This window comes from Castor canadensis, chromosome 13 (assembly GCF_047511655.1).
Source record: "Castor canadensis chromosome 13, mCasCan1.hap1v2, whole genome shotgun sequence".
NCBI classification, from domain to species: Eukaryota; Metazoa; Chordata; class Mammalia; order Rodentia; family Castoridae; genus Castor; species Castor canadensis.
In genome coordinates this window covers 121,996,776-122,129,759 of record NC_133398.1, presented here as the reverse complement: position 1 = coordinate 122,129,759, position 132,984 = coordinate 121,996,776, and the positions used below count along the sequence as shown (strand labels likewise).

The window sequence follows — 132,984 nt, the reverse complement described above, 5'->3', positions numbered from 1 at the left end:
CTTAAGAGCAAGGAACATATTCAGCGATAAAGAGGAGCAAATATATACCAATGAAGGGTTCAGTTTTCCTGAAGACACAACAATCCATTTTGTGAAAATGCATGAGGCCAAACCTCTTAGAAATGTGAAGAAAAGTAGTAAACCCACTGTAATAGCTGGAGACTTCACTGCTTTATGAGAAGTGGACAGAAGGAACATGGTTGAGCTCAACAGCACCATCAATACAACTTTAGAGTACACATTCTTTTCAAGCTCACATGGAGTGTTCCCCAAGATAGAGCAAATTCTGCTCCATAAAACACACCTTAACAAATTTTTAAAAATAGAAATCATATGATATATGCTCTTAGACCATAATAGAATTAAACCAGAAATCAGTAATGGAAAGATAGATGGAAAATCCCAAAATACTTAGAGATTAAACAACATACTTCTAAGTAGCACACGATCAAAAAAGAAGTCCCAAGAAAAAATTTGAAATACTTTGAAGTAAATGAAGGTGAAAATGCAATTTAAATTTTGTAGATGGTAGCAAAGGCAGTGCTTAGAGAGAAATTTATTGCATTGGATGCGTGTATTAGAAAATAATAAAGATCTAAAATGAATCATCTAAGCTTCCACTTTAGGGAAGTTTAAGAAAAAGCTACATTAAATCTAAGCTGAGCAGAAAAAAAAAGAAATAAAAATTAGAATGGAAATCAGTGAGATTAGAAACAGGAAATAAGTAAAACCAAAAGCTAGCTTTGAAAAGATTTAAAAGGAGTGGAGGATGAACATCTAGCCCAGCTAATTAAAGAAAAAGAAAATTCATAGTACTAATACTAGAAACAAGAGGCAACATCACTGCAAATCATAGGGACATCAAAACATTAAAAGAACACTAAGAACAAATTCAAGTCCGTGTCCACAAATTCAATAACCTAGATGAAATGGACCCATTCCTTGAAAGACATTCTGCCAAAACTCACATAAGAAATAGGCAATAAGCCTATATCAAATAGGCTTAGAGATTAAACAACATACTTATAAATAAAATAAGTATGTTGAATAAGCCTATATCAAAAAAATTAAAGCAATTGTTAATAACCTTCAAAACATGAAAAAACAGGCTCAGATGGGTTTACTGGTCAATTATATTAAACATACAAAGAAAAAAATCATCGATTTTCCTCAGTGTCATCCAGAAGAGAGAAGCGAAGGAAAACTCTGTGTGTAGCTCATTCTATGAAGTGAGCACTGTCTTGATACCAAAACCAACGACATTGCAAGAGTAGAAAATAGACCAATATCTCTCATGAAAAAAGGTGCCAAAACCCTCAAAAATATTAGCAAATAGTATTGGTGCTATAGTGGTGAGCATAGCTGCCTTTCAAAATATTAGAAAATAAAATCCAAAAACATTTAAAAAGAGAAATAGACACAACCAAGGAGTATTTATCCCAGGTATACAAGGCTGGCTCGAAACTGGACAGTCAATACAATCAGTCACATAAACAAGATAAAGGAGAAAAATCATCTGTTAAGAGATTCAATAGATGAGAAAAAGCACTTGACAAAATCCAATACCCATTCTTGATGTAAAGTTAAAAGTCATGCCATCTCAGTAAATTAGGAAAAGATGGAAATAAGGGAAATTTCCTCAGTTTTCTGAACACCTACCCCTCCTAACCCCCCCCAAATAGTATCACAATTAATGGCAAGAAACTTGGAGTTCTCTTGCTAAGATCAGGAACACAGCATGGATAACCCCTTGTAAACACTTCAATGTTGTTCTTGAAGTTCTAGTTTAATGAAATAAGACAAAAAAAAGCATACAGATTGTGAAGGAAGAAATAAGACTGTCTGTGCATTGTCTCTGTAGAAAATCTGAAAAATCAACAGCAGCAAAACCTAGAACTAAGCCAGGTGCCAGTGGCTCACACCTGTAATCCTAGCTACTCAAGAGGCAGAGATGAGGAGGATCGTGGTTCAAAGCCAGCTTGGGCAAATAGTTTGAGAAAACTTAATCTCAAAAAAAACCCTTCACAAAAAACGGCTGGTGGAGTGACTCAAGGTGTAGGCCCTGAGTTCAATCCTCAATACAGAAAAAATAAAATAAATAAAACCTAGAGCTAATAAGTGGTTATAGCAGGATTATAGGATATAAGGTTAATATACGAAAGTAAGTTGCTTGTCTACATACTAGCAGTGAACCAATTTGACATTAAAAACATCACACCATTTACGTTAGCACCCTCAAAAATTAAGTCCTGGATCATTCAAGTGGTAGAGCGCCTGCCTAGCAAGCTCAAAGCCCTGAGTTCAAACCCCAGTACCACCAGAAAAGAGGAAGGAAGGAAGGAAAGAAGGAAGGGAGGGAGAGGGGATAGAAAGAAATAGTATTCGTAGGTATAAACCTAACAAAGTATGTACGAGATCAATAATCAAAGGAGAACTAAATAAATGCAGAGATAGCTCATGTTCACAAATGAAAATATTTAGTATTGTCAAAATGTCACTTCTTCTAACTTGATTTCCACATTCAGTGCAAACCCAGTCAAAACCACAGCAAGTTATTTTGCAGATATTGACAAACAGACTGCAAAGTTCCTATGAAGAGAATATCCAACTCCTGACTGGAAGAGAACAAAGTCAGTGGACTGGTCCTTCCTAACTTCATGCGATGCTGTAAAGCCATACTAATCGAGACTGTGGTGCTGGCAAAAGAATAGACAAACAGCACAGAGAACCCAGGAACAGAACCACACTACTCAACTGAGCTTTGACAGAGGAACAAAATCAAAGGCCGTATAATGGAAAATCCACATGCCAAAAAGAAAAAAAAAAGATCTTACATTCTTCACAAAAATTTACTCAAAATGGAACATAAATCTCAATGCAAAAGGCAAAACTGAGCCCAGTGACAGTGGCTCCCACCCATAACCCTAGTTCCTCAGTAGGCAGAGATCAGGAGGATCACGGTTCAAAGCCAACTCTAGAAAATAGTTCACAAGACCCTATCTCGAAAATACCCAACACAAAAACAGGGCTGGTGGTGCAGTTTGAGTGGTAGAGCAACTGCCTCGCAAGCATAAGGCTAGGAGTTCAAACCCCAGTACCGCTAAAAAAATAAAAAAAGAAGAAAAGAAAATGAGAAAACAATCACAGATTGGGAAATATAGTCACCGAAACCATATATAATACAGGGCTGTTATCTAAAATATACTTAGAATACAGCAAGATGAAAACTGAATGACTCAGTTGAGCAGACCTGAAAAGGTACTTCACCAAAGAAAATCTACAGATAGCAAATAACCATATGAGAGATGATGAATGCCGTGTCATCAGGAAAAACGCAAATTAAAACAATGAGCAGCAGGAGAAAGGCAAAATTCTGGAGCACTAACTACCCCCACCAAGTGCTGTCAAGGATGTGAAGCAAGAGGAACTGTAAATCGTGGTTGATGGCAATGAAAAATGGATAGATAAACCTCTGTTCTTTATAAATTACTCAGTCTATGCTATTAAGTTATAGCAACAGAAAATAGAATAAGACAGTGGGTGAGTGAACACATAAACTGTGGTACATCTAGACAATGGAATATTATTAAGTGCTAAAAAGGAAGAAGAAAAAGAGGAGTGGTTTGTCAGGGCTTGGTGGGGAAAGAAGGGATGACTGTGGAGCACAGAAAACTTTTAGGAAAATAAAACCATTACATATGATTCATTATTATGAAAACATGATATTTGTCATGTACAACACCAAGAGTGAACCGTGCTGTAAACTGTGGAGTTTGGGAAGTAATGATTTGTCAATGTACAGTCATTAATTGTGGCAATGTACTGTGGTGCAGAATGTTGACAGCAGGGAAGTTGTACATGTGTGCAGGAACTCTATGAGTTTGCCACTCAAGTCTGCTGTAGACTTAAGTTGCTCTAAAAAATAAAGTCTGTTTGAAAAAAATCTTGTAACAGGCCAGGCACAGTAGCTTATGCCTGAGATCCCAGCTACTGAGGAGGCAGAGTTCGAGAGGACTGTGGTTTAAGACCAGCCCAGCCAGCAAGAGACCCAGTCTCAACTGATAAAATCTGGGCATGGTGGTGTGTGCCTGTCATCCCAGCTACAAGGGAAGCATAAAAAGAGGATTGCCCAAATGACCCACTGAAGAAGTGGGCAAATGAACTGAACAGAGCTTCTTCAAAGGAAGAAGTCCAAATGGCTAAAAAACACATGAAGAAATGCTGTGCATCCCTGGCCATAAAGGAAATGCAAATCAAAACCATGTTAAGATTCCACCTCACTCCTGTTAGAATAGCTAGCATCAAGAACACAAGGGTGGCTCAAGCCATAGAGTGCCTGCTTGTGAGTGTGAAGCCCTGAGTTCAAACCCCAGTCCCACCAAAAAGAAAAATAAAAGGCTTCTCATTAAAAAAAAAAAAAAACAAAGAACACAACAACAACAAATGTTGGCAAGGATGTGGAGAAAAAGGAACCCTGATACACTGCTGGTGGGAATGTAAGCTAGTACAACCACTACGGAAAACAATATGGAGGTTCCTCAAAAAAATGAAAAGTAGACCTGCCATACGATCCAGCAATCCCACTCCTAGGGATATACCCAAAGGAATGTGAGTCAGGTTACAACAAAGCCACATGCACACCCATGTTTATTGCAGCATTAGTCACAATAGCCAAGCCATGGAAACAGCCAAGATGCCCCACTACTGATGAATGGATTAAGAAAATGTGGTATTTATACACAATGGAATTTTATTCACCCACAAAGAATGAAATTTTGTCATTCGCAGGTAAATGGATAGAACTGGAGAATGTCATCTTCAGTGAAGTTAGCCAGGTTCAGAAGGCCAAAGGCCATATGTTTTCTCTCATATGTGGAATATAGACCTTATGCAAATGCAGCAATATTATGAAAAATAGATCATGCTAAGGGGAGGTCACTTACAGGGAAAGGAGAATAAAAGAAGGAAGTTAAGAAGGTGAATGTGGTTGATGGACTTTCTATACAAGAATGAACATAGAAATTTTAATTCTAAACCTGTTGAAATCACTGTAAGAAGGGGACTAAAATAGGAGAAAAATAGAGGGAATGAACCAATATAATACATACATATATATATATTATATATAATATAAATGTCATATATATAATATAAATGTCATATATATTATATAAATGTCACAAGGAAACTCCCTGTGTAGCTGTCTTAAACAAAAATCTCTTTTTTCAAAAACGAAGAACAGGAAGGTAAAACAGGTCCCGTCTGGGAGGTTGGTACCAGCTGGAGAGGGGATATAAGGAAATAAGGAAAGGGTGTAGGAGGGCGAATGTGGTGGGAATATTACGTAGTCATGTATGAAAATGGAAAAATGAGACCTGCTGAAACTATTCCAGGAATGCGGGGAGGAGAATAAAGGAGAATGATGAGGGGGTGGATTCAACTATGATATATTGTAAGAACTTTTGTAAATGTAACAATGTGCCATCAGTACAACAATGATATGATAATAAATAAACTAAAATAAGATGGGTGATGGAAGAAACAAAGATTGCAGAGAAAGGAATAAATACATAGATTATGCATCGTCCCAAAACATGGCTCTTTTGCATGCTGAGCACCCTGTCCACCATCTGACCCACAGGAAACGTTCAATGCACACACAAGTGAATGAGCAAGTAGACCCTATTTCTGAGTAATGCAATTTTCATGCAGTGTGCATTTATGGCTGAAATTCAAAAAATTATTCAATATCTGAATATATGACCTTTGTTTTAAAATAGTACTTGGTATTTGGTTTATAATAATATGTGTTTTAGATGACATAAATTAAATTAAATTAATAAAAAATAAATGGGAGGACTGCAGTCCTTGCTAGCTTGGGCAAAAATAACCAAAGCAAAAAGGGTAAAAGGTATGACTCGAGTGGTAGAGCAAGCACAAGGCCCAGTTCCACCAAAAAAACAGAAAGAAAAAATTGATTACAAAGAAAAGCTGAAAGCCATGTATATGACTTCACTGATTAATTCTACAGGACATTAAAAGATTTAATACCACTCCTTCTCAAACTCCTCCAAAAAATAGAAGTTCATATCGTTCATAGCTCATTCTAGGAAGCCAATATGTATTCCTACAGCAATACCTGAGATAATCAACTTTTGAAAAGAAGAGGTTTGTTTTGACTCACAGTTTTGGAGGCTCCAATCCCTGATTAATTGGCCACATTGTTGTTGGACCTGGAGGCAGCACTTCATGGGGGAGAACAAGAGGCAGAGCAAAGCTGCCTTATGACTGGGAAGCAAAAAAGACTGTAGTTACACACACACCTAATCATCCACTGGGCTCCACCTCCTGAAGGTTCCACCAGTATGTAATAATAGCACCAGCCTGGGGATCAAGCATGGGTCTTGGGGGCATTCTAGATCCAAACTATAGCAATGCAGTACCAGCTCTTCCTATATGCTGCATGTGGGGGTCCATGTTGTTGGGAGAACATCAGGAATTCCTAAGTGAGCTCAGAGTACCCTAAAATGCTGCTGAAGACATTGAGCAGCCTGGGTGTACCACAACCCCTATATCACATATGAGCTTCATTAAGTATTGAAACCCTAGCCTCCAGAATGTCAGAACAGGACCTTTAAAAGAAGAAATTAAGTTGAGAGCCCCCAAGTTCAAACTCCAGTACCACAAAAAATAAAGAGATGGTTGAGTTGAAATGGGGTCATGTAGGTGGAACCTAATCCAACCTAACTGATGTCCTACAAGAAGAGGTTAGAGCACGAGTATGTACACACACAAACACAGCCATGTGAAGACACAAAGAAGACAGCCAGCCATCTAAGCCAAGGAGTGAGGAGTTGGTTTTCCTCAGGGGAAACCAACTCTGTCAGCACTTGATCTTGGACTTCCAGCCTCCAGAACTATGAGAGAGTAAATGTCTGCTGTTCAAGTTACCCTTTACCCTGACTGTTATACCTTGTTATGTCAACCCTAGAAGACTCATATGGATTTTGGTACTAAAAATTGATATGCTGCTGAAACAAATCTTTGAATATATGGACATAGCTTTTGAACTGAGCAATGACAGATGATGGGAGAAATTTTAGGTGCTTTATAAAAAAAAACAAACTAGTGTCCTAGAGATTATTGGTAGAGATCAGGATGTTAAAATTGTGGTGAGGCCTCAGATGGAAATGAGGGATAATGTTATGGAAACTGGAGGAAGGTGTGTTAGACCTTAAAGAGGAAAGATTTGTTTGACTCGTGGTTTCAGAGGTCTCCACCCATGGTCAGCTTGCTCCATTGTTTCTGAGCCTAAGGTGAGGCAGGGGGCATGTAGAAGAGCAAAGTTGTCTACCTCATGGTGGACATGAATCTGAGAGAAAGAGGAAGGGGCAGGGGACACTGTCTTTCCAGGGCACACTCCCAGTGACCTCCTTCCTCCAGTGAGTCTCCACCTCCTACTTTTTACTACATCCCAATAATGTCATCATATCACAAATCCATTGAGGGATTAATCCATTGATGTGGTCAGAACCCTCAAGATCCAGTCACTTCCCAAAGTTCATCACTTAGCAACCAAGCCTCCAGTATGTGGACCTGTGGTGGGACATTGCTTGTCACAAAATGGCAAAGAATGTGGTCATATGAAAAGTAGAACCTTTTGGTGATGAGCTGGGATATTTAACTGATGAGATTTCTAAATCAAGTGTTGTGGCCTGATTTCTCCTTGCTGTGAGGAAAGAGATATATTGAAGAGGGAGTTTTTTTGGTTTTTTTTTAAGGGACCCAGAGCTTGAAGATTTGGGAAATTCTTAGCCTATCCTTATTGCAAAAATGAGAAAATATGTGCTGGAGAGAATACCAAGGGTATGGATGGAGTCATTCCATAAGTCAACTGCCCACAGAGTTAGTAAGCCACCTCAGCAGAAGCCAAGGATAGAGATGGAGTTAAGCCAGCTGGGACTGAGGGACAGGACAGAATGAAGGAAGGCTGTCAGGCTTACGGGGGTTCTACAGAGCAGGGCAGTAGGGCTTTCTGACTGTAAACATGCATTATCCTTCAAGGAAAAGGAAAAAGTGTACCTGAAGGTGCTTCAGAGTTCAGCAGGGGTACAACTTCCTCCAAAGCTTGGGGGACCAGGGATGAGGCTGCCTGCTTAAGGTGAGAAGGCGGGGCCACCACCCCTATTTCAGTGGGCCAGGTGGCCATCCCCCAAGGCCTCAGGAGCAGAGCTGCCATCCAGGGCCACAGGGATGGGACTGCCACTCTAGTGGTCCTGCCCTGGAGTGGCCATCAAAGAAGAATGGATTTGCCCTATTAGGTTTTGAACTTGCTTTGGGCCCCTCATCTCTTACTTCTTTCCATTTTCTCCCTTCTGAAATGAGAATGTTTGTCCTATACCTGGCCCATGATGTATTTTGGAAGCACAAAACTTGTCTAGATTCACAAGTTTATGGCTGGAGAGGAATTTTGCCTGAGGATGAATAATCATACCTTGAAGTACTCGTCAATGAGAAAATCTAAGTCTTGTCTATCTGTCGCATCCAAGTCTAGGAATTATGAGTGACTTTTGGTCTTCTCCCTGGATATAACTCCTCCAGGGATAGTGACTTTGGATAACAGAAGAGCTTAACTACTCACCATTGATTTAGATGAGAATTGAGAGTTGATGCTGGAATGAGTTAAGACTTGGGGGCTGTTAGCTGGGTACCTGTGCTCATGCCTGTAATCCTAGCTACTTGGGAGGCTGAGATTGGGAGGATTGCAGTTCAAGGCCAGACCAGGCAAACAGTTTGTGAAATCCTATCTCTGAAATAACCAGAGCAAAATAGACTGGAGTTGTGACTCAAGTGGTAGAGCGCCTGCTTTGTAATTACAAAGCCTTGAGTTCAAACCCCAGTTCCTCCCCCCCCAAAAAATTGGGGGGGCTGTTGAGATGGGGTGACTGTATTTTACATATGACTAATTGTTTTGCCCCAGAATTCATATGCTGAATCCCTAACCCCCAGTACCTCAAAATGTGGCTACAGTTTGAGATAGGCCTTTAAAGAGGTAATTAATTTGGAAGAAGGCTGTTAGAGTGGTCCCTAATTCAACCTGATGGATGTCCTACAAGAAGAAATTAAGAAACAGCCATGCAAATGATGGTAAAAGGGGGATGATTTGGGGGAGGGACACCAGCGGGAGTGGGGAGGGGGGATGTAAAGGGGGACAGGGGAGTGAGTATGATAAAAATACATTATATATATGTTGGAAAATAGCACAATGAAACCTACTAAAAACTGTTTAGAAGGAGTGGGGAGGAGGGTTAAGAAAGAGTAATATAGAGAGGGTGATTTTGATCAAAGTACATTATGTGTATGTATGTAAATATCACAATGAAAACCCTTTGAACAATTCATTAATGCTAATAAACAAGAAAAAGAAAAAAGAAACAGACATGACCATGACCATGTGAAAACACAAAAAAGAAGATGGCCGTCTACAAGCTAAGGAGGGGGGGCCACCGAGAAACCAAACCTGCCAATACCTTGATCTTGAACTTCTAGCTTCCAGAACTGTGAGAAAATAAATATCTGTGTTTAAGCCACTTTGTCTGAAGTATTTTGTTATGGCAGCTCTAGAAAATGGATACACTACCCGTGGGGTCCTCCTGGGGCCCCAGTGAAATGGAACTTCTGCTTAAATGTCTCAAGGCTGTATGAAACAACGTGAGATCATGTGGATACTCCATTTTTATTATTTTTTTATTTTTTTCATTTTTCTTTTATTATTCATATGTGCATACAAGGCTTGGTTCATTTCTCTCCCCTGCCCCCACCCCCTCCCTTACCACCCACTCCACCCCCTCCCGCTCCCCCCCCTCAATACCCAGCAGAAACTATTTTGCCCTTATCTCTAATTTTGTTGTAGAGAGAGTATAAGCAATAATAGGAAGGAACAAGGGGTTTTGCTGGTTGAGATAAGGATAGCTATACAGGGCATTGACTCACATTGATTTCCTGTGTGTTGGTGTTACCTTCTAGGTTAATTCTTTTTGATCTAACCTTTTCTCTAGTTCCTGGTCCCCTTCTATTGGCCTCAGTTGCTTTAAGGTATCTGCTTTAGTTTCTCTGCATTAAGGGCAACAAATGCTAGCTAGTTTTTTAGGTGTCTTACCTATCCTCACCCCTCCCTTGTGTGCTCTCGCGTTTATCATGTGCTCAAAGTCCAATCCCCTTGTTGTGTTTGCCCTTGATCTAATGTCCACATATGAGGGAGAACATACGATTTTTGGTCTTTTGGGCCAGGCTAACCTCACTCAGAATGATGTTCTCCAATTCCATCCATTTACCAGCGAATGATAACATTTCGTTCTTCTTCATGGCTGCATAAAATTCCATTGTGTATAGATACCACATTTTCTTAATCCATTCGTCAGTGCTGGGGCATCTTGGCTGTTTCCATAACTTGGCTATTGTGAATAGTGCCGCAATAAACATGGATGTGCAGGTGCCTCTGGAGTGACAGTCTTTTGGGTATATCCCCAAGAGTGGTATTGCTGGATCAAATGGTAGATCGATGTCCAGCTTTTTAAGTAGCCTCCAAATTTTTTTCCAGAGTGGTTGTACTAATCTACATTCCCACCAACAGTGTAAGAGGGTTCCTTTTTCCCCGCATCCTCGCCAACACCTGTTGTTGGTGGTGTTGCTGATGATGGCTATTCTAACAGGGGTGAGGTGGAATCTTAGTGTGGTTTTAATTTGCATTTCCTTTATTGCTAGAGATGGTGAGCATTTTTTCATGTGTTTTCTGGCCATTTGAATTTCTTCTTTTGAGAAAGTTCTGTTTAGTTCACATGCCCATTTCTTTATTGGTTCATTAGTTTTGGGAGAATTTATCAAAACTTGCTTATATTGAGAGAATTCTCTGTTATGAGAGTTTAGTGGAAGGTAAATGACCTTTCATTATTGAAGCCTAGAGAAAGAGCCAGATACTTTCCAGGCCTCTTGAAGCAGGAGCCTGGATGCCTGAGCTCAAATGTCTGTTTTTAGCAATAAACAGCATCTTCTCATAGTCCCTTTCCCACACATACATGTTAAATAATGCCAATATCTAATATATATATATATATATATATATATATATATATATATATATATACCCACTCAGTAAGACAATCCAAGTCTCATCCAGAAACCATAAGTGATTTGTAGTCCTTTCACTCAGTATGGATGTAGCTTCACAAGGGACAGTGACTTTGGCTAAAAGAAAAGCTTAGCGCCCTAAAATTCCCCCAAAGTATAGTTGTGTAGTTTGGGTTGTAATGCAGGAAACAGTAGATAACCAAACATGATTATCTGCAAAACCATGGAAAGGACTGAAAGAGAAGAAGCCAGGGTCTTGTGGCTAGACCTCAAAGTCAGGCTATAGCAGTGATCCAACTGTGTGTCAAAAAGCTGAAGAAAACCACTGCCAAGGTCACAGCTTCTTTGAGCCTTCCTATAAAACAGCTATAAACGAACACTGGAAACATTATAAAAAATATTTCTCCAAGCACATATCTGCTCTTCCAGTCTCTGAAATTAGAAAGTATATTCTGCTTTTCCTCCAGTGCCTATGTGAGAGATTTAGATATGAAAAGTCAATGGTTGTTAAAAACTCTTGGCTTAGAGCAATTAGGCAAGAAGAAGGAATAAAAGGAATACAAATAGGTAAAGAAACTGTCAAAATATCCCTATTTGCAGACGACATGATCCTATACCTTAAAGACCCAAAAAACTCTACTCAGAAGCTTCTAGACATCATCAATAGCTATAGCAAGGTAGCAGGATATAAAATCAACATAGAAAAATCTTTAGCATTTCTATACACTAACAATGAGCAAACTGAAAAATAATGAATGAAAACAATTCCATTTACAATAGCCTCAAAAAAAATCAAATACCTAGGTGTAAACCTAACAAAAGATGTGAAAGACCTCTACAAGGAAAACTATACACTTCTGAAGAAAGAGATTGAGGAAGACTCTAGAAAGTGGAGAGATCTCCCATGCTCATGGACTGGTAGAATCAACATAGTAAAAATGTCGATACTCCCAAAAGTAATCTACATGTTTAATGCAATGCCCATCAAAATTCCAATGACATTCATTAAAGAGATTGAAAAATCTACTGTTAAATTTATATGGAAACACAAGAGGCCACGAATAGCCAAGGCAATACTCAGTCAAAAGAACAATGCAGGAGGTATCACAATACCTGACTTCAAACTATATTACAAAGCAATAACAATAAAAACAGCATGGTACTGGCACAAAAACAGACATGAAGACCAGTGGAACAGAATAGAGGATCCAGATATGAAGCCACATAACTATAAGCAACTTGTCTTTGACAAAGGAGCTAAAAATATATGATGGAGAAATAGCAGCCTCTTCAACAAAAACTGCTGGGAAAACTGGTTAGCAGTCTGCAAAAAACTGAAACTAGATCCATGTATATCACCCTATACCAAGATTAACTCAAAATGGATCAAGAATCTTAATATCAGACCCCAAACTCTTAAGTTGATACAAGAAAGAGTAGGAAATACTCTGGAGTTAGTAGGTATAGGTAAGAACTTTCTCAATGAAACCCCAGCAGCACAGCAACTAAGAGATAGCATAGATAAATGGGACCTCATAAAACTAAAAAGCTTCTGTTCATCAAAAGAAATGGTCTCTAAACTGAAGAGAACACCCACAGAGTGGGAGAAAATATTTGCCAGCTATACATCAGACAAAGGACTGATAACCAGAATATATAGGGAACTTAAAAAACTAAATTCTCCCAAAACTAATGAACCAATAAAGAAATGGGCACGTGAACTAAACAGAACTTTCTCAAAAGAAGAAATTCAAATGGCCAGAAAACACATGAAAAAATGCTCATCATCTCTAGCAATAAAGGAAATGCAAATTAAAACCACGCTAAGATTCCACCTCATCCCTGTTAGAATAGCCATCATCAGCAACACCACCAACAACAGGTGTTGGCGAGGATGCGGGGAAAAAGGAACCCTCTTACACTGTTGGTGGGAATGTAGACTAGTACAACCACTCTGGAAAAAAATTTGGAGGCTACTTAAAAAGCTGGACATTGATCTACCATTTGATCCAGCAATACCACTCTTGGGGATATACCCAAAAGACTGTTACTCCAGAGGCACCTGCACACCCATGTTTATTGCGGCACTATTCACAATAGCCAAGTTATGGAAACAGCCAAGATGCCCCACCACTGATGAATGGATTAAGAAAATGTGGTATCTATACACAATGGAATTTTACTCAGCCATGAAGAAGAATGAAATCTTATCATTCTCAAGTAAATGGATGGAAATGGAGAACATCAGCCTGAGCGAGGTTAGCCAGGCTCAGAAGACCAAAAATCATATGTTCTCCCTCATATGCAGACATTAGATCTAGGGCAAATGCAATAATGTTGTTGGACTTGGGTCACACATAAGGGGAGAATACATACGGGAGGAATGGGGATAGGTAGGAAACCCAAAACGTGAAAGTGTTTGATGTCCCCATGGCAGAGGAGCTAATGCAGTAACCTTAAAGTGGCAAAGGTCAATATGGGAAGGTAACCGGGAAATAGTGAAGAGGTCTGGTAGAGATGAATTAATTTGGGTTGTAGCACACTTGTGCATGGAAGCAATGCTAAGAATCTCTCATAAGCTATCCTTATCTCAACTAGCAAAAACACTTTGTCTTTCTTATTATTGTTTATGTCTTCTCTTCAACAAAATTGGAGAAAAGGGCAGAACAGGTTCTGCCTGGAAGCGAGGGGGTGGGGGTAGGAGAGAGATTGAGGGGGTGGGAGGCAGGAGGGAGAAATGACCCAAACAATGTATGTACATATGAATATGTGAATAAAGAGAAAACAACAAAATTTTAAAAAAGAAAAGTGTCATATACATCTATTAAACATTTATCATTTATTTTTTCTTAGAAACATACTTATATTCCTCTCTTGTTATTTAGAAGTATACATTGGAGATGAGGCATGAACCCTGGACTGGGATATAATGGAGTTTACACAGCCTCTCCATGGTAGAAGTTTGCACAGCCTCTTCTACCATATTTTTCCCAGTACCTGGTGTCTTGATCTTTGTTCTCACATCTCCTTGAAGAATACAACTTGCTGTGTCCGCATACCAGCCCCCTGATGCAAAACTAGATAAAGTGCCAGAACTATTTGGAGACTCCCTGATGCCAGAGTAATCAATACCTTAGATAAGTTGTCCTGTGTGCCTTGATGATTCCAGAACTGATGCATTGTAATTAAGCTTCTACAGCCTTAGGAAAATTAGTCCACCAAACCTCATTCCTTTCACCTTGCATCAAGAATTGTTAAAGCTTGATTTTTACCTGTGTCTTTTCCTTGTACTGGCCTGTAAAACAAACATTCTGGCTCAGGTAGGCACTCACATTTCCCACCAAGAATCAGCAGCCCTCCCATTCCCAGCTTTTCTGTTGTATGTCTGTATGTCTGTGTGTGTCTTATTTCTCATTCTTCACTGCTCTTAGGTTCACACAGCATACCCATGCAGGTCGTGGGCAGTATACAACACATTGTTCTAAACTATAATTACCCCACTGTGCTATAGAACACTAGGATTATTTCCTTCTAATGGTATTTGGAATCCATTCATCCTCACTCCATCCCCTCATCCACCCTTCCCTGTCTCTAGTAACCACTATCCTATTCTATCCTTCTATGAGATCCACTTTTAGCTCTCCACATGAGATCTTGTGGTTTTTCTTCTCTTTTTCACCTGGGCTAACTTCACCTGTGATTTTGTTCTCATGTACACACTCATTGCCAAAATGACAGCATGCTATGCTTTTTTGGCTAAGTAATATTTCATTTCTATATATCACACACACATATCCACTGGCAGACACCTGTTGGATTGTGAACAATACTTCAATAAGCAAGTGATTTTCGGTCTTACTTTCATACACAGACTACATTTTATTGTATATAGACCTATTAATGGAATTGCTGGATCTTATGATCTGTTTTTAATTTTAAGGAAAATTTAATAGAGTTTTGAAAACAGCAGTACTAGATTTTGGGAAAGAGAGCTGAATTGAAGCTGTGTTTGACTCTGTGAGTGAGAAGAGTCAAGATAACAAAGATGAGAGAAAGAGAAGTAGAGCATCAGGGACTATGAAAGAGGGACAGAACAGCAGGAAAAATGGGGAAACAGAAAACTCACACAATGTAGGAAACAGTCTGCAAATTCAAGTCCTGCTACCCCCTAGAGAAGAGAGGGAACCAACGCCTCAACCACAAGAATTGCAAGGTGGCTTTGGTGACAGAGAATCAGATCTAGCCATAAGACAAGCCCTCATTTCCCCCAAACCTCAAGTCAAGTTTGGGAATTTTGTGTGACTATGACTTCTCCTTAATGACAGGCTAGTCATGGAATATGGAATTCTTCCAGAAAATTTGGGAGTGTTTGAAAAGAGTAATTTTTCAATAATTGGGGCTCAAGAAGGACTTGAAAATGGCAAAGGGAAAGAGAGTGATTTCAAAGAAATAACAAACCTGAGGTAGAGATTGACAGCCAGGAAAATGAACAGCCAAGATCAAATTAACTCAATGAACTCTACCCACGCACATCTTAAAACCACGATTTAAAATACAAATGAAAAGAAGTTTTCCAAAGCATAAAGACAACAGAAACTTATAACACACAGTGTTCTCAGTCCAGACAGCTGACTTCTCAGCAGAAACCTTATGGACATGGAGAGGGAAATGGAAGACTCATAGTAATAAAGGAAAATCCTGAATAATTGAGAATGCTGTTTCCAGAAAACTATACTTTAAAACTGGAGAGGGAAGATTTTCCTAGGTACAGTTTAAGAGAATACATCTCCACAAGGTGTGCTCAATAGGAAATGCTTCAAACTGAAAGAATGAGGTGTTAATGAGTGTGAGTACCCTTATGAAGCTGTGGTCTAACTGAGAAGGGGCAATACAGAATGACGTGAAGTGAACAAAAGTTGAAAATGTGTGAATGAGCAGAGCACCAGTGGAGGGTTTTCTTATTAGTATGTTTTTTAATTTGCTTGTGTCTGTTCTTATCCTAATAATATAATTAATGTAATACCTTCAGTAACTAGCTTGATTGAGACACAGTCTTTTCTATTTGAATACATCAATGGATTTAAAAATGTTTTTGAAATCATGCTTTCACTATCACTACATGATTGGAATTGCATTTAAGTAAATTAACATTCAGCTTATAGACCGATTTTTATTTTGTAAATGAACAAACATGATTTTACCAATCAATTAAGGCAATAAAATTAACAAGGTGAAAAATTTTAGTACACAAGGCAGGGAAAATAGAAATAGAATAACGAAGATTCACAAATGATCATAAGAACAATCTTATCTACATTTCTTAATCAACATTACTCAAAATCTCTGAAGTTATAGGATACATTATTGCACACTAAAAGAATGTAACAATAGTTAATTACCATAATAAGAATTCAATACTCAGAGCTGTAATAATTAATGTTAATTAAATAAAATTTCTGTAACTACAAATGTGCTAACTCATGTGATGTAGAACCTTCCTGGCATTCCATTAAAGGTTAAAAAGAAAGAGTTTTATAGGTAATTCCTAAAAGAACTTTGTAATGAACTCCAGGTGTTGGTGTCATTATCTTTATACTTATTAGGCAAGAAAAATGAGACACAGAGGACTGGTTAGTACAATTTAGTTACCATATCTGTCAAAGATATTTGTCCCTATAAAGAACACAGCTGTGAGCTAAACTGCTCAGATTAATTTATGGTTTACAGAACTTCTTCCTTAGAGGTCTTGACATGCCCTTTAAATTCAGTTGTCACAAAGTCCTACTAATAAAATGGAGAAGCATTAAAATGTCACAAGATGATGGTAGGTATGGTTCAAGTGGCAGAGCACTTGTAAATATGAAGCCCTGAGTTTAACCAGGAGTACCAAAAAATAAGTAAATAAAACAAAATAAAATGGTGTGGTGTGGTGGTGTAGGCATATAAACCCAGATGTTAGAGGCAATTGTAGGAGGATAAAAAGTTCCAGGCCAGCTTAAACCTAACTCCTGCTCATAGGAAAAACTGTTAGTGAGGAAAGAGAGCAGCTGAGAGGCAGGGCAGGTGCCAGACATGGGTGTCACTGCTGAAGAGTCCAGAGAGGGCAGCTCCATCCATCACACAGAAGAACTGTGGAGATGAGCAAATCACAGTTTCATGTCTGAGGTAAGGACCTGGGATTTCAAATACCTGATCTCACAGTCATTGACAAATGCCTCTCTGGGCAGGAGCTGAACCCAGGTCTCCTGGATCCCCCCCACCTCTCTCCACACCAAGCAGAGTTACAAAGAATATCCTGGATGGGATAACTTGCTTCCCAAAGGGTTAAAGTTACCTGAGCAAAAACCCCACTACCCTTCGGCTGTTACTGGGTAGTGACAACATTGTAACATTGGAAATATCCTCATGTTATTCTGGAAAGGGCTGTTCTAGGTCCCCATGACGATGTGCAAAAAGAAGAGGATTTGTGATTCTGGGATTTGGTTGAGAAATTGTTTTGGAGCCTTATCCTCAAACACTTTGGTTATGATGAGGTCTCTCAGTTTTGTTGGGAAAGCATTGACCATTAGGCTGTTGAAATTTCTATTCCTTTGGAGAGAAAAGTCTTCATTCAGCCCTTTCCCAGACCTCCTGATATTCAACTAGCTAAGAGTCCCTGATGCCTGAAGAATAAGAGTAGATTGAGACCACAGGACCTGGGTACAAGTTTCTAAGTTTCATTTGAGTATGAGGAATTGAGTCTGAAGCCGATAGACAGGTGGCTATAAAATTTGAATCAGGGATTATCATTATGTGCATGCTATTCATGGTGAATTATTTCCCCAAAATAGGGATTCACTGAGTCCCTACTCACTGTATATTTCACAGAATTGTTAAATACTGGGGTAGCTTATGGAGAACTGTAGAGGAAGAAAAACAGAAAATGGGAAAGATCACATATTAAATGCACAATTTTTACTTGGGGAATAAGGCAGTTCAAGCACATTTCTTATTTCTCCATCTCGATTGAAAAGAAACATTTTGTGAGTAAAGCACAGGACAGATAGCAGACCCTGTGGTTCTGCTGTAGGTGCATCTTGAATAATGGGATGTTCAGGCAGGCACGGGGCTCCTGTAACAACAGCAATGTGACAAGGTAACAAAATCCCAGGACACCTGAGAACCAAATCTCAGTAGAGAGAACAGAGAAGAAAGGAGATGTGCCAGAATCAGAGATAGAGAAACAAAACCCATATCCTGATGGATTGGGGAACTCTGTTTGAGGCAGGGAGCTGAGATAAGATTGTCAGAAGATAGAGCTAGGCTCAGGATGGTGGGCACAGTGTATGACCTGCTTCTAACAATACTTACAGGACATGTATTCCCTTATTATGTATTAACACACTAACAGAGATGAAGAGAAGTTATGTTTCACAAGAGCACAGGAAGACTAAAGGAATCCTGAACTCGCTCCTATTCCAAATAAGAGAAGAGGACCCTCCATATGCAAATTATCATTCAGGCTCTTACTTAAATCCCCCTCTCAGGCTTGAGGAGCTCACAGCTTTCTCCTCACATAGGACTGAGGTCTCTGGGGAAGGAAGGGCTATGATCTAAAAGAAGAGGTGGCTGGATCTTCTGTATCTGCTAACAGCCACCCAATTGAGTGTACTCAAATCAATGTCATATATAGGTCAATGGGGAGTTTGTAACTGAAGTTGATTAACAGGGATGATTCTACCTGTTCCCAGGTATGTTGTTCCAGGTTCTGCTGCAGGAGTCAGGACCTGGCCTGGGAAATCTTCACAGACCTTGTCCTTCATCTGTGCTATCTCAGGATTCTCCATCACAACCAGTGGTCACTGCTCCACTGGATGTGTCAGCACCAAGGGAAGGTTTTGGAGTGGATGGGTGTCATATGTCATGATGGTGGCACTGGTTTTAAGCTATCCCTCAAAATCCACCTCTCCATCTCCAGAGACATGTCCAACAGTCAGTTCTCCCTACAGCTGAGCCCTGTGACCACAGAGGACACAGCTGTGTATTACTGTGCAAGCGACACACACATTATGGGGACTTCATTGTGATCGAACACGTAAACCTCCCTGTAGGTGCTCAAGACCAGCAGGGGCATTTAGAACACACTGAGCACAGGGCCAGCCCCAGGTATGGGTGCGGGGATGCATGAACTTTCCTCTTGAGGCTGGCACTCCCACACTTCCAGCTTCCCCCAGAGGCCACTCTGCATAAGGACTCTGTACACCATCCTTGCATCAGGAGTGCTTCTCTTTTAAGGTCAGCATGGTGTGACCTTCTCTCTCTCAGAACAAGCTCCAAAGGGGATGGTGTTCCAAAATGCCAGATGGCTTACAGGAACCAATTTCCTGGTTTCCACTAATCACCTCAAATGACTGCAATGAGAAGTGGGCAAGTTAGTAAGAAATAGGAGGGCAGCATACAAGGACAGATAGAAGCTAGAAATACCAAACTCTAAGAATATCTCTAAAGCAAATATTCCTCACAGCTGTGGACCTGGACCTGCTCCATCTCCTGCCCCTTGCTTCCTCCTGTTGCAACTGGGAGGCCACCCTATGAAGAGCTCAGCCATTAGACAGATGCATCCTGTGTCTGGACACCACTGTGGGTGAAAAAATGCCTGCAGGGAACCATGGAAGCTATGAAAACAAGTTGAGTCTGAGTGTGCAGCTTAGGCCAGGTCAGCATGGCATGCAGGTGCATCTGACTACAGGCAAACTAAGATAAAGTGCACTGATTACAGACAACTCCACAGTGACCCTGGAATTGCAATGGGTGTTAACCTGCAGGAATTTTGCTATAAGGAATTTCACACTTGAGGGCACAGCTCAGCCAAGTCCAGCACACTGACACATTCTCATCACACACTCACGATACTACACTCCCTCATATAAACACATACTAACTTAATACACTCACAGACTCACAGATATATACTTACATAATACACACAAAACACACTCATGAATACTCAAACACAATCACACACATAAACTCTGACACTCAAATGCACTCTAACACATCAAACACACAGATACACTCAAATACAAATTAACCCACACACATATACACACTAATACACACTCACACACAATCCCACAAAGCCTCATATGCAAGCACTCACAAACTCACATACATGTTTACAAACTCATGCACACACACACATGCATGTGGTCAACCACATACACTCAAACACATTCACACATTCACCCTCACCCCCCAATACACACTGACACAAACACACACAAGCATATTGGCACTTTGATCCTAAACTTCCATGCTCCAGAACTTAGGGTGAAAATTCTGATGTTAAAAGACACTCAGACAGTGGTGTCCAATTCTGACAGTGTAAACCGTTAAAGAAAAATAGGAAATATTTTCCCCCAAATATCAGAGCAGTCCAGGAACACACTGCTCTCACATGAACCTCTGCCCCTCTGGTCCCTGTGCTGCATGGGATTGTTGAACTTTCTGCTCCAAGTGCACACTGGAGTCCTTGATGGTCAGGCTTTCCCTTTCACTATTCATTGCTCAGGCTCCTGGATGGGTAAGGAGAACACCAGGTGACATAAGAACAGAGGACTCAGATTCCCCATGATTAGAGTAGGAGGACAGGAGCAAAGCAGAAAACTACTCCCATCCCTGCTGGACCCTGTTCTGTGTGGGGCTCTGAAAACAGTCCTCCGGTCCTAAGATGTCCTAAGATGGCTCCCTCAAATTCCACTTAAAGAGGGGAAATTAGAAATAAATAGGTGGACCTCAGAATCTTGCCCACTCTCTTGTCCTGAGTACAACAAAGAACTTCACTCCCCCCATCTCATTCATCTTCCAACACCTGAATTCAGATGAAATCTGTCTTTAGACCATGGGTTTCATTGGACCAGAGCTCTGCTCCCTTTCTCCCATTGTTCTGTCATCTCCAGGCACGTAAAGAGGTTCAGTGGAAATTTTGCCACAGAGGAACCAACACCCATTCATACTCTAAAACCCATCTCCTGTGTCCAGCCTTCCATGGACAGTCCAGGGCTTGTGGTACATGTCATGTAGAGCCTGTGTCATGCACACACATAATTCCAGTTCACACACAGGTTCCACTTCATGACAACCCTGAATCATGTGGGACCCAGCCAGCTGCTGACCCCAGGGCGTCTCACAGCTCACACCCTTAAAGTTAAAAGGATGTTCATATGGTCATATGGTTCAAGCTACCATGGTGCCCCAGATCATGGGAGGTTGTGGGCACACAACAGTCTGTGAATAAGCTGGGTGGGCCGGTTTTTCCAAACATTATCTCTTTCCCCAGTGAACAGAGCTTAGGTCACAGCCAAGCATCTGAGTTCTCAATTTTACCTGATTTTCATTCAGTTCACTTTTCCAAGTTTCACAGATTCCTCTGCACTGAACTCACATCACACAGGTGTCCAGTGAGATCTGGATAAATCCTCATCAAGGTTGTCCACTGCTCCTAGGGTACTTGTCTATCAGTGGGGTTTTCAGCTGCATCCTGGATTCAACCAGATGACTCATTCTCACTGTATTGAAATCTATCTGGATTTCACACACTAAAGAGGCAACTTATCCTGTGTGGTTCTGATCCTAGTAATCTGAGTGTAGGCTGCTGATGTCCATAGAACCCTGGGGAAGTTGAGGAAGTCTGTGGTGCAGAGTATTCTACGGTGCGGATGAAATCAACATAGATGACATGTTCTCGACACATGGAAAGGCTGGATGCTCTTCTCAGTGCCAATTTTTTAATTTTCTTAGAGAACATGCTTAAAAATAACCTAGAAAATTTGAATTCATATTATTTATGCTTTTGTCAATATTCACTCCATATATGTGAAGTGTAAGTTGTCAAATGCATATAAGTTTGAATATTAATGTCTTTAGGCAAAGTTGAATATAGTTAAGATATTTGTCTTTAAATCTAAGTTTTTATATTATTATTTCTGAAGGCCATAATCTTTGTTTGGAAGTCACCCAAAGACCTGTTAGAGGTTTCATCACCAACTTGGCATTATGGTGGTTGGGAGATATTTAAGAAGCGGGGTCACTAGGGGCTTAAGGGACTGTAGGACCCTGGTCCCTTCCTATCTCTGTTTTGCTTCCTGGCAAAACAGAGGGGTTTTGCATCCTCACACATTACCTGACATTGTCATCTGACACACCACCAATGGACTAAGAGCTATGGTCTGCCTGTCATGGAATGGAGTCTCAGTTGTCAGCAGACAGTAAACCTTGAGATTATCAGGTACTTGTCATAGTGAGGGAAAGCCTCACACACTACACTAAGTATCCTTTCTTCATTATTAATTTAATGGCACACATATTTTACTTCTTATTTTTTAATATATTGCCATCTCACACTATAGGTAGATAGATACAGATAGAAAGATAGGTAGGTAGGTAGACAGAGTTTAAATTGTTTATGAAATCTGTAAATTTTTTTTTGCTTTGAGCCTGTGGTCTATTAAATAAAACAAAATTGCAGACACCCATGGATGGAATGCTGTGTTACTGTGTGCCCACTTCTTCTCTTCTGGGTATGTTCCTTTTCCTTCACTTGAGATCCACTAGGCAAGAGTGGAACTAAAAGGAGATTCCTGGGGATTAAGATCCCCACAGAGACTGTTTTGTATTCTGTCATTTCACTGAGAAACTCAAGGCCTACAGAGAGAATTAGAACTTTTTGCAAGGTCATTCATGGCATAAGAATGCTATAATATCTCACTGTAGCCTGAAGTTGAGATTCTGAACAAAAAAATTTGGAGGATAAGGAAGAAGTGTGAACTGCCTAGGTGAGAGTCAGACACAAAACTGAGATAATGACAGAATTCTGCAAAATGTGAGAGATGTGTTTATTCCAATTTTCTAAATAATTTTATATGAATCATTACCTAGACATGAAGCCACTGTGGCAGAGACTCATTGCTCCACCAATCTGTGATATTAAGTTTATTAATTTATCTATAAATGCCATCTATCCATCAGATTCTACCAGAACACTGATGGAACTATCCTTTCAGAGACTTCTACCTACAGCTTTTTATGTAGCAAAAGAACATGTAAATAGGGAGTCCCTTTGCTCATGAAAACCTGCTCAGTCCTGACCCCGCAACTCTGGAGAGGAGCCCAGCCCTGGATTCCCAGCTGCTCCCATTCAGTGACCATCACTGAACACAGACCACACACCATGGAGTTGGGGCTGATCTGGGTTTTCCTTGTTGCTATTTTTAAAGGTGATTTCTGGAGAAGAAATACTTAGCGTGTAAGTGGAAATGAGTGAGAAGAACTGTATGTGTTCCCCGTGTTTAAAGGTGTCCAGTGTGAGGTGCAGCTGGTGAAGTCTGGGGGAGGCTTGGGGCAGCCTTGTGGATCACTGAGACTCTACTGTGAAGCCCATAGCTACTGAATGAACTGGGTCTGATAGAATCCAGGAAAGGGGCTGAAGCAGGTTGGATAAATAAATTGCAATGGTGATAGCACATCCTATCCAGAATGCATGAAGGGCAGCTTAACCATCTCCAGAGACAGTGCCAAGAACCAGCTGTATCTGCAAATGTACAGCTTGAGAGTTGAGGAAACAGCTCTGTATTACTGTGCAAAAGACACAGCAAGGGAACTTCAATGTCAGCACAGATACAAACTTCCCTATAGCAGTGCCCAGGATCAGTAGGGGGCACTCAGCACACAAGGAGTTCAGGGTCAACCTCAGGAGGAAGTATAGACATGAGTCATGGGCTTGTCTCCTATGTGTCTCAGCTGCCTCTCCATCAAACAGTTTTTCCAGGGTAACAGTCTAGATTTGTGTCCTGTACTAATCCATGATATCTTTCATTATAAAAACTTCTGGGCTTTTGTGGTGTTTTTCAGATACATAAGATATATTCTTACATGAACAAATTGCAGAATGTTATTTTGTGGGCAAAAGTGGCTCTGCTGTAATCACAGAATCAGATCCTGCAGTGGCTCAGGGCTTTATTGAGTTTTTCCCAGTGCGACAGCAGAGGCTCAATGGAATTCACTGATTAAGACAGTCAGGATACATGTTCTGAAATAGAGGGGACTTAAACCATTCTCAGTGATGTATAAACCCTAACAGGTGTCGTTCTTCCTTAATCATTATCACATCTCCCTTTTCTCATTCTTTAACCAGAGGATGCTTCTTTGTGACCTTGTGTTCTAAATCCCAGGACACAGCTCCCATACCTGGAGCTCAGATGTGTCTCAGGCTGTGGGTCCTTCAGGCCCTGGATAAAACTGGTGGGAACTCTCAGTCTTCACAGCCCAGTGTCACCTGCTATCCTCTGGGCAAGGACTCTTGTGGGAAATGCATGTAGCATTTTTAACCTGTGCTCATTGCAGCATAAGCCTAATCAGGATACACTAAAAGCCTATTTATTGATAGAAAAATAGAGAATAAAAATGTGGTGCTGTGACTGATTGTGATCAATCTATTTATTGATCTACTTGTACCGATTCTATTTCAGAACTCTCTTTTATATTGCACCTTAAAAATGTCCAAACATATTTAAAATACATACGAACACAAAAGAGAAAAGGTAACAAGTATTTTGTAAATACATTTGGGTGTTTTAAGGTTGCAATGTATAAGATAGGTCTAAATAACTAAGAATTCATGAAAGGGGTCTCAACGATGTTATTTGGCCAGAGATAATTTTGACTTAGACTAAGCTGACAGCAGTGGAGAAGTAGAAAACTGAAGAGCATCCTGGCATATTTATGTAAATAAAATTGATAATTTGGTGTGATAAGGGAGGGATGTTTTAAGGAGGACAGCAACACAGCACAGTGGCTGAGAGTAAGACCTCTAAAGCAAAATCTCATGTTTTCAGAACCCACGTCTTCTATTTTTAGGATCTGTGACTCTGGGCAACTCAATCAACTTCTCTGTTTCTTGTCTTCATCTGTAGCATGTTATAATATTGCCTATTTAATTGGACTTTAAGAATTAAGTCAAGTAAAACATTTATCTGATTTTAATTTAGACTAGTGCCTATTACATACTTAGCACACTATAAATGCTTGTTGTTATGGTGATAGTGATGCCATTAGCTTTTATAGGTAACCTTGCAGAAATAGGTTAAAAGGAAAAATAATGATCTCAGTTTTGAACATTATTGGATTTGGGGTTTATTTAAGACAATCAAACTGTGTTGAATGGGCAATTGAGTATATGGGTCTAGAAATAAATGACCAATTCACTGGGAATAGCTAGGTCCTTCTGTGACCTGGAACTGCTCATGGTGTTGCAGTTGCTTTTGGTTTGCTTCTAAGGAAGTCCTACTCTTTAAACTGCACACTTGCATGTGTGTAATAGTGATTTTCCAGGTTGAATCATCTAAGGATGTACCACAGTTCAAGGTGGAACCATAGGAGTGGGTGACTCAGAGGAAGCAAAGTTGAAGGTCTTTGAAAATGAGCTCAAAGATCTATGAAGGTGTATTGAAAGGTTGTTCATGAACATGGTGTAGTCATCTGGATGTTGAAAGGATTTGGAGGGGGGAAGTTGTTTGTGTGTCTGGTAGAGATGTTATTTTAAATGATAGGACTAAATGACCAGGAAAACATCGTGATCAAAAGAATGATGAGAGATTTACCAAAATTAAATGATCATTAAAGAAAAGGGGATTTAATGCTTTGGATAAATGCTTGGGAAGAGATAGTGGGGAGAAAGGAAGACACGGATTATATCCCTCCATGCTGAATGCTGAAATATTGAATGTTGAAAACATTCAATTTTCAGAGCAATATTCTATGGAGCATCAGCCACGAAGGTGGGATAACTCCCTCGTACAGTATTGGAAACTTACTGACAATGTACCACCTATATTAACAGAAAAATAGTGGAATGCTTTGGAAGTCATCGTGAGAAAGAAAGAAATGAGAGAAGATTGGGCCAGAGATAAAAAATTAGGGAATGAATGAAATTATGTTTGTAAAACATTTCAGTTGCTTCAGCTTAAATTTCTATGGATGTAAAAATAAGTATGCTGTTAACAGACATCACAAAAATTCATTTAGCACAGTTCTAGAAACTGTAAATCTAAGCTCAAAGTTTGGCAGGGTTAGGTTCTAGTGAGGGCTCTTTCCTAGGGTTGTATGTAACCACCTTCCCACTGTTTCTTACATGGCAGAGAAAGAGATATCAAGCATTAGAGATTGCATCATCTTACAAGGTCATTTCTCCTGTTAGACTAAGAGCCCATCTTCTTGATCTCATCTTACCCTAAGTACCTCTAAAAGGTGTCCCATCTGCAAATATCACATATATGAAATAGTAGAGGAAGGAATCATTCATTCCACAAGAAGTGTTATTACTGCTGATTATGACTACAAATAGAACTGTTCTGATAGTACATTTTCTTATTGAACAGAGATCAATCATGTGAACAAAATATCAATCAAAGAAGGACCATATGGTGTATAAACTTCTGTGTTTTTCTATTGCTTACTCTTCTACCATTGGTGAGCTGACAACAATCACTAACATCTCCAACAACTTGGTCTTCAGTGAGCATGTCAATATGTAAGTAAAATCATTGGATTGGAGATTTAAAGAATAGAGACATTATAAATTATAAAAATCATTCTTATCTGATTCACAGACTCCAAGGATAGAAATAGTATGCTGGATTAATTTGCCTTTGCAGAGATTTTCCTGGACAAGAGTAAAATATACAGGACTTGGGGCATTAACATGTACTTGCAGATCACCCAGTCAGAAAAGAAAAGACAAATCTTAGCCAACCACTCTAATCAGGCAGGAAATACATTTTTCATAGCAAGTAATCCTGAAAATGTTAGTTAGCTGAAGTGAAAATATGTTGTTTGCAGGGGACAATTTATAAGGCTTGGTGAATGACATTTGAACTTAATGATAGACAGAGGTACTAATTACAAAGGACTTGAATTTGGGATTAACAAAATTGGCACTTACAAGAATGGCAGCAATATTCTACAGACATATGTTTGACACTAAATATAAGTTTGAAACTGTGATGCTGGCCTATTACAGAAAAAGGAATCTGTTGATTCAGCCATTAAAGCATTTTGATTAAAAATATGAAAAAATTTTAAAGTTATTTACTTTGTGAATTTGAACCTAAAACACAAATGATGTAAAAGTATTTTGTGTTGTGTGAGAACTAATGAAGCAATGTTAGAAGCCCATGCTTCTCTTTGCAAGCTCAGACTGATTCTACATCCAAGGCCTATTTCAAGTACTAAGAGAGCATATAACCAGAGTGGTGTCTCTGGGGAAGACTAGAAACAGGAGTTACCACTTTTTTTTATAGGAAAACTAGAATTGAGAAACAGGAAAGGTACATGCTAGGGAGCAGATCCCTAGACTCTATGAACCTTCTGAAATTATTTGCAAAATGTGTATGCATTGTATTTACAAGAAATTTTAGACTCAAGGAATGTCAATCTCCATTCTAGAAAGAACATGAATTTATGCACAAAGAATGCCAGTTTAGATTCAGTATTGCACAGACTTTAAATGTGTACTTATTATTTAGTTCAACAATCAACTTAGGAAGGAACTTTTAGAAGACATTTGACTTACAATTAAAAGCCTTCTTGAAATTTATGGTGTCAAGAGAGTATATATTCAGTATATATTCTAATTCAAGACAGGAAATGAACCCAATCCCTTTCTGAAATCTAGATCCTTGATCAAGAATTCTCCAAGGAAAAAGATTCCATCTTTGGGTCCTCTCTGTAAAGTCTTCTTCCTAACATCTAGACCAAATTCTTATTGTTTTTATCCTTGTTAGTGTTATAAAATTGCTGGTTACAGTGCTCCAATTAAATCACTTCATGCCCTTGTTCTTTGCCTTTCTACATGGAGTATCCATCTCCTGACTCTGGATGAATTTATCTACTTCTAGTGACAAATTTAGGGCATTTTAGCCCTTTAGGAAAATATTTTAATAACTATTTTCCCTAATGTAGATCTAATTCCTTAATCGTGGAAATTTGACCAAAATTTCCTTTAAATTAAAAATACTTATCATATACTTTAAGTACTGTTTTTTTTCTTCAAAAAAAGTTGCCTTTACATTAGGAATTATGTGGAAATGATTTGGAAGAAATCCAAAGAGTTCCTTTTTGGTAGAAAATAGAATACATGATATTTTTTCTCTAAATCTTTACATTTCTCAAGCTTTCTACAGTGAGCATTATTAAACATTTAAGATTAGAAAAAACCATGGTATATTTAATAAGCAGAAAATAAAGCACATGAATTGCCAATGGACTGTCTTGAAGACAGTTAAAGAATCAGAAACAGCAACAGTTTATAGTGTCAGATTGGCCTTATCCTATAGTGGACTTTGTGACCAGGAATTGACACAAGTGGTTCCCAAAAGCAACAGTAGAAAAGAAAAACCATGAAATCAGACAAGAATGAAATAGTTAATGAAGTGGAAAACAAACAAGCAAAAACTCCCCAAGACTGAGATTCATCATACAACCCACTTTTAAGAAAGATAGAAAAACCCCAAAGTACAGAAGGTGCAGGGACATATTCTGGGGAATCTAATGTACATCCAGTGCTCATCAGTATTCATTTATTCATCTATTCAATAACTCCCACCATCTGTCTAACAGTGTGCTAGGGCCTGGATAATAGGAAGCAAAGCAGGCTCAGATATTCCCTTCTTGGAGCTCACTGTGCAGTGAAGGAGGAAGACATTAATCAGCTCATTGTAGAAATTATAACCCACAATGACTAAAATGAGGGGAAATTCAAGGTGGCAGGGATGAGTGCACAAAAGGAGAAACAAATGTTTTCTGAGAAGTTAGCAGAGGGCCAAGGGTGGTTCTTCTTGGAATACTGAAATATAAGATAGCCACATCCTTTAGCAGGGTTATTTGACATATTAGTAAAGAATGACATCATTGTTTTTGCCATTCCAAAAGATGACCTTGAGGGGGATAAAGGAGAATGATGGAGGGGTGAATTCAACTATGACATATCATATGTGCTTTTGTAAATGTTACAATGTACCTCTAGTACAACAATAATAAAATAAAAAACTAATCAATGACCTTAATTTTGATAGAAAAGGGTTTTTAAAAGAGTTTTTATAATGAATTGTCAAGATATTTTTACAAATATTTATAAAGAAGAGAAACATCATCAAAATCAATGTTTGGGAACATTCTAAATGACTTTTTAGTAATATGTGACATACTATATGAGTGTCATAAAAGGAAATGTATATTTTGCCTTCAGATTCTGGTATATATACTTACTACAGAATAGAACATTTTCTTTTGGAAATCAATATTTTGGTTTTCAGGTTCATACAGATTTTTTGTTTAGAAATTATTATTTTCTTTTAAATTACAAAAAGGACAGGAGTCTAAATTGTTCATCACACTATTAATGAAAACCTTAATATTTTCCCTGGGCTGCTCATATACATGAAGTTACCTTCAAAATAAGGGAAATAAAGCAAAAACTCTAAGAGCTAGTCCATAACATCAATAATAAACTCCATTATCAACTTATCTGAGAATTTAAAAAAAACAGAAGTAAAAATTTGAGCACTTCCTGAGTATTTTAGAAAATAACTGATGAAAATCAAACTGTTAAAATCCACTTCAGAATGTGCTTGGGATTGTTGTGTTATGGCTGGAGTATCATATTTTTTTAAATCAAAGTTAGACTTCTCTTAGAAATTATTCTTAAGAAATAGGCAGGTTCAAAAGGTTTAAAAGTTTATTTATGATGTTTAACATTTCACAATAAAACTAATCTTCAAGAAACTATCACTTATTGAAATTTGTTAAAGAAAAATATCCATAATCATTTCAAAAAGTTATTAAAATACATATTTGTGTGGTCATGTTTTTTTAATAGACTTTGACTAAAATACCATATTGGAACCAATTGAATGTAGAAGCAAATAAGAGAGTCCTGTTGTCTTCTATTAAGCTGTGCATTAAGGTCATTTACAAAAATGTGGAACAGTACCTCTCCTTTCCATGTGAGTTTATAAATTCTGTTTTGTTTTAAAAACTGTGTTACATATATTAGCACACAATGTGTTTTCATTGTTACATTTAAATGAATTGGTATTTCTAAAATTTCTGTTTTAATATCTAATATGGTAAATACCAATAAATATGATTTATATGCACAAAACCTCTGGTGGTCTTCAATAATTTTCAAGAACTTTGTAAAGGGATACTAGGAGCCTAGATATGTACAATTTCTGCTTATGATTTTTAGTGTTTATACTCTTACTTCAGTCCTAAGATGCTTGAAGCACAACATTACTCCTACCATTTACAATTAATACATTATAACTTCCAATGTGTGGTTTTTCTCCACGCCATGAACAAATTAGTAATGCCCAAGTAAGAGCAAGCTATTTGCCCTTGTGGGTTTCTATAGATTCAGAAATACAGAAAAAAAGTGCCATCAAACTATATAAAATTATTGTTAAACAACATATCACCTATGATGGGATTATAATGTAGACATTTTTAAAAATTGAAAATAGGTATAATTTCCCTAATTATAAGATCATTAGTAAGTGTAAATAATGAGAAGATTCTATAAGTCACCCAAACTTATCCAAAAGATATAGTTAACATTTGGTATATATTTTCAGAATATTTTCCATATTATATTCTGTGCGTGACTGTGTGTATGTGTGTGTGTGTGTATAATCACCTATGTATAAAGTTTTATCTATAAGAGCTCCATGGCAAGAAAGAATTCTAGTTTGAAAATTTTGGGATTCTGACCCGAGTCAGAAAACAGAATTAACCTGTTAATTTCATTAAATCAAATGTGAATTGCCTTACACACTATAACAATTAAATTGAGTTCTGAATCTAAAATGCAGCTGAGTAACAGATCAGCACATCTAACTCTTTTACAGTTAAAAAATGCTAAGACTTGTTAATGTACCAAGCCATTCAACTAAGTATATTACAGTGTGGTTAAAAAAATGGAACAAGCAAATACATTCTCACATTGATTTTTGGTATTTTTAGTATCAAGAATGTCTGTCTTTTTAAAAATACCATATAGACATCTAATTACCTCACTAGATCTCTTACCTTATCTATCACTTTAACCTCAAAATCTCACTTAAAAAGCAATGTGATACTATATATATTATTGATGTTTAAGTTTTATTAAATGGAAGAAATAATAAACATCAAATGTTTCTTCAGGATCATCTGCTTTTAATTTTCCCTCAGATATCTTACTCACTTTCAGTGTGAGACATATTAGGTTTCCATACATTGGGCAGATCACAACAATTGTTTTTGGCAGCACTGGGGTTTGAACTCAGAGTCTTATGGTTGCTAGGCAAGAAGAAGGCTACTTGAGCCACTCCTCTAGCCCTTTCATTCTATGTGTGTATTGGGTATTTTTGAGATAGTGTCTTGTGAACTATTTGCCAGGGCTGGCTTCAAACCACTATCCTCCTGATCTCTGCTTCCTGAGTACCTAGGATTACAGGCCTGAGCCACAGGTGCCTGGAAGAATGCAACAATTTTTAAAATGGACAGAAATGGTAAAACTGATGATTATGCCATAAAGTTGAAAAGAAAAACTCAAAAATATGCTGGTGAGTGATTATTCCTCATTTCCTTGCAAGTATTTCTACTGGATATTTTTGATTATATAACCTGCTCTCCTAAATAGAAAATATGTGCTAGGTGGCCTCCTGAGCTATTTAATACTTCAGGTATCAATGACAAGTTCTAGAATCATATTTTTGAACAATTTACTAAAATAACATACATCTCAGCTTAAAAGTATAAAAAAGGTAAATTAAATGAGCTGAATTGATAGCAAAATTAATCTATAGTTTTGACTTAGTACATATCCTTTGTAAAGTAGTTTTAATTAACTTTAAATTTAAATTTTAAATTATTATTGATTTTAAGATTGTCTAGCACACTATACATTTATGTATAGTACAAATATGAACTGAAAAGGCATCAGATAAGAAAAAGTTATTTATGAACTTTTGCAATGATCATCCAAGCAATGAAAGGTTATCAAAGTAATCCAAACAAGGCAAATATAAGAATCATGTTTACTTATGCTTTCAATTTAAACAATTTGAATCTAATAATTAAGTTATTAATGGAATACTTAATAAATATAAGAGTACCTACTAAAACACAGACATCAGTTTTAGTTTTATAGTGATCACAGTTTAATTCAAATGACCATAAAAATTGGACCCCCAAAACTTACACTTTTGTGCATATATATGTTCTCACAGGATGTATGAATTCCCCACTGTGTTCAACTTAAGATGGATAATTAGAGTATTTACATCAGTTCACAAACAGCGGGCACAAAACAATCTATAGAAGCTTTACAGAGTTTAAAAGAGTTCTAATTGTCCATGTCAAATGCATTTCTTTCTCAGTATGAAACTGCTTTTGAAACCAAACATTCATTGCCTAATACAAGGCATCTACTGTTAAGGAGATTGAGCATCCTGGGGCCTGAATTAATTGAGAGATTACCTAAGGTTCCATACTCTGGATAACATGTTTTGTGCAGAAAAAAGTCAGACCAAAAATGAGCAAATTTCTCTTAAACACAAATGACCTTCCATTTAATTCCAATTTTCTTTAAGTAGGAACAGTCTTGCAAATATCAGGTTGGTGAGACTGCTGGGTTATGAGTCAAATTCATTGACTTGACCAGGTCATTTCTGTAGTAACAGGTATATATCATCACATAAACAAAACAATCTCAAAGAAATGAGTTTTTGGTCAAATTCCACAACTTCAAGGAGTTAAAATGATGTTATAATACACACACATACACACTGATGTGTCATTTTAGTGTTTCTCTTGTCAGTTAGGTATCAGTTATTACCCCTGAATGCAGACTTCACCTTATTCTGAGGCTAATTGCAATCAGACCTTTGTTAATACTTTTCACCAATACATAAGACCCAGGTCATCCATCCAAAATGCTCATATAAATTGCACTCCCCCAAAGTACTACCCTTTTCCTCTATGCAGATACACATCACAACCTCTCCCATTTTTGTTCAGCCTCTTTGTTTCCACATAATGTCACGCTCTGAAAAAGTGGTTATTCACAGGCTGTAAGAAACATTATGCTTTGTTTACATAATAAATCAAATAACATGTTAATTATGCAGTTAGATATAATTTTTTTAACATATATATTTAACAGATAACATATTCCATTTGAACTTCAAAATGTTTTCATTTTCCAGAATGACTTCTTTCTATTCATTTTTCACCTTTTCTTGAACTCTTGGGATAAAACCAATTTTATTTGTCCTCTTCCACCAAAGAAAAAAAGGAAAAAAAGCTTTAGAATGGAAGTATTCAAGTGCAAGTGTAGGACTGAATAATTTATGAAATATTGCCTTTGTCAATTTTACTATTTATGCTTTCTTTAATATAATTTGAATTATGCATTATTTAAAATTACTACTTTCTAAGGCCTGAAGTATATGAAAAATAATTTCAAGATATTTAGAAACTACTATAGTAAGGCTTTTAAAGGAAGTTTGTAACAGATTCAAATCAGAATTAGACTGAAACCTATTGATTCTGTTAATTTTTCATCCCTAATGTGTTTTACCTCATGTATTTCAACGTTAACTACATTTGGACATAAGTCACTATAAGAGAAGGCAGAGAGAGATAGTTTATTTGGAGATAAATTGCCAGCAACAGCTTAATATTTTAAGTTCCCTTAACCTTAAATTAACATAGATGAGTTTGGGGTCTTAATTTTAAAGCCCTTAAGTGTTAATTAAAATTGAGTAAAAATTTAGTAAAATGGTAAGAAATATATAAGAAAGAAGCATTAGTATCTTTCCTTTCAGTCACAAATATAACCACACAAAATTTTATATACTTGTTAGGCATAACATAGTAAAAAGCAACAAATACTTTATTGAGCTTATGGGATATGGTGGCATGAAACATTGGTAACTATTAAAGCTTATCAAGTACTGTGGAATGTACTGGCAATATTAGGACATTTATGACACAGGCCATGAATCTATTGGAATTCTGTAAATTGAGGCCAATGTGCACTTTTCTACTAAAAACCAGGATAGCTTAAAAGAAAAAGAGCAATGGACACAAGTATAAAATAGGGAGATTATATGGAGGTGCAAATGAGCAGGAAGGTAAAAGGAGAGTGAAGGGGAGGTGTTGTAAGATCAAACTACTTTATATGCAGATATGAAAATACAATAATGAAACTCAGTAAAATTGCTTTAAAAACAGGGGCAAGAGCTGGGTACAATGGCTCCGTCTGGGCAAAAATCTAGTGAGACCTCATCTCAACTAATCAAAGCTGGGAGTGGTGGGACATTCCTGTCACCTTAGCTGCATGAGAAGCATAAATAAGTGGATTGTAGTCAAGGCCAGTCTCATAAATTTGAGACCCAATTCAAAAAAATAACTAAAACAAAAAGGGCTGGAGATATGACTCAAGTGGTAGGTCTGTCTAGCAAGCACAAGGCACTGAGTTCAAACCATAGTAACTCTGAAAAAATTTAAAATAACAAAGGGGGAGAAAAAGGGGATAGGAAAGGGTAATTAGAGGGTGAATTTAATCAAAGTTCATGATATGCATGTATGGAAATATCACAATGAAATTCATTTGTACAATAAATATATGCTGATAAATTAATAGAGTGAAAAAATGAGCAATGGAAGACAGATTAAATAAGGCCATGAGGAGAGGACAGGAGCTAAGGAGGACCACTAATCAATGACATTGGCAGATAAGAAGAGTGAGAAATTGATGAGTTTATGATAATGAAAGAACACTGGGAATTTTCTCGGTAATTACAACACTTGCTGGAAATAATGAAGAATAATTAAAATAGTGAAAGTCTTCAGTGTTTCATACCTAGAGTGTGACCATACCTTTTTAATCTGTACTTCGCATCAGCTATGATAAAAGAACTAAAATACTACTTGAAAATTCCAAACTTTTAGTCTGCCTCACAGACTCTCTGCAGAAAAGACTCAGGTGTGATCTTACCACATGAAGATTGTCCCAGGGAAAAAGTTAGTTTGATGCTTCCATGCTTTTGTTCCACTGTCTTTAAATGATGGATCTATGATGCCCTCTCCTACATATCCACACCTAGAAATACTTTTTCCTGCCTTTTATGGCACAGACTGGGCTTCATATTCTCCATTAAACCTTCCCTAATAACCACTTCTATTAAACCACCATCTTTGCCTAACAAATTACTGTTTAAGTTTTAGGTCCTTGAAGAAATGTTTTTTTAGTTTTCTTTACTTATTTTTTTTGTGACCTCAGGACCTTTTGCTTGCTATAGCACTACTGTGGAACCACTCTGTCAGCCCTTCCTTTAGGTATTTTTAATTTTACACAAATGCATATTGTCACTAGGTTCCTTATGTGCAGTGATTTTTGTGTACTGAATCCCCAACTACATTCACCTAGCATAGAATGAATTCATTTTCTTTTTCTCCTTCACACTTCCCCTCAACCCCTTACCTCACTTCCTTCATCCTTTACTCACATAAACAGACAGCAACACACTGTGAGATAAACAGTATTTGTACTTAAATATATCCATCAAGGAAGAAGACTTTGTAGTTTCATTGTTGACATCTCATCCCATTCTCCATAATGACTGCTACAAATGGCTTTCCAACTTTTTTCACTTCCCTGACTCCATCTTTCTGCTTCCCCACTTTCCTATCTTGTCATTTCCTCCACTGAAAAGCTAGGTTATTTTTCACTTATGTTTCATGAAAAAGTAAGAATTTGTTTGTACTATTACTTTTCCTTTCTTGCATATGTCCATTTTCTTGAGGAAAGTATTTCTTTTTATGCTTATTCTCCATTTGGATCCTTGATATCTCTGGATCTATTAATTACACCTTTCCAACATTTCCTCTACATATACTAAAAATAAATTCATGGCCAGGCAGGGTGCACATGAGGGTAATAAAGTAATTCATTACAGTTTTGATTTGTATTTTCCTGATGGCCAATAATGAGCATTTTCTCATATATTTTTTGAACATTTATACTTCTTCTTTTCAGAAGTGTCTATTCAGATCCCTTGCTCAATTTTTAATTAAATTACATGGATAAAACTATTTGTGTCATTGAAGACACACCGTGTTATTGGGCTTTTTGATATACATGTAATAATCAGTACTGTGCTAATAGGAATTTCAGAAAAATTAGCATTCATTCTGGCTTTCAAAGAAAAGTGACTTTTAAAATGAATAAACAACCAATGTTCTCAAAAGATATTACTGGGAGAGTACGTTTGTCGCAACTATTTTTTAATTTCCCATCTTTGTGATTATAAAACTTAGAAGCAGATTTTTCTAATTTATTTGTAAAGTTATAAATCATAAATTAGTTCCAAGATAATTAAAAATTCAAAACATTTAGTTCCCTTAGTTCTCAAGCTCATAGAAAGGTATTGTGTTTGGTACTTTTAACAAATGGATGGGTATACTGTTTACTTCACTGGTCTACCTGTCAAAACATTTTAATGGATCACCTTTTAATTACTTTGTAAGAACATATAATTGGCAACAGGAAAATGAAAATTTAATAAATGCCTTTCAATGAAAACTTTGGATAATTGCAAATATAGTTACATCAAAATTAAAAATCAGCAGTGTACTTTCTTCCCTTTAGTCTTCCTATCTTAATAACATACTGTTTTCCTTGTAGTTTTGATGACCAAAAACAAACCAAAATACCAAACTCTGTTTGTCAGACTTTTGCCAGCATGTCTAGTACAAAGTGTTTTTTCAATTGAAGGAGGAAATATTAATTTTGGCTCATGGGTTCATAGGTTTCTTTTGGTTGCCTCCCTTGCAGTAGGCCTGAGATGAGGCTGAACTTCATAACTGGGAGCATGTTGTGGACAAAGAGCTCAGCTCATGGGGAGCAAGAAGCGTACAGAGAAAGATAATAGGGGCAAGGGTAACTTGTATCCTTCAAGATTGAAAACACACACACACACACACACACACACACACACACAAAGTGAAATCTTTGAGCTGACAGAGTGGCTCAAGCAGTAAGCGTGCTTCCATAACAAGCATGAGGCCCTAAGTTCAAACATCAGTGCTGCTAAAAAAACCCCCACAGAAACAATAACAAACTAAGAATAAAAACGCTGTCATATTCAATCTATAAGTGGAAATATCCAACACAAGCAATATAATTAATGTGCATGATTGATCTGCATACTGAAAAATAAGGCTTGATGTTGTATCATTTGAATGAGTTTAAACACAAGGCAAGTTTGATGAAATCTATTGAAATTATAAACCCAAGTTTATCCATAATAGAAAATATAACAAATTTAAAGTTAAGCGATTTTCCCTGTTACTATAAAGTATATTCTTCCCATAAATGTTTTATAAAATGACATTGATAAATATGTGAGAAAGACCCAAATTTATGATCTATTTATTTTGTGTATGAAATTATCTTAAAAATATTTTTGTACTTAATCAAACAACAGAGTTTTATTGTTAGTTGACAGATTTAGCTGAACTAATTCACCTATATTTACATATTGGGCAATGAAAATCATCCCACATTCAATACATTCACAAAAATCCAACTAAAATATACTATATGCAAAAATATCTGAGTAATTTAAATAAGTAATTATAAAATAACTGAACACATTAAATCAATTCTTATTAATTTTAACGGGACCATGGATTATCACTTCCTCACAGAGGCTTTGCTTTGTTTGGTCATTTTACATATCTGAAACTATTATGAGCTCTTTTGAATTTCAAGTCTATTTTTAAATGTACACACATTATATATATAATATATATGTGTATATATATATAAATACACACATTATTTTCAGCCTGTAAGGATTAAATGCCAATAAATTATATATCTACATTTCTAATTATACCATTTGGTACAAAATCATGGTAGAGCTATGAATAGCTATGTCACTATATAGTACTAATTTGATAAAATTATAATAAAATATAATGCCTTCTGATAAGAAACTGTGACTAAGAATTTATATAATTATTAGCTTTCAATATTTTATTCTTAATTTTTACTAAAGACAAAAACTTAATATGCTATGTATGCAACTGGATTCTTAAAAATTTTGAGGTCTATGGAGATAAATTTGTTGATTTTCTAAGTCATTGTTAATCATTATGTCATGATTCAAATTCATCTTTCCACCTTTTGGAGTACCTGCACCACTACAGCCCTTAAGAGGAAATTGTAAGGGGAAAAACTGCATTCTGCAGTTTGATTCTTAAGCCAAGAAAAAAATACATATTCATTACATCTACAAAATGAACTTCTAGTGATGAGAATAGAAAGTTACTGATTTCTTTTAATTTTGTCCTTTACATAAAATGAAATATAATCTCTATAAAAATAACACAGAAGAGCACGATTTTCTCCCAGGAGAAGCCCCTTTCCACGCAGAAATCAGGCTCTTCTCACGCAGCTCCTCTACAAATCCCAAAGCATCTGGGAGAAGTTTCTAACATCCACTAGACATCACCGCTGCCATGCCGGGCACAGCTGGCATGTTCACGTAAATTTAAATTTAAAATAAGTATCTGAAACTCAGAGACTGCGCTCGCTCATTGTTCAGAAAACAGGAATAGGAAGCAGCCCCCCCATCTCCCACCCTCCAACAAGACAGCTGCAGAGCTGGACCACCTGGAAGCAAGTAGTAATGTCCACCCACTGCGCCTGCGCAACAGGCCCCTCCGAGGTGGTGGGGTGACCCAGGGAAGCGGGGGACCTGGCTGCTTGGGGCGGGGCTGAGAGGCGCCTCGCGCATGCGCAGAGGGCTCGGCGGCGGGTTTAGTCGTTATTTTTGAAACGTCTGGTGGGGAAACTGCTGTGGAAGCCGTTTTTGGAGCGGTCTGCCCACTTCCAGCCGCGTCTAGTGAGCGGACCTCGCCATGGCTCTGCAGCTCGCTCAGGAGCAAGGCATCACCCTGCTCAGGACCGCGGAGATTTTGTTGTTTTTTTTCTGTGAGTCCTCGCTCGGGACGCGGCTGGGAGACCTGGGCTCTGGCGGCCTCCTGGGCCCGAGGGTCGGCCTGGGAGACCACGAGGCCCAGGCCGCCCAGGCACCGGCCCCTCGAGGAACCTGGGAGTGGGATGCGGGCTGCTCCTCACTACTGACGCGCTGCTCAGGCGGGAGGAGAGGCCTGCGTGCTGATGATGCCTATCTGGCAGGGCCTCCCCTTCTCCTGAGCTGCTCTTTAAGGTGCGCACCCCCTACCCCAGTCTTAGGCCTGGTGTGCCTGGTGGGGCCTGGCGAGGATTTTTACCCAGACTCCACCCCACCTGGGCTGTGGAAGACGCTGCACCCCACCAGGCACCCTGCGCCTTCTAATGGATCCTGAAGAGAAGAGTAAGAATTAGAGGGGCCGGCTTGCCTGGGGAGTGGTCCCAGGCAGGCAGGCAGTCAGTCAACTGCGAATTCCCAGGAAACAACCTGATTTGATCTCCTCTGACCACATAATCTCAAGTTAGACAGATCGCAGAGAACTGAACTTTGGCAATGGTAGTTTTATATGGTTTGACCCAGCTGAGTGTGGGCGAGGCTAAGAGGTGCATCACGCTTGAGCAGAGGGCCTGGCGGGGAGTTGCAGTATTAATATTGAAGTAGACATTCAATTTCTTGGGAAATTGAATTCAATTTCAATTCAATTCAATTCAATTCAATGCTTGGGAACTGCCATGGAACCCGCTGCTGGTGCAGTCTGCACACTAAAATGTTCAACATAATGAGCAGACCTCTCCCGTGGTGCTGCAGCTCGCTTGGGAGGAAGGCATCACCCTGTGCAGGACACTGAGATCATAGCTGAGTTCTGTGAGTCCTTGGGCAGAATGCAGTTGGGGACGGGGTGGGGAGGGAGACATGTGCTCTGGCGGCCTTGTGACCCCAAAGCTTCGACCTAGGAGACCAGGAGGCCCTGGCCCCCAGGCACTGGCTTTCAGGAGGAACCTGGCAGTGGAATGGGGGTTCCTCCTGAAAGATTGGTGTACTGTTCATTTGGGAGGAGAGGTGTGCATGCAGCTGAGTGAGGCATGGCTCACATGGCCACCCATTCTCCTCCGCTGTTTAAAGTGCACACCCCCTCTACCAGCTGAGCTATGTCCTTAGGTTTGAAGGGAACTGCCCGGGAAGCCCAGTGAGTCCTCATATGGCACTGAAGCTAATCTTTATCATGCATTGCCTGCTGGAGTGCAGGCAGATCACCACCTAGCCCTTCTGAGATCTAGGCTCTGATAGCCTCATGGACCAGAGGCTTGGCCTGGGACCAGGAGGTCCTGGACGCCCAAGCTCTGACTCCCAGGAGGAACCTGGGGGAGGGATGTGGGCTCCTCTTCACTGCTAACATGCTGCTCAGGTGGGAGGAGAGGCCTGCATGCTGTTGATGACTGGCTGGCAGGGTCTCCCCTTCTCCTGTGCTGTTCTTTAAAGTGCACACCCCTTACCCCTGTCTAAGGCCTGGTGTGCCTGGTGGGGCATGGCATAGATTTTTATCCAGATTCCACCCCCTAAGCTGTGGGTGGCACTGCACTCCACTAGGCCCTCTGCACCTTCTGATGGAGCCTGATTGGATCCCCTCTGACCACATAATCTCCACTTAGATTACAAAGAGATGAAATTTGGCAATGGTAGTTTAATGTGGTTTGACATTTTTCTCTTATTGCCACATAAGTGCCACTCTGTTTTCCTTGGAAGCAAAATCTTAAGAAATTTCTATGCCACTTTACCCTGCTTTCAACAGACATACAAACATCTTTTTAGGCATTTATAGCGTTAACATTTCCTTTGCTTTCAGCGTTTAGCATCCACAGCATTTTATATCAGCATGGCACAGATCCACCTGACACCGTTACTGGAGTGCAGAAACACAGACTCACCTTGCTTGTCATAACTGATTCTGAGCTCAGAAAATATCTCAGCAATATGATGAAACAACTGAAAGGTATTTAATCATTGGACACACTTTGAGTTTTGCATGTCTCCTACGGTCCATATTTTATACATCTCAAGGAGTTATTTTTCAGCTCTTTCTCTATGAGTGAAAAACCAACATCTCAAATACACTGATCTAAAGGGAACCAAGGAAGCAAAGATAGAGAAATCAAAAAAAGCTCACCTTCCCCCAGTACATTTTAAGTGAACTGAATAGTTGATGTTGGGAATTTTCTATGTCCTAACAAAGCAGTCTCTTATCATTTCTCTTAGAAATGGCTTTTGCAGTTAATAGATCCAAATGAAAAAAGTTGGAATTTTTACACAGTTGTGATGATATCCATGATCTGCTTAAGAAAACACACTGCATATTCTTTTTTTTCACCCTATTCTTATTATGATAAACTTATTTTCTGTAACCTGTGTCTGTTTCATAATATTAATGTCAAAAAAATTGGATCCAAGTAGGGAAGCATATTAAGAACAATTTAATAAATAGCAGAACATCCAGTGGAGTTTTATTTTTCAACTATTTTCATTTGACTTTTTGAAAAATATTGTCTCTGATTCAAATATAAGCACATTTTCTTTTTATTAATTCAAGAAATTGTTGTATCCCCACTTGGATCAATGCTGTTCACCATCTTATTTCTTTTTTGCTTTTAAAATTTCCTATTCCTCATGACTCTCTCTGCTTAGGAGTCTTATTTCTAATTTGTTTTGGTTTGTTTCTCCCTGTTTAGTCTCCCATTACTCCAAAAGGTCCTTCAAGTGTCCATCTTTTTCCTTTTTTGTTATTTAAATTCAGGAATCATTGTTATTCGGAATTTTTAAATTTGTTTCAATCATAACTTCATTCTTTAAATTATAATATTTTCATTACCATCAGTCTTAAGAGGGCCTTCTATTGATGGACATCTGAACTTTGCTAGCTTGAGAACATTTTTTAAATTTTTTCCTTTGTACTGGGATTGAACAATTTAGGCAAGTGTTCCACCACTTGAACTATGACCAGTCCTTTTATTTGTATTTTGTTTAGAGATAATGTCTGGCTAACTTTGACCGGGTTGGCCTCGAGCTCCCTGTGTTCTGCCTCATGAGAACATTATATAACTATGTGCACCATTGGGCCCTGTTGATAGCTCTCTTTGAAGCCATATTGTTTAATGTTTCCCTACCTTTCATATCTACAGTAGTTGAATACCCCAGTACTTGAGCAGGTCAGTTCTCAAGACTGACAGGCAAAGAAAATAGGGCTTATTCTTTAGTACAGGTTTTCTCATCCTTCGTGCTATTGACATTTTGATCTGGATATTAAGTCTGGTATGCTTTCCTATGTATTATAGGTTGTGTAGAAACACTCTTTTTCTCTACCCACTAGATGTGACTAAACACACCTTACAGCTTTCACCATCAAACATGTCTCTGTATACTGCCAAATGTACCCTGGACACAAAATCCTGCTTGATTGAGAACTTCTGCTCTGGTCAGTCAGTACTAACATAACAGCAAGATAAGAGCTTTGCTGGGGATGGGGAGTGCAAATAGGAAATACATAGATAGCAACAGCCTACCACTCTCAGAATAGCTTTTAACAATGGAGGTCAGAGTTAAGACATCTATATTCATAATCAGATCATCATAGGTCCTCTAGGCCACTATGAATCTTTGTCTTCACATTAATGAACTTCTCATTTTTCTCCTAGTTAAAATAGAGGACTTGCTCTTCTTTATTAGCAAATAGTTCCAGTTTTTGAATTTCATTTCTGGTAGACTGTTTAGAAGCCTTATCTTATTTCTTTTATATTATCTATTTATGCTAAGATTTGAATTATTCCTCTTAGTTTCATATCTTTCTCTGAGTATGCTCTCCCAATTTCAAGATTAACTCAAGGCTCATTCTGAGCCTCTTATCTTTATAATTTCTGTCTAGGTTATCTCTGACATTAATATAGCTTCACTAACAACTTTTGTGGAGTCAACCCATATACTTCTTTGTAATCCAGGTCTCTTTTTATTCCAAACAACTATATCTTGATGTGGCTAATCTAACTTAATTTAGGATGGTCTCCCAAATTGATATTCTCCCAATGGATAGCTCAACAGTCGAAATAGAAAAAAAGTCAGACATTTGAGAGCTGTTCCTGAATTGTTACTGTTCCTTATTCTCATAGCTAATCCAATAAATCGTAATAATTGCAACCATTAAATGTCTTGGTGACATCTGTACTGGCTTATCCTATAAACTTTCATTCCTTTTTGGCCAAATTACTAACGAACTAACTAGTATCCGAAGATGCTCTTTTTATATCCTTCAGTGCGTAGCTACATGATAATAAGGATAATAGTTTTGAAATACAAGTCTAACTTATCCTTCAAGTACAATACTGATTTTCCTGATTCTTAAATATGATTTCTTTAATTTGACCCATATGGGTTTGCATGGTCTGGGCTCTTATTTTACCAGAAATAATTAATTCTCCCTTTATTCACCCTAGTTTCATTGGCATGCTTCAATGCTCTGGTCCCATGCTTTCCACTTATGAGTATTTAAAGCCTTTCTTCCCTCTCCTTTTGCATGCTTAATTCAGTTAATCATTGTAACTAAAACCAACCCTTTCCTTGCCTCCCTGAATGGGTCAAATTTTCCTATCATGCTCTCACTGTTCTATCCCTGTCTTTCCATAACAGCCATCATAATTATAACTTCACATCAGTGGTGTCCATAATTATATTACTTTCCTTCTCCTAATCTCTTACCTTGCATTTGTGCAAAAATACCACATGCTATATCCTCAACATCTAGTATACGCCCGTTCTTGATATTAATAATTTGAAAACAGAAGCTCTATCATCAATGGGGCAAACTTCCTTACATGTGAGAGGCAGTCCAAAATACCAGTGGTTGAAATTTACTGCAAATAGGAAGTGGGAGCTTAGAAGAGAATTGCTTGCTTTGCAATAAAGTGTACCACAAAAGATGCCTTGTTATGTGTTGCAGATTGGCTGTACAAGTGTTCATTCAGAAACTGGTGGTCTTCTTTTCAAATATTGAAAGTGGTACCAGCTGGATATTGAATGCGAAACACTGCAAAAGATGACGTAGAGCTATGGATTAAAGTATTCTTACCTTAATATATATTTTCAAAACTGGCTTTCATTGTAACTGTGTTTAATTTATTCAGGTAGCTTCATATGAAGTGTAGTATGTTTCTGAGGTGTATTTTCTAAGATATCTTCAAGGAAAATTTCCTAGGCTTATGGTAGTAAATTGTTGGTTTGCATAGATAGGACAATTTTAATATAATTGCCTCTTGTCTAAGTCAGTAAATTTTGAATTTGAGTATTTTTGGTGATATATGCAGAACTACACATGATATACTAGATTGGCTTGTTAGTTATTTGAAGTGCTGTTAACTACACAAAATGTTCCCAGATCCTCTCCCAACTTAAGACGTGACTCTGCTTCTTTTAATACTCCATGAACTTCCTAATATACTTCACAACCTTCTGAAACTTGCAAACTCCTCAAGTTAAAAATTGGTTTCTTTGATATGCTCCAAGAGAAAAGTCTCAGAAAGCTGTCCAGGAGGAAATCCATTCAGTGATCTGACAGATCACAGCTATAGTAACATTTTTGGCACAGTTAAATATTTTTATATGTATTATGCAACTTATTGCCCTAGACTTATTAGAGAAAAACCAAGCTCCTATTGTACAAATTACCCTTTATTAATTTTTTTCATCATTATCATTGTAATGTAATACGTGTGTGTGTGTGTGTGTGTGTGTGCATTCCAGAAAATTTGTAAATGATGAAACTGTATAAGGATTCCATAACATCTACTTTTGGACATTTTCATGTAATACTTTTCACTACTTTTATTTTCTACCCATTATGTCATATAACATGACTTTAGATATTATTGTATCTTTCTTTCATTCTTAGTTACCCCATTCATGAAATATTTACCAAATGCCTTCTATATGCCAGCCATTGATATGAACACTCGTATATAGCTTTCTTGTGGCTTATGTTCATTTTTATGCAATTATATGCTTATGGAATTTCAATGGTTTTCTCTTTACAGAAAATAAAAATTTGAATTTTTCATAACAGAATATAGAACTGAGACCTGGTGGCTCATACTTGTAATCCTAGCTGCTTGAGATGCTGGGAATAGTGATATGCCCCTGCCAATGAGATTACATAACAGACTGAGATTGGTAAGATTACAGTTCCAGGCCAGTCCCTGCAAAAAAGTTTATCAGATGAAAGGAAAAAGCTGGGTGTAGTGGCATATGTCTGTCATTCTAGCTAGTCATGAAGTGTAAAATAGGATTACCATCCAGGCCAGCCTGGGCAAAAAGCATGATCCTCTCTCCAAAATAACCAGAATAAAAAAAGTGGTGGAGTTGTGGCTCCAATGGTAGATCATCTGCCTCACAAGCATGTCCTGTTGAAAGAGATATGTGGGATGGTTTTGGTTTTGAAAAATAATGTTCTTTCTTATCCCTAGCATGGGGCTGAATAATCTACTGATTTATTCAGACAAAGATTTGATTGGACCTGAAAAATGGGAAGAAGCAGGACTTCAGTTCATTACCAGTTCTGAAGAAGTCCATCTTCCTTTCTTTACTGCCACAATCTCCAAAGAAACAACTTGGTGTCCAACAAAAGTCCTGTCAGTGACTGAAGGTGAGATGAGGAAAATAATATAATTGTAATTCCCAAAGTTTGTATTCCCAAAACCAAATCAACAATAATGCATGTTTGTTTCATTGTTTAATTTTCACATATGGAAAGCCAACATTACACTTTGATGAATATGTGTAATTGTCCCATCTGAAGGGGAACCTGTTTGACTTACCCTAGGTTTTACATAATTAGTCTACTGAACATTGTTCAAGAGGAACAGAATATTTTGTAACCATTGTAATGTGAAGGTCTTCAAAGTTACAATTATAGGTGGAAAAGGTTTTGCTACAAAGCTAAGTACTTTTGTTTAGTCATTTTTTAAACTAATGACTCAGTATCTTGTTTCATTCTTCCTGGCGGTGTATACTATTCTCCATATTAGTAGATGCTAAATATATGATTTTTGCATGAAGGACACAGGCTATATGCAAATATTTATTAATAGGGAAAGTTAAATGAATTAATTCAGGTAAAGAGCTTAGAACAGTGCTTAATCAAGTATTTAATAAAATTAGTAAAAATAATGAGTCAGAATGTATACATATTGAATATGAAGTATGGCAAAAGAAGTCTTGAGTATTCAGAATGTTGGCTTAGATTCAGAAAGTAGAGAAATATTGTTTTGTTGGACACGTTTGTCATTTTTTTAGTGTATAAATCTCATTGAAAAAACTACTGATTATTAGATTTTAATTTATATGACTTAACTCAGGGCAATGAGTATTTGTACTGTTTAATTCCTCTAAAAAAGAACTGTTAATGTTTTATGTTTTAGATAATCAAACGTTAAGTGACAACAATGAAGTAGTGCTAAATATATATGTCTTAAATTTTCTTAAAATATTTTGTTATCAATATATAATACAGTTAAATAAGAAAAGTCATATTATAGCTAATAATATCTTTCAATAATACTGTCTTCTCCATCTTACAACAATATGCTTAAAATAAGCTTCATTTTAAAGGGATTAATATCATTTATAATTAGTTCAATTTAGCAGGTGTTATATTGTGGTACCTTTTTTCTCACCCCATTGTCAGCCTAGTTTTTCTTATGTTCTATATCATCATTCTTATTAATAGCCTTCATTACTATCCTTATCAGCTACATTGTCTTTATTTAGTTCTCACCTAGTTTTGAACCTTGTTTATTAAAAACAATTCTGATCTGCATCCTACATCTAACCTTACTTTTACTCATTTTAATAAGCAATTGAATAGACACTATTCTATGCTCTTTATCTGTATTAACTGATTATTCTTCCCTATTACTAAGTAAATGCACATAGCCTGTATCCTTCCTGCAAAAACCCAGATATTTAGCATCTATTAATGTGCAGAATACTGTGTGTAAACTGTCAGGAAGAATGAAACCAAGTATTCATTTTTCTGACGTTTAAGACCTTGCAAGAGAAGGAAAAGTATATGACAAAAAACCATAAGTAAGCAAGTTCATTTATTTATGCATTTCTCTGTCTTCATTATCTCTGGGAGAATCATTATTTTGATCTAATTGTGTGCATGGTAAGAGTAAATGTTAGTGTGTCGCATTTTTTCCATCTTAGTGCTGGACAAAGAGATGCCAATATTTGCTGTTGACAAGTAGAGTAAATGCTGTTAGGAAAACCTCTTCCTTAAAGAGTAGCTGAATCTTCCTGAGGTCCAGTGGTTTATAAAAGGTCACCTGCAATTGTTTATTCCCTAATAAGAAAAGTAGTTATGGACTAATGGAACTGGTGGTGAGTTAGGTAGGGTTTTAAATGTCTAGGATTCATACAACATCAAGTAAAGTATAAAGTGAATGATATTGCAATTAAAACATTCATTTGGCTGGAGTCTCAGGTGGTAGAGCACTTGAGACAGTGAGTTCAAACCTTAGTTCTGGCCAAACAAAAAGTGAATGAATGAATAAATAAATAAATAACATTAACAGTTGAAATATAAATTGAGAAGGAAAGCAGAAATAGAGCTTCAGTAAAAATATTCATTTGAAAATTCTGTTCTTTTTGGGAAATATGATTGATTATTTTTAAAGAGAGAAGTAAGTTTCAAAAATTAGGGGAATGCCTCTGATAATTGGTGGGCATAACTAAATGTGAGTCTTCACTCTCTTAAAAAGCACAGCAGAAATATCATTCTCACATATTGCTAGTAATACCTAAAAGTCAGTCATTTGTTATCTTTTTATTTGTCAAACTAAAACTAAATGATCTGTATCATACCACTTTTGTGATTTGCTATATACTTCTTTGTTGTTGAGGAATTAAGTTCAGAAATTAATGCTCTGGATTTCTCTGTTACTCTAAATAGTAGAATCTGCTAACATTCTTTTTGCCTACAATTCATTCTTTAGTTAGTTCACTTTCACAATTAGCTGGCCTCTTGCTTGTTAAAAAGCAGCAAAACCTGGCTCTGGAAACAGTTAATGGAATAATGTAAATGCTATATAGAACCAAGTAAAACACTGAACTCCAGAGACCATGAGCAACTACTAGTTTCTGTGGCAAATTTGTGACCTTGAATACCAGTTTGGAATTAATGGACCACTGATGTTATTCAGTTTGATGATTTCAAGAAAAGGGACAATAAGAAGCTTTGTTTATAGTCCAATAACTTGAATTCTGAAAAATCACATTTTTAAAGGTTTGTTATACTGTAATAATTTCATCTGAGCTAATCTTATTAACAGGGTTAAATTCTTGGATCTTTATATCATTTTAATGTGACTGTTTCCTCTTGCACAGTTTCTGAGGATCCAGTTATCTTTGATCCACCTTAATGATTGTGTCAATTAACAAATAAGAATTCTGGTGGAAGGAGTCAAACTGTGGGCTACATTGTAAAAGCTATGGCTTATGGCTTCATGTTGACTTGTCCCTCCTTTTTACAAATTGAGGCTCAGCTAAGGAGCAAAGACATTTAATCCAGCCATGGAAAAAATTGTGACCAGCTTCACACCATGCTAAGTTTAGGAAAGCCAATATTCCACAGTTCTTGTAGAGCTGACATGTGATTCAGTATTATTTAGCATATTTAGAGGAATGAAAACATGTTCTGCTGAACCAATTAAGATATGAAATAAGATTCCAGAAAGGACTAAGTCACACCTGGTCTTCAAAATCCTACCAGTGTCATAATTTAGGGATTGAAACCTCTAGGAGAATGTTTAAGCAGAGGTATAACTTTCCTATCTATTAGTTGGCTTTTCTGCAGCACAAATAAACACACAATGCAAAAAATAAGCATTTTTTTCTCTTGCAAATCTGCAGATCAGCTAGGGTGGTTCTCTTCCACATATCTCATTCTAACAATGGAGGGAAAATGGCTAGTCATGACTCAAAGCATAGCTTCAAAATTTGTAGACTGACATTTCTCTAACATTCTGCTAAACAAAGTTAAGTCTCATGGCCAAGTCAAACATCAGTGGAACCATTCCTCCATGGTATTCTAAAGGGAGCAGTTCAGGGACCCCTGAAAATACAAATACCCATGGATGCTAAAGTTCTTGGTATAAAATGATGTAGAAGTTCCATAAAACCTACACACATGGTCCCATTACTGTACAACTATAGGTTACTTGTAACTAATACAAGATAAATTCTATGTGAATACTTGCTGCAATATATTGTTAATGAAGTAATGCAATAAGAAGAATCTGTACCTATTTAGTACAGGGACAATTTTTAAAAAGTATTTTGATGCAAAGTTGGTTGAATCTGTAGATGCAGAACTTCAGATATGGAGGGCCAAGTGGTTATAGAGATTGAGAGACAAGTGAATGTTTGTTGAAAGTGATCTAATGGATCATTGTTTATGTAAATGGCTGGATGGTAAGTTATTGAGGCTTTATAGGTTTATGGTCTCTTGCACCTACTTACATAAATTCTTGTAGCTTGAAAGCAATCAGACAATATGTCAATGAATAAGCACAGTTGTGTTTCAACAACAAAAACCAGAATGACCTGAATTTGGCCCAAGGGTTTTAGTTTGCAACCATTTACTCACAGTGTGCTTTGGGACACAAATATTCAAGACCCTCCTTAGCGCAGAGCATTTTGTTTTGTGATTTTTAAGGCTCTGTTATAAAACATCATTTGATGTCTCTATAGTGTCTCAAATTAGATGTCTCTCCGTATTTTATCTCAGTTCCATTTTCTATGCAGCACATATGCCTATTTCTTTCAGGTACTATCTAGAACACACCACAGAGAATTTTGATCTAGGAATGGGAAGTTCTTTGGCAAGTGGTGCATAAAAAAGTAAAAGGCCCATAAATCCACTTTAAGTTTTTTGTAGCTCTCTTCACATGCTGAATAAATGCATATTATTAAAATATGCCAGAGTCACTTGTGCTTCTTATTTTGTAATATAGACTCAAAAATTGCATATTAAGACAATGATCCTTTTCAACATTCTCTTCTCTTTTGTTTCTATCTATTTGCTTAGTATGTAAGATTTAGCTTGAATTTAGTATAAATAAAAGACCAGAAAAGGCATATAATGCTACATTGTAACTTCTATACTTTCTACCAGATAGCAGTAATGCTACAAAATGTTCAAAGTAAGATGAATTTCTTTTGATTTTAAAGACTATAATATGTTGTTTTCCTTAGTGAAGTTGTTGAAGGGGTTTTTACTTACAAAAATAAATACATGAAGGGGAAAAAGCACCTATTATTTGTTTGACACGTTACATGAATATTCTATGTAAGTCTCTTCCATTAGTGCATAAGTAGAGTAGGCTCAGTGGGTATGCAATGTGCTGTGCTTCTTGAGGTTTTGTTGTTCTTTTCCTTCTATCCCTGGAAAAAGAAGCTCATCCTCTGATTTCCCAGCAATGTTATCAAAAACAGAGCTCCTCATCCATTCTGTCTGCCTTCCACACACATGTAGCTACTGAGTGTCCAGAACACACAATTTCCTTAATGCACTTTCCAAAACTTGTGCTTGTCTTATTGGGTGACTTTTATGTACACTTTCCTCAGCTAGGTATCCCATTCTCTTTTGATTTGACCCATTAATGGGAGAAACCAAAAGAATTTGATCCTCTAGCTTATTACATTGTCTAAACAATGAGTTGCATAGGGGAATTCCCATTCCACTTGTTTATGGCTTTGAAAGTCAAGAGTGTTCACTGCACCTGCTTTTTTCAAAACTTGTGAGCAAACTACTTAATCTCCATTAGATTTGACAATTCTGTTCAATTCTGGAAAAAGCACGATAATGCAACAAGTTTGTTTAAAAAAATCTAGATTGAAAAATGTCTGGCCTTCTGATTGCACAAGATTAGCTTATGTTACCATATAAGTATTTTTGTCCTCTACATGTAAATCTACTTTTATGACAGAGAAACATAATACAATTTCATTTTTGTACAATGTCCATTTTCATCGTGTGCATCACTATGTTCACCATGGTAATAGAAAATAGCCCAGTTACAACAGTTTAGTGCTCCTAGGTGTAAGAATGGAAATTCCTGACTGTTGAGTATTACAGGATGTAAGGCACCAATGAAGGCACTTTTTTTTTTTTTTTACATTTTCTGCTGAGATTTTGTTTGTTTTTGTTTGGGAGTGAATGTAGGTTGGGGTTTGTGGGGAAATGAGAGACTTCCTTACACAAAAGACTGTGGTTGTGGAAACTAGCCCTGGGGCAAAGCAAAACCTATGAGATAAAGGAAAAGATGAACCTGAGTCCTCTGGAGCAAGGATCAGACTCCAAATGTTAGTTTGGGGCCACAAGAGCAGAGTACTGTGAGGAAAGAAGTATTGGATCCAAAATGCAGTCTTACACCTCTTGTGCCCAAATGAGTCCCAGAAGAGAATGGTAAAGAAAATCATGATGAAGCACTCCCTAGACAGAGAGTAGACAAGGTGGGTCTTAGGCATCAAATTAGTTGCTGCCTATATTAGGTCAATCTTTACACAACATGTAAAGATTGCACAACACTCCACTTTACACACGGAGGTTTTCTCACCACGCTAAAAATGTAAGGATTGACATTCAGGGAGGTGAATAATTCTTCCCGAACTTCCACCATCCAGAATCAAAGCCCGAACCTGATCACAAAACCAAGGTTTTTCTACTGTGTCTCATTGTCAGGGTCTAGTGGTCAGAGAACAGTGCCTTGAACCCAGCAGACACAGACTTAGCTTCTAGAAGACTAGAATACCCTGTGACTCTCACTCCAAGGTGCAGAAGTGAGAGCTTCTAGTCATATTTGAGTATCAGTTTGCATTAACTTTTGAAAACACACTTTTCATAACCAGTTGCCCTAAAATGTTCATAAAGTAGGATATTAATTTTTTATGTTATTCACTTGTTTTAGTAATCAAATGATGTATTTGCTTTGATACTTAATACATAATCCTTTATATGATTTTATTGCAGATATTAGCTATACAGGGAGATATATTGTGATAATGTTCAAAATATGTATTAGTTGGATTTAATCCTCCATCATTCTCCCTCTTCCCCATCCTCCCTTCTTAGAACAATTTCAACAGATTTCAGTCTTCCATTTTCATATATTAATACAAAATATATCCACCTTATACACCTTCCTTCCTATGTTTCTTGTGCCCACACCCCATTGGTATACACCTCTGGAAAACATTTATTTTTCCCTCCTGCCCTTCAGTTTTTTTAACTAAGCATATATTAATAGTCCATGGGGTTTTACCTTGGTTCTTCAGGACTGTATATATGGTGCTTTTATCAAATTAAAACCCTCCCCTCTGTTACTTACCCATTCTCTATCACTAACATCCCCTAACATTCAACAGCTTACTGTAAGAGTGCATTAGATTATATTCATATGTAAATGTGCTGTTTCAATATTTTTCATTCTTTAACTTTTTCTTTCTATTTCCCATCTCCCAAATCATCCTCAGACAGAAGCACTAATACCATTTTGTTATTTCTGTCTCTCTCTATATAGATGATCATATAATTTTCTATATGTACATTTAACTTATATGTCTAGCTCTCACATATAAATGAAAACACATGCCCTTTGATTTTTGAGCTTTGCTTACTTCCCTTAACATGAAGTTCTTCAGTTTCAGTTCCATTCATTTTCCCTTAAACGACCTAATTCCATTCTTTTTCATGGCCGAATAAAACTCTATTGTTTCTATATACACATTTTCTTAATCAATTCTTCAGTTGTAGGGAATCATTCCAAAGCTTGGCTATTGTGAATAGTGTTTCAATAAACATGGGTTTGCAAGTGACTCTACCATAGTTTGAAGTATGTTCTTTTAGATATATGCCTAGTGTTGTATCACTGGTAGTACTATTTTTAGTTTTTTGAGGGAACTCCTTATTGCTTTCCATAGTTGTACTAATTTACATACCCACGAAGAGTGCAGAAGTTTTCCTTTTTCCCCACATCCTCACTGCATTTGTTGTTTGTGTTATTGATTATAGCCATTTTGACTGCCGTGAGGTGAATCTCAAAGTAGTTTGATTTGCATTTCTTTTATGGCTAAGGATGTTGAACATTTCTTCATATGATTATTGACCTCTTGTACCTCTTCATTTGAGAATTGTTTGTTCAGTTCATTTGCCCATTTATTCAGTGGGCTGTTGATTCTATGAGAGGGTAGTTTTTTGAGCTCTCTTTATATTCTAGTTATTAATCCCTAGTCAGACATATAGCTGGCAAAGATTTCTCCCATTCTGTAGGCTATCTCTTTAATCTGGTAACTGGTTGCTTTGCCATGCAGAATCTTTTTAGTTTCATGTAGTCCCATCTGTCAATACTTTCTCTTAATTGCTGAGCCATTGGAGCTTCATTAATAAAGTTATTACTTATGCCTGTGTGATCCAGTGTGTTCCCTATTTTTTCCTCAATTAATTTCACTATTTCAGATCTTACTCTAAGATCTTTAACCCATTTTGAATTGATGCTAGTAGAAGGTGAGAGACTGGGATCTAGTTTCAGTCTTGGAAATCCAGTTTTCCCAGCACCATTTGTTGAAGAGGCTGTCTTTTCTCCAGTGTATATTTTGGGTACCTTTGTCAAAAATAAGATGGCTGTTGCATTGGTTAGTGTCAGTGTCTTTTATTTCATTGTTCTTCATGTCTGTTTTTGTGCCAGTACCATGTTGATTTATTACTTTGTCTCTCTCTTTTTTTACTATGTAATATAGTTTGAACTAAAATATTGTGATAACTTCCAGCATTGTGGTTTTGGCTCAGAATTGATTTGGCTTTTAAAGGTCTTCTGTTCTTCCATTCAACTTTAAGATTTACTTTTCTATCTTGGTAAAGAATGTCATTGTAACTTTGATAGAGTTTCCATTGAACACATAGATTTTAGTACATTAGCTTTACCCTTATATTTAATGGTTTTAAACCAATTTGAGAAGTATAAGTAGGCAATTGAAATTAATATATGTATTATTGCTGAAATCACAGTGTTTTGTAGTAAAACTTTGAGGGTGAGTAAGCCTTTGACTTAGGCAGAAATTGAGATTTACTCCTTAAGTGGACCAAACAATCTGATATCTTCAGTCTTCATTCTTCGGCACAACCATCTAGAAGTAAGCCCTGCATACTAAACTATCAAGAGCAGGATTAGCACTGCATTGAAGCTCCTCCAAGTTTTAGATGTCTTCTTTGTGCTGGGGATAGAGTGAGAGAGAAGGTTGAGAGGCCCAAAATATTCTCTAATGCCGATAACTATCATCAAGATCGGAATGGACACTTGAAGGGTGGAAGAAAAAGAACCCTTTCCAGCATTTGCCAGCTTTTTCTTCTCATAGTATATTATAGTATGTGTAACATTATCATAAATTATACATGTTTATTGTATGTGGTATGTTGATAGGCAATTTTTAAATATTTTCATTCTAATCTGTATTCAGAAAAACATGCAGCTAATACACCTTATCACATTATGTATCATGAGCAGAGGATTAAGTCAGAGATTTCATAGGAAACACTAGGTAATGAAAGAAAAATACTGTATCAGTATTTGTATAGGTGATGTGTAGATACAGAAAAATCATGAAGGCATGAAACATGATGGGTTATTGAGAAATGATATTGTAACCCACTGGACCTCACAAGCAGTTCAGAAGTAAGCCATGGTGGCTATTTTTCCCAGGAGGGAAATTTTCATATTCAGAGCATAACTTGTGTTCTCAATCTTCTAAAGCCTGCATCTTTTGTCATAAGTCTCATGGAATGCTGATGGCTATTTCACTTTTTATCAACAAAAGACTAGGGACTTGTGTCCTGCAGAACCCCAAGGTGAAAATTAATTTCCAATTCTATTTCTTGTCAGTTATGTTGCCACTTTGTTTGCTCAAAGATTCTATGAAATGAATTCAAAGCCTGGAACAAAAACAAAAGAGTTCCAAATTTGAATAATATGAAACTCTTCTCATTTTTCAACTTCTCCAAAATGGAATCCTGTCACAAATAAAAAGCTCAAAATCCTTTCATTCCCAAGTTTATATAGTTAGCTGGGTCCCAGCCAGAAGGTCTTACTCAACTGCTGGGATTCCCATAAGTGCATCTGTATCCTGGGCTATCTTGCAAAGAATGAGTAATGACTTCTTTGGACTCTTGAAAAATAGGTTAGTTCAAGTCTCTAATTACTTAAACTCTCCAAGGATCATAGCACAGAATAAAATTCAGCCTTATTTCCTAAATTCTGAGAAGGAAAATAACAGTCATTCCCAGAATTAAGTAAATAGTGTAATCTTGGTTGACATGGCAGTTGCTAGCAAATAGCATTTGAATTAATTTAGTGATACATACATTGTAGACAGAAGGACCTGGGCATTGCTGTGTCTCAGTACCTTGGAAGAGCATCAGTTGCACTAGTGTCAAGAGTCCAGAACCTGTGATGTACATTAAGTAAGCAGAAACTACCCATTAACAATTATGCTCCTGCAAGTGTGTGTGTGTGTGTGTGTGTGTGTGTGTGTGTGTGTGTGTGTGTGTGTGTTATGGTATTTGTAGTGATGAAACTTTTGGGAAAATCTATACTCCTAGCTTTATTAATGGGTGACATTTGAGATATTATTCCTTATTAGAAATTAGATGTTCTGATTTCCTTATTTCCTTTTGTCTAATAAAGTGCTTTTAGCATTTCAATGTGAGATTTTCGTTAGTCACAAGAAAATTTCTACTCTCAAATGCCTCTAGGTGTGTTCTATCTAGGAATCAGAGGGAAATCCACTCTTTTTTAGGATAATATGAGGAATAGAGTGATTACTGACATACTACTTCCTCAGCGCTGTCTTAAAGAATCAGATTTTACTTATTTCGAAAACATTAATTGTCAAGCCCCCCAAAAATACATTTAAAGAATCACAGAAAGGGCCACTGGGTCACAATTACCCTTGTCAGGAAATAACAGATCCAGAAATTTCACAAAATTTCAAAGAGATTCTAGACATTGTTGAATAAAAGAGTCAAAACTTACTGTTTCCATTGGTTGGAACATTAGAAAGAAATGTACCAGCATAAATAAGAAAAGACCCCAGAAAATGTGAACTTCAGAGCAGAAACTTAACTCAGTTGTCCTTTTTCATTCTTTCATGTTCCAGTAGAATGTGATATTGACCATGATGAAAGTGACTGCAGATGGGGAAGGAAAGAGTGCCAAGAACTACAGCTGCAAAAGGTTGGGATTTGGGGTTTCTCTCTTTCTTAATTCTTCCTGGGATGAAATGAAAATATTCATGAGTTTAAAAACTCAAACAGCACAAAGTGATACCAAATGAAAAAAGATATTCTCTACCTGACTGAATTCCCCAGTTCCCATTTCTAAACTAGCTCTCTTTTATCAATCAGTGTTCTGTTGATGGTCATATCATACCTCTAAGCATATGTTAATACTCGCATTTCCTATTTTTATATTTTAGATAGTGTGTTGGACAGTTTTGTACTGCTAAAACAGAATGCCAGAGGCTGGGTATTTTATATACAATAGATGTTTATTTGATTCCTGGTTCTGGAGTGTGGAATTTACAAATGTGAGATGCCACATCTGGTGAGGGTCTTCTTACTGTGTCATTCCAGGGTGAGAGGCAGAAAAGAAAAGCAATAAAATATCTAGGAGGGTGTAAGAGGGAGCCAAACTTGCTTTTATAATAAGCCAACTCCATAGCTGGGCACAGTGGCTCATGACTGTGGTCCTGGCTCCTAAAAAGAGGGAAATCAGAACACAGTGATTTAAGTACAGTCTAGGCAAAGGTATACAAGATCCAGTCTCAATGATTGGCAGGTCTTAGTAGCCCGTGACAGTCACTACAGCTACAGAGGAAGCATAAATAGTAGATCATGGTTCAGACCTGTGAAGGAATAAATTCAAGACTCTATTCTCAAAATACCTAGAGCAAAGAGCGCTGGGGGCATGGGTGAAGTAGTAGAGCACTGCAAACATGGAGTTCTGCATTCAAGTCTCAGTATTATTAAATGAATTAAGTAAATAAATAGTTAATCTACTATGAGTGAAGACATTAATCCGTTTATGATGGTACCACACTTGTGACCTGAACACATGCCTTTAGGCTCTCCCTCCCAACAATGTTGCTTTGGGGATTAAGGTACAACTCATGGTCATTAGGAGACACATTCAAAGCACAGCAACATAAAATCTATTGAAAGATTCATTCATATTTCTTCATCCATCTACTTTTAAGGTGTATTATTTTTACTCTCCTGGTGAGTATTTATACAATTGTAAAGAATATGCTTAAATTATATTTTGTTACAAAAGTTTTTGGTACATCTTGATTCCTTGCTATAATAGATAACAAAATTTGTTTCTAACTTAAACTGCCACATTTCTGTGCTTTTATAAAGGTCAGACTTCCATTTTCCTACATTATCAATGTTAGTACTTACTAGTGACATTCTCTGTAGAAGTTATTATCTTCCATGTTTTCTTTATATGTTGACTTATAAATTGAAACAGCATTTAAAGTGTCTCAATAATTAATTTACCCCTTTCTGATGAGCCAAATAGCTTGGTTGTACATATTGAGGGACAATGTAATCTTACCCCATTTAAACTGAAAAAGTATGTTCTCAATGTTGAAGTCAAATGGAATTTCTTAAACATAATCTTTAAGCCCTTCTATTAAATTTGGACAGTAATATCCTTTATTTCTTAGAAATTAAACATAGCACACTAAACATCTTTGATTGTTCTTGTTTCAGAGCCCACCTGACCTTTAGGTTCTTAACTCTGAAAATGCTGATATTTTATAATCAATTTTTCTTCTATTGTCTTAATTTTTCCATTTTTAAATCTTTTATCTGTTCCATTTGGATCTTCTCACATTTGCTGTTTGTTTCTTCTTGTTTTGATGAGTCTTTTTCCAACTATGAGAAAGATAGAAAAAGTTGACTGATAAATTTTCATTGTGGTATTACAACTATCCTTGTACTGAAAAGATGGATGAACAGGTGTAGTTGTATATAAGTTAGAAGAACTAGTTTAGAATTCATTTCAGTATTTTGTTCACCATGAATTTTTATAATTATTTTGGCTGTTTTTAATATGATTTATCTTATTTTGGGGCACCTCATCAAACGTTTGTGTCCTTTGCTATACCCCTTTCACTATTGTATCTCCTTTGAGTCAAAGGCCTGAAATGTTACTTTTTATTTGTGGTCAGCAGAGGGGAACAAAGGACAATAGAGTAAGTGCTTGCTGTCAGACTCTGGATTACCTTAACTTTGTGTAGGGGAAAAACTGACAGCTAGTGGAAAGTAGGGGCTCCAGAATTACAGAATCGGTAGGGAAATTACTCACAGTGACAGTGACAAAGAATGGAGATCTGGGTAAGCAAAGGGTTGGTCAAAAGTAAACAATTCAAGCCTGGTATCTGTCACAGAGATGTGAGCAAGTAGGTATCAGGGGCCAACCATCAGTTAGGGAGTGATTAGCACTTCTGACTGCTACTCCCAGCCTATAAGGGACTGTGGCCTGGCTTCTTAAAGTGACAGGCAACTACTATCAATGGAGGAAGCTGATGTACTTTTCTTACAGTTGGTAACATGGTGCCAACAGAGGCAGCAGTTCCAGAGCCAACCATTTTGGGAAGAAGAGACTGAGTGTGTTAAGATCACCAAACACAAACTTGCTTTCCTGTGCAGATATTTAATTATCATTTTAGAAACTTTTATGAAAAATATATTTAAGAAAATTTATCTTTTTAATATGCTTAAATGTTGGTATCACTGGCATACCATCTCCTTTATACTATCTCCTTTAGTTGATGTTTAAGGTGAAAACTTCAAGGTACAAAAATTAATGAAAACAGAATGCTGTGGACTGCATTGTGTTCTCCTTATTCCTAATATTTGAACCATACAATTTCTTTCTCTCTCTCCCCCACCATGGAAAAACAGGGGGAAAATGGTTATCTACAGTCAGAAATAGGACTCTTACCCAAACCAACCATGCTGACATTTTTCTGACCTCCAGAACTGTGAGAAACAAATTTTTGTTTTTAAGGCCACTCTGTCTACAGTATTTTGCCATAGCAAGTAGAACTAAGAAACAGACCATCACTACTATTCTATTTATTGCTTTTAAATTATATTAAGAGTTAACAATGGCACTTTTTACTGGCTTATTTTTTCTCTTCTTCCCTCAGTTTTATTGTAGAAAAATGCACAAAATGTGAAAAGTTACCATTGCATCACTATACATTATAGAGCCAGTGATATTAAATTCATTCATAATATTGCACAATCATAATTACTGCCTATCTTCATAATGCCTTCACCTAGTAAGACAGAAACTATATTCATTAAACCACCATCCATTTTCCTTTTGTCCAGCTCTAGCACCTACCATTTTCTCTCTGCTGTAATTTTGATTTTGTAACTATGTCATAAGAAAGAAATTATAATAAATTTTTCCTTTTCCAACTAGTTTATGTCACTTAGCCTAATGCCTTCAAGATTATTACCCATGTTGTAGCATATGTCAAAATTTCCTCCCTTATTTTTGAGACTGAGTAATAGCCCTTGTATTTATACATATACCACATTTCATGTAACCATTATCCATAGATGGACATGTGGGATGCTTCTAAGTTTTAGTAATTGCTGATTACACTGCTATGAACATGGGCACACAAATACCTCTTTGAGACCTTACTCTCAGATATTTTGGGAATATACAGAGATGTCAAATTCTTAGATGATTCTGCCTTTACGTTTTTGAGGAGCCACCATATCCTTACTTCATTGTCTATCTGATATTGTAGGGTAGAATGTTCTGTATATGTCCCTGTTATTGTGGAATTATTTCTCCCTTCAATTGTTAGTTCTTCCTTCTTGTATTTTAATTGCCTGATTTTAGGTGGATTGATGTTTACACTTGTTATATCTTCTTTCTATATTGAACTATTAATAATCCAATGTAATTGTTCATTTCCTTTGTCTTTCATGCTTCTTGTCTTCTTTTACCCTAATGTCCTTTTTTGTCTCGGTATAGCCACCCTTACTCTCTTCTGTTTACTATGTGTGTGGAATGTCTTTTTTAGTCCTTTCATTTTTCAGTCTATTTCTATCTTTAGAGCTAAAGATTGTACCAGTGCGTTGTTGTCTGCATGGAAGACAGATTGCTAGTGTTTCCTACTCATCCCTAAATAGCCTCAGCAATGGCATTTCAGAGATATTGTTATCTATTATATATAAAGATAATAATTACACAACTAAGCAAAGCTCCCTTGACTTTCTGAGAAAATATTTTCATTACAAGAGCTCTACATATTTCTTAATGGCTACTTTCAAAAGTCAATAATCCTGATGACATATAAAAATCCATTGGAAAAGATTTTTATAGGTGCAGATTTTCTGTATTTGATCAATTAGAACCTGTAGGTAGTGGAAGGGGTGTCTAAAAACTTCACAAAGTGAATCTCATGCATTATCAGAATTCATTACCAGATTATAGAAGCAGAACTGTGCATCCTCTCTTAGAGAGGAAAAATGGCTCTGCAATAATCTGGGAACTGGGAAAATTATAGAGATAAGGGTGTCAGCATTCCTTACCTTAAATAGGTTCTGAAGGATGCTTGATGGGAGGTCAGTGTCACCTAATGAACCCCATGATTTTAAATATATTTAAACTTTTCCAGACTAGTATAGTCCCTAAACTGTTACCCTATCTTTCACTCTACAAAAGTCAACTCAAGAAGGACATGAATCTCTGAAACAACTAGAAGAAATTAAGGGGGAACATTTCTAGACATTGTCACAGGCAATCATTTTTTGACTATAACTCTAAGTGCATGGGGCAAAAAAGCAAAAATTGAAAATGAGATTACTTCAAACTAAAATCCTTCTGCGTAGCAAGGGAAAACAACATAATGAAGGGACTACCTACAGAACAGAAGAAAATATTTGCCAACTATCTGACAGGGTTAATATCCATACTATATAAAGTATTTGAAAAGCTTAACAATAGAAATCAAGCAATCCAATTTTTAAAAATAGACAAATGAACTGAATAAACGCTTCTCAAAGAAGAAATAACAATACCAGATAAATATATAACAAGTGCTTAATAAAGATTACTTTATTTGCTCCTCAACAAAGAGCACATCAACTACAATAGACTTTTAGGTTTCCTTCCCTTTTCCCTATTCTTCCCATGCACATTCTAGCCTTAGTGTGTGACCCATGTCCAATAATATTACTGCATTTGTTTTGGGTCTATAATCCACATATGAGGGAGAACATGCGATTTTTGGCATTCTTAGCCTGGCTAACTTTGCTTAAGATGATGTTCTCTAGTTCCATCCATTTACTTGTGAATGATAAAATTTCATTCTTCTTTGTGGCTGAGTAAACTTCCATTGTGTATATGACCACTAGGAGTATATGAATTTTCTTTTTGAGAAAAACATCTGTTAATCCCCTGCAGTAACAAATGTTTTCTTTTCCCTTACAGGTCCCTCTTTGGGAAAGCATGTGTTTTGTGCTTTCAATCAATTCCTTCAAGTGATTATTAAAAATTTAGTTTCTCATTTCCCAACTTCTCTACATGAAGAGGGGGAGTTGTATTCCACTTTACTTCAGCTCACCTCAGGCTTCATTTGGAAGGACTCACTTTTGAGGTTGATGAACCAGTAACCACCTCAAGTGTAATAGAGTTCTACAATTGCACCATTTATTTTGTGGAAATAAGTGAATTTCACTTTGTGTGTAGGGATTCATGGGAATTTAAGTGTTTGTTTGCTCATACAGGTAGTACATTTTCTCTAATTGTGGTGAATGTTAATAGTAAATTTTATTTTGAGATTTTGTTTGAGGAAAAGAGGTTGATTTAGTGCACAAGAAAAAGTCATTGTTTTAATACTGCAGTTTGAGGATACTCAACCTTATCTAAAATACTTGTGACCAGAAATGTTTCAGTTTGGGTTTTTTGCTCTGGTTTTGGAAATTTGAATAGACACAGAAAAGTTCTTGGGAATATGATGCAAATCTAAATGTGAAAATCATTTATATTTAGTATACACCTTATAGACATAGCCTAAAGGTAATCTTATGTGATATTCCTATATTTTGACTTCAATCTGTCACATGAGATCAGGTGTAGAATTTTCAATTTGTGGTATCATATTGGTGCTCAGAAAGGTTTGCATTCCATAACATTGCAAATTTTGGATATTTGTATTGGGGACTCTTGACCTGTTCCTTAGGAAATTCTGTTTCGAAGAAGATGAGACCTTCATGATTAATTTTGATAGTCATTAGGATGCTAGTTAGTAAGTTGTTTATCCCATTGCAATTGACTTGTGTATTTAAAACAGAATATGCTGAATAACTATTATGACATTAATAATAAAAGAGTAGTTACAAAATAGGAGAAACCATACACCATTTGAGTGTGCACCACTCACTTGTATTACCTTGTGATCTCTGCTCCAGTTTCCCTTGTTCAATTTTCTATTTAGCTTAAGTTGGGTTGTAGGCTACAGTTTTGGGGTTTTTTTTCAGTATGAATAAAATCAATGGGAAAGTGATGTGAACGAAATAATAGCAGGAAATTTACAAAAATCTATTTTCTACAATAATAAATCTTACATAAACTAAGATTGAAATATATTTTGAAACCCTTGAGTTCAAACTTACATATTTATAGCCCTGTCTGTCATATAAAAAATTTATGTTTTCAGGAACCGTACACTCTTGCATTTTTGTTTAGCCCCTGAGATACTTTTTGAAACCATAGTTCTCTAAAACACAGCTTTAAAATACAGAGTATGATGCTTGCTCAGTACTTAATATTCTGAATGATAGCATTGTCTACAACTGTTTGGTACCATCCACAAAGTTTTCAGTGCTTCCTGGGTTAGTCTTCACCCACCACACCTTTGGTCATGGCCCATAGAGCTGGTCACTGAGCCAGACCTCAAGACTGCTAGAGATGGAAGTGACATGCTTTGCTCTGGAGCAGGCATAATTAGTTTCTTCCCATGATCACAGCTGTTCCCACATTTAAGACACAAACAGAGATTGTGCTTGATTATCTTTCTAGGTGTAAGAAAATCTCGCAGATCAAACGTGTAATCCCACTGCGCATCATATGGATGGACAAAGTGGAAGAAGGCGACTCCAGTGCCAAGAAGTCCTTTCTCTTGGGGTGGCCAATGGAGAACTTCAGGGCCACCTTCCAGTAAGACCCACAACTAGGCCTTGTGTTTATAGGCTACCTATGACAGGGCACAGTTACTTTTATATTTTCCATTCCAGATCAAAAATGCCATTAAAATTTTCTCAAAACTTATTCAAAATAAGAAAACATTTTCATATGGCTGCATATTAAGCTCTAGACTCATTTTTGACCTCCCATAATATTGATCATTTGCCCTGTATTTTCCCCTAAGAGATTTTTACATGCAAATATGTGCAAATGAATCAATAGTCAAATAGGTTTTGACCAGTGCTTTTTCAACAGGACTCCAGAAGCTACTTGGGGTGGATGGATGTTTAATGACTGTGGAAGGCAGATCAGGGAGCAAGGAACTAGGCCTCTTCAACATCCTCTCTCTGAAATGATCAGAGATTATCTGTGTTTTAAAAGTATCTGAGTAGTTCTTTCTTCAGCAAGTATTATTGCATTGTCAAATTCAGTTTGAAAATTCTTTTTGTACTCCCAATTTAATTGTACAAATTAAAAATATTTTGTTATCAAATACTGAGATGCCTGAATTGCCATGTGACAGATTATCATATTTGTTGTCTGTAGGCAATATATACCAAACATGATGCCTTTAGACAATTTGAAATAGATATTTATTCATGCAGTATAGGTTAGTTTTCCAACACATTCATAGGCCTGCATGAAGATGGGAATGTGGCTGTCTACCTAGCCATCTTGAGCTCATACTCTTGATTTAACAGTTAGCATGTAACACAAAGCTGCTGCTCTGAACAACCACATGTCACACATCATACATATTTTTCTCAAGGGTTCATCACATGCACTCAGTATTCCTCTTTACTTTCTTCACCACTCTGCCAAAACCTGATGCATTATCACAAAGTTGAAATAATTAAAGTTTTTACAATTTTATAAATTTAGTAAATTCTATGATGCATCTTTTGACTCAAGGAACTTTCCAAAGATTATTGGGAAGAAGACTATGCTTGTATCAATCTCTATGTGTCTTCTCTTCCATGGCAGATTTCTCTAAAGGTTATCAGTTCTTAGTGTTTTCTCTATGTGGCTGGTTAGAAGAAGGAGTTCAAATTGAGAATATGTGAAGACTTTGCTGAGATGGTTTACAAAATCCTTTTTTTAAAAGGATGTAAAAATTAGATTTCCACTTAGTTATAATGCTACAAAGATGCCCAGTACCTAAGTGCTTTTCCATTTACTGTTGTTAAGATTCTTTAAATTGGCATAATAGAAGTGGTATCCATGTATATATGTAACTTAGGGGCCATCAAGGTGATTCACACTCCTGAAGAAACCCATCCCAGACAGCAGAGAGATGGAAATTGGAGTTTCTTTTACTAATAGAGATATAAAATGTGGCAGTCCTGGGGAAAAAAATTCTGATATTTCCATAACAATTTCAAGATGGGGTTTCTCAATAACTCAGCAATTTACTCCTGAATGTAGATTCATGAAAAATGCAAACATACGTCCACACAAAATCTTCTGTTCAAATGTTCACAGCATCATTGGTCATATTAGCCAAAGTAGAAACCAATTTATACTTTGTAGGAATAATTTGGAGAGTAATGAATAAGGGGCTTGCTTTTCATAACAAGATAATGATGGTAGATAAACAATATTGTGAGTTTACTAAAAGTCACTCATGGTCAGTTTCATGTTGTATGTAATATGCCAGTTTAAAAAAAAAGTTAACAAGTGATCAATCCATATTTGAATAATTCTCAAAATATTTTTACTTAAATATTTAATACAGCTGTGAAATAACAAGGGGATAGTTAGCAATTTAGATACAGGTGAATTGATCTTGGCCAGACGATCACACTAATGAATGTTTTCTAGGAAGTAATTTTCCATATTACAACTCTGAAGCTTGTATAAAGAAATAAAACATTGTGGAGGTTTTTTCCTCTAAAAACATAGTCTTGTTTCTGGTGCAAGAGTAGTCCATCCAAAGGACAAATTTCTTATGTATGATTAAATCTGATTAACAGTATTTTTTGCATATGAGTAGTACTTTAAGCTCCCTGAGGTTTAATTTGCCTATTTATAAGTTCTGGTAACTGAATCTTAGAGCAGTTATGTGAGTTGGCTGTGGTCACATAGTTTGCAGGTTATGGCTGGAATCTAGTGTTTAAATTCCAAACCAACATCTTTTCCCTTTCAAATATACTTCCCTTCACTGGAAAATCACCTGTAAATAGCAAGGTCCCTTAAACTCAGTTATTAGCAGGATACTACTTCCACTTGTACCCACAGCAGTAACAATGGGCCTCTAATCCTTTTATCTGGAATGATGATCTTAAAATCTTAGAATAAATATATTATGCTTAATTTTCCTCACTTTTTATATTGCAGCTCTTTGGAACAAAAGGAAAAGTGGTACTCATTCCTTGAAAGGTATTTTGCCAGTGTGCATATTTTAATTCTTATGTTTGTGATAAAAGAAGGAAAGTCCCTGAAAGCCAGTACCCCTCAAACTATTCTACTTTTTAGTCACAGAAATTACTAGACTATCCTCAAATAAATTCTTACTTGCATTTACCCTGAATGTTATTATAAATAGTGTTCTCTAGGTGATACGTACATTTTGTTTATATTTGAGGAAGTTTTGGTTAACTTTCCTTTTCTTCAACCTATAGATTGGAGCTAACAGTATTCTTGAACCATATATTAAATTCTCATAAACATAGATTACTTACTCAATTGAGCCAATTCAAAGAAACTGCTTCCCACCTACCCTTGAACCCAGGAAGGTGTTGGGCCCTCCCTCCATCAGGCAAAAATGCTTTGAGGTCTAGACTTGCTTCCCAAATCTTACATCCCATTGAATCCTGGTATCCTCAGGGCCACAGGTTATTTTCCTGAAATATTACCTATTTTCAAACACATAATTGATCTTGCTGTATCTTTTCATATGCTTTAAATATAGCATAATAAAGATGGATAATTTTCAAAACAGGTTTTTTTTTGGAAAAAAATGGTACTAGTTTAGTCATTTTTAAATTTTTGGTTATTATTTAATCATTAGAAACATCAAGCTAACAAAAGAGAAGGACAACCAAAAAAGCCTTGAGCTCCAGATCTTCGCCAAAGACTTCCATCCCTGTGTAAGTGTTTTTAAGACAAAAAAGAAAATTTCAAGTTACTGATTTAGGCAGAATAAGAGAGAGAGAGAGAGTGAGAGAGAGAGAAGTGGAGGGAGATAAAGAGAATTTGTAAAGTATTTAAAAAGATAATTTATAAAATTATAGATAATTTAAAAATGTTATATGGAACTAAAAACTTTCAATGAAGGAAACAAGTAGAGGGTGTAGTAAAGGGGGTTAAGAAATAGAAATACAGATGAGTTTGGTCAAAGTACATTATATGCATGTAGGTAAACATCACAATGAAATATTGTTATATGTGCTATATACCTAACACATATACATATTTAACATGCATGCATACATGGTAAATTCTGGGCAATATGAAGCAAGATAGCCCATTTTAGATACAATGCCTAAACAAAGAAGAAAAGTTTCAAATTAAATGTCCATGAAATATACTGTTTTTTGTAGTAAAAGAATTTTCCCAAGCAGGTATTTCTTAGCACAATTAAATTTTTATTCAAGTTTTCACTACTAATATACATAGTGATTACAGTTGGTTCCATTTTTAAATGTTGTTTAGTTGTTTTATTTTAAAATGATTTTGTGTCTTTCAAATCAACATACATTGAAGTAAAAATATGACTAATATCATATAACCTCTTTCTGTATTTGAGTTCAGGGCCTCACACATGCTAGGGAAGTGCTTTATGGCTGAGGTAGAGATTTAGCCAATATAAAATTCTATCTATTGTTCATCTTCCAATTTTTATCAGTTCACTCCAATAGTGTTCTCTTTCCAGTACCGGATCCTCTAGGGACAGGCATTGAGTTTAGCAATTATTTCAAATACAGAGTTTTGAAATAATGGTCCTCAGAAATCAATTGAGCTACCTTAGAGTAATGACACTCTCTGTCCTCTGTTTTACTGCTATTGAAAAAAAACCCTGTATCTTCAATACTATGTAACATTGGATTTCTGAAATTATAGTACAGTAGTCAGGATGTTCACAGTGATGAATAAAATGACTATTTTTATGTCACTTATCTCTGTATAGTAGTTCTAGTGGAAGTCAGAAGTTTTTGTTTGTTTTTTGCAGCACTGGGGTTCTTAACTCAGGGCCTGATATTTGCTCAACAGGCACTTTTACCACTTGAGCCACTCAGCTGGCCCTGTATAGTGGTTCTGGATTACACAAAATAGTATTGAAGGGGGAAAAGGGTAGTGCCAATACATTCTTTCTTGACCAATAACAAAGTCCTAAGATTGTTCTGACCTGTTTACATGTGCCAGAAGCATTGCAGGAGAGAGAAAAGACTAGATTATTCTCATGTAAAGAAGCATTCAAATGTCTCTGCTGGCTTGATTTCAATGATGACAAGTGGAAACATTTAGAACTTGTCATGGACTACATCTTTGTATATACCTTCAAAAGCCAAATTTATTTCTGTCTAATTTGTTTAAAAAATCAATATTTTGAATGCACGTTTTTAGTCTCATAAGTTGAACATTTATATCATCTTTTCTTTTTTTATTGTTTATTCATTTATTCATATGTACATACATTGTTTGGGCCATTTCTCCCCAGCACCTTCCTCGCTTCTAGGCAGAACCTCTTCTGCCCTCTGCTCCAATTTTGTTGAAGAGAAGACATAGTAATAATAAGAAAGACATAGTGTTTTTGCTAGTTTGAGAATAAAGATAGATCTACAGAGAGATTCCTAGCATTGCTTCCATGCACATGTGTATTACAACCCTAATTGGTTCATCTCTGCCAGAGCTATTTACTACTTCCAGGTCACCTTCCCATAGTGGCCTCTGTCAGTTTAAGATTACTTTATTAGCTGCTCTGCAGTGGGCACGTCAAACACTTTCAAGTTTTAGGTTCCCTTCCCTTTCCCTATTCTTCCTGTATGCATTCTCCCCTTAGTGCATAACCCATATCATCTTGAGCTTGGCCTCAGCTCTTGAGAATTGAGGACACTTGCTCTATATATAAAAGAAAGATATATAAAAAAGAAAAAAGATGGGCATGATGCCACATCACTGTCATCCCAACAAGGGAAGAAAGCATAAAATGGGAGAATTGAGGTGCACTTGGTCTTGAGCAGACATTGAGAACCTATCTCTGATATAACCAGAGAAAAAGGGCTGGAGGCATGGTTCATGTGATAGAGTGTCTGTCTAGCAAACATATAGCCATGAGTTCAAACCCCAATATTAAAAAAAAAACCCTACTTTTTTTTCACAGGAGCTCTGTCTACACAAATTTATGTGTTTTTATCTACAAAAACACTATCTGAAGAGAATATGTATATTATTGTAATTATTATTTTGATCTTACTTCGTTCCACATGTCATAAACACCTACTGTCTTGCAAGCCACACAAATTAGAGAATGATTAGAATTTCAAAGAGTTTCTTTGTAGATTTCATGGTGGAATTTTAAAATTATGAGGGACTTTCTGACATTTTAAAAATTACAGAACCTTTACTGGTAACTAAATTTCAAGTTTAAGCACAATGTTTGTACCTGCCAGATATTTTAGCATAAGAAGTTCTGACTTTCCTGAGTTTGGATAATCTGAGACCTACTTTTGGGTTCTGTGACAAATTTTTACAGTTGTTAGGCTATAAGAAGCACAATGAGAAATAACTGAATTTGACATGATTTGTTCATAAAAATCCAATGAACTCTGGTCAGGCTCAGTGGATAATCCTGTAATTCCAGATACTTACAAGCCAGAGATTGGAAGCAATGTAGTTCAAGGCCAGCTTGGGCAAAAATAAGAGTTAGCCAGACCCCCATGCCTAGTTACCCTCAGGGACAGATCACTTGGCCATATGTGCTAGGCTTTGGGTGATCCTCAGCAACACAAACACACACACGCACACACACACGCACACGCACACACACACACACACACACACATCCAATTGAAAACTTTAGGACTAGCTGTCATGCAAACCAGTTAGTTCCTAAAAAAGTAAAATACAATGAATTATAAAAGGGTTTCCTAAACTTTATTTTAGTGTCACTTAAAGGCCTGTGCTTGCCCACTGATGCTATTTGTCTTTTTAGCCAGAGTTTCCTTATGTAACTCAGGCTGGCCTCAAATTCACAATCTCTCTGCCTCAGCCTTTGGAGTACTGGGAGTATAGGAGAGTGATAACATGAAGAGCAACTTTTTTCTTCTTTAAGCAGTGTTTATCAGATACCACAGACCTGATTGTGGATTTATGTGATATTACAAATTCTGCATGCATAGTAACTTTCTTATTTTATGGTACTATATTTTGAAATTCAGATGGCTCAATAGTATCTGCTCAGAATCCCATTAATCTTTGTTTGATTTTCTATAAATTGTCCTCCTGTTTTTCTAGAATTCATGTTCAATGTGTGATGTAGTAGAAATGACTATATTCACTGGCAGATGGGACTAGAGCTAAAATTATGAAAGGTTTCATTCTTGATTCTCAGATTCATTATTTCAATAGATATTAACAATGAAAATCTAGTAACCCTGAAGAGAAACTGTTCTCTATATAGTGGTTATTTGAAAATGTTTTTATGTCAATTTTTATTCCAATTTTAGTAGAACAGAACATATGACATGCAAAGAAATAAAGCCAAACTTGTAACACAACTTGGGTAGAAAAGGAAAGGCTTCAGCTCCTCCTTTATTTTTAAATCATTTTATTATTGTTGCACTGAGGGTACATTGTGACATTCACCACAGTTATTACAATGCATCAAAATTGAGTTTGCCCTTTCCACTATGCTCCTTTATCCTTCTTTCCCCCATTACTGGAACAGTTTCAGTAGGTCCATTTTCCCATTTTCATGCATGAGCACATACTATTTCCCCATATTCACCCTTCTGTACCCTTTCCCTATATTCTCCCTCTCTCAGTGGTCCCAGTCCTCAGACAGGACTTGTTTTACCTTCAAGTTAATAAAGCCTTTTTGTATTTCTCTACATAAGAGGGTTTCAGTATGACATTTCCATTTATATATGTCTTATATTCCAAATTGGTCCATCCCCTCTGTTTTTCTCCTCTCTACCATAGTCCCCTCCTTATGGTTGTTTCAACAGGTTTGAAAATTCTTTATGCATTCTTGTATAGAAAATATATCAACCATATTCACCTTCTTAACTTTTTTCTTTTACCCTCCTCCATCTCCCATTAGTAACCTCCCCTTAGTGTGTCCTGCTTTTCATAACATCACCTCGTTCTTTTGAAATTACTCTCCCCCATTATGCAAACAGCCTCACAGCACTCAGAACCAAACCCCATGCCATCTCTGACTACTTAATTTTTTTCTTTCTCAACTAAGTTGCTATATTTCATGTGCTACAAATCCTTTATTTGAAGAGAAATGTGTTATACTGAAATATTTCCTACTGACTTCATGTTATATAAAGAAATGAAAAAATATTTAGTCAAGGTTTTGTGCTATACATGTACTTTATTTTCTCCTCATCTGAAAACAAATTTTGCTTGTTTAATGTGCATAATAATTTGACTGTAACTATAGAATTCTTTGTTTTGTCTTATAGTATTTTAATCATTTATTTTTTTATAGCCCATTGATGTTACTGCAACAAGTTTTGATACAGTAAATGATATTATTAAGAAGATACTCTCCATTTTAGGAATAACTGTAAGTTACCTGCAAGCTATTTTTAAATTAAAAGATAACTTCAATTTTTGAGATTCATATCTATTGAAATATGTTTTTGCATATACCAATCATATGATAGCCGATTATTATAGCTATCAAAGTCATAGTTTGTCCCCACACACACATTTTTAGGAACTGAAGCTAGCTAGTTATAAGATTAGTCTATCTATCTATTAGCATTGCATTATCATTCTCATTTTAAGTTTCATACCAGCCAAAAGTCTCAAACTATAATGAGTTTTGCTATAATTGTAGAGGATTAATAAAAATATGTAACATATACAATAAAAATTGCACAACATTTTTAATAGGAAAGTTCTATTTCCTATTTTTGAAATAATAATATTGAGATGTTCTTTTTGTATTATTTTTTGTTTTCTCCTTTCCCATACAGGTTTATTCTGATTATCATTCAGAGGACTCAATCTGAATGTGATGTGTCCTAAAGGACATGTTTCATTATACAGATTTACATTAAAAACATGTGGGTGGAGACCATATCCCCTGAATGCTGGTTTGTGAATAAGAGGCAGATGTCTTTAAATAACTGACAAAGAGACAAGTTTTGGATGAGACCATGGATTAGGGGTCATTTATGTGTACACACTTCCATCCTATTTTACTTTTAGGTGTCTGTTGCTTTATGTTTTGATTGTGCTTGTATATGTAGTTAAATATTCTTTTGTAAAAGAGGTGCATATATTTGAGAATGAGGCAGCAAAAGAGGAAGAGAAAAGTGCACATCATTCAGAGTTTTATTAAATTTAAAGACTTTTGGATCAAGGAAGCATGTTATAGCAGGGCTCCTTATATAAAATTATTTCCTTGTGAAAATTCCTTGATATTATGACATGAACTCTGAGGTTGTAATTAAATCTGACTGAGTGGCATGACTGGGTCCCATAAAATTTCAGCACAACCACAATTTGGAATAATAATCTCTTTTATAGAAGTACAATTTAATAATATATTGAAGATAAATCTGAATTCATATGTTCTTAGTAAAGCAGATACCTCTACCTTGATTTCTAAACTGTAGGATGTATGTGCTCTGAATAAGAATTAAATCTTGGAAAAGACTGAGTAGTTTTAGTGGAAGCATGGGGAGAGTGACTTAGAATACAGTTCATTTAATTCATATTTGTGAATCACATTTCCTTAATGTAAACAGCTCACCACAAAGAATTTCTAGTTTAATAAAGAATGAAGGTTATTTGGTTATATAAGTATGCTTGATTTAAGTAACTCCATCGCAACATTTTTAATCCATGATTTACAAAAATATTTTTATTAGGTCTCCCAATTTGCCATGCAATATTGAGATTATGTAATACCATCCTTGTGCATGCACACATGTGTTTGGGTGTGCCTATTACTAATAACTCCATTTGAAACATATTTCTGCTTTAGCCCCACTTTTAGGACTGTAGAATAATTCAACAGAATCTTGGTAATTTAGGTTTGTTTAAATGAGGTTTCCATATTGTTGGCCAATAATTCTGCTGGGATAACTGTTTTCTACACCTGACCTATTTTTCAGGTAGATTCCTTATAAAGATTCTCTCCTCAGGACAAGACTCCTCTGACTGAATGCAGATGTCAGGCTTCTCCCTGATGTCTCCTCAAGGCCTCTTAGACCTCTGTCTCTTTTGCTTAGGGTTATTGAGCTTACAATGCCTTCTAAATTTTACATTGCTTGGGCATAGTCATAGCATGTGTGTGGCTCTCTGAGACACAAGTTTGTCTGCATGTCTGGAAAGGGACATGTGAAAGCAGAAGTCAACATTCTTCATAGACTGTGAAGATAGCAAAAGGCAAGACTCTGGGGATTAAACATTTTTCCCTTAGTGGAGTAGCTTGAGTATTATTTGTCATTATTTGGGTCACTCAGAAAATGATGGCTGGGTTGCATTATGATTCATGGTTCTTCAGAAGTCACAAGGCACAAATCTAGAGTAATCTCCTGGAGGCTTAGAAATATCCAGAGGTTACAGAAATCAGCAGGGTTAACTTAAAACTGTGGCCAGCACAAGACTCTAATAGCATTTGTACTGATGCAAATTACTTTCCTTCTTAGAAATACTAAGAAAATATGTTCTTCAGTAATCTATTGTGAATGATCTTTTGTGGTGCTTTGTCCTTTCTGTCTCCCAGGGATGTGAAAATGAATACCTGCTGTCTTTCAATTCTGGGAATGAAGAAGCCCCTTTCTCACTCAATGGTAAATGTCAGGGAAAATCTAAAATGTGATTGATGGGATTCAAAGTTGTACTTCTACCTCTCAAAGTATTGATTATTGTCTTAAGCTTAAATAACTCTAAATGTAAAAATGACTCAAAATATTCACTTGTACATTAAAGAAATAATTGCCCAGCATTTACTCTATCACAGGTACCTGGAAATATCTCTTTCCTCAACAATTTCTTGTACAGTTGAGGAGAAAAATGTGATATTTTCCTCTATTTTTTTACACAAAACATGACTTTCTTTGAAAATAAGAACAAAACTATTTTTGGTCATAAAGTATAAAACAGACCGGAAATTAATTTTCCCATTTATTGTTCCTATCCCAGTAAAAATCCACTGTTCCATTTTCTAAAGAGTATGTCACCTCTATTTTGTAAGAATCTTCTATAATTCAGCTATGGCTGTGAATCCATATACAAATATTTAATTAACACAAGCTCGATGCTCAGAACTTCTCACAGCATTAACAGAAAAGGAGATAATCAGACTCTTAAAGTCTTCCCTGACTGACCAACCTGTATTTTGGCATTAATTAGGTTGTATTTTCCACTATCTCTTTTTAAAGTCACTGGCAGGTTATTCATCTTTAAAGTTGTTCAAATAATTTAGTTGCAAGAAAAATGCATGACTCAGCAAGTGAGGATGAAGAAATAAATCCACTCCAACACACTGGAAGGGCCAGGATATGTAGCATATGCTCTAGTTGAGAGAGGGAGCTGATTTATGTTGGAAATCATAAGCATGCTTCTTTTTAATAATGTTGACTTATTTAATAATGTTGTTTATCAGCAATAAATAAGTGATGTGGAGAAGGAAATACTGGAAATATATTTTAATGAAATGTATTAATTTGATAAAATATCTTAATGATAACTAAGGCTCAGAACACCTTTGAACAAAGCTGGTTTAAGGCACTCTAAGAGCACAATAGTCTTGAGGATCCCAGGTCAGCCTTTCTGAATCATTTATTTTAAGGTACTCTCTATTCTCAAGTGTTAATCAACTTCTGATTATCCTGAACTTTGATTTTATTACATTGGTGACAGAAGAGCTTGCTTTACCCTAAAAGTTGAAAGTTGCTGTATTTCTTGTTCTGAATGTAGCACTGACAATGTATCTGTGCCAGGTGGAAAGGAAAAGCAAGAGTTCACCATGTTACATCAGTGAAAAATGAGCAGTGGATACAAGAGAGCTTATATACTCTTCCTAGATAATGCACTTCAAAGCACAGTGTTTTTGATAATTTTTTATAAAGAAAGTAATTTAAAGCATGAAAGAGCAAAATAAGTCACTTGTCATGTAGCTCCTGATGACTGTGAGTGTGGTTTCCCAGATTGCAGCATTTTGCCCACTGTTTCTATTCTCTAATACACTGCAACCTTCTTTCTGCTCACTGTCTGTGAGGAACCACTGGGAAGACAGCAGTGTGAGGGAATCATGAGGAAAACCAGTCTACTGATCATGAGTAGCCCTGACAAGATAACTGACAAAGGGAAACAACATCTCTTTTGGTCAAAGTGACATCATATAAGATAAAGTATTAATCTTAGCAATTCTTATCATATATACTTTAATTATTAAAGAACGTTAACAACCAATGTACGTCATTGTATTTTTTTCCATCCTTATAAGTCTCTGCAGTAGGGAGGACATATGTTTGAAATGAAGAATGTAAGGTTAGAGGATTCAAGTAATTTGCCTAAGATAAAAATTTGGTTGTAGTCAAGGCAGAAACTAGAAGGCCTTGAATATTCTCAGATGAGAACATAGCAAAAGTCATTATTGAACCATTATCAGACGTATCTCTTCATCCCAAACAAGATAACATATTTAAGGTTTTTATCTCTTTATTACTTAACCTCCTTTGCTTGGTCACCTGTTTTCTGGATGGTCTTCTCAGTGAGTGTGCATAATGCATACTCAGGAGACACAGCATTATTATTTTCACAGACTATAAGAGAGTTATGTTTGTACCAGTGTTCATGAATTCAGCCAAAGGTAAGCTTGATCACATCTATCATCATCAGACTGAATCTGTTTCTATTTTTCTCCACATAGGACATGAATGTCCGTATGCCATCAAAATGAACCAACTTGGAGAGAAAGCATTCATTCCACAGAGACCAAGTAAATTTACTTCTCAGACCTTCCAGGAGCCCATCCTGGGGCAGGTGTCCCTAGATCTCAAGGGCCAGTTTTTCCTAGAGCCAAGGCATCCATCCAAAGGCAAGCACTGGAGCAATTAATATCTTCTCTTCTTCCAAGTGCCATGTCACATTTCTCATGGTTATCACAGTTCCATTCCTGACAAAAAAACTCATGATATGTAGGTATTCCCCATATACTGTAGGGAGGTATTATAGACAAGTACCCAACACTCACTCAGAATCTGGCTTAGATTGCCTCTGAGGACTGAAGTTAAGACACAAGTCCCTACTAAGTGATTTTTTTCATTCATCCACAGAAATAATTGCTCTCTTATTTGTATCCCCAGAGAACTTTAGAAAATAGTTATGCATGTATACATCTGTGTGTCTTATGAGAAGACAATCTCTTGAGGCCTGGACTTTCATATCTTCCCCATTCCATGTTGCAGCCATCTGGGGCCAAATTAGTCCTGACTACAGCATGACTTAGACTTGAAATGGATGGTCTTGACTAAAGAGCTATGGTATTAAATGGAATCTCTTCCTATTATGAAGGGTCTTTGCATTTCTAACCAAATGAGCAGGTATTTAAAGATACTTGGTCAAATGTCAATCATCTTGCAAATCTTGGCTTATCTGCTATCTTTTTTTTTGTGGTGCTGGGGCTTGAATCAGGGTCTATGCCTTGAGCCACACCACAAGCCCCCATCCCTTTTTTTGATGTGTTTTTTGAGATATAGTCACAAGAACTATTGCCATGGGCTGACTTTGAACCACATCTCTCCCTCCTTAGTAGCTAGGATTACAGGTGTGAGCCACTGGCTCCTGGCTTATCTTTTATCCTCCAAATATTCAGTATATGTTACCAATTTAGTAAAATATGAAGGTATCATGTTTGGAAAAATTTATAGCTGAGCAGTAGAAACTTTGGACTGAGGTTTGAAGACAGACTACATAGTGAAGTGGCCAGAGGCTTACTGAGAAATAACTCAAGCAGGCTGTGTCATTAAGGGCAGATGCCCTTTTGATGGGATAGAGTTGACCTTGGCTGGATGTTTTGAAAGTTAAACAGGAGGAGATTTTCTTTGAAAGTAGATTATGAGACCACTAGAATTGAATACCAAATAGTTTTAGCTTTCAGTGTGTCACTTCATTGGTCATGCTTACCTTCCAAGAATCTTTTCCACCAATGTATAAATAGTCTGATGATGCAATGTTACAGGACAGAGGCAACACTATGTAGTATGCATTCACCTGGGTAGAACTAAACTGAATCTGATCAGGTCACGAGCTGTCACCACAAGGCAATAAGTTTCAGAATGTAGGACATTTACCATAAAATGACACAGATCCTCTACTGTGCAACTATAACAAGAAAATTGTGAGAACAAAGTGAAAAGAATGAAACACCTAACTGTAATAATCTCCCTTCTTCCTTTGATTCAGAAACAGCCACAGATAAAGGAAGATGCCCGCTCAGGAACTGGAGATTTCACCGCCGATCTAGATCCTACCACAACAACTTGGATGAATTCCCACCTACCACAAGGACAGGACTACGCATTGGAATTTCTATTATGGATATTTGTAAGAATGACAGCTCACCATCTCCAATTCTGGGGGAAAGAGCTTGTTGTTACATATTACTGTTAAATTTTTATGCTCCCAGGGAATGAAATTATATTCATGGCCTAAAGATTTAGGTGAAAAATCTCAGGGTACAGTCCTGGGCTCATGGGACATATGTTCTGTTTTCCTGAAAGATTCCAAATAGATGCAAGAAATCCTTACACATGAATAGGTAAATGAAGGGTCTAAGAAAAGTTGACTTTTGCTCATCCTAACTGGACTGTTTAAGAACAATTGGGTTCTATAAATTTAGTTTCCTTAATCAACTCATATTTTCATGGAGAAAATATATAATTTCTTTGGTCATGTACACAACATGAATTATTACATCAACTAAGATACATCACAAAACACCCAGCTAAATCTCAAGATATATCAGAAAGTACCAGTCTCCACAGTTACTTTGCCTAGTGTCATTCCTCACTGAATCACACAACATACAGCTTTGTATGAATGGGCAGAGCATTCTCAATTTTCACATTGAATCGAAATGCAAAATAATTTTGGTAATTATACACATAATACAATAGAAAAAACAAGATTGAACAAAATTCAACCTACATAGTTACATGCACAGTAGGCCAACATTTACATGTTGACAGAGGAACATCCTCAAGGTTTTAAGACACTGTCTACTTTCTTCTGTCTTGTCCTTTTGAATTGCTTAGGGTATAAATACACATGTAAAGAGGGCATATTGCAAAAGGATATTTATTCAAAGAGTGATAAAAACTAACTTTGAATAGGTACATATTTTCTTTTCAAATTCTGCTTGCCTCAAACCTTCAAAACTTCAGAAATGTAGGGCCTTGCCTCACTACAGAAGATATGGAAGAAATGTGAAGGGAAGATCATTTGTTACTGTATGTTATTTTTTAAAAATTGACTCTCCTTGATAGAGAAAAGCAATTCATGATGTAAAGATTTATCTGAATAAGGTCATGGTAAAAGTTGAAAAGTGTTAGATATATGGATCATGTATATTACTTCCCACAAACAATCCAAAAAGAAGCAAGAATCCCTCACAGAATCAAGAGGTAATTGATGTGTAAAATGCAGCCTTGGATAATCAAAAGAGGTTTCAGCAAAATTATTCCCATGCACCCAAGAGTGATAAGGAAATTAATGAAATAACCAGTGGATTTGAAGGAGAACTGTATTAGAAAGTGCTCTGCATGTGAATTATCCAACTGATTTGTCTCCACAGATTTCATGAGTGTAGATGAGTCGGGTGGAAATGACATGGGAACTTAGCAAGAATCTTCATTGTCCAATGCACTATGTGATCTTTGGATTCCAAGCAAAGCAATGAATATATGATATTTTTCTCCTTATTTGTTGATTCCCTGGGTTTTTTTCTTTTTACATGTGTTTTAGGTAAGCCTCAACAGGGAGTGCACATGATGCTCAGGCTGTACATAGTTGTTTTCTTTCTTTTTTAAAAAGTTTTTTTTATTCATTTATTCACATGTGTGTACATTGTTTGGGTCATTTTTCTCCCCTGCCCCCCTTTCCCCCCCCCTTCACGTCTAGGCAGAAACTGCTCTGCACTGATCTTTAAATATGTTGAACATACAACATAAGCATAATAAGGAAGACAAAGCGCTTTTGCTAATTGAGTTAAGGAAAGCTATACAGAAAGATCCCTACCATTGCTTTCATGAACAAATGTGTTATTCCAAGTTGATACATCTCTAAATAATCTTTACACTGGTTGCTGATCCCCTTCTCATGTTAACTTCTGTCACTTTAAGGTTTCTGTATTAGTTCCTCTGGAGTGGGGATATCAAACACTTTCATGTATTGGGATTTCTACCTATTCCATATCTTCTGTAGGTGCTTTCCCCTAGTCATGTGATTGAAGACCTAACACACTGCTGCATTTGCCCTAGATCTAAATATGTACAAGGTCCAATATGTGCATCCAGGCATACTAAGGTAAGATTGATAACATCTTCACAATCACTTGAATCTATATTTACACTGTTAAATTTTCCTACACATAGGGGATGAATATCTGAAAGAAAATGAAATCAGCATCCTGGAAATCAATGCTAAACAGAACTCAGTGGTATCCACATATTCAAACACCCTCCAAAGTCAAATCCAGGAGGAAAAAGAGCCCCTTGATGAGCAAAACAAGAATGAGGGAGTGCCAGGACCTTCACCCGAAGGCAAGCATGAGAGCATTCCTTCCAATGACCTATCTCTGATCACATCTATATTTCTATCAAGAAAATCATGACACAGCTATTCTCCGTGCAGCAGGGATGTGTGCTAAAGGCTGCATCCCTACCCTCACCCAGAATCAGACTAAGAATCATGTCTAAAATCTGAAGAAGGTCCAGACCCTACCTAAAAGAAGTTATAGGTTCCTTTTCATTCCTCTAGGGAAAGAGGTGCTCTCTCCTCTATGTGCCCAGAGTACTTTCCATACATAGTTTTCTGTGCACCTGTCTGCGTGTCTCCCTGGCTTAAGGATTCTAGAGTTGAGGTCTCACATGTCCTCCCAAATGTGGGCAATCCCGGGAAAATGTTGACAGAGCAGGAAAGGAACAAATGACTACATGACATAGATGCCATCAAAATGGAGGTTCTTGACTAAAGAGATATGGTATGAGTTGGAATCTATCCTCAGGCCACAGTGACCTTGGGCTTCTGACCTTCATTAACTTCATATTGCAGCACATGGTAAATTTTCTTCCCACATCCATTTCAAACCTTGATCTGGGCTAGATCCCGAACTGCGCATTCACTGTCAGGAATGCCTTAAGCTTACCTTTTGCCACTTTTTGCCTCCTGGAAATGGCCCTCAGTAATTTGCTGATTACTTTGGATGTTTGCGAGTAGAAGGGAACTTCTGATGAAAATATTGTGTTAGGGGCTGAGGGTCAATAAAGACAAGTGTAAAATTGATGGATTTAATTTTCACAACCTGAGTTTGAGCATTGAGAACTGCAAACCCAAATTGATCCAGGCAGTTTAGCAGAGGGTTTCTTCCCATTTAGCTGCTCTCTCCCCTCATCTTGCCAAGGCAAAACCATACAGTTTCATCTATCACACTGACAACATGTACTCTCAAATCCAGGAACATACGTCAAAAACGGCCTTCCCTAAAACTTTCGATACAGTTAGGAAACTACCAGAGCTCATGTCAACTATCCTCATTCACAACCCTCTTCAAATTGAAGTGTATACAGGTTATGTCAAGGGCAGCCAGCATTCTTATATTCACATGGAAAAAATAGGGAGTAATTGGGGCATTTTCACACAAAACAATATCAGGGAAACAAATTTGTATACAATCGAAACTTCATGTTTACACGCACTTTAAGACAAACTCTCCATATTGACAGAGGAATATCTCAAGGTTTGAAGAAGTTGTCTAATGTCTTCTTTCTTCACCTCTTCAATTGCCTAAATGGAATTTGCAGGTAGATAAGGTACATTGCCTAAAGGACATGTGTTAAGAAGAATGGCAGAAATAATGTTTGAGTTAGGTGCAGATTTTCTTTTCATATTCGGTTTGCCTGTAGCCTTCATGCATTTAGAAAAGTAGTACCGTGGCACACAGAAGGGATGAAAATGAAAAAATATGAGGGGACGATCACTTGTTGTTTTATATTATTTTAAAATTTGCCCAATTCAGGAGACAATAGAGATCCATTACCTAATATTTAGCTGGAAAACCTCATAGTAGCGGCCTAAACTTGTCAGGTATATGGGACCTATCTCTTGCTTCCGGGAAAGATCCCAACAACAAGCACGCATTCCAAATGGAAAAATCAAGTGGTAGATGACATGTCTCCATGATATGGGGTCTGCCACATTCAAAACAGATTTCTTTTCCTTGAAAAGAGAGGTCAGGAAAATTATTTCCATGAATCCCAGCATGCTAAGCACATTCATCTGAAAAGCAGTGGACCTGAAGGTGATGTGTCTTAGAATGTGGTCTGTAAACGAATGACATAAGTGATTATAAGCACTGATGCAAGTGGGGATACATGACTCCTGGGTGGATATTAGAAGACCCGAGAAAGTCTCCAATGGGAACTGACCAAAAGCCATTGCTGTCCAATACACTAACAGATCTTTGCATTCCATGCAGGAATGAAACGTTTCAGACATTCTTTTTCTCCTTATTTGCTGAAGCCCTGAATCTTCCCACCTGTTTACACAGCTCCTGCCAAGGGAGTTCTCATTATGTTCCAAGTGGACATGGCCTTTCACCTACAAGAAGCTCCCGGGGAACCATGCAAACACCACTTTGTGCACACAGTCATGGTCACTTGGGATTGATCACAGCCCTCATGATCAGCCTAAACCTACACTTAATTTTGTTCCAATAGGTGAAGAGTATCCAAAAGTAAGTGAGAATGTCCATGTGGATGTCACCAATGCACAGGAGGCAGTGGACTCCACATCTTCAACCAGGTTCCATGATTCAACCCAGGAGGAAAAGGAGTCCCTTGAGGAGCCAAGCCAGGATGATGCAATGCCAGGACCTTCACCCGAAGGCAAGCATGAGAGCATTCCTTCCATTGACCTATCTCTGATCACATCTATATTTCTATCAAGAAAATCATGACACAGCTATTCTCCATGCAGCAAGGATGTGTGCTAAAGGCTGCATCCCTACCCTCACCCAGAATCAGACTAAGAATCATGTCTAAAATCTGAAGAAGGTCCAGACCCTACCTAAAAGAAGTTATAGGTTCCTTTTCATTCCTCTAGGGAAATAGGTGCTCTCTCCTCTATGTGCCCAGAGTACTTTCCATACATAGTTTTCTGTGCACCTGTCTGCGTGTCTCCCTGGCTTAAGGTTTCTAGAGTTGAGGTCTCACCTGTCCTCCCAAATGTGGGCATTCCCGGGGAAACTGTTGACAGAGCAGGAAAGGATCAAATGACTGCATGACTTAGATGCGTGTAAAATGGAGGTTCTTGATTAAAGAGATATGGTATGAGTTGGAATCTATCCTCAGGCCACAGTGACCTTGGGCTTCTGACCTTCATTAACTGCATATTGCAGCACATGGTAAATTTTCTTCCCACATCCATTTGAAACCTTGATCTGGGCTAGATCCTGAACTGCGCATTCACTGTCAGGAATGTCGTAAGCTTACCTCTTGCCACTTTTTCCCCTCTTGGAAATGGCCCTCGTAATTTGTTGATTACTTTGGGTGTCTCCAAGTAGAAGTGAACTTCAGATGCAAGTATTGTTTTAAGGGCAGAGTGTTAATAAACACAATTGTAAAGTTGTTGTATTTAATTTTCACAACCTGAGTTTGAGCATTGAGAACTGCAAACCCAAATTGATCCAGGCAGTTTAACAGAGGGTTTCTTCCCATTTAGCTGCTCTCTCCCCTCATCTTGCCAAGGCAAAACCACACATTTTCGTCAAGCACACTGACAACATGTACTCTCAAATCCAAGAACATACATCAAAATCGGCCTTCCCTAAAACTTTCGATACAGTTAGGAAACTACTAGATCTCATGTCAACTATCCTCATTCACAACCCTCTTCAAATTGAAGTGTATAGATGTAATATCAAGGGCGGCCTGCATTCTATATTCACATGAATAAATAGGGACTAATTGGGGCATTTTTACACAAAACAATATCAGGGAAACAAATTTGTATACAATTGAACCTTCATGTTTACACGCACTTTAAGACAAACTCTCCATATTGCCAGAGAAATATCTCAAGTTTTGAAGAAGTTGTCTAATTTCTTCTTTCTTCACCTCTTCAATTGCCTACATGGAATGTGCAGGTAGATAAGGCACATTGCCTAAAGGATATGTGCTTAGAAGAATGGTAGAAATAATGTTTGAGTTAGGTGCAGATTTTCTTTTCGTATTTTGTTTGTCTTCATGCATTTAGAAAATTAGTAGCATGGCACACAGAAGGGATGAAAATGAAAAAATGTGAGGGGACGATCATTTGTTCTTTTATATTATTTTAAAACTTACCCTATTCAGGAGACAATAGTTGTCCATAACCTAAATATTTAGCAGGAAAACCTCATAGTTTCTGCCTTAATTTATCAGGTATATGGGACCTATCTCTTGTTTCCAGGAAAGATTGCAACAACAAGCACGCATTCCAAATGGAAAAATCAAGTGGTAGATGACATGTCTCCATGATATGGGGTCTGCCACATTCAAAACAGATTTCTTTTCCTTGAAAAGATAGGTCAGCAAAATTATTTCCATGAATTCACCATGCTAAGCACATTTTTGGGAAAAGCAGGGGACTTGAAGGTGATCTGTCTTAGAATGTGGTCTGTGAATGAATTACATAAGTGATTATAAGCACTGATGCAAGTGGGTATACATGACTCCTGGGTGGATATTAGAAGACCCGAGAAAGTCTCCAATGGGAACTGACCAAAAGCCATTGCTGTCCAATACACTAACAGATCTTTGCATTCCATGCAGGAATGAAACGTTTCAGACATTCTTTTTCTCCTTATTTGCTGAAGCCCTGAATTTTCCCACCTGTTTACACAGCTCCTGCCAAGGGAGTTCTCATTATGTTCCAAGTGGACATGTCCTTTGACCTTCCAGAAGCTCCCGGGGAACCATGCAAACACCACTTTGTGCATACAGTCATGGTCACTTGGGATTCATCACACCCCTCATGATCAGCCTGAATCTACGTTTTTTTTTTCAAATAGGTGACGAGTATCCAAAAGTAAATGAGAGTGTCCATGTAGATGTCACCAATCCACAGTTTTCAAAGGACTCCACATCTTCAACCAGGTTCCATGATTCCATCCAGGAGGAAAAGGAGCTCTTGATGAGCCAAGGCAGGATGATGTAATGCCAGGACCATCACCCAAAGGCAAGCATGAAAGCATTCCTTCCATTGACCCATCTCTGATCACATCTATATTTCTATCAAGAAATTCATGACAGAGCTATTCTCCTTGCTTCAGGGATGTGCGCTAAAGGCTGCATCCCGTCACTCACCCAGAATCAGACTAAGAATCATCTCTAAAATGTAAAAAAGGTTCCACACCATTTCTAAGAGAAATTTTATATTTCCTTTCATTCCTCTAGGGAAACAGGTGCTCTCTTGTATGTGTTCCCAGAGTTGTTTAGATACTTTGTTTTGTGTGCACCTATCTGTGTGTCTCACTGTGTTAAGGATTCTGGTGTTCAGGGCTCCCCTGTCTTCCCAATTGTGGTTATTCCCTGGGAAACTGGTGACAGAGCAGAAATGAATCAAATACTGCATGACTTAGGTGCATTTAAAATTTAGGTTCTTTACTAAAGAGATTTGTTATGAGATGGAATCTATCCTCAGTCCACAGTGACCTTGGGCTTCTGTACTTCATTATCTTCATTCTGAAGCACCTTGTAAATTTTCTTCCCACACCCATTTCAAACCTTGATCCAGTCTTGATCCCGAATTTCACATTCACTCTCAGGGATGTTGTAAGCTTACTTCTTGACATTCTTTCCTTCCCAGAATTGTCCCTCAGAAATTTGCTGGTGACTTTGGACGTGTTGAGACTAGAAGTGAATTTCTGATGAAAATATTGTTTTAAGGGCTGAGGGTCTATAAACACAAGTGTAAAATTGATGCATTTAGTTTTAACAACCTTAGTTTGAGCATTGGGAACAGCAAATCCAAATTGATGGAGGCAGTTTAAGAGAGGGTTTCTGCATGTTTAGCTGCTCTCTCCCCTCATCTTGCCAAAGCAAAACCATGCAGTTTCATCAATCACACTGACAACCTGTACTCTCACATCCAAGTACATACATCAAAAGATGCCCTCCTAACTCTTTAGATATAGTTTGGAAATTACCAGAGCTCATGTCAACTATCCTCATTCTCAACCCTCTTCAAATTCAAGTGTATACAGGTTATGTCATGGGGAGCCAGCATTCTTAATTTTCACATGGAAAAAAATAGGGAATAATTGGGGCAATTTTACACATAAGAAAATCAGGGAAACAAATTTGTATACAATTCAACCTTCATGCTTACATGCACTTTGTGTCAAACTCTCCCTTTTGACAGAAGAATATCATCAAGGTTTGAAGGAATTGGCTAATTCCTTCTTTCTTCACCTCTTGAATTGCTTAAGGTGAAAGTGCATGTACTGGGTCACATTGCCTAAAGAATATGTATTAAGAAGTGTGGTACAAACAATGTTTGAGTTTGGTGGAGGTTTTCCTTTCATATTCATATGGTTTCTTTTTATGTAGCTCTTTTGCCAGGGCCAAAATATGCACTTGCACTACTCACATTGACAACATGGACTTGCTCTTCATTTATCATACATCACAACATGCCTACCTAAGTCTGCATATATATGTTAGATATTACCACACTTGATATTTACTATCCTCTTTCAAAACCCTCATCAAATCTGAGTGCATACAGGTTGTGTCAAGGGGAACCAGCATTGTTAATTTTTCCCTTGAAAAAATAGAGAATAATTGGGGGATTTTGCACATAACAAAATCAGGTAACCTAGATTGTATGCAATTCAACCTGCATACTGATATGCACGTATGCCAACAGTTGCACATATTAACTGAGGAACATTCCCAATTTTTGTAGAAGCTTCTACTTTCTTCTTTCCTCACTTTCAATTATGGTTAGCATATAAGTCCATGAAGAATGACCCCATTGCCTAAAGGATTCTTATGAAAATAGTGGTAGGAACAATGTTTAAATTGGTAAAGTCTGCTTGCCTCCACCCTTCATGCCTTCAGCATGCTTTCATTGTCCAATCCACTAACAGATCTTTGCATTCCAAGCTGGGCAATAACTAGTTAAGATTTTTTTCTTCTTATTTGTGGAATCCCTGATTTTCTCCATCTGCTTTTGACAAGTCTTACACTGGGAGTGCCCATGATGTTCACACTGGGACAGAGGCATATTCTTTCCAGAATCTCCAGGAGAACCATACTTATACCAGTGTGTGCATACAGTCATCAACAGCCTGATTCTATATTTAAATTTTTCTCCACATAAGTGAAGACAGACCAAAAGTAAATGAAATTGTCCACCTGGACATCACTGTTTCACAGGACTCAATAGAGTCCACATCTTCACCTGCCCTCCATGATCTCATTCATTAGGATCAGGTGTCACTTCCTGAGGAAGACCATTTCAATAAGATGCCAATACCTTCATCCAAAGGTAGGCAGTGAAACATTCCTCCCAATGTCCCCTCTCAAATCACACCTATAATCCTGGCAAGAAAATCATGACACAATTATTCTCATGCAGCTGGACTGTGTAGTAAAACCACAATCCCAATACTCACCCTGAATCAGACTTTGAGTCAAGTGAAAAATCTGAAGAAGGCCCAACTCCATTTTAGGAGGATATTTTATTTTTTCTCTATAGAAATAGTTTCTCTCTTCTCTGTATTCCCAGAGAAATTTAGATGCATAATTATCTGTGCAACTATCTGTGAGTCTAATTAGATTAAGGTTTCTGAAGTTCTGGGCTCTTATGTCTTCCACATTGTGAATTTTCTCTGGGAATCTGGTGACAGAATAGAAAGGGATCAAATGAATGCATGCTGTAGACATAGCTGGATTGGAGGTTCTTGAATAAAAAGATACAATATGAAACAGAATCTATTGTCAGTCTAAAGTGACTTTGGGGATCTAACTGCATTCAGTTCTTACTGTACCCCATGATAAGCTTTCTTTCTACATTTGCTTCATACCTAGGTCTAGAGTTGGAATGCCCTGACATTCATAGTCAGGGCCCTTGTAATTTACCTTCTTACCATTTTTTGCTTCCACTCCCATCTTCTGTCTTTGTAACTCTGTCTCTGGCAGAAATTTACTATTAACTTGAGCAGTGTTTGGACTACAAGTGATTTTTCCCCCTCTGTATCATTGGCACCATAGTCATGCTGTAAACATAAGTTCGAAACTTATGGATTTAGTTATTAGTAACCCTATTTTGAGCATGGAGAACCTGAGTTCCAAGCCATTCCAAGAATGTTTAAGAAAGTTTGTGTTAATATACATTTGGTTTGTTTTATCACCTCATATATTCATGTTGAAAACATACATTTTCACTGGTCACATAGACAACATGTATTCTCACATTGACTAAGACACTCCAAAAAAAGGCCCGCTAAATATCAAAATATATTTTATTTTATTTTTTTTTTCATTTTTCTTTTATTATTTATATGTGCATACAAGGCTTGGTTTATTTCTCCCCCCTGCCCCCACCCCCTCCCTTGCCACCCACTCCACCCCCTCCCGCTCCCCCCCTCAATACCCGCAGAAACTATTTTGCCCTTGTCTCTAATTTTGTTGTAGAGAGAGTATAAGCAATAATAGGAAGGAACAAGGGGTTTTGCTGGTTGAGATAAGGATAGCTATACAGGGCATTGACTCACATTGATTTCCTGTGCCAGACTTGATGGAATCTTTCCTAAGTAAGATTAGAATACATACAAATTATAGTACATACAGGTTATATCAAAGAGAACATCATCCTTAGTAATAATTTTCCCATTGAAGTAAAATACAGAAAAATTGGGCAATTTTATACATAATAAAATCAGATAAACAAGATTGCATACAATTCAATCTGCATATTTACATGCACATAGCCAACATTTGCACACATTGGCAGAGAAATATCTCAAGGTTTTAAGAAGCTGTATACTTCTTTCCTCACGTTTAGAGTTGACTAGGTTGTAAATCCATGTAGAATGGGAACATTGCCTAAAGGTTATTTATTCAAAGTGTGGTACAAACTATCTTGAAATAGTGGCAGATTTTTCTTTTCAAATTCTGCTTGCCTCTACCCTTCTCACCTTCAGAATGACAGGGTCTTGTTTCAGGGAAGGATGATACTGAAGAATTATGAAGGGAAAATAATTTATTGCCATATATTGTTTCAAAAAATTTACTCTTCTTGGGAGATAATTTAGCTGCAAAAGCTCATGGTGAAATCCTAAAAGTGTTAGTTTCATGGAACAAGTATACTATGTTCTTGAAAGACCCCAAGAAGGAGCATTTATCCATCACAGAAACAAGAGGTAAATGATGTGCCTCAGTAAAATGTGGTGTTGCACATTCAAGCAGAATTTTTTAACCTCAAAATAGAGGTCCTAAAATTATTCCCATGCATTCATGTGTGATAAGGGAATTAATGAAAAAAACAGTGATTTTAAGTGGACCTGTCTTAGAAAGGGCTTTGTACATTAATTACCCAACTAATTATCTCAACTGATGCTGGGGGTATAAATGAGACCTATGTGGATGTGCGAATTCCCCAGGTAGTTTCCTATGGGAAGTTAGCAAAAGACATCATTGTCCAATGCACTAACAGAAATGTGCATTCAAAGATGGGCAATGAATAGTTAAGATTTCTTTCTTGTAGAATCCCTGATTTTTTTCCATGTGTTTTTGGCAAATCCTACAAAGGGAGTGCTCATGGTATTCACAATGGGACATGGACATTTTCCTTCTAGAATCTCTGGGAGAACAATGCTGACATCAGTGTGTGTGCACAGTCACAATAAGTTAGGATTGATCACACCCCTCACCATCAGCCTGAATTTATATTTAAATTTTTCTCCACTAGATAAAGAAAATCCAAAAGTAAATGAAATGATCCACCTGGACATTACTATTTCATGGGACTCAATGGAGTCCACATCACCACCCACCCTCCATGATCTCATCCAGGAGGATCAGGTGTCACTTCACGAGCAAGACCAGTTCAATAAGATGCCAGGACCTTCATCCAAAGGTGGGCAGTGGAGCATTCCTCCCAATGTCTTCTCTCAGATCACACCTATATTTCTGTCAAGAAAGTCATGACACGGTAATTCTCCATGCAGTAGAGATATGTGGTTTAGGCAAAATCCCAATATTCACCAGGAATCAGACTAAGAATCAATTCTAAAATCTAAAAAAGGTTGAACTCCCTTCTAGGAGGATATTTTCATTCCTCGAGGGAAATAACTGCAAACTTCTCTTTTTGCCCAGAGCACATTAGATGCATAGTTATATGTGCAACTACCTGTGTGTCTCATTAGAGTAAGGTTTTTTGAAGGTCTGGGTCCTAAGTTTTCCTCACTGATGATTTTCCCTGAGATTTTATGGCCAGAGCAGGAAGGAATCAAATGACTGAATGACTTAGACATAATTCTAATGGTGGTTTTTGAAATGTTATGGTATTAAATGGCATTTATTCTTGGTTTTAATTGACCTCAGTGTTGTAAGCTTAATTCACTTGTTACTCTACCCCATTGTATGCTTACTTTCTACATCTACTTCAGACTTAGAGCTAGACTTGAATTGGTCTGAACAGTTTTTAATCTTGCTTCTTGTAATTTTTCCCTGCCCTTCCATTATTCTGTCTTTGACAGAAATTACTCTTAACTTAGGAAATATTTGATGAGAAATGAGTTTCTATTAAAATTATTGTTATCACCTTTTTATAAACATAAGCTTAAAATTTGTAGTTAAAATTATTCATAACACTAATTTGAGCATAGAGAGACTGTTATCCCAAATAATAAAGACTGGTTTTCATACATTCAGTTTGTTTCATCCTTCATATTTTCATGGCAACAACATATACTATCACTTGTCACATAGACAACATGAATTCTAACATCAAATAAGACATATCACAAAAGGTCCAATGTATCTCAAAATATATTTTAGAACATACTAAGGTTGATTTTTCCTTTCATCAGTAACTTCATCGAATTATAGCACATACAGCTTTGTATCAAGGAGTACAGCATTCTTAATATAAATTTTGCCATTGAAGCAAAATACAGAGCAATTTGGGCAATTTAATATATAATAAAATCAAATAATAAGATTGCACACAAATAAACTTGTGTATTTACATGTATAGTAAGCCAACATTTGTAAATATTGCATGGAGGAACTTCCATTATCCATATTTTCAGATGGTTTGTGCTTTCATCTTTCTCACCTTTTGAATTACTTAGAATGTAAAGCCATGTAGAATGGGGGCATGCCCTTAAGGGTATTTATTCAAAGTGTGGTTCAACTATCGTTGAAATTAATGAAGTTTTTTTTCCTTTAAATATTTCTTACCACCACCCTTCTCCCTTTAAGAATGGTAGAACCTTATCTCAGGGACTGATGATACTGAAGAGATATGATGGGAAAATCTTACTCTACTAGGGAAGCAAAATGTGTGCATGGTCAAAAGATTTTTGTGAAACATTCATAGTAAAAGCCTGAAAATATTATGTTCAAGGGGCATGTGTCCTATTCCCTAGAAAGCTTCCAAATATTGACAGGAATCTCTCACAGAATGAATAGGTAAATGATGGGTCTAAAAAAGTGGAGACTTTCTTATTCATACAGTTTATTTTACCACAAAATAGAGGCCAGTGAGATAGTGTTCTATGGAATGGGTATTATGCAGGCATTTGACTTTTTGAAGCTTCCTCTGTTGGCCTTGAGCACTGACCAGCCTTTCTTCCCTTCCAGGCACAGACTTCTTGCTGCACCAAGAGGATGCAGAAAAACTAGAGGATGATAACAGCTCAAAGGCTGATATAATTATTACACCTTCAGTCTGGGACTGTATCTCAGATGATGAAAAGTTGATGCCACTGGGATTGGACAAGCATGCTTCAAATGAGGATATATTTACCAGACAAATAGAGGCCCAGAGTTTGCTGGATACATTAAGGGCAGGCTGTGATAATGAAAGAGATTGTATTCCTGTTTTTGAAAGATTTAACACTTTAGCTGATGATTCAGATCCAATAGTGAGAGTAGAACTGATGGAACAGGTGCCTCATATTGCCTTGTTTTGTCAAGAAAACTGGCCTTCAATGACATTTGCTTTTTCCAAATACTTACTATCAGTTGTGGTTAGATATCTCACAGATCAGAATCATGAGGTGTGCAAAACAAGTCAGGAAGTTTTGCTCACTCTGCTGGAGCAGGAGTTGATTGGGCGATTTGATGTGGAGACCAAAGTTTGTCCAGTGCTCATGGAGATGACTGTCTGAAACAGTGATAAATATATGAAAGCACGAGCCGTGCCTATCATGTGCAAGATGCCTCCCGTGGTTGGGGAGGATATTACAGAATGTCTTATCCTCCCTAGGTTTTGTGAGATGTGCTGTGATTGTAGGACTTATCATGTTCGAAAGGTCTGTGCTACCAATTTTGGAGATATTTGCAGTGTAGTTGGCCAGCAAGCTATTGAGGAAGTGTTGCTCCCCAGGTTTTCCAAGCTCTGTTCTGATAATGTATGGGTAGTCCGGAAAGCTTGTGCTAAGTGTTTCATGGCAGTTTCATGTGCAACCAGTGAAGAAATCCGATGGACCAAGCTATCAGCATTATTTATTAACTTGGTCAGGGATCCGTCACGTAGGGTTCGCCAAGCAGCTTTTCAGTCTCTGGGACCTTTCATATGCACTTTTTCTAATTCATCTAGCTCAGGTCAATATTTTAAAGAAGAAAGCAACAGTTCAGAAGATATATCAGAAGATAAAAGTAGGATCAGAGACCAAGACTTTCTTCAGGGTGGGCAGATCAGGTCAGAGACTGTTCCTTTGGATATCAGTATCACTAATTCCAGTGTCAAACTTGGAAACACACTGGAAGATAGTGCTAGTGAAACATCCAGGAACTCTTCAGGTGAAATAAACATTCTAGGGGATAGTTGTTTACTCTGTACTTTGCCCTCAGAATCTCATCAAGAAGCAGCTAGCAAAGAGAATGGTAAAAAACCTGGTAACTGCGAATCAGTATTCCAACCAGAGGCTGGAACAAGTTCAGAAGATTACACTCACTTATATCAAGAATTATACAATTCATTCAATTTCTGGAGAACTTTTCTTCCTGAAATTGAACTAGATGTAGATCTTAAACAGAACTCTGGGAAGACAGTCATCCCACAGAGACCAGGAGAAGCACACAAATTACCTGTGCCAGGTTCTCCAAAAATCACCATGGCCACCAGGAAAGAACTGGAAAAAATGATAGAAAATCTAGAGCCCCTTATTGATGATTCAGATGTTAAAGCAAAGGTGGAAGTGCTTTCAGGTGTGCTGCACACTTCCAGACTGGATGTTCCTGGTGAGACCTTCGGTACAGAGCAGAGACGTGAGGTGCAAGAAGAGCTGGGTGTAAGTGAGAGACCAAATTGCAACATAAATCCAGTTGATTCTGTGCCTTTAATCAGCAATGCTGATGAGAATATAGATGTCACTGCTCACTATGTCCATAGTGATGCAGATGTGAACAGCGCTGGTGGCTTCAGCCCTGAGGAGGAGAGGAGGCCTAACGTGCAAGATGTTATACCCCAGGTTTTATTGGATCAGTACTTGGCAATGGCCAATTCATCTCTTGCAGAGACAGTTGACAATGAAATCGCTAAGCATTGTGCATACAGCCTGCCATGTGTGGCCCTGACACTTGGCAAGAGGAATTGGCACTGCCTGAGAGAGACATACAAGATTCTGGCTTCAGACATGCAGTATGAAGTTAGAAGATATTTGGCTTTCTCCATCCATGTGTTTGCACTTATTCTAGGAGATCAGTTGACAGTTTCAGATCTGGTTCCAATTTTTAATGGGTTTTTAAAAGATGTTGATGAAGTCAGGATAGGTGTCCTTAAACACTTGTATGATTTTCTGAAGCTTCTTCATAGTGACAAAAGAAGAGAATATCTTTCTGAACTTCAGGAGTTTTTGGTGACAGATAACAGTCAAAATTGGTGCTTTCGAGCTGAACTGGCTGGGCAGCTGATTTTACTTCTAAAATTATATAGTCCCCTAGATGTTTATGAACATTTACATCCTATTGCTTTGAAACTCTGTGCAGACAAAGTTTCTTCAGTTCGTTGTATTTCCTACAAGCTGGTTGGTGAGATGGTGAGGAAGCTGCACACTGAGACACCCCTGACCCTTAGAGTATATCTCATCAATGAGCTGGTCAAGAATTTTGGGAGGTGCCCTAAGTGGTCTGGACGGCAAGCGTTTGTCTACATCTGCCAGACTGTAATTGAAGATGATTGCCTCCCCATGGACCAGTTTACTATACATCTGATGCCACATTTGCTGACCTTGGTGAATGATAGGGTTCCAAATGTTAGAGTGCTACTTGCAAAAACATTAAGACAATTTCTCCTAAAAAAGTATTTTTTAGCCTCCAAAAGCTGTCTTAAGGAAGCTGTGGAGCAAACCATCATGGCACTTAAGATGGACCAAGACAACGACGTCAAGTATTTTGCAAATATCCATCCCACCAGTACCAAAATCTCTGAAGATGCCATGAGTGGCACTTCCTTCACCTACTAGAAAACCTGAACATTGCTGTATTTCTGCTTCCACAACAGATGAGTTTTGATCTCCCCATCAGTGTCTGGGACAGCTGTAGAAGTAGAAACATTCTTCCCACTGATTACTTGCATATGCCAGTTGCCTACACCTGATATCAGGGCTTTTAAGAGTCAAGATAATGTACCAAAGTCTTTAGTCATGCTGTTCGAATTGTCATGGTACAAGTTTTCTATTCCAAGTACAACTTATCCATAAGCTGGATATAAAAACTTTTGATCACTTTCTATATGTTTATGAATAAATGCAATTTGTGAATAAGTGCAATTTGTGACCTGTATTAATGATTTAGCATAAAATGTGGAAACTAGATAAAAATATTTTCTTTGAGAAAATAGAGGATAACAAAACTATTCCCATGTATCCAAGAGTGGTAATGGAAATAACAAGGAATCTACTGGATGTGGAAAACACATATCTTAGAAAGTGCTGTACACACTTTCTAGAAAATAGATCATCTCAACTGATGCCAGTTTGCATAAATGAGATCCAGACAGAAACTAGAAGGTACTGAATCATCTCAGATGGAAACAGCAAATGACATCATTGTACAATGTGATAGCAGATCTATGCATTCCATGTCAGGCAATACATTGAAGTTTATGAGTTTATTTCTCTTCATTGTTTAAACCCCTCTGCTTGTGCACCTGTTTTCTGCAAATCCTCTCCAGCAAGTGCTTCCAATGCTTACTCAAGGACATGGCCTTTTTCCCCAAAGCTCCCAGAGAACAATGCTCACCCCAATATGTGCACACAATCATAATAAATTAGGATTGGTCATAGTACTGAACATTAGCCTGAATCTGTATTTAGTTTTTCCCACAAAGGGGATGACAATTCCAAAGTAAATTAAATGAACTACCTGGAAGACACTTTCATAGTAAGCAAGGAAGTGTCCATGTTCACCTGCCCTCTAAGAGCCAATTCAGGAGGCAGAAGTGTCCTCTGACGAACAAGATGCATTCCTCATGAAGTCAGGGTGTTCAGCCACAGGGAATTGAAAGCAGTGGGTCCTTTCCCAATTCAGCTCACACCTATATTCCTGATTTAAAAAAACTCAAAAAACAGAGCTACTTTAAATGCAATGGGAGGAGGTCATATAGGAGGATCCTAATGCTCACCTAGAATCCCATTTAAACAACCCAACTCCCTTCTAGGATTTTGTTGCATTCCTCCATGGAGATAGTTGCTCTCTATATGATCAGAGCACCTAGACACATCTCTGTGTCTGATTACAGTAGGGTATCTTAAGTTTTGTGATATCTTAAGGTTTGTGATCTCATGTTTTCCCTATTCCAGGATTTCACCCTGGATCTGAGTTCAGAGGAGGAAGTGATCAAATGACTGAATGACTTAGATTTATTGGAATGGAGGTCTTTAGTAAAGAGTTATGGTATTAAATGGAACCTATTCCTATACTAAAGTGACCTTGGGATTCTAAGGTGAATTTATTTCTTCCTCTACCTCCACACAAGCTTAGTTTCTACATCTGCTTGAAACCTATCTATACTAGAGTCTGTCTGAACTTTCACAGCTGGGGGGATCTACATTTCTTGCTTCTTTCCATTTTCCCCCACCATTCCAGTATTCGTCCACTTGTATCTCCTCTGACAGAAATTTACTATTGATCTACTTAATGTATTTTTTGCAACCATTGTTATAAAAGTAAGTTGATAATTTCTAGCTTTAAATTTTAATAACCCTATTCAAGCTAACCCAATTCATTTTAGGAATGCTTATGAACTATGTTTCTAAACATTTAGATTGTTCCAGTACCTCATGTTTTCATGGTGACAATGCATACATAAGTTGGTTACAAAAACAACATGAACTCGTACATCAAATATGATACAACAAAACAGGTTCACCTAAGTCTCAAAATATGTTAGAAAATACTAAACTCAATAATTACACAGCCTGTGTCTTTTATCAGAGAATTCTGGCACATATTGCTTTGTATCAAGAGAAATAGCATTCTGAATTTCCCCATTGAAGCAAAATATAGAATAACTTGGGCAATTTTCCACATAATAAAATAAGATAAACGAGATTACACACAACAATTCAGCCTGAATATTTACATGCATAGTAAACCAGCATTTGCACACACTGACATAGTGGAACATCCTGTTTAATAAGGTGTGCTTTCATCTTTCTCACCTTTTGTATTGGTTGGGGTGTAAAGCCATGCAAAGAGGGGCTATTGCCAAAGGGTATGTATTCAAATAATGGTACAAGCTGTCTTTGAAATAAATGAAGCTTTTTCTTCAAATACTGCTTTCCTCCATCCTTCATTCCTTAAGTATGGTAGGGCCTTATCTTAGAGATCTGATGATACTGAAGAAATATGGAGGAAAAAATCACTTATTGTTAAATACTGTTTTTAAAATTTTACTGTATTGGGGAAGCAAAATGTATTCATGGCATAAAGATAGAAGTGGAAAAACTCAGGGTAAAAGCTTGAAAATATTAGGTTCATGGGGCATGTGTCCTATTTCCTAGAAAGATTCCAAATGGAGGCAAGAATCTGTCACAGAATGAATAGGTAAATGAAGTTTTCAAGAAAAATGGAACCTTGCATTTTGTATAGAATTTTCTTTTGCCTTATGATAGGGATCAGCAAAATCATCACCAACTATCCAAGAATTGTCATGAAAATAATAAGAAACCCACTGGATTTAAAATAGTTATATCTTAGAAAGAGCTCCACACACCAGTTGCTAAGGATTAGATAGAAAATAGAATACATGTCAGTGTGCATAGATGAGATCCTGGCAAAAGTAGAAGGCCTTAAACAGTGTTAGATGGGAACACAGCAAAAGTCATTATTAAATTTTTAACAGATCTATGCATTACAAGCCAGGCAACAAATTTAAGTTTTATTTTTCCTGTTCTTTTGAATCACTATGCTTGTGCACCTGTTTTCTGCAAGGCCTCTCCAGTGATTGCTCCTGATGTTCACTCAGGGACATGAACTGTTTTATTCCAGAAGCTCTAGGAGGATCATGCTCACTCCATTGTGTGCAAACATTCATAGAGAGTTAGTACTGATCACACCCCTCATGTTCACCCTGAATCTATAATTTTTTCCTTCATATTGGTGATTCCATTACAAAGGAAATGACATGATTCTCCTTGGCATCACATTATTCCAGAGAAAGCAAGGGAGTCTACATTTTCACCCACCCTCCAAGGGCCCATTCAGGAGAGTAGGTGTCCCTGGATGTGCAAGACTTGTTCGTCATAAAGACAATGCACCTAGGTAAGGATCAACAGGAGAACACTGAGTCACTTCTGCATTCCTGAATACAATACACAGGGCTACTTTCCATCCAGCATCATCAGGGGGTGGTATAGACAGGAAGCCATTACTGACCCAAGTCAGTCTTAGAGTGAATTTATAGTCTGATGGAAGACCAGACTCCCATTGAAAGGATCTTTTTCATTCATCCAGGGGGAGAGTTGCTCTCCTCCCTGTATGCCCAGAGCACTTTAGATACATAGTTATGTGCACACACATCTGTGTATCTCATTATAATACAGTTGCTGGAGGCCTGGGTTCTCATATCTTTTCTATCCCAGAATTTCACCCATGATCTAGGGCCAGAACAGGAAGTGCTCAATTGCCTGCATGACTTAGATATTGATGGAAGGTCTTGAGAAAAGAGTTATGGTATTAAGTGGAATGTATTCATGGGCTAATGTGACATTGGGATTCTAACCTGAATTCAGTTCTAACTACACCACAGCAAGCTTTCTGCATATGCTTCAGACCTAGGTCTAGATTAGACTTGAACTGAATGTTTACAGTTGGGATCTTTTTAATTTCCTTCTTGCTTCCATGTGATTTTCTTCCCATGACATTCCAATATTCTCCCACTGACATTTCTCTTTCTATTGTATGTGATGATAATTTGGATATAATTTGGCTAGAACAGTTTTTCCTTATTTCATTATTCCTGTTATTCCATAAACACAAAGTTTAATATTCATATCCATATTCAAGCAGGAGGAAGCTGCTACACAAATATTTCCAGGCTTGTTTAAGACTGGCAGAATTTCTACAAATAACTTGATTTATCACCTCATACCTTCATGGCAACTACCTAGACTTTCATTAGTCACTGAGGCAACATGAACTCTCACATCAAATAGCTTGCATCAGAAAAAATAAATCTGCTAATTCTAAAAAATATATTTAATGAAGTAACAAACACAATTTTATTTGGGCTTCAGACTTCCTCATATTCCTGCAAATGTAGTTTTTACCAAATCTTCTTCAGATTTTTTTTTCTTATTTTGTGAGGGTGGTGGGGAACTGGACTTGAACCAAGGTCTAGTGTTCCTATGTGGGTGCTCTATAATTTGAGCCACATGCCAACCCTTTTTCCTTTTAGTTTTTTCTCAAAACGTGCCTCTTGTTTGGTTCTGTGGAAAGATTCAGTCCATGGTCTTTCCATCCAGTCCTTCCCTTTAGCTGGGATCTCAGGTGTGCATCAACACACATTTGTTATTGATTGGTTTTGGATCTTAATTACTTTTGCCCAGACTGGCCTCAAACCATGATCGTCCAAATTTCCAAATCTGAAGTAGCTGGAATAATAGTCATGAACCAGCATGCCCGTGCCAGTTTGTTTTTCATTCTTCTTTATTCATGTATTCATATGTGCATTCACTGGGTCATTTCTCCCCCCTGCCTCCTGCACCATCCCTCTCTCTCGCAACCCCCTCACTTCCAGGCAGAACCTGTTCTGCCCTTTTCCCCAATTTTTTTGAAGAGAGGACATAAGAAATAATAAGACAAAGCATTTTTGCTAGTTGAGACAAGGATATCTACAGAGAGATTCCTAGCTTTGCTTCCATGCACAGTGTATTACAAACTGAATTTATTCATCTCTACCTGAACTCTTCACTACTTCCAGGTCACCTTCCCATATTGACCTCTGTTGCTTTAAAGTTGCTGTATTAGCTCCTCTGCAGTGGGACATCAAATACTTTGAAGTTTTGGGTTTCCTACCTATCCCCATTCCTCCCACATGTGCTCTCCCTTAGTGTGTGAGCCAAGTCCAACAACATAACTGCCTTTGCCCTAGATCTAAAGTCCACATATGAGGGAGCACATATGATTTTTGGTCTTGTGAACCTGGCTAACCTCACCAGGATGATGATCTCCAGTTCCATCCATTTACTTGCAAATGATAAAATTTCATTCTTTTTCATGGCTGAGTAAAATTATGTATAAATACCACATTTTCTTAATCCATTCATTGTCAGTAGTGTGGCATCTTGACTGTTTCTATAGCTTGGCTATTATGAATAGAGCTGAAATAAACACGGTGCCTCTGGAGTAACCTGAGTCACATTCCTTTGGGTATATCCCTAGGAGTGTGATTGCTGGATCATATGGCAGATGTATGTTTAGATTTTTAAGAAGCCTCCAAATTGTTTTCCAGAGTGGTTGTACTAGCTTGCATTCCCACCAGCAGTGTACAAGGGTTCCTTTTGCCCCACATCCTCACCAACACCTGCTGTTGGTGGTGTTTTTGATGTTAGCTATTTAACAGGGGTGAGGTGGATTCTTGGTGTGGTCTTAATTTGCATTTCCTTTATGGCCAGAGATGGTGAGAATTTTGTCATATGCTTTTGGAGATTTGAATTTCTTCTTTTGAAAAAGTTCTGTTTAGTTCAGTTGCCCATTTCTATATTGGTTCAGTGATTTGGGGGGAGTTTAGTGTTTTGAGCTCCCTGTATATTCTGGTTACCAGTCCTTTGTCTGATGTATAGCTAGCAAATATTTTCTCCCACTCTATTGGTAGTCTCTTCAGTTTAGAAACCATTTCTTTTGTTGTGCAGAAGTGTTTAATTTTATGTAGTCCCATTTGTACATCCTTTCTCTTAGTTGCTGAGCTGCTGGGGTTCTATTGAGGGAGTCCTTTCCTATATCTAATGCTTTCATAGTATTCCCTGCTCTTTCCTGTACTAACTTAAGAGTGGTCCTTGATCCATTTTGAGTTGATAGTAGTGTAGGGTGATAAACATGAATCTAGTTTCAGTGTTTTGCAGGCAAAAAAACACTTTTCACAGCAACATTTGTTGAAGAAGCTGTCTTTTTCTCCATCATATGTCTTTGGCACCTTCATCACGAATAAGGTGGGCATAACTGTGTGGAATCATATCTGGTCCTCTATTCTTTTCCACTGATCTTCATATCTGTTTTTGTGCCAGTACTGTGCTGTTTTTATTTCTATTGTTTTGTAATATAGTTTTAAGTCAGGTATTGTGATACTTACAGCATTGCTTTTTTTGATGAGTGTTGCCTTGGCTATTTGTGGTCTTCTGTTTCCTAATGTACTTTAAGGTAGAGTTTTCAATCTCTGTGATGAATGTCATTGGGATTTTGATGGTAATTGCATTAAACATGTAGATTGCTTTTGGTAATATACCCATTTTTACTATGTTGATTCTAAAATCCATGAGCACAGGAGATCTCTCTACCTTCTGAAGTCTTCCTTGATCTCTTACTTCAGAGTTTGCAGTTCTCCTTGTAGAGGTCATTCACGTCCTTTAAGTTTACTCATAGGTATTTGATTTTTTTGAGGCTATTGTAAATGGAATTGTTTCCATATATTCTTTCTCAATTTGTTCATTATTGGTATATAGAAAAGCTAATGATTTTTGTAAGTTGATTTTGTATCCTGCCACCTTGCTGTAGCTGTTTACAGTGCTTAGTAGTTTTGGGGTAGAGATTATTTGGGTCTTTAAGATATGGGATAATGTCATCTGCACATAGAGATATTTTGACAGTTTCTTTGCCTGTTTGTATTTTTTTATTTCTTCATCTTGCTCAATTGCTCTGGCTAGGAATTCCAGGACTATGTTGAATAGGAGTGAGGACACTGGGCACCCTTGTCTCATTCCTGATTTTAGGGGAAATGGTTTCAGTTTTTCTCCATTAAGTATGATGGTGGCTATAGGTTTGTCATATATACCCTTTTCAATATTGAGATACATTCCTTCTATTCCTAGTTTTCTTAGAGCTTTTCTCATGAAGTGGTGTTACATCTTATCAAAGGCTGTTTCTGCATCTATTGAGATGATCATGTGGTTTTTGTCTTTGCTTCTATTAATGTTCACTATTACATTTATGGATTTGCATATGTTGAACCACCTCTGTATCCCTGGGATGAAGCTGACTTAGTCGTGGTGAATGATCTTTCTGATGTGTTGTTGGATTTGGTTTGCTATTTTTTTTGAGGATTTTTGCATTGATGTTCATTAAGGAGATTGGCCTATAGTTCTTTTTGGAGGTGTCTTTGTTTGGTTTTGGAATGAGTCTAATTCTGGCTTCATAAAGTGAGTCAGGCAGTGTTCCTTCCCTTTCTATTTCATGGAAAAATTTAAGGAGATTTGGTATTAGTTCTTTGTAAGTCTGATGTAATTCAGCTGATAATCCATCAGCTGGACTTTTTTTGGGGGGAGGAGACTCTTTATTCCTGCTTCAATTACATTTTGTGTTATAGATCTATTCAGGTGATTAACATCTTCTTGGTTCAATTTTGGATGGTCATAATTATCTAAAAAGTTGTCCATTTCTTTAAATTTCTCAAATTTATTGGAATATAGTTTCTCAAAATAGTCTCTGATGGTTCCCTGGATTTCTGTGGTGTTTGTAGTTATCTCCCCTTTTGCATTTCTGATTTTACTGATTTGGGTATTTTTCTCTTCTCATTTCTGTCAGGTTTGCCAGGGGTCTGTCAATCTTGTTTATTTTTCCAAAGAACCAGCTTTATGTTTCATTGGTTTTTGTATGTTTTGTTGTTGTTGTTTGTATTTCATTAATTTGGGCCCTTATTTTTATTATTTCTCTCTTTCTGCTTGTTTTGGGATTTGTTTGTTCTTGTTTTTCTAGGAGTTTGAGATGTAGCATTAGGTCATTGATTTGAGATCTTTCTGTCCTTTTAATACATGCACTCATGGCTATAAACTTCCCTCTTATGATGCCTTGCTGTGTCCCATAGGTTCTGGTAGGTCATGTTTTCATTTTCATTAACTTCTAGGAACCTTTTAAATTCCTCTTTTATTTCATCAATGAAATGTGTTGTTCAGCTTCTAATTCTTTGCATGTTTTCCACTCTTGTTTTTGTTGATGAGTTCTAGTTTTAACGCATTTTGATCAGATACAATGCATGCTATTATTTCTATTTTCTTATATTTGCTGAGGTTTGCTTTGTGCCCTAAGATATGATCAAGTTTGGAGAAAGTTCCATGACTGCCGAGAAGAATGTATATTGTGTGGAAGCTGGATGAAATATTCTGTAGGCATCATTAGGTCCATTTGATCTATGGTGTGATTTAGTTCTATAATTTCTTTATTGCTTTTTTGTTTGGATGGCCTATCTATTCGTGATTGGGGGAATTAAATCTCCCACTATCACTGTGTTGTAGTCTATATATGCTTTTAGGTCCTTCAGAATATGCTTGATGAAATTGGGTGCACTGACATTGGGTGCATACAGGTTGATAATTGTTATTTCCTTTTGGTGTATTTTCCCTTTTATTAGTATGGGTGTCCTTCTTTATCTTGTTTGATCAACGTGTAAGTTTGAAGTCCACTTTGAGATAAGTATTGCTACTCTTGCCTGTTTTCAGGGGCCATTGGCTTTGTAAATCTACTTCCAGCCTTCCACCCTATGCTAGTGCTTGTTTCTGTGAATGAGATTGGTCTCCTGTAAACATCAATTGTTGGATTTTCCTTTTTAATCCAGTTTGCCAGATGGTGTCTTTTGATGGGGAGTTAAGACCGTTAATAAATGTCAATATTGATAGGTATGTGGTGATTCCTATCATTTAGTTGTTTTTGTTGTTTAAGGATTTGATTATATGCAGCTGAATTAATGTTACTCTCTGATTCCTTGTCTTTTCTTCTTCTGTGGTTTGGTATTGCCTGTCTTCTCATGGTTTTGTTTGCTTTCATTTTCTGTGTGCAGAATTCATTGAAGAATCTTTTGTAGTGGTGGTTTGATAGTCATATATTGTTTTAGTTTCTGTTTATTTTGAAAGACTTTTATTGTTCCATCTATTTTGAATGATAGTTTTGCCAGGTAGAGGATCCTAGGTTGAAGTTGTTTTTATTCAGTGTCTGAAATGCCTCACTCCATGCCCTTCCTGCTTTTACAGTTTCTGTTGAGAAATCTGCTGTGATTTTGATGGGTTAACCTTGGTATGTTATTTGTTTTTTCTTTCTTACAGCCTTCAATACTCTTTATCTATTGTCTGTGCTTGTTATTTTAATAATAATATGTCATCAGGTAGTTTGATTTTGGTCAAGTCTGTTTTGTGTCATGGAGACTTCCTGTACCTGAATGGGCATAGCTTTCTCTAGGTTTGGGAAATTTTCTGTAATTATTTTGTTGAATATATTACGCATTCCCTTTTGGTTGCAACTCTTCTCCTTCTTCAATATCCATGATTCTCGTGTTTGATCTTTTCATGGAGTCAGTGAGTTTGTGCATATTCCTTTCACAGGTCTTGACTAATAGCTCTTCAGTTTTTCCTTTAACTTCCATTTTATCTTCAAATTCTGAAATTCTCTCTTCCACTTGTTCTAGTCTTCTGGAGTGCCCTTCCATTGTGTTTGTATTTCTGTTTCATTCTTTTTTCTGAGGTTTTCCATATTATGGGTCACTTCCTCTTTAATATTGTCTATTTTGGCCTTTAATTCATTTATCTCTCTATTTATATTGTTCTCTGTTTCACTTTGGTGTTTACTTAGGGCTCCTATGAGTTCATTTATTTGTTTCTGTGTCTTCTCATATTGTCTTTTTTTTGGTGTTTTGAAATTTCTTGAGTGCCTCTTGTACATTTTGATTAACCATATATAGTAACATCTCAATGAAATTCTCAGTGATTACTTGCAGAATTTCTTCTTTGAGGCTGTTCTTGTGGGCATCATTGTATTCCTTGTCATCATTTGTCTTTGTTTTGTTGGAGTCTGGAACTGGGTATTCATTTTCTTAATTTCCCTTTGAATCCTGTATTAAATTATTTTGGGGGGAGAATGGTTTCCACCCATTTTTCATCTTCCCATTGCTCCACTTGGTACTGTGCAGCTATGTTCTTGATTGGTTGTTGGAGGTTTCAGTCACCTTTTTTCTTTTCCTTGGTTTAATTTTGTTTTGTGGCTGTATTGGGTTTGTAGCTAAGTGTGTGTGTGTGATTTTTCTGTCCCAGGCCTGTGTAATTTAGTACTTGCTAATTCACAGTAGTGAAACTAACAACAACAACAACAACAAAAACCCAAAGTAGTCAATGTGAAGAGATGAACAAACAAACAAGAAACAGAACAAACAACAGACAAGCATGCAAACAAAAATCCCAGGTTCAGGAACAATAGAATTTTAGTCTTATTTTAAGTTCTTGTGTTACTCCTCCATCATCAAATCCTGGTGTTGGAATTTAAGCAGAAGGTCTGTCAAGTCTCCCCAGGTGGTTACATAGTGTTTTTTTTTTTTTTTCTGTCTTTCAGAGGCAGCTGCTTGGAAAGCTACTCCCTTTGTGGGGTGTGGCAGTTTAAGTTTGTATGCTGTCCTTAGATTCTGGAATCAGCTCTGTAGCCCACCATCTGTCCTGCTTTGGAGTTGGGTTTTCACTGTGCTTGATTAAAGGGGGCTTGTTTCTTTGTCTTGCCCCCTTTCTCTGGGTCAAGTTCAGTGATCCGTCAGATGGTCCCCTGCTGTCAGTGTGTTGTGATGGTTTGCTGATTATTTTTCAATTTTGCAGTGCCATTCATTGTTTGACTTTGGATGTTGCTCACTGGCTCAAGAGATGAGCTTTGTGGACTGCTACCTGCCCTATTTCAGGCTTGGCTTATCACCTGCCCACTGTTGATCCTGCTGCCTTTCCAGCCTGTGTTTACTGAAAGTTCATGTGGAGATCAGCTTCTTTCCCTTTCCCCTTTCTCCAGTGCACTTTCAGCAACTCTGCCCCTCTGCTATATGTTAGTTTTCAGTTCCTTGTGTTTATTGTTCAGGTTTTTTTTTTTGCAGGGGTGTTTGTCTGCCCAGGGGGCTATGCTGGTTTATCCTTGGGATGGCTGGGGGAATACTGCATGATGCTTGGTGCTCACCAGTTGGTCTGCCAATTGTCTCCCAAGTAGGTTTGGAGCCAGTGTCTGGCAGCCTAACAGCCCTCCTATTTTCTCACTGTAATGTGGCGTGGGTTCAGAGTGTCAAAGTTTTGATTCTTCTTGCTGCTTTATTTCTGCTAAGTGTGACTCCAGTGTCTCAGCGAGGTTTTGGAGTCATGGAGCTCACACTTCTTCTGCACCCTAGTCACCATCTTGTATCTCTTCCATGTTTTTCTTATTAAAGATAAACAGTGAGTGTGTTTTGATAATTTTACAGATAAAAAAGTCAGAGAAAGCTAATTGAATACATTTAAACTTGTGTATTTACATGAATAGTATATTGAAACATTTGCATATATTGACATAGGGGAACATCCCCCAGGATTTAAGAAACGTGTTAAATTCATAACACCTGTCTCTTTATGGCATTATTAATGGCAGGTAGAGAGCTGGCATTGCTTTAGGGCATCACACCTTCTAGAATGAGGTCGAACATATTTTGTGAGGAGTATACTGATTTCTAGGCTGCCTAAACCATCTGAGTGAGAGATAATCTTGTTTTTATCAAACAGGCTAAGAACCATGCTTTTGCATAGGAGTACATTAGTTCAATGAGGTAAAAGTAGCATCATTTAAGTTAAACTAAGGAAATAAGCTCAAAGGGTTTTGTTTAACTTGTCCAACAAAGTGACAGAGCCAGAAAACTACACTGGCCTGTCTGACCCAGCCCCACAAGCATTACCTCATTGTTGTATTCATGGAAAATCACAGAGCAGTCAAGTGGGCAGATACTTAAGAATATTTGGGAAATGTCATTCATCTTCTACAACTTGGCTCTTCTGTTGTCTTTTTAGTATTTGGTATATGTAACTTATTTCAGAAAATATGAAGGTATCATGTTACAAAAGCATTTGCAGCTTAGCAGCAGAAACTTTGGACCTAGCATTGAACACTCTATTCCGGGTTAAGGGGCCAGAAGCTGATGGAGAACTGGATCAGGTGTGCTGTGTCCTGAATTTAAAATACCCTTGATGGAAGACAGAGGAACACAGGTGTACATACAGCAAGTCAAATAGGAACAGATTTGCTATGGAAATAGATGATTATAAAGCTCTGCTGGATTTGAATCCCAAGTAGTCCTAGCTTTCAAATGGGATATGACACCTAAATTCTGACCATATGTACCCTGAGGAAACTTGTTCAACTAGGTTATAAGCACGTGGTGTTGCAATGCTGCTGGCCAGAGTCAGCACTATATAGGAAGTATTCCCATTGGAAGAAGTGAATTGAGTCTGATCAAGCCAATTGGTTTATCTGCCAGTTTATAATTTTGAGAAATAAGAACACTACTGTAAGACAATTACCAATTTCAGAATGTGGTACATTTGCACTGTAAGTAATTCAGTTGCTGTTCTATGAAATCCACCAAAAATGCTATAAAATAGAAATGGAGTTGGCAGTGGTAAGTGAATTTAACTTCTATATGCAATAATCTCATTTCTCTGTTACATTCAGAGCAGGAGACAGGTAAAGGAAGAAGCATTTTACACATTGGATATTTCAGTGGCTTTCTATCATCTGCTTGGCCCTACTGCCACCCAATACAGAATGACTCTATGGAACTTCTCCCATGGATGTTTGTGAGAATAACAGTGTACACATCCCAAATCTGGTTAGTTTCATTTTGATCTCTTTAACCCTCCTGAGGAGAGAAAACAGGGCTAGTGTGTCAAGTGTTCTCATTGAACTCCATCCCTAAATGGAGAAATCTAAGTTTTGGCTGAAAACCTTGTTAATAATACTCACAGAATAAAAATCTGAATGAGGCACTTCAGATTTACAATAGACAAGCAATAGGAAAATACACTCATCTATTAACTGGTTTTTGCCAAGTCCCACATACACCTTATGGATAAAATTAATGAGTTCTGTGAATATGAACCTCTGCATCCACCTCCACTCACATTCTCCTCCTAGCTTCTTCCTTAAATTCTACATTAGCCTTAGGTAACTTTCAACTACCAGTGAGACTACTCAATCTTCTAACTTAAAATATTTGCCATGCTTTTCACTTAGATTTCAATGGTTTAAACATAAAAGTTCATTACATTGGCATCTATCAATCCTTTAATACTAATGCAATATATCAAATGAAAGTCACAAGGATTGACCTGTTTCATTTAAAATTAGTGTCTTAACTTGTCGGTGGACTTTTATTGAATGTCTAGTGTCCCTCCAAAAACTAAATCATCATGTCTACTTCACAAGTAGAATAAAGAAAATCCTCTGTAAGGTGCTTTACTGAGCTCAAGGCCACTAAACACATGCCCTTCATTAACTCCTTCTGGCACTCTCTCCACTACATACAGAGAAAAGATAAAAGAATAAAAATAAGGCTGTCAGAGTGGATCCAGAGGTAGAGGCCCTGCCTAGCAAGTGAAAGGCAATGAGTTCAATCTCCAGAACCACATATATTAAAGAATAAAAAGAAAGAGAAGGCTATTGAGAAAGAAATGTAATCAGGGAAGACTTCATGATGGGGATGGATTTTTGAGACTGATTTGAAAATAGTCCTGGAAAAACAGGCATCCTCATAAGAATGATGATGTAGTTACTTAAAGGGAGATAAATTAAATGAGAAATGATTATTTTAGAGGAGGGAATTCACACTAGGGAACAATAAAAAAGAATGTCTATGCAGGAGAAGAGGATTCAAAAGAGGCCAGGAAACAAGTTAGAGGTAAAAGTGTCAATTCACTGAGAAGGAAAATCTGATTCAAGTAGTGTTGAAAGATTTTCAGGGTATGAACTTAGAAGGGTTGATGGAAGAACAAATTGAAAATTAACTTCTTTTCTTTTATCCATAGCACTGTAATCTCACACACCCTCACATGGGTTCTCAAGAAGGAGTCAAGCTGGTGCTCTGGACTTGTGGACCAGAATGGTCATGAGTTTCCTTTCCTTCATAAAGAATATGCTTTCCTTTATCAATCAAACGGCCTCTCACAGAAGGCATCTTCAGAAATCCAAGCAATATAAGGACATGCAGAGTCCTAAAGGACAAACTAAATTCTGGAGTTTAAGTGGACATGGATGGGAAATATGTATTTGTGGTAGCATCTGTATTAACGTTAGGGAAAGTTCTAGCACCATACAGGTAGAGCAGCATAACTCTGAAGCTATATAATTGGTTCCATCATAATGATTACTTAAGAACAATGATAGACAAAACTGATTATTAAGAATATATATAATTAAAGGACACATAACAAAGGTAAATTCAAGGAAGCTACTCTGGTTGTCAAAACCCTATATTATAGACATGTTTACCTTTGTCATCACACACCTCACTCTCCATCTTCCCTACTGGACCCTGCATGCATAACAGTATCATCATTAGTAATACTTTTTATCACTAAAATAAGTAATTAGGAATAAACTCAATAATTTCAGAATGAACACACAACTACTTAATGTTTACCAAACTAGCATCTTGCATTTCACTTGCAGCCTTCTGAATGAAGGCAAAATTCCCAAAAGAATTTATGAACATTTAAAAAAGAGTAACATGTTAGCCATCATAAGCAAATTTTGCCTTACAATGAACCACAAAATGCTCAAAGGTGCCACGAACCACTATGTTCACTTCATCATCTTCCCTTCCAAGTATCTTCTAATAATTTTACTTTAAATGTGGAGTGGAATGACTTCAATGTCTGTACCTCATTGGGTGTCCTTGAGGTTTTTTTTTCCTTAGGTGGGTACATTGTGATATTTACATAAGTGCTCATCATATATCTTAGATTCACCCCTTCAACTTTCTCTTTTATGCCCTTTCCCCATGCTTAGAAAAATTTCAACAGGATTCATTTATCATTTTCATACATGAATACAAAACACTTCCACCATATTTGACCCCTTCTCCCTTTCCATATTCCCTCACCTATCCCACTGTTACACAACCTGGAACATAACCAGTTTTACTTTCTTGTCCTTCATTTTTAAATTTCTTTTTGATAGTTTATGATAGTTATACAGATGTTTTCATTGTGTCATTTCCATGTATATATGTATCATCTCCTGAACTGATTCATCACCACCTTAATTATCCCACCATCCACATTCCCCTTTTTATGGTGACATCAACATGTTTCAATGTTCCATATTCATACTTGTATAGGAATTGCATCAACCATATTTACCATCTTTACTTCTTCATTTACCCTACCCTTCCCACTAGTTTAACATGAGCTGTTTTACAATCCTGTCCATTGTTCAAGCATCTGTTCATTGTTCAATGGGAATTTTGCCTTGGTATTTTATCTGTAAATATTTTATGCTTAGGCCAGTCTGACCCCCTTCCACTACTCTTCCTCAACTTTATCCTCCTATCCTCTTTTGTTCAGCAATTTTTAGTGGTTTCATTGTGTCTTGTTCCTATGCAGATGTGATGTATTTTATTATATTCACTCTCAATCTGTGTTAGTATTTTTCATGCTTAGCCCATAACCACAGTTGCAGTTACAGAGCAACCAGAGAAAGAGAAAGAGGGATAGAGATGCTTTTGCCTGAGCTGTTATTACATGGGGATCCTCATACCTCTGTCTCACTAAATGGTATTTTATCTGGTTTGTTTGTTGAGTTGGGAATCTCATTAACATTTTGCCTGGACTATCCTTGGACTACAATACTCTCATCTCCACCCACTAAATAGCTGGGAATACAGTCATACACCAAACACTTCACAAAATTTAATAGGTCCAGTATTATGGTATTAAGATATATTAACAAGCCATACAAAGTAACAAATTATCAGGGCAACCAAGGAAGAAGCCTACATTTGGATGCCAGTTGCCCTGATAGACAAAGGCCCAAACGTAAGATGTATCTTCATGTGGATTGAGTTTTCTTCATGTGGCAAGTTTACATAGATTCTAATCTCAGGTGTTGAAAAGAGTAGCATATAGTTATTCATCACAAATTTGAGTATTTTTCCAGCAGTCTGCTGCTGAACAGTTTGAAGACATGATAGTTTTTTAGTTAAGAAGAATGAAGAATGAAGCTATTAGGGTTGTTTTCTTTTAAGAAACATGCATAGCTCAAGTTGTTAAATCCAGCCCTCACTTAACATGTGTGCATGTTTATTTAGTTAATTTGTTCAGAAATTTTCTTGAAAATTTCACTACATGACAGAAAAAAGCAAGATATGCATGCTTATTTCTTTTCGAGAAAAAAAATTTCTTCAAAATAATTTAGGATGATTTATCATGCATTAATTTGGACTCATTTGGTGTATGCCAATTAGAGGAAGCTGCAGATCTATCAACTGTCTTTGAAATAATGGCAGATTTTTTCCCTTAAGTACTCATGTCCACAATTATCCCTTAAGACAGGCAGGGTATTGTATCTGGGAACAATTGTTATAGCAGAAATATTATGGGGGAAAAAGCTCTTTTTTGCCTAGTTTTGTTCTCCCCAGGGGAACAAAATCTATTCTGGGCATAAAGGTTTAAGCAAAAAGCTCAGTGAGTACCTGAAACAATTATGTTTATGGGACACATGTCACACTTCCTAGATAAACCCCAAATTTAGCAAGGAGTCTTCACAGGATAAATAGGTAAATGACATATCTAACACAAATGGGTTCTTATACATTCACAAGTTTCTTATACCTTAAAATACAGGCCAGGATAATTATTCCCATCCATCTCAAAGTGGTATAGAAATAAAAAAAAAAGAAACTGGATTTGAAAGGGACGTGTCTTACCTATAGCTCCACAGAACATTTTCCCAGGACTAGATAGAAAAATAGAATATCTTGACAGATGCCTAGAGGAGATCCAGATAAGTGCCAACTGCCTTTCAACAGCCTCTCATTCCTCAGCAGTTTGTGATCTCAAAACATAGGCATACTCATGGGGAAGTGGAGAATCCTAAATTTCTACGTTCTTGTGATCTAGAAAGTAATTGAAATTGAGCTATTTTTTATAATATACAAAAGTACATTACTTACATCTCATGGTTTGCAGACTTGTACTTAAATCAGTGCACCTTATTTGGGGATTTATTGAACATAATTTTGAATAAGCATGGCCAAAATAACTAAATAATTAAAAACAGGAGTAATTTCAGAACCAAGCGTTTTCAATGCCTACACTTTCATTCTGTAGCTCAGTTGATGCAGAGACGCTCTCAGTCTGCCCCACATTATCACGAGCTATGTTTAAATCCTGTGATCTGCTAAGTATGTCCTGGCCCTTATTTTTGTGAAAGATTAAAGTGGATGTGCTTAATTGTTGTGCAAAAGTAAAAATTTGAGATTTGTTGAAAGGTGGAATGTCTTTAGTGGGGTTGGGTGGAAAATGAATCAAGCATCCACAGTGTAGTACTGAACTTTATACATCTGGAGCAGGCATGGCTCTCTCTTTATGGTGATCTCCTTGAAGCCTTACACCACCACTCCCATTACCAGGGGTCTACTGTAATGCCACAAAATATTTGGAATGCTTCATTTCTTTCTTTCATGAAATGTCTTTTTAGAAAAATAGCAAAAAAATTGCCAAATTGGCAATGTTATATTTTCCTTCTGGAGAACAAAATATCCATTTAAATATTGAAGTTTTAGAGAAAAAAAATGCAATAAAGAAACCCCTACGTGACTGTGGAATCTCTTTGGTATAACTCTGGTAAACATTTCTGGAACATGTTAATATGTTAATATTATATGTTAATAAACACTGTGTAAATTTATTTTTAAGACACAGATTTTATCATTTTGCTCACCTGCTTGGCAATATTCAATGGATTTTTGGATTTCTCTTTTCAGGAAAATGCCCTTTTTAAGAGCCTCTACAGTGCAGCTCTTGTAATCTAATTTGTTTTCTTAGTATCCCCATGTAGATCTTTGATTTAGTTAAGTAAGACATTTCATTCATCTCTGAACAAGTCCTATGTATTTTTCTAGTTTTTATATTTTCCCCTTATTGACAGTTCTGCTTACCATAGTTTCAGCTATATGTAGTCAATTATAGTCTGAAAATATTAAATGAAAAATTGCAGAAATAATGCATAGGTTTGAAATGGCACATATTCTGATAAAATCATCCCATTGCGAATCATTCCTCTGTCCAGCATATTTACACTCTGTATGCTGCCAATCCTTTAGTCATTTAGTAATCCTCTCATTATCAGACCAGCTGTCTGTGTGGTAATATAACACATCAATCGGGATCAACTGACCCTTATTAATTTAGTATTGGCCCCAGTGCTGACAATTCAGAAATGTCAAAGAGAAGCCATAAAGTGCTTCCTTTAACAGAATAGATGAAAGCACAATTAGATATTTTGTGAGGCAATCACACTCACATAACTTTTATAGCATATTGTCATAATTGCTCTATTTTATTATGTCATTAATTTCTTATTTTGGCAAATTTATAAGTAGGCTTTATTAACAGTTTGTATATGAAAATATATATTATATATTTATAAACACATATATATGTATACAGAAAATACATATGTATACACACACACATATATACATATGTGTGTATACATATATTTGCACACACAAGTTCTGCTGCTATCCACAATTTTAGGCTTTCACTTGGGTCACTTGGGTGGATAAGAGGGGACTAGTGCACAATCTTTAACTCTACTGATCTCTATGTATTCACACACTAGCTAGGTCATGTGAGCTCTCCTGTGAGAAATTTCATAAAGACTTCCCAACCACTCCTCCTCACTGATCTTTCACATATTACACACTAGCACCTCATTCCACTAGGCATTGTTTCACATGCTTCTTTGCACCACCAGAAATCATGCTAGTATATTTAAATATCATCAAGTAAATTAAAATCCTTATGGTAAATTACTGTATCTTCCATTAGGTCTACATTGTATTTAATGCCTGAACAATACCCACTAAATATTTTGTCATCTCTGCATGTCTGTAGGCTTCATAACCATGGATTCAAACACAGTATATAAAAAAATATTACATTTCATTTGTACTGAACATATACTGACTTTTATCTTGTCATGATAGTCTAATCAATGAGGTACAACTATTTACATAGTGCTTACATTATGTTAAGTATTTTAAGTAATCTGTTTTTTAAAGTATACAGGACCATGTGTTTCAATTCTGTGAGAATGGTACACCATTTAACAGAGTCTCAGAATCAATTTCCTGCAGATACTGATGAATGAGTGTACACACACAAAAGATTATGTATAGCTTTCTAAAAATATAGGGATTTTACATGCATTGGTAATGTCAAATTTATACCTGAAGAGGTGGAATAACACATATGAAATTTCACTGGTAGTGATAAGACATCAGTTTGACCAAATATATACATCTTTAAAATTTAACATCATAGCTTTTATTAATTTATATTATTCACCACATAAAATGAGATATTAATGTGATGTATTTGGCGATAATTTCATATTTGTGTGAAAATTCTTTTAAATACTTTATCAACAATTTCAGAATTAAAGGAGTAAAATTGTATCACTTGACAATGCATCTTTGAGTTTTGAGCCAGAAAAGAAGATATGCAGAAGTTCCTCAAATTTAAAAGAAGACAAGATGGAAATATCCAGAGGTAAAGAAATGCTGAGATTCAACTGATTTGTGAATTGCAACTCATAGAAGAGATTCTTGCCATGTGGAAATAGGTAATAGTTTTGCCCTGAGGCTACCCAAAAACAGTATGCCCTTGAGAAAGGCAATGCACCTTTTAACTGTAAAGAAAGATCCACGGGACTGACAAACTGTAAAAGGACCAAATAGTCCAATCAAGAATGAGTAAGTAAAGGGAAATTAAACTTGCTATATTGGTTACTACCAAATCTGGCAGTAGTATGCACAGTGTGTACTTAGTGATGTAATTAAGATTAAACATTTCCCAATCCAAAGTAAAGGTCCTAGCATGAGCATCTTTATTTTATTCTAAGGAGGAAATACTCATCTGCTACACACACACACGTGTGTGTTTACATGTGTATATATTTCATATATGTAGGTTTGCTTTTTATTTTACAAAAGCAACATGTAAGGATTTGGGGAATGTAGTACACACTGGTGAAAAAAAGTCAGGTTTGTTCACAAAACACTGGGAAAAGTTTTTCATATTTTTCTCTAATTCTTTCTATGTTAGCCAAATGAGTCAGTGCTCTAAAGATCCATGGTGGATGGTGTGGATGATGTATGAGTCTGCTGTTCATCACTACACCAAATACCTGAGACAATCAAAAGGCAAAATGGTTTAATTTGGCTCACAATTTCAGAGGTTTAAGTCCCTGACTGCTTGGCCCTGTTGTTTTGGGCCTGTGGTGGCATAGCTTATCATAGTAGGAATAATTGGTGGAGGAATCCTGTTCACTTCAGGGTTACTGGGGAGCAAAAGAAGAGACAGGGACCAAGGTATCAACATCCCCTTCAAGGCCTCAAATGATTTCACTTACTTCCACTGGGCACACCTACTAAATGTCTCACCCCTAGCACCAAAAGCTGACAACCAAGACTTTTGGTGGAAGTGAAGATCCAAACTATAACAGATGTTGACCATATTTTCTATATTTTATGAATTATATGTCCAAAGCATAATTGGTACTAAGAAGAAGCTGATTACTTTTGGCTTCAGGCCTCAGTGTCAAAATTAATTTGGTTGGCTGAATCCTTTCAAATAATAAAAAATTTTTTGCAAGAAAAATAAGCTCCTAGAAGATAAAATTGCCAAAGGAAAGTTTTAATTTCCAAAAGTGGATAAAAAACTATTTGGTAGAAGTTTCTATTTTTCTGGCTGGAAGCATGGCACAAGTGGAAGTGTACCTGTCTAGCAAGCTCAAGGACCTGAATTCAAACCCAAGTACTGGCAAAAACTAGTTGTAAACTTAAAAACAACAACAAAAATGTACTGAACTTGGGACATGTGAGAGAAGGAAGGAAGAGAGGAAGGAAAGAAGGAAAGAAGGAAGGAAGGAAGGATAAAAGAGTGTAAGGGAGAAAGAAGGGAGAAAGGAAAAGAGTAGAGGAAAGGTGACAAAGAAACTTCAAGCAATCTATATTATTTTATTGACAAGCCACTGTTTAGGCAGATCCTATCTTGTCCTCCTCCTCTGCCCAAATCCAGTTTAGCACGTATCACCTTCCTAATGAAAAGCATTGTGATCTGTTCAGTAATGTTCCATCTCTCTTTTGGGACTCTACATCATGTTATCTTTTCCACATAACTTAGTCTATTTAACTGAACAAAAGTTTTGTGAATCTGAAAATATTGATATAAATGCTTAATTTTTAATTTGGTCTCATTAAACCACAGCTTTCATACTCAAAATTATGACTAGATAATTGGGTCAGCTTGGTTTGTGACCATTTCTCCCATTTTTTTAAGCAACACCTGTGCTACTGTGAAAATTTTAGTTCATTTCTGTGTTCTCATTTCCTTTTAAAAATGGTACCTTGGAATTCTCAAAATGAATGTGAAATATAGCTCCACAATCTAGTTATAGATAACATTATTTAGGTTTCTTTCCAAAGCTCACAAATGGACTTTGGGGAGATTTGTAAATGACTATAATTTAAGATCAGAAGGTAGTAGACTTGAGATAAGATGAGAATTTGGCAGGGTAAAAATCACAACTTTAAAAACTTGGCATCTTTAATATACAATTCTGCTGCTGTAGTATTTCAATGTAAACACTTGGTTGCAGTGCAAAATGAGTAAATGTTTGAAAACTGTGAGTTGATGAGTTGAAGACAGCAGGAGAATTTACAATTTATTTACTTTCTGTGATGTTTTTCAAAAAATTATTTTCATTTTAAATCTTTGAATTAACATACATTAGTAGTAACAGGGAATTCCATACATGTGTACAGCGTAACTTGAACAATTTCACTCCCTTCATCATATTTTCATTTCTCCCTCCCCCTCCCCCTTTTTAGTGAGTTTCATTATGTTTTCTTCAGTTCTCAGCATACTTTCCTGTCCTTTCTCCCTCCCCATCTTACTAACACTCCCTGGACATCACCTATATACATTCATGTACATCATTATCATCACCATCATAATCATCATTTTAGGTGCAGGTTCCACAAATGAGTGAGAATAAGAAATATTTGGCCTTCTGAACATGCCTTATCTCACTCAACATGATGATATCCAATTCCATCCATTTTCTTGCAAAAGAGCTAATTTCATTGTTCTTTATAGCTGAGTAATACTTCATGGTATACTGCATTTTTGTTATTCCTTCATTGATTGTGTGACAACTCAGCTATTTGAAGAAAGCTGCAATTAACAAGGGTATGCAAATACATCTCTCTTGTATCTTGATTTACCTTTCTTGGAATATATAACCAAGAGTGGTATGGCAGGGTCTTAAGGTAGATCCACTTTTTTGGCTGGGGGTTTTACTGGGGTTTGGACTCAGGGTTTAGTGCTTCCTAGGGAGGCACCCCACAACTTGAGCCATTCTGCATTTTTAGTTTTTGAAGAAACTCCATACTGATTTCCATAGTGCTTGCACTAATTTACATCCCCACAAACAGTGTATGAGAGTTTCTTTGTTCCTGCATTCTTCCGGTATTTCTTATTTGTTTTCTTGATGAGTGCCAATTGGACTGGGGAGAGATGGAATCTTATAATAATTTTGATTTGATCTCCTTTTATGTCTAAGAATATTGAATATTTCTTCATGTATTTATTAGCTACTTGAATTTTTCTTATGAAAACTGTTTAATTCGCTTGCCCATTTCTTACTTGGAATCTATTATTTGTTCTTTTGCTGTTTAGTGTTTTGAGGTCTTCTTATATTCTGTATATGAACCTGTTATATAGCTGAAGAAGACTTTTTTCCCATTCTGTGAGTTTTCTCTTGATTCCGATAATGGTTTCTTTTGATGTACAGAAGTTTTAAAATCTGATACACTTCCATTTGTCAATTCTAGCTCTTATTTCCTAGGCAAATGGCCATTGTATCAAGTCTGTAGATTGCTTTCCATAGTATTACCGTTTTCACAATATTGATTCTGCCAATCCAAGAACATGGGAGGTTTTTTCCATATTCTGGTACCATCTTTAATTTCTTTCTTCAACATTGTAAATTTTCATTATACAGGTCTTTCACTTCCTTGGTTAAGTTTATACCTAGTATTTGTTTTGAAGCTATTGTGAGTAGAATCATATTATCTGCAAATAGGGAAATTTTGACTTCTTCTTTCCCTACTTTAATCCCTTTTTTGTTCTTTCTATTGCCTTATTGCTCTGGCTAGGCATTCTAGTACTGTTATTGAATAAGAGTTGGGAAAGTGGACACCTTTGTCTCTTTCTTGACTTTAATGAAAATGATTTCAGTTTTTCCCCACTTAGTATAACATTGACTGTAACTTTCACATGTATAGCTTTAATTTTGCTATAGTATGTTCCTTCTATTCCTCCTTTCTACAGAGCTTTTATCATAAAAGGATGTTAAATTTTTTTCAAAGGTTCTTTCTGAATGAATTAAAATGATCATGTGATACCTGATTCTGCTTATGTACTGTATTATATTTATTGATTTATATATTTGTTGATTAGTTGATCAAGCCACTATTACATTCCCAAAATTAAATCAGCTTGATCATGTATATGCCTGTTTGGGGGGTGGAAGGGAGTGGGGTTTGAAATCAGGGCTTGGCACTTGCAAAGCAGGTGCTCTACTACTTGAAACACACCTCCATTTCATTTTTGTCTGGTTATTTTGGGGTTGAAGCCTCACAAATTATTTGCTGTGGCTAGCCTCAAGCTGTGATTCTCCTGATCTCAGTCTCCCAAATACTAGCTCCTCCTAGTAGCAAGGATTACAGGCATGAGCCACCCAGTGCCTGACTGTGTATGATATTTTAATGTGCTGTTGAATTTATTTATTGAGAATACTTGCATCTATGTTCATTATAAGGAGATGGGTCTACAATCCCAATATTTTTGTTCTTATCTGTTTTAGGAATGAGTGTAATACTGGATTCATAGAATTAGTTTGGTAGTTTTCCTTTTTCTTTCTATATCATGGAAAAGTTTGAGGAATATTGATGTTAGTTTTTCTTTAAAGGCCTTAGAACTGGAAAGTGAATCCATCAGATCCTGGGTTTTTCTTTGTTGGGAGACTCCTTATTACTGCTTCAATGTAATTGATTGCTATAGTTCTATTTAAGTAGTTTATATCCTCTTGGTTCATTTTGTTGGGTCAAATGCATATAGAAAATTATCTATTTCTTATAGATTTTCCAGTTTGTTTGAATATAAGTTTTCAATGTATTCACTCATACTTCTCTGTATTTCATTGGTATTTGTCGAAATATTCCAGTTTTCATGCCTAATTTTATTAATTTGGGTCTTTCCCCTCCTCTAAGTCAGATTAGCTAAGGATTCATATATCTCATTTATCTTTTCAAAGAACCAACTTTTTCCTTCATTGATTCTTTGTGTAGTTTGTTTGCTTTCTATTTCATCAATCTAGACCCTTATTTTATTATTTCCCTCCATTTGCTAATTTGTAGTTTGGTTTCTTCCTTTTTTTTCTAGGAAATTGAACTTATTTATTTGAGAGTTCTGTTTTTTATTAGACACTGATAATTATAAACTTTATTTTTAGCACTGGTACAAGATAGAGAGAGGCTCCCTTCTCTGACAGCATTTCCTCACTCAGCTCTACTTAACTTCAGGTTACTCCACCAAACAAAGACAATATAAAGTTGGCCTTTTATTTCAGGAATTTGGATTTTAATTTTCTGCTGACTCAAATTCATTGAACTATTTTGTGTTTTGGAGAGTCCTGTGGATGCCACAGCAATCCTCACCTTTGACCAAATTCCAGGGCAGCTTTGTGGATTGATGCTGTCTGCAGTATAGATTTGGTATAGGGAGATAATTAATGAGAAAAAATATTAATAGGGATTTATCACTGAATTCATACTACAGATGGAATATCTCTGCATCACTATTGTTATGAAAAAAATTTATGATGATTTTGAGGCAGCCCACTGGCCATATAAATATGTCATGTCTGATAAGAGTGTTGGTTGGGGTGGATCTGTAGTGGTCCAAATTCTTACATTTGGAAACTCTGTGGATATTTTCACAGATTTCTTTAGCAGAATTGAGGCATTCAGCAGTAAACACAACTTCTCAAAACATCATTTACCTATATGTTGAATATATATCAAACAAGCACATTATGAAGGGAAACATTGCCACGAGTTCTTGCATATTACCTGTTTCTTTGAGTGCCATGATAATAATAAAACGGGTGATGGGATTATTTGTAAAGATTAAGAAGCAGAACAAATGTACTTCCATATTTTGATTCTTCATCTAAATAACACTAATGGACAAGACATTTTTGTTTTACAGCTATGACACTGGGAGCTCAGAAATCTGATTTCACTTGTTAAAAAGCAAATAAATTAAATCATAGCTATTTCCATTACATTATCTATGAAGAATACAAAGTGACTGCAGTGGAGGAGAAAAATCATTATGCTTCTAAAATCGATCATGAATCAATGGCACTGAACTACTTGTTTTCAAGGTAGGGGTTCTGAGTCAGAAGACAACAATGTGCCACCACTTTGAAAGCCTATTATTGTGAGATACAGAGAAATGTAAAATTCACATGAATCTCACTGATGTAAAATTTACATGGATCTCATTAATGTAAAATGCAACACACACACATAGGAAGAGAGAAATGATGCTTTTCAGTTATGATAATAAAGGAAGAAATGTTCCTTTGTTCCTGGTAACTACATTGAAAACATAATAGAAACTCAAATTTAATTGAATCTTTAAAGAAGTGGAGGATTCTGAGAATAAGCTTGATCCTCCCTTCTCTCACCAAGATCACAGATTCATTGTCATTTAAGAAAATTAAGAATCAATTGTGACACATGAAAGGCAGTGAGAACACAATCTTAGTACCCTATCCTAAAATAGATATACTTTTAACTGATTCTCTGCATTCTAAATTCTAATAATTATGTCAGTAGACATTACAATGAAGTAAACAGAGTTCTGTAGGGGTAAAAAAACTCAAAATCATTACAAATGTTTAGAACAACTAAGTCCTGAAAAATGAGAAATAATAAACAGCTTTTTTTATTGATCCTCCAAAGTTAATCTGCAATTCCTTAAGTGAGATCATTTACTTTTCACAAGCCAAATAAAACTTCTTTGAAATCTCAGAACTTTTTTCTATTTATCTACATGAATTCATTCTCTTCTTGCATACAAAATCAAATTATTCCATCTTGGTTTCTCATTCTTCATCATCTACACTCTGTTCTCTGAGCCCAGACCTAATTGGGGATTATTTTCTGGTGTTCAAATTCAACAGCACATTCTGGTTTGCAGACAGTTTCTGAAAGATTCCTGGTTTATTTGAGTTCATGATGACTGGCTTACTATTTCTTGTTACAAGTTAATAGAAATTTTGTCAAAAATATTTGTGCCCTGAATTTTTTGCTGGGCATAATTGATATCAAAATTAATATATGGAATATTCAAATTATAATTTTATTAGTTTTCTTTTGTAAAAGTATATTTAGGGAAAATTGAGTTACATGTAATTTCTCAATTCTCTTGAATCAAATTCATGAGGATAATAAAATAAATTGTAAAAATTAAAAACAAAAGCAAACACACTTTGACGAAAATAGGTACTGAGCTAGGTATGGTGGTGTACACCTGTAATCCCTGGTAACAAGGTAGCAGAGGTAGGAGATTTGCCTCTTAAGGCCAATCTGGACACAGTTACAAAGACCATATTTCAATAACAAAATACAGATTAATAGGCTGGGGGCTGGGCTCTAGTGGGAGAGCACTTGCCCCACATGTACAAGGCCCTGGATTCAATCCCCAGTAAATTTTTAAAAAGTGATTGATAAAATTCCAATTGTATTTAATTTTCATGACACAAACAATGATCTCTATGTCTAGCAAAGATTATGGGTTTTATAGACTGCAACACAAGAAGGCAAATTTTAGAGCAGTACAGATATTAAAGATGTGGGACAGACATGCAGTTTTTAGATGTTTTCTTACATCAGTTGAGAAATATATTTTCAGTACAGTTGTCATTCTTTTCACAGGGAGGAAGAAAATGTGTATTCCTTGTTTATCAGTCACTTTCTTTCATATTGCCTTGTTTTATTTACTTTATCTGTTATTCATTGCCTAAAATGACAGTGCCAGTTTGAAGTCCATTGTTGAAAATCCCTCATGAGAAATTATTCCGTGACAGCAGGATTCTTCTGTCATGTGTTCCTCAGGAATCCTGAGTACCAAAGATGACAACTGGCATAGAGTAGGTGTTCATGTCTCTTCTTGAATTCCAGGCAAAGGACTAGACATCATGTGTACATTGCCTCATGAAAGTCTCAAGCTGGTCTTGAAATGTGAATAGCCTTTTTATCATGATGAGGAGTTAAGGCTTAAAGGAAGTAAGTAATGTGCCATAGATCAGAAAGCTAAGAAGAGAGGACATGCACTCAAGTCAGATTTGTGTTCTGTTTGTGGCCAGGCACTAATGGCCTGTTTCCCCAAGTTGGCCATGTTTATAAAGGAGAGGATTATAGGTAGCCAAAAAAGTGCCACAGTATTGATGATTAGGCCACAAACCCTTGCTCCCTTTAAAACTTCCTCTTAATTAATCTTACAAGAAGCCTTGAGGTCATATTTGTGCTAATTTTCATCTAATACTTCTATAGCAGTTGCTCTCCCCATTCTACTTAACTCAGTTAAGGGTAAGTAAATATATAAAGCCAGGATTCTGTTTTCACTGTGCTTTTTACCATAACCTGTTTAAGGCAAATTATCCACATGTGAAAGTTATATGTTTCCATCACAAATAATATTTTAGGTAAAGGCCCTGAATTTATTTCAAGAAACAAATTACATAATAACACAGGCAAGATAGTTAGCAAAAATTTCAGAACTGATGCCCAATGTCTAAGTTTTGAAACTCCACTGTGAAGCAACTTACATGACTCTGGAACAAAAGCAGATAATACGTTTAGCTATGATATAGAAACTCAGATAGACACCACAAACTATTTTAAAGTGTTGCACTTGAGGCACAAAGATTAAAGACTAATTTTTGTCATGTCCATAGAAAATACCACTGTGATTCAAATTCTGGGAATAACATTAAGGTATATTTCCTGCTTAATGGTGCTCTAAATACAGTCTGGAAGATATATAAATAATCAATACCTAAGTTGGGAAATCAAATATGCCTAAAAAATGAAAAAACATGTGATACAGAAATTCATCTCTGTGAAGTAATAATTTCTTCTTGTTAACATCAAATTTATTAATTATAATAATTATGCTTCTTATTTTAGAATTATTATATAAATTATATGCTTAGATAATGCTATATGTTAATTATATTTAGTTAAAAGTTATAATTTTGTAATGCATGTTCAGAATAATAGCAAATATCCTTGCTAATTCTAATGTAACGGGAATGTGTGCATAGAGTTGAAACCTGATTTTGGACAGTTGTGTAATAGTGAAATATTCTTATATGCAAAAGAGAAGGGTACTTTTTCTATAATCTCAAAAAAGTCACAAAGAATTTGGCAAAAATGACCCAGTAAATTGCCAACCACTTCAAAATAATCCAATTGATAAGCACAGTGGAGCTTCAAGTCCTCTCGCAAAGTGCAGCTCTAGATCATCACTAAGGCTGTTTAGGAAGCTATCATTACTGAGCACACTGTTGGGTAAACACTGGACAATGGAGGGAATTTCTTTCCTCGTCAATTCTTTGTGCTGACACCCGTTTACAGGAAGTATCAGAATAAGTCCATGTGGTTCAAAAACTTGAGCTTTATGTGGGGCCACTTGGCAATCCCTTGCTCTTTCCACAATAAACTTTAATCAAGGAATAAACATCAAAGATATCTCATGCTTTCCTGGAGAGGTCACAGGAACATGGTTCCCAGAGCGTGAATCCAAGGTTCCATTCTGACTCTCCAGTTTGCTTGAGAAACATGCTTCATTTTCCAAAGCCTCAGTGATTTCCACTATAAGTGGTAGGAATGAAGACTACTCCCCTCTCCCCTCGTTGGTTATTTTTGAGGATTAATTTACATAAAGCACGAGGATATTCAGAAAGGTGCCCAACATGCAATAAACCCTCAGTTGGCCTGTTACAGATTTCTAAAAGTCCCTCATCGGGCCCTTTTCAGACCTCAGGTAATACGATGATCCTTTCATTCTTACTGTTTGGGGCTGATATCTATTCCAGAGCTTCAGAAAACTTAAACTTACACTGCTGCACTATTTTCTTTGCTGATTCGAGTTCTCTCTCTCTCTCTCTCTCTCTCTTTCTCTCTGTCACACACACCCACACACACACCCCCCCCCCCCCACACACACACTTAAATCTACCCTTTCATAGGTTAACCAGAAAAGGCCTGCATTCAAGTACAAACAGGAACTGCTTGTTTGCTCCAAACTCAAGAGTTGCATCTTTTCATGATGTTCTTTTCAGAAGGGGTGTGAAACATTCCCTGTTTCTTGTTCTTTAGCTACATCTACTGACTAAGAGTATCATTTGGTGCAATGATTGCCTTAATCTATTTATAGCTGCTGACTAGCTCCCCGACAACTTTACATTTTGCCTCTGTAAAACATTATGTCAAACCTTTTTCCAAACAAAATACGAAAAAATCTGAACTCAGCCTGTTTCTCTTTTTGATACCTTTTTCTTTATAAGTAAGTGTTAGGATAATGGAGTTACATAAATTATGTGTGCCAAAAGGAGAACAAGACACTTAAACTCATTCTCCTATATATAAAACAAACTGTTTTACTTCTTGAAAGGCCCTCTTTGGAGTAAGAATTATGGTCAATGTTATTAAATTATTTTATTTTATATAGTAAAATAAAATTCCTAGTTGCGGTGTGAAGTAGGACTTCACTGCTCCGAACCATGACTCTTTTCCATGGGTCTGACAAGCTGTCCACAGCCCATAATCCAACAGTCAGGTAGAGTCTTGGGAGCCAGTTGGAACTGAGACGTCAGGTACTCTCCCTTCTGAGGTCTTTTTGAGCTATGGATTGGCTGGCAGTCTTTCTGAAGCTTGATTGCTCAACACTTCCTCAGATTTTCACCATATCTGAGTGTCATAAATTCTTTCCTCTGGCTAACAGAAACATAAATTTATATCTTTGCATGTACCTAAAGAATGCTGAAAAATAATTTGAATCAGAAACTTTTAATGATATTAAGCTTCTTTCTGTATTAGGCTATTGTGTTTGTCTAAACATATTAAAAACAGGATTAGAGGCTAGTATAATTTTTATCATTATAAAATCCATGCTGCTTATTTTAGTAGTCAGCAGGTATGGTTAATTGTGTCTTAAAATATCAATAATGAGATGTAACCTCATTCAGCAAATGTCAAAAAGTAATGTCACATATTAAAATACATGCACAGTGTTCAGATTTCTTCTTTTTACGCCAACTAAAACTGTCTTTTTTGTGAAACTGCAGGTTAAACTCAGGGTTTTAGGATCCTTAGGCAAATGCTCTACCATTTGATCCACATACCCAGCCCTAAAACTACCTGCTTATTAAAATAACCTAAATCATTTAAAGTAGGAGTCTCATAATGATCAAACAGATAATAATGTATGTTAGCTCTAAAATTTAGTCACATGTAATAATTTTGCAAATGATTACTTTTAAATAATAGATGTAAAGAAAGTTTATGTACCAGAAATTTACAGTAGCCATTTTACTCTTCCTTATAAATGTTATGGAATTTAGCCCCAAAATGCTGCCTTAGTTTTTTTTCATATTCCCTTCAAAGCAGTTCAAATCATAATCTTGAAAGGCAAAATCCTGAACACTGTGAGTCTGAATAGCAAAATTCCAAAATATCAAAATATCTAAGGTCTGAAATCCTAAAATTCACAATCCCACTTGACATTGCTTAAAATCCTAAATGTTGAAATTCATAAAGCCAAAATTCATAAAATGTTGATTTCACTGAGAATAAAGAGCTATGTAAGAGGTAGAAAACCTTCAAGGGAAGAGATTAGTGTCTTTCTAGGTGAATACACTGAAGCACTAATTAATTAAACCATGTCTGCCTGATGGAGCCAGCGTGGTTACTGACTGGTTCAAAAACAACTGTGTTCACAGTAAGTTAAGAAGAAAAGCAATGCTCACAGTAGGTTAAGAAGACAAGCAATGGTGTTTCTATTCCATCACAAGTATTGTTTTAGCATACAGAATGCATTTCCACTGACCCAGAAGAACATAGAAACATGGGGCAGAAGATGTAAATTTTTAATACAGAATGCTCACATCTCTGTATGTTAAAATTGCAGAAAAATTCCAAAAAGAGCCCCATGTTGATAACGCATGTGAATGTAATCTCTTAGAAGAGCCACGTTTTAAGTGCAAACCAAAGTATCCCTTCAACATGATACAAAACTCCAAAATAATTGTAAAATTTGACCAGTTTTCACTGAATTACCTTCATGAAATTTCCCATAATCATCCATGCAATGCATTTTTCATGTCTTATTATCTTTTTAGATTTTATAGCTCTTTTAAAAGTTTTTTCACTATTTTAAATTGCAGAAATTATTTGTTAAAATGCATTATGCTAGGTGTTTCACTTTGGCATCATCTCCAATGATAAATAGATACTAGAGGTATAAATTATATGAAGACTTAGAAAGTTCTAATTCCTTTAATGCATTGTATGCAAATGGAAATCCATGAAATTGCATTGTGACAGCATTGACTTTATGTGTACACATTATGTACATGTGAAAAACACTGAGCATTTCCCACTAAAAGAAGAGAGATCCACTTCATATATCAACAGTTGTGTAAGAGAGAAATTTTTGAGATTTCAGTCATTTGGGTGGACTGTATATGCCATTATGAGCCAATTTGTCTTCCAATTGTTCTCATCAATTCCATGACAGCAGACAATATGACAGCAGTTATATAACCAGATGAACATAACTACCAACCATGGTGATATTAATGTCTTCATTTTGCTTTTAGACTTGTTTCTTTATGAATATTATTCAATACTCATATCTTTTATTATTCTGTGACTATCCTTAGTATACCTGAGTATTTATTCCTGCAAAATTATTCAAGTTACTATTGCCTGTTTTATTGTGCAGAGTGGCCTTTAAAATAGTCTATTTTGTATTTTTTATGTTTTTTTAAATAAATACCCCTTAAAAGTAAATAAATGACTTTAATGATTTTGTAATTTTTTCCAGAATTATATGCTTTAAATTTTAATCTTTTAACATTTTAAATCTTAGTGATTTTGATCATTTCGGATTTTATCATTTTGAATTAATGGAATAGAGATGTGTTTTGAGGGATTATAACCAATGACATTAAACCAACACCCACTTTTCTATCTCCACACATTTCTTTGTGTTGTTAATGTTAATTAAAATTTGCTCTCCACCCTTGCCCCTAAAACTACTTAATTTTTGTTGGTGTTATTTAAATTTTCTTTTTGTTTTATTGATTTTTTGTAAACACTAAAACTGTTTACAATTTAAACTCATACTCATCCTACAAGACCCTGTTCAAATATCATCAATTCTGAGAAATATTCTTCATGTACCTCTGTCCACATCTCTTTGAACAGAACTAATCTTCATTTCCAATATATTTTTCACTAGATTTTTCTGTGAGTTGCTCTACTGCTTTCAGGATTGAATCTTGTAAGTCACTAAAGTCTTCCATGGGAACCCTGTTAGGCAAGGACCCTTTTATTCATACCTGTCTTTCTTTCATGTTGGATAGTTCATCATTGATAATGATCATCAGTAAATATTTGTTGTAAAAAAGAAATTTCAATTCAGAAAAATGTGAGGAGAATATAATACATTCTTAGAATGAATGTTTTGAGAATTTTTAGAACATTCTTAAATGTTATATTGGACCTTCTTTGGTTTGACTTATTTTGTCAATTATTGAGTTTATTAAAAATTGCTATTATTTTTCAAAGTGTTTCTACTCACAGCATCAGTGTAGAAGAATTTCATTTGTTCCTTATTCCTGTAACACTTGCAATCTTCATGATTTAAAATGCATTTATGCCTTGATTCAGTTTAACTTTTTTTATGATTTTGAAATGGTCTCAAAGTCCAGGATGGCCTGGTTCTCTCAATTCTCCTGTCCTGAACTCCCGAGTGCTGGGATTAACACAGGTGCACCACCCTGCCTGGCAGGTTTGACTTTCAATTTAGCAGTTTTGTTTCCAATTAGTTTTAAGTCAAATTGGCCTACATAAACAGTATTCTGTTCTTCATTTATTATATCATTTTCTGCATTCTACTTTTCTTAGAATTTCAGTGCTTTTTTCTTTTTCTTTTTTTTGGATACTCGCATACACATTTTTCTTCTTTCTTCATTTATAATTTGATCATACTCTATAAAAAGCTCATTCAAAATCTTTCTTCAGTACTACTTTTGCAGCATTGCACAGTGTTGAGGTGTGGAATTTCCATCAAGGCTTATTCCTATTTGGATTCCAAATGTTAGTGTTTGTTCCTTTAAGTTGAAAATGATTTATAATTTTTTCCAAATGTATATGCTTGAAGGAGATGTTTTTATCACACTTTGTCAGAAAATGTCTTGCATAATTTCCATTACTCTTTAATTATTGAGAATGCCATAGAATTGATACAGATGTCCTTGACATGAATGTGCTTTCTGTTTGTTCCATCCTATACATGTCCATTTGAGCCAACTTACTAATTTTTGCATGCCAAATCTAATCCTCCAAATTTGTTTAGCCTATACATAGGCAAAAAGAGGTATACTAAAATTTCTCTCTATGACTCAAGATTTATGGGTTGCTTCTATCTTGTACCAGTTTTTTGAGAGCATCACAGCTATATTTTAGGTTCACAAATGTTCAAAACTGTTTTGTATCCATAATTAGCTTCTTATTCTCCCAGTTGACAAGTAAATATTGTATGTATATTTATTTTCTTTTATTTTTTAGAGGAGAGTGTGAATATGAATATTTATGATGTATATAATATTTTCAATACATTGTGCATTCTCAAATGGCTAAATAAAGGTAGTTAACATATCTGTCACCTCATACACTTATCATTTGTGTTAAAACATTTAAAGTTTACTCTCTCATTATATTCTAAGTATACAATATATTGTCATTAGCTATAGTCACATTGCTGTACACTAGTCTCCTTGAGTTTATTCTTCTTGTAATATTTTACACTCTGAACAATATCTCTCCAATGCCCCTACCCTTCAGCTTCTGGTAACTAACATTCTCCTCTCTGTTTCTAAAGTCTGACTTTTTTTAGATTCTTGACACCTGATATAAATGAGGTATTTCTTTTGGTGTCTAACTTTTCTTTATGTGTATTATTTATTTCATAATCATCTCAGTGGTACTATAAAAGCTGTAGGGGAATTGTGAAATTTGAGTTCTAGTCTTACTGGTAAAAGTTAATAAGAAAATTAGGACTGTAAAATAGGCATGGTGTGTGCGGCGGAGTGGTACTAGTGGGAGAGGTAAGGTACTAGTGAAGGAAAGAGATTACAGTGACGGTATATGGTTGATGGACTTCAGATACCTATATGAAGAAGAACTAAAAAACCTCTTGCAATTGCTTTAAGTGGAGTAGGAAAGGGGCTGAGGGGGAGAGACCATGGGGAAAATAAAAATAATGCCGAATAAGTCTAAACATAATTGTCACTAAAAATCCCTCTATATAATGAATACATCCTAATAATAAATTTATAGTATTAAAACAAAAGAAAAAAAAGTGAGGATGCCCCCCAAATGAAGTGAAAAAAAATGCTTTCAGGTAAATATGCTATTAATCTAAGGAAACTTCAGAGATTATATATTCTTTATTGGTAGTGTTGAAAAAATCCATTTGTAACATATTTTATGTCTAAAATGAAGTATTTCACTTTCTTCTTTTGTTGGTTCCTGATGTAATTAATCACAGACATTTGGCAATATCATCAACAAGTAATGCTGCTTTCCAGTCAAGTATGTTTATAAGCGCTGAGATAAAGTAAAGGCTAAACATTGACTCTTCTGCAAAGTGAACCGGTTTCAGAGCTTCCTGAAAAGGATTGTACCAGGTTTTCTCATTACCGATGCCTTGTGAAATAGACTCATGTCTATAGGCTTTGGACCTTGAGGCAACATCATGTGGACATTTGTCAGGAAGTATTGGTAAAAGAAATCAGTATTTCTAGGACTCATTTCAGTGCAAAATCAGATAGAACTGTGAAAGCAGGCTGCCGAGCCAACACCAAGAGGAATAAGAATTGGTTATACAGGACCGCATTAAGTTTATTGGTTAGAAATAGTTAGCTTCACTGACATCTCCCAATTTAGAAATATGCATTTTTATTAAATGTCTCTACTCTTCATAGTAATGTAGTTATGTTCATAGGTTCAATAAGGACTTGACCTCCTTTTACTAAGGACATAATTGGACATATCAATTATGCACTTAAGACCATATCTGGAATATGATGTTTGAGAATAAGTCCTAATAAATCATGTATAAGAAGCCCACCATTAAGAAACAAGGACTGTATTCCATTTACAGAACTAACATATACAAAACCCTTGTAGGAAACAGGTTTTCTAGAACAAGAGTACCTGAACTAGTAAAGGAAAGATTGCTACATGGAAGGTCAATGACTTCAGTTGATACTGAGGAACTCAAAGAGGAAGGAATTCCCTCTTATTTATAGGCACTGCAACAAAATCTGGACATGAACTTTTGAGTTTGTTTGTCTAGGTCTATATTAGACGTATAAATTTAAAAGTGTTCCAAAATATTCTGCAAATAAGGCTATATAAGGAACATTTTCATACATGGTTAATGGGGATATAAGTTAGTACAATTATTTTGAAGAGAAATTCAGTAATATCTAACAAATTACATATTCACTTATTTTTAGACTCAGTAAGCCCATATATAAGAATTTATCCTGAAAATATACCTCCAACATTAGAAAATATGTGTACACATTTACTCACTGAAGTTTTATTTATAATTGTAAAATTCTGGCAACAACCTAAATTCCCATGTGTGAGGTGAGGGTTGTTTAATAACTATGATACATCCCCAGAAAGGATTATTATGCAGCTGTGTAGAAAAATGAGGAAGATCTCTTTCTGACCTATATAATTTCTATAACACATTTTAAAGGAAAAATAATAGTGCAAAGGAGATTCTATAGCACACTATGTTAAATGTGAACGAGAAGGTAAAACAATAAAATATACGTGTATCTTCTCAGTTGTCAAAAATGAAACACATAAAATATAATACAGATACTAAAGGGATTGGTTGCATACAGGGAATGGGTGTGAAAATGGTGGAATGGATGGAGGAATGGGACCAGTGAAGAAGGACTGAAGAAGGAGCATTACTTCTCTGAGAACACCCTTTTGTGTAGAGTTTTCTGATGTTCTGATTTTTAGAAACATGTGGTTGTTCCACATACTTGAAGAAGCAATTAAATAAAATTAGCCATGATGAGAAAAATTTCAAAACAGAATACAGATAATGTTAACTGTGTTACAAATAAACTATAAAACCACATTGAATTGGATAAAGAAGAAAAGAACATTCCTAAGTAACTTTGGGACAGCAGCTTTTTTTTCTATACTCTAATGCTAAAAACAAAAAATTGTATACATACAATGTGTGTATGTGTATATATATATAGTACATACATATATACACCGGTATACACTACAGATATCATTTATTATATAGAGAGAATTATATATGTATGTGTGCATATGTATGTACACACATATATATATAAAGAATATAGATGGGTATAAATGTGTGTATGTTCATACATGTATTTCTGAGTTAGTCCATTAGGATCATGAAAGCATTTCTGTTTCAGTAGCTGAAAGCCCACCTACTCCCCAGATTTCAGTTTCTAAACACTGTTCTCCTAAAAAAGGAGCCAGGCACCTTGAGAAACAACAGATTACACAGCAGGGACATGGAACCCATGAAATAAAGCTGGAATTTTGTACTGTCAGGGATGTGATCAAGAAATGATTAGAACATGTCAAAAACACAGGAGCTAATCTGAAGGGTCTCCTAATGATCAAATCTGAGAAAATAAAAGTGACAGTAATGGATTATATCCATAGAAAAATAAGCTTCCATAAGTCCACATTGTTATAAATTGCTGATTTTAATATGTGGGCCAGGAGAAAAATCTCTCCTTATAGTGAAATTGCAATTAGTAAATATACAAAGAAGGGTAGACATAGAAAATCACCTTTAAAAAAACTGCAGTAATTGTTTTTCCAAAATTCATAATACATTCTAAAATTACTTGGCGAATGTATGAAAAATAGTATGCATAATCTCAAAGTATCTTTCCGCAAATAAGTCTCACAGGAAAAAAATTACAAACTTTACACTGGAGATAACTGGTAGATACCACTTTCACCAAATGATCAATAATATGGAGATAATGTGATGTGTCCTCTCCGACACAATACACTGCACAAAGGCACACTTCATTTTTATGATATTCTTGCCAAAAATGTAAATCATAATTCAGTGATGGAAACATCAATTAAGCTCAAATCAAGAGGCACCACATAAAATGCTGGCTGTATGGGGGTTTGAACTTAGGGCCTCATGCTAGCTATGACTTAAGCCACATCCCAAGCCCTTTAGCCTTTCTGATTTTTTTAACTGGGTCTCCCATTTATGCCTGGGGTGGCCTGGAGCATAAGTGGGAAAAGTGACAAAATCTGAATAAAGTTTACAGATTAGTTAGTATTATTGTATTAATGTTAATTTCCTCATTGTGATCATTGTGCTGTGGTTAAGATGTTAATATCTATGAAAGACAGATAGAGGTATACATAGAGGTTTTGTGCTACTTTTGCAGCTTTATCCAGACTCAAAATAAATTCTTAATTAAAAGAAACAATATAATTTTAAAATTTTTTAAAAAGAAAAAGATAAGTCTTTGATTCAGGCCCTTATGACTACAGATCTCAAATATTCTCTGCCTTGCTCCAACACCTCACTGTGTTTCTCTTTTCACTTCCCTTAAAAGATCAACTCCAATGAAAAACAATGACCATTTTTCCTTAACCAAATCATTTATGAAAACCCAGTGATTCTGATTTCCTGAAAGCCTTAGCTTCTGATTAACTTTTTCTGTCTTTATTACTATCGTCATCTTCACAAACTTCAACAACCAAATGGATGATGCAAACATCTTGGCCAACTCAACATCATGTCATCTTAGTTTGGTAACATGCAGTAGATCTTGACAGTACCAATAACTTTATTACCTCCAAAAATTTTAGCCTCAAATTAGCAAATAACCAAGTCAACTCGAGTAACCTTGTTTTATCAATTCTGTACACATATGATGACTTCTAGTGTGTGGACATTATCACTTTGCCACCATTCCTAACCCTCCTCCTGGGGTGAACTTGTTTAGTTACACTGTATGCATGAATGGAATTATTACAATGAAAATTTTGAGTATTATTAAGGTATTGTAATCTAAACACAATAAAAAATATTAAAAAGAAAACATGAAATCATTGAGAAGTTGCTTTGGCCTTTATATATGCATGGAGAAGAATATTCTTGTGTACAATGAAAATAAATTATGACTACCCCTTGTAAATTTATCAGAATTAAAGAAGCAAGTTCAGAAGTTTTTTTACAAATGAGTCACAAACTAACTAGCAGATAATTTTCCTTGAGCAAAATGTCAATTATTAAAAAATACAATTTCATGTATCCCTAAAAATCTCTAAAGTCACCCTCCTACATTTCCCATATTCAGTAATGCTGTAGTCACTTCCTTACATACTGCTTTCCTTCCATCTCCTCCCCTCTAATGAATATTAGTCCTCTATGTGTCTATCTTTTTCTTCATGTTTTGTTCTGAAACCAAAGTTTCTTAGTGTTTTCTACGTGTTTACTGTATACCAGGCCACATTCTGATCCTTGGGGAACAGAATTGTTATAGTGACAGACTAACCACCAGATTACTCTTCTATGTGATCTTACTTTTTATTCTTTACAA

General features: G+C 36.5%; 1 protein-coding gene and 1 pseudogene across 1 annotated transcript; both read left to right on the top strand.

Annotated features, from left to right (window-relative positions):
* The first annotated feature begins 40,095 nt into the window (after positions 1-40,095).
* LOC109680329 (rho GTPase-activating protein 20-like) lies at positions 40,096-84,178 on the top strand. Its single transcript, XM_074052215.1, has 15 exons — positions 40,096-41,184; positions 44,176-44,294; positions 45,266-45,401; positions 45,695-45,873; positions 56,442-56,518; positions 63,404-63,541; positions 65,906-65,947; positions 66,579-66,657; positions 71,229-71,306; positions 73,482-73,548; positions 75,633-75,800; positions 77,168-77,308; positions 79,357-79,524; positions 81,700-81,867; positions 84,033-84,178. The coding sequence occupies exons 5-15, from the start codon at positions 56,460-56,462 to the stop codon at positions 84,176-84,178; spliced, it is 1,254 nt and encodes a 417-aa protein (XP_073908316.1). The 5' UTR covers positions 40,096-41,184; positions 44,176-44,294; positions 45,266-45,401; positions 45,695-45,873; positions 56,442-56,459.
* Positions 84,026-95,147, top strand: LOC109680330 (serine/threonine-protein phosphatase 4 regulatory subunit 1 pseudogene; annotated as a pseudogene).
* Positions 95,148-132,984: the final 37,837 nt, after the last annotated feature.

What these genes read in the sequence shown, in the direction of transcription:
- LOC109680329 (XM_074052215.1), top strand. Translation starts at nt 56,460, where the DNA reads ATGATGAAAGTGACTGCAGATGGGGAAGGAAAGAGTGCCAAGAACTAC. An exon ending in TGGTACTCATTCCTTGAAAG is followed by an intron (nt 65,948 to 66,578) that starts GTATTTTGCCAG and finishes TTTAATCATTAG; the next exon opens with AAACATCAAGCTAACAAAAG. An exon ending in GCCAAGGCATCCATCCAAAG is followed by an intron (nt 75,801 to 77,167) that starts GCAAGCACTGGA and finishes CCTTTGATTCAG; the next exon opens with AAACAGCCACAGATAAAGGA.